The 141,941-nt window shown below is 43.8% G+C and overlaps 5 protein-coding genes, 1 long non-coding RNA gene and 1 other non-coding gene across 17 annotated transcripts; 6 read left to right on the top strand and 1 right to left on the bottom strand.

The window, feature by feature from the left end:
* Window positions 1-6,972: 6,972 nt before the first annotated feature.
* LOC115514761 (olfactory receptor 1F12) lies at window positions 6,973-7,914 on the top strand. The gene has a single exon (XM_030316938.1). The coding sequence runs from the start codon at window positions 6,973-6,975 to the stop codon at window positions 7,912-7,914; it is 942 nt and encodes a 313-aa protein (XP_030172798.1).
* Window positions 7,915-27,176: 19,262 nt separating this feature from the next.
* LOC115514744 (zinc finger protein 165-like) lies at window positions 27,177-33,932 on the top strand. Of its 3 annotated transcripts, none has more exons than XM_030316896.1 (4): window positions 27,177-27,243; window positions 30,207-30,690; window positions 30,976-31,111; window positions 32,959-33,932. In XM_030316896.1, exons 2-4 carry the CDS (start codon window positions 30,280-30,282, stop codon window positions 33,861-33,863), a joined length of 1,452 nt encoding a protein of 483 aa, XP_030172756.1. In that variant the 5' UTR covers window positions 27,177-27,243; window positions 30,207-30,279; the 3' UTR covers window positions 33,864-33,932. The 3 variants fall into 3 exon arrangements, with proteins under 3 accessions (XP_030172756.1, XP_030172757.1, XP_030172755.1); XM_030316897.1 differs by having other exon boundaries at window positions 27,189-27,243; window positions 30,210-30,690; XM_030316895.1 differs by lacking the exon at window positions 27,177-27,243 and adding an exon at window positions 27,724-28,062.
* Window positions 33,933-36,014: 2,082 nt separating this feature from the next.
* LOC115514843 lies at window positions 36,015-38,500 on the top strand. The gene is made up of 2 exons (XR_003969101.1): window positions 36,015-36,859; window positions 37,975-38,500. It is a non-coding gene; the product is annotated as an uncharacterized LOC115514843 (long non-coding RNA).
* Window positions 38,501-42,167: 3,667 nt separating this feature from the next.
* Window positions 42,168-72,046, top strand: ZSCAN16 (zinc finger and SCAN domain containing 16). Of its 4 annotated transcripts, XM_030316894.1 has the most exons (5): window positions 42,905-43,140; window positions 44,084-44,538; window positions 44,667-44,814; window positions 53,020-53,956; window positions 71,573-72,046. In XM_030316894.1, exons 2-5 carry the CDS (start codon window positions 44,140-44,142, stop codon window positions 71,916-71,918), a joined length of 1,830 nt encoding a protein of 609 aa, XP_030172754.1. In that variant the 5' UTR covers window positions 42,905-43,140; window positions 44,084-44,139; the 3' UTR covers window positions 71,919-72,046. The 4 variants fall into 4 exon arrangements, with proteins under 4 accessions (XP_030172749.1, XP_030172754.1, XP_030172751.1 ...); XM_030316889.2 differs by lacking the exons at window positions 42,905-43,140; window positions 71,573-72,046 and adding an exon at window positions 42,168-42,303 and having other exon boundaries at window positions 53,020-55,055; XM_030316891.1 differs by lacking the exons at window positions 42,905-43,140; window positions 44,084-44,538; window positions 44,667-44,814; window positions 53,020-53,956 and adding exons at window positions 60,921-60,983; window positions 61,155-61,786; window positions 62,998-63,136 and having other exon boundaries at window positions 71,401-72,046.
* Window positions 72,047-77,341: 5,295 nt separating this feature from the next.
* Window positions 77,342-107,624, top strand: ZKSCAN8 (zinc finger with KRAB and SCAN domains 8). Of its 4 annotated transcripts, none has more exons than XM_030316877.1 (6): window positions 77,342-77,501; window positions 96,211-96,719; window positions 97,321-97,459; window positions 100,293-100,384; window positions 100,683-100,806; window positions 101,395-102,911. In XM_030316877.1, the coding sequence occupies exons 2-6, from the start codon at window positions 96,303-96,305 to the stop codon at window positions 102,354-102,356; spliced, it is 1,734 nt and encodes a 577-aa protein (XP_030172737.1). In that variant the 5' UTR covers window positions 77,342-77,501; window positions 96,211-96,302; the 3' UTR covers window positions 102,357-102,911. The 4 variants fall into 4 exon arrangements, with proteins under 4 accessions (XP_030172737.1, XP_030172736.1, XP_030172734.1 ...); XM_030316876.1 differs by lacking the exon at window positions 77,342-77,501 and adding an exon at window positions 78,215-78,561; XM_030316874.2 differs by lacking the exon at window positions 77,342-77,501 and adding an exon at window positions 85,894-86,505 and having other exon boundaries at window positions 101,395-107,624.
* TRNAE-CUC lies at window positions 82,853-82,926 on the bottom strand. The gene has a single exon. It is a non-coding gene; the product is annotated as a tRNA-Glu (tRNA).
* A 1,877-nt stretch (window positions 107,625-109,501) lies between the features above and the next one.
* LOC115514775 (zinc finger protein with KRAB and SCAN domains 8-like) lies at window positions 109,502-138,074 on the top strand. Of its 3 annotated transcripts, none has more exons than XM_030316956.1 (5): window positions 109,502-109,810; window positions 110,734-110,881; window positions 118,557-119,635; window positions 121,171-121,284; window positions 137,855-138,074. In XM_030316956.1, exon 3 carries the CDS (start codon window positions 118,615-118,617, stop codon window positions 119,422-119,424), a length of 810 nt encoding a protein of 269 aa, XP_030172816.1. In that variant the 5' UTR covers window positions 109,502-109,810; window positions 110,734-110,881; window positions 118,557-118,614; the 3' UTR covers window positions 119,425-119,635; window positions 121,171-121,284; window positions 137,855-138,074. The 3 variants fall into 3 exon arrangements, with proteins under 3 accessions (XP_030172816.1, XP_030172815.1, XP_030172811.1); XM_030316955.1 differs by lacking the exon at window positions 137,855-138,074 and adding an exon at window positions 122,232-122,791; XM_030316951.2 differs by lacking the exon at window positions 137,855-138,074 and having other exon boundaries at window positions 121,171-121,791.
* Window positions 138,075-141,941: the final 3,867 nt, after the last annotated feature.

Genomic DNA, 141,941 nt, shown 5'->3' with positions numbered 1-141,941 from the left:
ATCGTTGTTCATAAAACTGGGTTTCCCTATGCAAAGATGAATAAGATTCATTCTTACCCCATGTTCTCATTAGTCCATGTGCTCTCCAAAATAAGTTGTAAGCAAGGAAGAGCCATGAAAGCAAAACAAGAAAAAAATTATAAATATTTTATCTATCTATGTATGTATTCTTAAATGCTATATGGCCTCAGGGCAATGCAGTAGAGAATGTCTTAAGAGAAGCTTTAGGTATGGTGGTCAGAGTATTTCAAAGTGAGAAAAGCCAGAGAATCATAAAGTTTCAGTTGTGTCAGGAACTTCTAAGGGTGGGAAATTAGTCACAGCAAGAGATAAGACTAGACAGGTAAGAAAGGGGTAATGAAGAAACTTGTGTGCCACGATAACTGGGAATTTGGGTTAAAGGCAATTGAAACCATTGGAAATTTTTAAGGGAAGGAGGAAATTCTTGTTTTAGAGTGATAATTCTTTAATAAGTATGAAGGAGGACTGAAAGGGGGAAAACTGTAGGAAGGAAGACCAATTTGAGGGTTATTGCAAGTATCCACACAAGACATGATGAGGGTCTGACATAGTCATTACAATCAGGAACAAAGAAAACCAGTATGGGTGTGAGAAAAGTCAGAATAAACAGGGCTTGGTCATGAACTGGATGAGTCAAGGATAACTCTAAAGTTTCTGGCTTTGATTTAAAGCTCCTCAAGGGTAGAGACCATGTCTCTTTTATTCATTGTTCTCAATGCCTAAAACAGTTGCTTTCATGGTGATAAATTTTATTATTTTTTCATGGTAGATTTTAAGAATCTATTTGTTTAATAATAATATTCTGACTCCCAAAAAATAACATCACTGGGGTTTAATTGTTGACTGGATGTGCAGGTAAAGAGGTAAAGGAGAGGGAGTAGTCTGGGCTGACTCCCAAGTTTTCTTTTCTTGAACAACTGGATACATTGTGGTGCTGTTCATTGATAAAGGGCACATGGAGGGATGAACGGTCTTTGAGCAGGGAGGAGAATGTGATGGATACAGTTTGGGAAGTAGTAGCATAAGATGTCTGTGACATCCAAGTAGAAACATCCAGACAGCACCAGGAATGAGTCTAGAGAAATAATTTAGGAGAGATTGGCATACAGATAGTATGAAAGCCATGGGAGTGAATAGAATCATTCAGGAACATGTGTAGGATGAAAAGAAAAGAAAGCATAAGGAGCACCTGGGTGTCTCAGTTGGTTAAGCTGGGGTCATGACCTCATGGTTTGTGAGTTCAAGCCCCACATCAAGTTGTCTGCTGCCAGCTTCAGATCCTCTGTCCCCTTCTCTCTCTGCCCCTCACCCCCACTAGTGCTCTTCTTCTCAAATAAATAAATAAACATTAAAGAAAGCATAAGACAAAACAACAATAAAAACAAACTAAAAAAACAGAGAAATGTCAACATTTAACCGGCTGTCAAAGGAAGTGCATTTTGCAAAGGCAATTGAAAAGGAATGGCCAGACAGATGTGAGGAAATCTGAAAATAAACCCAAGGAAAAGAGTTTCTCAAGGGAATAATTCTAGGAATTCTAAAAACATAAGGACTTAGAAGTGAACATTGGGTTTTTCAAGACTCCAAATAGCAATTCATTGGAGTGGCTGGGGCAACAGCAAATTGGCATGGGGGTGTGAGGAAATGAAGTCTGTGAGGGGTTGGACAGTGGGGAGAGAATCAAGAGGATGGCCAGAGGTAGACATGTATCTGGAAAGGGAAGCCAAAGGAAGGAGAGACGTCAGCTGAAAGTCAAGATCCAACAGAGCAGGAAAACATTTAAGTTACAGAAAGGAGCAGCTGGTGGTGACTGGCTGGCTCAGTCCAAAGAGCATGCAACTCTTGATCTTGGAGTTGTGGGTCGGAGCCCCACGTTAGTGGTAGAGTTTACCTATTTAAAAAAAAAAGGAGCAGCTGAGGCTCTGAAGAAGTGGGGCACAACGAAAGGAAAGAAGGAAGGATGAGTGGAGGCACAGGTAAGTTTCTTGCACTGATAGCAGAAAGTTGGACACATCCATTAAACCCTGGTTCTATTTTCTCTGTGAAAATAGGAGAAGTGATGTGAAGGCACATGCTGGACATTCAAGAAGGGAAAACTTAAAACAGCCACTGTGGAGACTAAGGAAGAAACCTGACCTACCCAGTTCTGGCCTGATCACCAACAGTTTGCATTTATTGAGTAACCGTTACTTGCTGAGAGTTTTGCACACATTAACTCATTTCAGTTTCACAAAACTGTTAAGGCAGGTGCTATTATTTTCGTTCCTTTTTTTGATATATATTATTGTCAAGTTAGCTAACATACAGTGTATACAGTGTGCTCTTGGCTTCAGGAGTTAATTCCCATGATTCATCATTTACATAACAGCACCCAGTGCTCATCCCAACAAGTGCCCTCCTCAATGCCCATCACCCATTTTCCCCTCTACCCCACCCCCAATCAAACCTCACTTTGTTCTCTGTATTTAAGAGTCTCTTATAGTTTGCCTCCCTCTCTGTTTGAAACTATTTTTCCCCTTCGCTTCCCCCATGGTCTTCTGTTAAGTTTCTCAAGTTCCACATATGAGTGAAAACATAGGATATCTGTCTTTGACTGACTCATTTCACTTAGCATAATACCCTCCAGTTCCACCCATGTTGTTGCAAATGGCAGGATTTCATTCCTTCTCATTGCTAAGTAGTATTCTATTCTGTATATAAACCACATCTCCTTTATCCATTCATCAGTTGATGGACATTTGGGCTCTTTCCATAATTTGGCTATTGTTGATAGCACTGCTATAAACATTGGGGTACATGTGCCCTTTTGCATCAGTACTCCTGTATCCTTTGGATAAATTCCTAGTAGTGCTCTTGCTAGGTGGTAGGGTAACTTATTTTTAATTTTTTGAGGAACTTCCACACTGTTTTCCAGAGCAGCTGCACCAGTTTGCATTCCCACCAACACTGCGAGAGGGTTCCCATTTCTGCACATCCAGGACAACATTTGTTGTTTCCTGAGTTGTTACTTTTAGCCACTCTGGCCGGTGTGAGGTGGTATCCAAATGTGATTTTGGCTTGTATTTCCCAGATGATGAGCAATGTTGAACATCTTTTCATGTGTCTGTTGATCATCTGGATGTCTTCTTTGGAGGAGTGTCTATTCATGTCTGCTGCCCATTTCTTCACTGGATTACTTGTTTTTCAGGTGTTGAGTTTAGTGAGTTTCTATAGAATTTGGATACTAACCCTTTATCTATCATTTACAAATATCTTCTCCTATTCCATCAGTTGCCTTTCAGTTTTGTTGATTGTTTCCTTTGCAGTGCAGAAGTTTTTATCTTGATAAGGTCCCAATAATTCATTTCTGCTTTTGTTTCCCTTGCCTTCATAGATGTGTCAGCTGAGGTCAGAGAGGTTTTTGCCTGTTTTCTCTTCTAGGGTTTTAATGGTTTCCTGTCTCACATTTAGGTCTTTCATCCATTTTGAGTTTGTGTGTATGGTATAAGAAAGCAGTCCAGGTTCATTCTTCTGTATGCTGCTGTCCAGTTCTCCTGGCACTGTTTGCTAAAGAGACTTTTTTCCATTGGTTACTCTTTCCTGCTTTGCCAAAGATTAGTTGGCCATATATTTGTGGGTCCAATTCTGTGTTTTCTATTTTATTCCATTGTTCTATTGCTTGTTGTTGTGCCAATACCATACTATCTTGATGATAACAGCTATGTAGTAGAGGCTAAAGTCTGGGATTGTGATGCCTTCCACTTCGGTTTTCTTTTTTCAACATTACTTTGGCTATTCAGGGTCTTTTGTGGTTCCACACAAATTTGGGGATTGTTTGTTCTAGCTCTGAGAAGAATGTCGGTGCAATCTTGATTGGTATTTCATTGAATGTGCAGATTGCTTAGGGTAATATAGACATTTTAACAATATTTGTTCTTCCGATCCATGAGCCTGGAATGTTTTTCCATTTCTTCCTGTCTTCTTCAATTTCCTTCATAAGTTTTGTATGGTTTTAAGCATACAGACCTTTTACGTTTTTGTTAGGTTTATTACTATGTAGTTTATGGTTCTTGGTGCATTTGTGAATGGAATCGATTTCTTGATTTCTCTTTCTGTTCCTTCATCATTGGTGTATAGAAATGCAACCGATTTCTGTACATTGATTTTGTATCCTGCAACTTCGCTGAGTTTATGTATCAGTTCTAGCAGTTTTTTGGTGGAGTCTTTCAGGTTTTCCATGTAGAGTATCATGTCATCTGTGGGAAGTGAGTTTGACTTCTTCTTTGCCAGTTTAGATGCCTTTTATTACATTTTGTTGTCTGATTGCTGAGGCTAGGATTTCCAACACTATGTTAAACAGCAGCGGTGAGAGTGGACATCCTGTTGTGTTCCTGATCTCAGGGGGAAAGCTCTCAGTTTTTCCCCATTGAAAAATTTTTCATATATGGCTTTTCATATATGGCTTTTATGATGTTAAGGTATGTTCTTTCTATCCCAACTTTCTTAAGGGTTTTTATTAAGAAAGCATGCTGAATTTTGTCAAATGCTTTTTCTGCATCTATTGACAGGATCATATGGTTCTTATCCTTTCTTATATTAATGTGATGTATCACACCAATTGATTTGCGAATATTGAACCAGCCCTGCAGCTGAGGAATGAATCCCACTTGATCATGGTCAATAATTCTTTTAATGCACTGTTGAATTCGATTTGCTAGTATCTTGTTGATAATTTTTGCATCCATGTTCATCAGGGACATTGACCTGTAATTCTCCTTTTTTGTAGGTTCTCTATCTGGTTTGGGAATAAAGGTAATGCCGGCTTCATAGAATAAGTCCGGAGGCTGTCCTTCTGATTCTATTTTTTGGAACAGCTTGAGAAGAATAGGTATTAATTCTGCTTTAAATGTCTAGTAGAATTCCCCTGGGAAGCCATCTGGTCCAGGACTCTTATTTGTTGGAAGATTTTTGATAACTGATTCAATTTCTTCACTGATTATGCGTTTGTTCGAAGTTTCTATTTCTTCCCATTTGAGTTTTGATAGTGTGTGGGTGTCTAGGAATTTGTCCATTTCTTCAAGGTTGTCCAGTTTATTAGCATAGAATTTTTCATAGTGGTGTTTTCTGTGGTGTTGGCTGTGATCTCTCCTTTTCATTCGTGAATTTATCTATTTGGGTTCTCTCTCTTTTGTTTTTGAGAAGTCTGGCTAGGGTCTATCAATTTTGTTTATTTTTTCAAAAAAAAAAACAGTTCTTAGAATCATTGATCTACAGGGTGCCTGGATGGCTCAGTCAGTTAAGCGTCCGACTTTGGCTCAAGTCATGATCTCATGGTTCGTGGGTTTGAGCCCCGCATCAGGCTCTGTGCTGACAGCTCCGAGGCTGGAGCCTGCTTTGAATTCTGTGTCTCCCTCTTTGCCCCTTCCCTGCTCACATTCTGTCTCTCTCTCTCAAAAATACACATTAAAAAATTTTTTTTTAAAGAATCTGATCTGTTCTACTGGGGGGGGGGGGGGGGAGGTGGATTCTATATTGCTTATTTCTGCTCTAATCTTTATTATTTCTCTTCTTCTGCTGGCTTTGGAGTTTCTTTGCTGCTCTGCTTCTAGTTCCTTTAGGTGTGAGGTTAGGTTTTGTATTTGGGATTTATCTTGCTTCTCAAGATAGGCGTGGATGGCAATATATTTTCCTCTTAGGACTAAGGCAGGGGCTATTATTATATAGGGGAGAACTAAGATTTGCAGTGGCTAAGTGTCCCAGCCTTGAAATGATTGCGTCTGGTTCCAGCTGGGCCAACCAGAGCCCACACACTACAAGACCTTTTCTGTCTCCCAGGGAGCCCCTCCATTTCTGTGCAACTATCTCATCTGTGTATGTGAATGCTGGTCTTCTTCTTTATTTATTTATTTATTTATTTATTTATTTATTTATTTATTTAATTTGAGAGAGAGAGCGTGTGCACACCTTTGGGGGGGTGGGGGAAATGGCAGAGAGAAAGGAAGAAAGAGATTCCCAAGAGGGACTCTGTGCCATAGCACAGAGCGTGATACGGGGCTCCATCTCACAAACTATGAGATCGTGACCTGAGCCAAAATCAAGAGTTGGATGCTCAACCAACTGAACCATCCAGGAACCCCCCAGTGTTTGTCTTCTTAATTGGTGTCCAGGATAGTATTTTTTGTCCACATCCTGATCCAAGTTTCAGGAATCCTCCCATTACATTGTATGTTCTACAACTCCAAGACAAACAGGACCCAAAGTAATCATGATACCTTACAAACATGAACCCCTTTTTTTGTAGCTATGGTTAAAATAATACAAAACCATTAAAAGGATTCTTTTAAACCTGCCCTGTATTTTGACATAACTTTTTCTCTGTTATCTTTTAGTTTTATCCACTTATATTATGTAGTTATACTACATGTGTTATAGAACGTTTACGTTACTTGTAAATATTTTCCTATGTTGCTCATAGACTTCATGTAAACTATTTTTAGGAGGCTTAACTTTTTACACTTGTCAACCATGTTACCATATTTTTCTTTTGAATCTTAAAAAGATAAGATGGTTTATCTTCTTCTTATAAATCCTAAGTGTTTATGCCTGACTAGTTTTCAAGAGGGATGGTTCATAGGGTGTTGGATAAATATCTGGAAAATATTTCTCATTAAATCTCAAAGTTCAACACAGAGTTACTTAGTGTGTCAGACTCACCGATGTTTTCCAACACACAGCAGGCAGCCAGGCAGCACCTGGCAAGGGAGGATAAATAAAAAGTCAACTGATAAAATGGAAGAACATATCCATGATCAGTGAAGCTTGGGGGAGACTACCAGAGAGGAGGTAGGATGGCCTAAAGAGAAAATATTTAGTAAACGGGACTAGGGGAGTAGACAAAAACTAAAAAGGGAAATTTTTTTTGATGTCAAAAATATTTCATCTTCTGGGTCTTCATGCAGAGATACCCAGGCAATGGAACAAGGAAACCAAACCAGTGTCTCCGAATTTCTCCTCTTGGCCTTTTCAAGATGGCCAGAGTGGCAGGCTCTCCTCTTTGCACTTTTCCTGTGCCTCTACTTAACAGGGCTGCTTGGAAACTTGCTCATCTTGCTGGCTATTGTCTCAGACCACCGCCTCCACACACCCATGTATTTCTTCCTTGCCAATCTGTCTGCAGTAGACCTCTGCCTGCCTTCATCTACAGTTCCCAAGATGCTGCTGAACATCCAGGCACAGACTCAGACCATCTCCTATCCTGGCTGCCTGGCTCAGATGTATTTCTGTATGATGTTTGCCAACATGGACAATTTCCTTCTCACAGTGATGGCATATGACCGTTTTGTGGCCATCTGTCATCCTTTGCGTTACTCCACCATCATGACCCAGTGCCTTTGTGCCTCTCTGGTGGCTGTGCCATGGATCCTTGCCACTTTGAATCCCCTCTTGCACACCCTTATGCTCGCCCGTCTGCACTTCTGCTCTAACAACATCATCCACCATTTCTTCTGTGATATCAACTCTCTCCTCCCCCTCTCCTGTTCCAACACCAGTCTCAATCAGTTCATAGTTCTGGCTGCAGTGGGGCTTATTTTTGTGGTACCTTCGGGGTGTATCCTGGCATCCTACAGCCTCATCATCTCTGCTGTGATGAAAATCCCTTCCACCCAAGGAAAACTCAAAGCTTTCTCCACCTGTGGATCTCATCTTGCCTTGGTCATTCTTTTCTATGGAACAATCACAGGGGTCTATGTGAGTCCCTCATCCAACCATTCAACTGAAAAAGACTCAGCTGCATCAGTAGTCTTCATGGTTGTAGTCCCTATGTTGAACCCCTTCATATACAGTCTAAGGAACAATGAGCTAAAGGGGGCATTAAAGAAAGCTGTGAGCCAGACCAAAATCTTCTCCCAGTAATTTGTACTGATTGAAAGGCATTAAACAGGAGGCAAGTCCTCATGAGATCATTGATATTCCAGTCACAGTTACAAAGCTGTTATCAAATACCTAACTAAAGTTGGCAACGACCTAAATTTGTTACCTAATCACAGGATTTATCTATTTGAGCTCCCAAAGGTATTACTGTTGTTGGCAAACATGCGGACAATAAAGTCCCTGAAAATCACAGTAAAAATATGAAATCAACATTCAATTGCATCATTAAGAACTTCCAGATGGCTCAGATCAACATGGAAACATACATGGGGAGTGCAGAATGGAGCACCTCCCCCCAGGCCTGTCTTCGTAGAGTAGGCAGGAGGGATGTAACCACATTGTTGTGCATGAAAAACAGTAGAGAATAAAATTATAATAAAGGTTTTAAATCATAACTGCAATGAGAGGTTAAAGAAAAAAGATATTGATGAGGGTGTAAGAGATCAGGTAAAGTTCAAGACAAGCCACACTTGGTCTGGGTCCTAGTTGCAAAGAAATAGAAATCAATTTTATTTTTACATAGAAACAATGAGAATATGCCAAATCCATTAAGGAAGCCTTGTAGGTAAGAAGGAGCATGGTGTGTGTGAGTGAGTAAATGTACTGAATAAACTAATCTGAAGGGGTGAAGTGTCCACATGAGGGATTGTGAGGAATGAGGGATGGGTTGTTATTTCTTACCCTGATGTTTTTTTATATTTAGTCACATTTTGTAATTGTATCATATGAATTCCCTATAACCTATCTTTATCCCTTGTGTGAAAAGCAGCATTTATATCATCCTTCTGAAATCTATATAAACCTTCATGATGGTCTGCAGAAAATTGCCTGGAAGACTATTAACCATTCTTAAACTTAAACTCTGTGCTGTTATTTAGAGGTGTCTATGGGAGAAGCAACCACACCAGCAATTCAGAGCATATGCCTCTGTGATCTTTGATTTGGAATTCATAGCTTATGTAACAGATTGTTTTCTGTGTCCGTGTTATCACCTAGAGCCCATATGCCATATGTCCCATATATTAAGTCATACTATCCAAAACATCTCTTTAAAGTTGGTAAGAAAAATAAAATGTTTAATCATTTTTTTCTTTTTTATGTTTATTTTTGAGAGAGAGATAGAGTACAAGGGAGAGGAGGGGCAGAGAGAGAGGGAGACACAGAATCCGAAGCAGGCTCCAGGCTCCGAGCTGTCACCACAGAGCCTGATGCAGGGCTTGAACCCATGAACTGCAAGATCTTGACCTGAGCCAGCTGGACACTTAACCAACTGACTCACCTAGGAGCCTGCACTTCAATTGTTTCAAATCATAACTGTAACGTTTGTTGCAGTTCAAACATTTATTGAAATGTTGCAAGGACCACAAAGTATCAGAGACACCACTACAAGCATGAAACCTACAGATAACACAATGACTCTAAACCCATATCTTTCAACAATAACACTGAATGTAAATGGACTAAATGCTCCAACCAAAAGACATAGGGTATCAGAATGGATTAAAAAAAAAAAAAAAAAAAAACAAGACCCATGTATTTGCTGTCTATAAGAGACTCATTTTAGACCTGAGGACACCTTCAGATTGAAAGTGAGGGTATGGAGAACTATCTATCATGCTACTGAAAGTCAAAAGAAAGCTGGAGTAGCCATACTTATATCAGAAAATTAGATTTGAAACTAACAAGAGATGAAGAAAGGCATTATATCATAATTATGGGGTCTATCCATCAAGAAAAGTTAACAATTGGGGGCGCCTGGGTGGCGCAGTCGGTTAAGCGTCCGACTTCAGCCAGGTCACGATCTCGCGGTCCGTGAGTTCGAGCCCCGCGTCAGGCTCTGGGCTGATGGCTCAGAGCCTGGAGCCTGTTTCCCATTCTGTGTCTCCCTCTCTCTCTGCCCCTCCCCCGTTCATGCTCTGTCTCTCTCTGTCCCAAAAATAAATAAACGTTGAAAAAAAAAATTAAAAAAAAAAAAAGAAAAGTTAACAATTGTAAATGCTTATGCCCCCAATTTGCATGCACCCAAATATACAAATCAATTAATCACAAACATAAGCAATCTTATAAGAATATGGTAATTGCAGGTGACTTTAATACTTCACTTAGAGAAATGGACAGATCATCTAAGCATAAAATCAATAAAGAAACAAAGGCCCTGAATGTTATACTGGACCAGATGGACTTGACAGATATATTCAGAACTTTTCATCCAAAAACAGCAGAATACATATTACTCTTGAGTGCACATGTAATATTCTCCAAGATAGATCACATACTGGGTCACAAAACAGCCCTCAATAAATATAAAAGAATTGAGATCATACCATGCATATTTTCAGAACACAACGCTATGAAACTTGAAATCAACCACAAGAAAAAAATTGGAAAACATGCAAATGCATGGAGGTTAAAGAACATCCTACTAAAGAATAAATGGGGGGCGCCTGGGTGGCGCAGTCGGTTAAGCGTCCGACATCAGCCAGGTCACGATCTCGCGGTCCGTGAGTTCGAGCCCCGCGTCGGGCTCTGGGCTGACGGCTCGGAGCCTGGAGCCTGTTTCCGATTCTGTGTCTCCCTCTCTCTCTGCCCCTCCCCCGTTCATGCTCTGTCTCTCTCTGTCCCAAAAATAAATAAAAAACATTGAAAAAAAAATTAAAAAAAAAAGAATAAATGGGTCAACTAGGCAGCTAAAGAAAAAATTTTAAAATATATGGAAGCAGAGGAATGAATTTTATTGCCAGATAATAGAAAAGATTTGAGTAAATAGAAGTCCCAACATACTCTTTCTTCCTTAGTAAATTTGGTAGATAAAAATGAGAAGTGAAGGGGGAGCCAAGATGGTGGAACAGCATGGAAGTTTTTTTGCGTGTCTCGCATCCATGAAGTACAGACCAACACTAAACCATCCTGCACACCTAGAAAACTGACTTGAGGATTAACACAACAATCTGCACAACCTGAACCACAGAATTCAGCAGGTACACGGCGCGGAGAGGTGAACTTGGGGAGCGAGAAGCCACAGCAGGCAGGGAGCTGGTTTTGCAGGCAGAGAGAGAATGGAGATGGGGGGGGGGGGGGGGGGCACGGGGGAGAATATGGGAAGGCACCTGGAGAGAAAGTGGAAAATTGGAAACAGCCGCAGGGACTAAACTAAAAAGGGAGAAAGGAAAAGGAAAGAGTTTAAATTCCATCAAGACTTTATAAACAGGGTGGGGCACAGAGGGTGAAACTCCGCGGCTAGATACCTGGCGGTGCTCTGGTGGGAAGGAAGAATCCCCAGGAGCAGAATGGGGTCCAGGAGGTTCTCGGGCCACACGGGGAAAAGTGGTTCCACTGCTGGAAGGACATTTGGTAGAGAATGTTGAGGCCACCTGGCCCCAGCAGACCCTGGAAGGTGGCCACATTCGCTGGTGCTGGGGCAAGGTCGTTAAGGGTGAAGCCTGGTGCCAGATGTGTGCTGTGATTTTCCATAGTCCCTGAAACGCTGCTGCTACACTATCTTGGGAACTTTTTCTGTGGCGGGCTGGCACCTGGCCACAGTCTCAGGGCACCGGCAGCAGCAGGGTCCAGCGGGCGTTCCTGGGTGCAGCCGACATTCAGCCATTGCTCATTCAGCCATTGCTCGATGAGACCCTCCCGCAGAGGGGCGGAACGGGTCAAAGCCGCAGTCCTTTGGAAGTAAGGGGCCGAGGAAAACAGCCACCTCTGAGACAAAACTCAGGAGAGAGGTACTGCCTAGGGCCTGTTTACGTAGAGTGAAAAAGCAGGGAGTGGACGAGGGCTGAAGACGGAGGACAGGTGCGCGATTGCTGATCCGGGAGAACAGACCGGGTAGGTGAGTGATGCCATTTTCACCGCTACCGCGCAGGCGTATAGGCACCTACAGGCACCATAGCAATCCACCCCAGTAGGCTAGCAGCGCCATCTAGGGGAGAGTGGAGCTGTTACACTGAGCCCCGCCCAACTGAGCCAACTTCGCTCTTCAAGAACACAAACCTCACCACCGGCTTAATTTATGGACTATAAAGACCTACATGGACTGACTTATAGAGCAAAACGAAGCAATTTCAGTCCTACCTCAATCTGTTAGCATGTTTATCTACTGAATTTCCTTTTTTTTCTTTTTCTCTTTTACAATTTGTTTCTTTTTCTTGAATAATAAAGAGGAAAAATTCATTTTTATTAAAAATATTTTTATTTTATTTCCATTACTATATTTTTTACTTTTGTGTAAATTTTTTCAAATTCTACTTTACTTCCATCATTTTATTTTAGTCTACTTCTGTGTATTCACCTTTTCAAATTTTCAAGCAATTTCCTTTTTTTCTTTTTCTTTTTTCTCTTTTTCATTTCTTTTCTTTTTCTTTTTTTTTTAATTTTTTTTTCAATGTTTATTTATTTTTGGGACAGAGAGAGACAGAGCATGAATGGGGGAGGGGCAGAGAGAGAGGGAGACACAGAATCGGAAACAGGCTCCAGGCTCTGAGCCATCAGCCCAGAGCCTGATGCGGGGCTCGAACTCACGGACCGCGAGATCGTGACCTGGCTGAAGTCGGATGCTTAACCGACTGCGCCACCCAGGCGCCCCTCTTTTCTTTTTCTTGAATGCAGAAAGAGAAAAACTTCATTTCTACTTTCAATCTCTATTAAATATTTTTATTTAATTTTTATTACCATATTTTTTGCTTTTATGTAAATTTTTTCAAATTGTATTTTCCTTCCATCACTTTATTTTAGTCTACTACAGTGTATTCACTTTTTCAAATTTTCAAATGATTTCTATTTTTTCTTTTCTTTTTTCTTTTTTTATCTTTTTTCCATTTTCATTTCTTTTTTCTTAAATACAGGAAAAGAAAAAATTCGTATTTATTTTTAATTTGTATTAAAAATATATTTCTTTAATTTTTTTCCTTCTAAATTCTTTACTTTTGTATATATTTTTTCAAATTCTATTTTACCCCCATCATCTCGTTTTAGTCTACTTCAGTGTATTCATTTTTTCAAATTCTCAAATGATTTCCTTTTTATGTCTCCCCCCCCTTTATTTTCTCTAATCTCTCAAACCACTTTCAACACCCAGATGAAAACACACCTAGGATCTACCATCATCTATTCGATTTGTGTGTGTGTGCGTGTTTTAATTTTTAATTTTAACACTTTTTTAATTTTCTTTTTTTTATTTCAATTTTTCTACCTCATTAATTCCTTTTCTCCCTTCAAAATGACAAAACGAAATAATTCATCCCAAAAGCAAGAGCACAAAGAAACTACAGCCAGGGATTTAACCAACACAGATACAAGCAAGATGTCTGAACCAGAATTTAGAATCACGATAATAAGAATACTAGCTGGAGTTGAAAATAGATTAGAATCTCTTTCTGCAGAGATAAAAGAAGTAAAAAATAGCAGGAATGAAATTGAAAATGCTATAACTGAGCCGCAATCACGGATGGATGCAGCGGTGGCAAGGATGGACAAGGCAGATCAGAGAATCAGAGATATAGAGGACAAACTTATAGAGAATAATGAAGCAGAAAAAAAGAGGGAGATTAAGGCAAAATAGGACGATTTTAGAATTAGAAAAAAAATAAAATAAATTAAAAAATAAAAATAAAAACAAACAAATAAATAAGTAAATAAATAATAAAGAATTAGAGAAATCGGTGACTCATTAAAAAGGAACAGCAGAATCATAGGGGTCCCAGAAGAGGAAGAGACAGAAACAGGGGTAGAAGGGTTATGTGAGCAAAACATAGCATAAAACTTTCCTAACCTGGGGAAAGACACAGACATCAAAATCCAGGAAGCACAGAGGACTCCCATCAGATTCAACAAAAACCAATCATCAATAAGGCATATCATAGTCAAATTCACAAAACACTCAGGCATAGAGAGAATCATGAAAGCAGCAAGGGGAAAAAAGTCCCTAACCTACAAGGGAAGACAGATCAGGTTTGCAGCAGACCTATCTACAGAAACTTGGCAGGCCAGAAAGGAATGGTGGGATATATTCAGTGTGCTGAATCAGAAAAATATGCAGCCAAGAATTCTTTATCCAGCAAGGCTGTCATTCAAAGTAGAAGGAGAGATAAAAAGTTTCCCAGACAAATAAAAATTAAAGGAGTTTGTGACCACTAAACCAGCCCTGCAAGAAATTTTAAGGGAGACTCCCTGAGGGGAGAAAAGACAGGAAAAAAAAGCAACAAAGACTAGAAAAGACCAGAGAACACCCCCAGAAACTCAAACACTACAGGCAACATCATGGCAATAAATTTATATCTTTCAGTACTCACTCTAAACATCAATGGACTCAGCCCTCCAATCAAAAGACATAGGGTAACAGAATGGATAAGAAAACAAGATCCATTGATATCTGTTTATAAGAGACAGATTTGAGACCTAAAGACACCTTCAGATTGAAAGTAAGGGGGTGGAGAACCATCTATCATGCTAATGGTCACCAACAGAAAGCCAGAGTAGCCATACTTTTATAGCAGACAACCTAGATTTTAAAATAAAGACTGTAACAAGAGATCAAGAAGGGTATCATATCATAAAGGGTCTGTCCACCAAGAAGATCTAACAATTGTAAACATTTATGGTCCAAACATGGTAGCACCCAAATATAAATCAATTAATCACACACACAAAGAAACTCATTGATAATAATACCATAATAGTAAGGGACTTCACCCACAATTACAGCAAAGCACATATCATCTAAACAGAAAATCAACAAGGAAACAATGGCTTTGAATGACACACTGGACCAGATAGACTTAACAGATATACTCAGAACATTTCATCCTAAAGTAGTAGAATACACATTCTTCTCCAGTGCACATGGAACGTTCTCCAGAATAGATCACATACCAGGACACAAATCAGCCCTCAACAAGTACAAAAAGATCGAGATCATACCGTGCATATTTTCAGACCACAACACTATGAAACTTGAAATCAACCACAAGAAAAAAAAAAAAATGGAAAGATAATAAATACTTCCAGACTAAAGAACATCCTACCAGGGGCGCCTGGGTGGCGCAGTCGGTTAAGCGTCCAACTTCAGCTCAGGTCACGATCTCGCAGTCCGTAAGTTCGAGCCCCGCATCGGGCTCTGGGCTGATGGCTCAGAGCCTGGAGCCTGCTTCCGATTGTGTGTCTCCCTCTCTCTCTGCCCCTCCCCCGTTCATGCTCTGTCTCTCTCTGTCTCAAAAATAAATAAACGTTAAAAAAAAAATTAAAAAAAAAAAGAACATCCTACCAAATAATGAATGGGCTAACCAAGAAGTTAAAGAGGAAATTAAAAAGTACATGGAAGCCCATGAAAATGATAACACCACAGCCCAAAACCTCTGGGACGCAGCAAAGGTGGTCATTAGAAGGAAGTATATAGCAATCCAGGCCTTCCTAAGAAGGAAGGTCTCAGATACACAACCTAACCATACACCTTAAAGAGATGGAAAAAAACAGCAAATAAAATCCAAAACCAGCAGAAGGCAGAAAATAATAAAGATTAGAGCAGAAATTAATGCTACCAAAACCAAAAAAAAAAAAAAAAAGGAGAACAGATCAATGAAACCAAAGCTGATTCTTTGAAAGAATTAACAAAATTGATAAACCACTAGCCAGTTTGATCAAAAAGAAAAAGGAAAGAACCCAAATAAATAAAATCAAGAACGAAAGAAGAGAGATCACAACCAACACAGCAGAAATAAAAACAGATAAGAGAATATTATGAGAAATTATACGCTGATAAAGTGGGCAATCTGGAAGACATGGACAAATTCTTAGAAACATAAACTACCAAAACTGAAACAGGAAGAAATAGAAAATTTGAACAGACCCATAACCAGCAAAGAAATTGAATTAGTAATAAAAAATCTCCCAAAAAATAAGAGCCCAGTGCCAGATCGCTTTCCAGGGGAATTCTACCAAATGTTTAAAGAGTTAACACCAATTCTTTTGAAGCTGTTCAAAAAATAGAAATGGAATGAAAACTTCCAAACTCATTCTACAAGGCCAGCATTACCTTGATCCCAAAACCAGACAAACCCCATTAAGAAGGGGAACTACAGACCAATTTCCCTGATGAACATGGATGCAAAAATCCTCAACAAGATACCAGCCAACCAGATCCAACAAGACATTAAAAGAATTATTCACCATGACCAAGTGAGATTTACACCTGGGATGCAGAGCTGCTTCAATATCCACAAATCAATCAATGTGATACATCACATCAATAAAAGAAAGGACAAGAACCACATGATCCTCTCAATAGATGCAGAGAAAGCATTTGACAAAATACAGCATCGTTTTCTGATAAAAACCCTCAAGAAAGTAGGGACAGAAGGATCATACCTTGAGATCAAAAAAGCCATATATGAAAGACCCAACTCGAATACAATCCTCAGTGGGGAAAAACTGAGAGGGAAGGAACATGACAGGTATGTCCACTCTCGCCACTGTTATTCAACATAGTATTGGAAGGCTTAGTTAGCCTCAACAATCAGACAACACAAAGGAATAAAAGGCATCCAAATCGGCCAGGAGGAAGTCAAACTTTCACTCTTCACAGATGACATGACACTCTATATGGAAACCCAAAAGATTCCACCAAAAAACTTCTAGAACTGATCCATGAATTCAGCAAAGTCACAGGATACAAAATCAATGCAGGGAAAGTGGTTGCATTCCTATGCACCAATAATGAAGGAACAGAAAGAGAAATCAAGGAATTGATCCCATTTACAACTGCACAAAAACCATAAAATACCTAGGAATAAACCTAACAAAAGAGGTGAATAATCTATATGCTTAAAATTATAGAAAGCTTATGAAAGAAATTGAAGAAGACACCAAAAAATGGAAAAATATTCCACCCTCCTGGATTCGAAGAAGAAACACTGTTAAAATGTCAATACTACACAAAGCAATCTACATATTCAATGCAATCTCTATCAAAATAGCAACAGCATTCTTCACAGAGCCAGGACAAACAATCCTAAAATTTGTATGGAACCAGAAAAGACCCCCAAAGAGCCAAAGCAATCTTTAAAAAGAAAACCAAAGCTGGAGGCATCACAATACCAGACTTCAAGAAGTATTACAAAGCTGTAATCATTGAGACAGTATGGTACTGGCACAAGAACAGACCCTCAGATCAGTGGAACAGAATAAAGAACCCAGAAATCGACCCACAAACATATAGCTAACTAATCTTTGACAAAGCAGGAAAGACTATCCAATGGAATAAAGACAGTTTCTTCAGCAAGTGGTGCTGGGAAAAATGGACAGCGACATGCAGAAGAATGAACCTGGACCACTTTCTTACACCATACACAAAAATAAACTCAAAATGGAGGAAAGACCTCAATGGAAGACAGGAAGCCATCAAAATCCTCGAGGAGAAAGCAGGCAAAAACCTCTTGGATCTTGCCCACAGCAAATTCTTACTCAACACGTCTCCGGAGGCAAGGGAAACAAAAGCAAAAAGGAACTACTGGGACCTCATCAAAATAAAAACTTCTGCACAGCGAAGGAAACAATCAGCAAAACTAAAAGGCAACCGACAGAATGGAAGGAGATATTTGCAAATGACATACCAGATAAAGTTTTAGTATACTAAATCTATAAAGAACTCATCAAACTCAACACCCTAAGAACAAATAATCCAGTGAAGGAAAGGGCAAAAGACATGAATACACGCTTCTCCAAAGAAGACATCCGGTGGCTAACAGACACATGAAAAAATGCTCAACATCACTCATCATCAGGGAAATACAAATCAAAACCACAATGAGGGGCGCCTGGGTGGCGCAGTCGGTTAAGCGTCCGACTTCAGCCAGGTCACGATCTTGCGGTCCGTGAGTTCGAGCCCTGCGTCCGGCTCTGGGCTGATGGCTCAGAGCCTGGAGCCTGTTTCCGATTCTGTGTCTCCCTCTCTCTCTGCCCCTCCCCCGTTCATGCTCTGTCTCTCTCTGTCCCAAAAATAAATAAACGTTGAAAAAAAAATTTTTTTTAATGAAAAAAAAATTTTTTTAATGAAAAAAAATTTTTTTTTATAAAAAAAAATAAAAAAATAAAAAAAACCACAATGAGATACCACCTCACACCTGTCAGAATGGCTAACATTAACAACTCACGCAACAACAGATGTTGGCGAGGATGTGGAGAAAGAATATATTTTGCACTGTTGATCGGATTGCAAACTGGTGCAGCCACTCTGGAAAACAGTATAGACGTTACTCAAAATATTTAAAATAGAACTACCCTAAGACCCAGCAATTGCACTACCAGGTATTTATCCAAGGGATACAGGTGTGCTGTTCAAAGGGGCACATGCACCCCAATGCTCACAGCAGCACTATCAACAATAGCCAAAGTATGGAAAAAGCCTAAATGTCCATCAGTGGATGAATGGATAAAGAAATGGCAAATATATACTATGGAGCATTACTTGGCAATCAAAAAGAATGAAATCTTGCCATGTGCAACTACATGGATGGAACTGAAGGGTATGATGCTAAGCGAAATTAGTAAGAGAAAGACAAATATCATGACTTCACTCATATGAGGAATTTAAGATACAAAACAGATGAACATAAGGGAAGGGAAGCAAAAATAATATAAAAACAGGGAGGGGACAAAACATGAGACTCTTAAATAGAATGAAAACAGGGTTGATGGAGGGGTTGTGGGAGGGGTGTGGGGTTACTGGGTAAGGGGCATTAAGGAACCTACTCCTGAAATCATTTTTGCACTATATGCTAACTAACTTGGATGTAAATTTAAAAATAAATTAATTAAAATAAAATTTAAATTTAAAAATTAAAAAAGGGAGTCACTCCACAGTAGTTCACTGTATGGACTGTCTCTTAATTTTTTTTTCAACGTTTATTTATTTTTGAGACAGAGAGAGACAGAGCATGAACGGGGGAGGGGCAGAGAGAGAGGGAGACACAGAATCGGAAACAGGCTCCAGGCTCTGAGCAGTCAGCACAGAGCCCGACGCGGGGCTTGAACTCACGGACCGCGAGATCGTGACCTGGCTGACGTCGGACGCTTAACCGACTGCGCCACCCAGGCGCCCCTGTATGGACTGTCTCTTACCAGTCCCTTACTGATGGACTTTTGGGTTGTTTCCATTTTTTGTCATAAATGCTGCAATGAATTATCTTATACATGCAATATGTTTAAAATGTTCAAATATATCTGCAGGAATTTCCCCCAAATGTAATTGCTGGGTCAATGGACAAATTGAATATATATTATCAAATAGCACTCCACAAAACTATACCAATTTATTCATACTAATCACTTTCATGGCCTTTTCCATAGGAACTCTCACTAATGATGGTTGTTAACTTGAAATCTGGGGGAAAGATTGCTGATAATTGTCCTTCCTATGATTTAGCTGTTTCTGAATAAGGACATTTCATAGTCCTTGACTTTTCCAAACTTGAATCTTTGTTACAGTTTCTATGAGAATCTTCCTGATATCACTGACATGGGATTTTATTTATTCATAGAATTCCTGTTTAAGTAATGATGAATAATCCCCAGGCTTAAAATTTGAGATGGCAATGGAAAATATAAACCTCAAATGTCTTGAGAGAAATAAAATTGCTTTAAGAAAAAAGGAATATTAAAACAAAGAGCACATTTTTTATTTAACTTTTTTTATTTCAGAATAGTTTTAGATTTACAGAAGAATTACAAAGACTTCCTGTATATCAGATTCCCTTATTACTAGCATCTTACAGAGTATGGTACATTTGTTGTAGTTGATGAATCAATGCTAACACATTATTATTAAATAAAGTCTATACTTGACTCAGGGTCCCTGAGTTTTTGTATAACATTTTTTATTGTTTCAGGACCCCATCCAGGATACCACATTAGGCTCTTCAGGCTCCTCTTGGTTGTGACAGTTTCTCAGACTTTCCTTGTTTTCACAGTTTTGAGGAGTACTACGCAGGTGTTTTGTAGAATGTCCATCTACTGGGATTTATATCATGTGGGTTGTTGTTTTTTTTTTTTTATGATTAGAATGGAGCTAGGGTGTTTTGGAAGGAAGACCACAGAGGTAAAGTGCCATCCTCACCACATTCTTTCAAGGGCACATAGTATCAACATGACATATCACGGTTGATATTAACTTTGATCATATGGCTTAAGTAGTGTTTGTCAAGTTTCTCCACTGTCAAGGTACTCTTCCTCCCTTTTCCTACTGTGCTTATGGGCAGGAAGTCTTTACACACAACCACATTTAAAGAGGGCAGAGTATCTGCATAAATTAATTATTCTTCACAAGACATTTGCTTATCTTCTGCCATTTGTTTATTTATCCAATCATTTGTTTGTATCAGTATGTGCTCATGGATATTTATCTTTTGGCTTATAATCCAAAACCACTTAGCTTTTTGCTCAAATTATGCAGGTTTTGCCATTGGAAGTTCACTTGGCTCCTGAGTAACTTTGATGTAACTCATCATTTTGGTTTTAACTGTTTGTTTTGTGTTTGTGTTTGAACTACTTATTTCTGAAACCATAAGACGCTCTGGACTCATCTATTTCCTCTCAGCCCTAGAATAAGCCATTTATCAATTACAGAATCATGTTAGAAAACAAGATCTGGGCACAAGGTGTGCTGGTTGCTACTGAAGTGTAATTGCTTCTAGGCCATCTCATCTGACAGAGCAAGAAAATATGTGTATACTAACCTCTGCATATATACTTACTTATCTATCTCTCTATTACCATGTGTATCTATATTAAGATAATCATAACTTTATATTGACTCTACCTTTTTATCCTGGCCTGTCACCTCCTACTCCAACAGTGAGATACCTACCTCCCACCATCTGCCATCCATTTATTTAATCATTCAAATCTACCGTACATATGTAATGGTTTCAGAACTGTTAAGCCAGACTCCCATGAGAAACAACTTTATCAACTAGAGTACTGTTAAGTACAGTTCCTTTTGTATTTATCATTACAGACTCTACTAATTTCCAATGTTATTTACATCAGTATCTTTCAGCTGTATCCCTACAGGGAGGTTGTTCTATGCATTTATAATATGGTTAGGTAGTTTGTCACATTCTGCATTCCATCTTGGGATCCTTCAACCTCCTAAAAAGTGTTTTTAATTTGTATACATCGAGGTTCTTTTTTTTTTTTTTTTGATCTTCTAATGTTCAGTGGGGCTTGACAAATAGTGTCATGTATTCACCAGTACAGTAGCATACAGAATAATTTTACTGCCATAAAAAATCCCCTGTGCTTCACTTTCTTAGCCTTCCTTGACCCCAGAACCCTAGCAACTACTGATCTGCTTACTATCTTTGTTCTGTCTTTTCCAGAGTGTCATATAAATGGAATCATACAGTTTGTATCCTTTTTAGAATGGCTTAACTTAGCAATATGTATTTGATTCATCCATGTTTTCATGTGGTTTGATAGTTCATTATTGCTGAATAATATTTCAGTGTATGGGTGTATCACAATTTGTTGATTTATTTACCAATTGAAGGACACCTGAGTTGCTTACACTTTTTGGCAATTAATAAAAAGCTGCTAGAAATATTCACCTGCAGGTTTTTGTTTAGTAAATATATATTTTCAAATTTGGGTAAATATCTAAGAGTGTGATTGCTGGATTGTATGGTAAGACTATGTCTAGCTTTGTAAAGAACTGCCAAACCATCTTCCAAAGTGCCTGTACCCTTTTGCATTCCCATTGGCAATCAATGAGATTTCCTGTCGGAACTCTCCATCCTCACCAACAATTGGTATTGTCAATTTGGGGGGGATTTTATTGAGGTATAATTGACATATAACATATTAGTTTCAAGTGTGCAACATAACGATTTTATATTTGTATATAATGCAAAATGATCACTCAATAAATCTAGTTAACACCCATCACCAGACATAGGTGCAAATCCTCTTTTCTTATGAGAAGTTTTAAGATCCACTCCCTTAGCAACTTTCAAATAAACATGCTATTGTCAACTTTGAAAATTTTAGTCACTGATACGTATGTATGAATGTAGTGGTATTTCCTTGTGTTGATTTGCATTTTCCTACTGCCAAACGATGTTGAATATCTTTGCATATGTTTTTCAATCCATAGACATGGATTTTCCATCTGCAAATCTTCTTTGATGAAGTATCTGTTCATATACTTTGGCCATTTTTTAAATTAAATTGTTAGTTTTCTTATTGTTGAATCTTAAAAGTTACTTGCATATTTTGGATATGTCTTTTTGTAGAAATGTGTTTGAATATATTTTCTTCCAATCTGTGGCTTGTTTTCATTCTTGTGTATTTCATAGAGAAAATATTTTTATATTTAATAAATTACAATTTATTTTTTTCATGGATCACAGTTTGGGTTGTTGTGTCTACAATATAACCACCAAACTCAAGGTCATGTAGAATTCCTCCATGGTTTCTTCTAGAACTTTTATAATTTTGGATTTTACATTTAGGTCTATGAGCCATTTTGAGTTAAGTCTGTGAAAGGTACATGATTTTCTTGCATATAAACATCTCATTGTTCCAACACCATTTGCTGAAAGAGTTATCCTTTCTCCATTGAATTGTCTTTACACCTTTGTCAAATTATCAGCTGACTGTATTTGTTTGAGTTGATTTCTGGCCTCTATTCTGTTCCACTGATCTATGTGTCTATTGTTTTTCCAATTCCATGCCATCTTGACTACTAAAGTTGTATAGCAAATCTTGAAATTATAGTGTGAATCCCCCAACTTTGTCCTTTTCTCAGTATTGTATTGGTTATTCTAGGTTTTTCCCTTCCCATATGAATATTAGAATTAGTTTGTATCTACAAAATAGCTTGCTGTGATTTTTGATTCATTTATGTTGAATCAACAGATCAAGGTGGGAAGAATTGACATCTTAACAATATGGAGGCTTCCAATACATAACACAGAATCTCTCCATATGTTTGGGTCTTTGAATTATTTCATCAATGTTTTATAATTTTCTGCATACAAATCCTATACCTATTTTGTCAAGTTTATACTTAAGTGTTGTTTTGTTGTTTTGTTTGGTTTGGTGCCATTATAAAAGATAATTTCTTTTAAGGAGCCTGGGTGGCTCATTTGGTTAAGCATCTGACTCTTGATTTCAGCTCAAGTCATAACTCCAAGTTCATGGGATCGAGCACTGCATTGAATTCCCCTGCTCGGCATTCTCTCTCCCTCTTTCTGCCCCTCACCCACCTACTCATGATCTCTCTCAAAATAAGTATACAAACTTAAAAAATAAAAGGTAATTTGTTCTAATTTCAAATTTCAATTTCTCATTCCTGGTATCCAGGAAAGCAACTGACTCTCAGATATTGATCTTGTATCCTGCAACACTACTGTAATTGCATGCTCCAGGCGACTTTTGTTTTGTTTTTTAGAGTCTTTGGGGTTTTCTACATAGAAAGTTTATGTTATACATGAATAGACCTATTCTTTTCCTTTCTGTACACCTTTTATTTATTTGTTTTATCTTACTGTCCTAGTTAGGACTTCCACTGTGGTGTGGAAAAGGAGTAGTGAGAGAGGACAGCTTTGTCCATTTCTAATCTTAAGAGGAAAAGATTCAGCTTCTCATTCATAAGTATGGAATTAGCTGTGGTTTGCTGGGTGGGGTGTGGGGGATATTTTTTGTAGATGTTCTTTATCAAGTAGAGAAGTTCCCATCTACTACTAGTTTATTGAGAGTTTGTATCACAAATGGGTGAATTCTATGAAGTGCTTTCTCTGCATCAAAATGATCATGATTTTGCTTCTTTAGCCTGTTTATTATATTGATGGATTTTCAAATGTTGAATCACTCTTGTATGTCTGGAATAAATCCCACTTGGTTGTTGTATAGAATTCTTGTTATATACTATTGGATTTGTTAATATTTTGTTGAGGACTTTTGCAACTATGTTCATGAGAAATCTTAGTCTGTGGGGTTTTTTTTCTTATAATGTCTTTATCTGGTTTTGGTATTAGGGTATTAGGTATAACAGAAAGTTAGGAAGTGTTCCCTCTACTATTTTCAATAGATGGTGATGAAATGGTATTATTTAGTCTTTAAGTCCTTGATAGAATTTACTAGTGAAACTATTTAGTGGCTTGATTCTTTTGCAGAAAGTTATCAATGAGGAAGAGCAAAGTTCACCAGAGATGACAGAGCATAATGAGCAAGGGAGAGAGTAATAGATTTGAGTATAGGTCATATGGGGTCTTATAGGCCATTTTAAGTACTTTGGGTTTTGTCTTGACTGAAATGGGGAGCTATTAAAAAGTTTTCAGCTGAGGGCTAGTTTAGGGGTTGAAAAATAATTTTCCCTCTACCATTCTAAGTTCTTAGTTGAAGCCCCCGTAATAAAAGACAATTTAAAAAGAAAAATAAATAGAAGTTCATTAACATGAGTATATAGGAAATACCAAGAGAAAAAGGAGGAACCGAGAAAGCAACATTAGAATTTTCATCTTAACAGGGAAAGGGGATGGAATATGTAAGCTTTTCAGGGGAGAGTAAATGACTTTTAGGAAAGATGAATGGAGCCCTTAGAATAGATGGGAAGTATGAGCATTTGTGACAAGTTTGTCAGGGTGAGGTATCAACTTCTTTCTGACCATACGAGTCAATTTTCCCTGGTTGATGAAACTCCCAGGGCGGTTGTTTATGACAATGAAGTCTGTTCTGGAGGATCTGTTCGTAGGCAGATAAGGGAAATCTGGAGAAAATTTCTTTCCGCATTTGCTGTTTTTTAAGAGCCTACAGCTCAAACTAATCAATATACCAAAGGGGCTTATTTGAAATCAATGTACCAAAGGCGAGGTGTGTTCTGCTACCCTTCAGTAGCTAGAACTTGTGCTACAATAGTATCACTATGACTGCTCTATTAAGAACAGACTATGAGTAGGGCACCTGGGTGGCTCAGCCGGTTAAGCATCTGACTTCTGCTCAGGTAATTATCTCACGGTTCATGAGTTCCAGTCCTGCGTTGGGCTCTCTGCTGTCAGCACAGAACCTGTTTCGTTCGGATCCCCTGTTCCCCTGTCTCTACCCCTCCCCAACTTGCGCACAAGCACGAGTGCACTCTCTCTCTCTCAAAAATAAATAAAACGTTTAAAAAAGAAAAGGAATAGGGGCACCTTGGTGGCTCAATGGCTGAGTGTCCTACTTCAGCTCAGGTCATGATCTCACGGTTCATGGGTTTGAGCCCCATGTCGGGCTCTGTACTGACAGCTCAGCAAATCCTGCTTTGGATTCTGTGTCTCCCTCTCTCTCAAAAACAAACATTTAAAAAAAAAAAAAAAGGTAATGGACTGTGGGAACACAGGTAGAAGCAGAAGGAACACTTAAGAGGTTTACTGCCATAACCCAGAAGAGAGGGAATAGTATATCAGCCCATTTTTAGGAGAATGGATGCAATGCTATATTCACAACTGGATTGCTATACAGTAATGAAAATGAATTTTAACTCAACAACAGGGATCAACTTTAGTAACCTACTGTGGAGTGAAAAAAGCAAATACCATAAGATTATCTGATGACATGATGTCTTTTAGATTTAAAGAAACTACAGGGGCGCCTGGGTGGCGCAGTCGGTTAAGCGTCCGACTTCAGCCAGGTCACGATCTCGCGGTCCGTGAGTTCGAGCCCCGCGTCGGGCTCTGGGCTGATGGCTCGGAGCCTGGAGCCTGTTTCCGATTCTGTGTCTCCCTCTCTCTCTGCCCCTCCCCCGTTCATGCTCTGTCTCTCTCTGTCCCAAAAATAAATAAACGTCGAAAAAAAAATTTAAAAAAAAAAATAAGAAACTACGAAAATTAAACCAGTTTGGCCATGCATACTCATCTAACAGAACTACCTTTTCAAAAAGAAAGAGAATAAATACAAAATGTATTAAAAAGAAAACCACAAGCCCAAGATGGAGTTAATTGTCTCCAGGACAGCAAACCAGGACTACATTACAATTGCAATCTCTCTAGAAGTGAAATTTTAGGCAAACCAATCAAGAATTTTCTGGTCAGCACTAATAAGATAATCTGTCACATGGGCTCTCTCCATTCCCTTCCCCCACCCCAAAGAAAAAGAGGTAACCTGCAAGATTAGACCCCTGCTCATCCCCCACCTCCCAAGTGAAGGTGATCTTGCCTTGAGATAATGCTTTTTCTTTTGCTAATGACTTCCTTGCCCCGCCCTCCTTCCTACAAAAACCTTCTATTTTTCTATCACTGGTCAAGGCTCCTCTCTGCTTACAATGGCTTCATAAAGATGATTAGATCTTCAAACCTACTGGATTGAATTTTTGTTAACACCACAGATGAGAAGAGATACAAGAGAAACAGCAGCAGCAAATGTAAGTTACCATCAAAGTTCTAGTTCTCATACATTGGCCCAGGGATTCAAGAAAGTTCACATTTTGGGGGCACCTGGGTGGCTCAGTTAAGCGTCAGAATCGGCTCAGGTCATAATCTCATGGTTCAGGTCATTATCTCACGGTTCGTGGGTTCGAGCCCCACGACCAGCTGTGTGCTGACAGTGCAGAGCCTCTTTGGGATTCACTCTCTCCCTTTCTGCCCCTCCCCCATGCTCTCAAAATAAATAATTAAACTTTAAAAATAAAAAAGAAAGTTCACATTTCTTAGGGGCACCTGGGTGGCTCAGTCAGTTGGGCATCCAACTCTTGATTTCCGCTCAAGTCATGCATGATCTTATGGTTCCTGAGTTCGAGCTCCATCTCGCGCTCTGCGCTATCAGGGTGGGGCCTACTTGGGATTCTGTCTCCCTCTCTCTGCCCCTCCCCCACTCACACTCTGTCTCAAAATAATTTTTTTTCTTTTTTTTTAAGTTCACATTTCAGGGCATGCACACCCCGCCTGAGCCAGGGTTATCAGCCACCGTTTGTAAACCTGCACTCCTGAAGCCCAGGGAGGCTTCGCGAGCTTCAAGTCTGGGCGGCGCCCCTGGTGCGTGGGCTTCGGTTCCACTTCCCCCGACTTAAGACCGCGCGAGGCCAGCGAGAGCAGCAGGGCCGCGTTTCCCGCTACAAACGGGTGCAAGGACCCCACCCCGGAGCTCTGAGAATTCGAGGACCTCCGCCAGGCCGCAGGGGAAACGGACTCAGCGCGGAGGAGACGCCGGGGCTTCTGGGAATCGCAGTCCAAAGCCAGGCCGCCTTCTGCGCAGACTCAATGTCCCGAGGACGGAAGCTTTGAGAGACGGCGCAGCGCCGTCCTCCCACCGGAAGTGTCCGATCGGAACCATCCTGTAGGAGAGGTGAGTCCGGCTTTGAGGACCCGAGGGTCTGACCCTTTGCCCCCTGCAAGCACCCGGTCGCTACCACTGTCCCTTCGGGATTGCAGCAGTCCCGCGGCGACCTGGAGCCGGGACCGCGGAGGAATCCCGAGGAGAGGGGAACCAGAGTCGGCGTTCGGAGGACATTGCGCCCGCCTGCCTCCCGAGGGGAGGTGGTTTCCATGGTTACCCGCGCCGCGCGTGACGTCACCGCCGCGGGCGGGGCTGGGTCATTGGCATGACCAGCTCGGCGGCGGCCTCAGGACGGCAGCTTTCCGCCGGGAAGAGCTGCCCGGGAGCCCGCCCCGACATCTCGCGGGAGGAAGAGCGGGGACGGCCCCGCGTCCTAGTGAAGTGTATCCATACTGTGGATGTTTGTTGTTTCCCGTGTGTCCGGCAAGCAGTGGGGACGGTCAGAGGCCGTCCAGTAGGACCTCCGGGGCAGGACAGCCGCCAGCATCCGGGCGAGAATCCCTCCCCGCCCTGCTCCCGCGGCCCCTGCTGGTTCCCCTCGTCCTCCAGCCTAGCTCCAACGCCCTCCAGCCGAGCCCCCCCTCCACGCCCCGTCCTCCAGCCGAGTGCCCAGGTCCTGCTCCTGCACACGCAGGCGCCTGCTCCTCGCCGAGCTCCGACTTTCCTGGCAGTTACTCCTTCTCTCTTCTGAGACCGTCTAGAGGCTTCTCAGGCTTTCCCTCCCCAACGACAAATGTGAGAACTTAGAAAATAGCGCGTAGTCCTTAACCTCCTGGAGTTCCAGCCAGTTGATGAAGAGAAACAGCCAAAGCTAAAAAATGATACCAGGTGATGAGTGTTGTATTCACAGGTGTTCTGTGTTAGGAACTGTAGGAGCTCAGAGCAGGGATGACAAATTGTTTATTAGAGGGAGCGGAGTTCTTAGTCACTCCAAATATTAGAGTGAGCTGGGATCGCCATCAATCTGCTGTTCATTCCCACTTCCTAAACTTTTCTCCTGCCCCTTCCTTTTGAATTTTTTTCATCTTTTGTTGTCCAGTTTAAGCCCCACCAGCTCTAGGAAATATTTGCTACCCTTTGCACATAAACACACACATGGGCTCCCTGCCTCAAAACCGTTAGGATATTTGATGCCTCTCCCATACAGCTTGTTTAGTACTTCGGTTTTCAACATCTTTCATCATTTCAGTGTGTGTCATGTAAAACACATCTAGTTATGTAAATGTTTTTAACCCACGTGTGTTTATTGTCACTTCTTTCCAACTGTTTTGCAAACTCACACACCATTTAATTCCTTATGGCTGTACATCAGAATACAGGTTTTCCAGGTATACCCATACTAACCCAGACAGCATCCCAGGATCTGTTTCTAACAAAGTTCCCACATGATGATTAGGCAATGAGCTCAGCTGGGAACTAACTCAGACTTTCTTGGAAATCATTGCTGTACAACTTCTAGCCCAGAGCTTTGCTTGTGTTCAGATTCTTAATAAAGTACATGTCAATGCAACAATCAGCAGTCAACTTGGTGAAACGTTTAGTAGAGGATCTGAAAGATTGATATTTGCATTCTGCTCTCGTAGTCTATTGCTTCACAGCTAAATTCCTGTTACTCAGTTTTTCAGTTCAGAAACCAGTCCCAGTTCAGAGACCATTCCCGTGTGCTGACTTGAGGAACTGGTATTTAATAACAAGACTCATGGAAGATGGATAAGCAAGTCATGATGCAGGCTTATTATATTTAATTTTATTGTCCACGATATGGACTGAGCCAGGAACTAGGAAGGTAGAGAAGGAACTGTTGGGATAAAACAAACCTATTTGAGACCTTTGGGGAAGGAAATAGTTAACATTGATTGAAACAGCCTGTTGACTAACTTGGATTTAAAGAAAATTTAATAAAATAAAAAATAATAAGGAACATAAATTTAAAAAATAAAAGACATGGTTAGCCTCTGGCTCTCAAGACAAGTTGCCCTGGGGTGCCCAGCTGGCTCAGTCGATGGAGCATGCAACTCTCGGTCTCAGGTTTGTGAGTTCAAGCCCTGCATTCAGTGCAGAGGTTACTTAAAATCTTAAAAAAAAGAAAGAAAAGAAAGAAAAATTTGTCCTTATTATTTAACAGATTTATAAGTAATCCTAGTTCCAGATTTTGAATTGATAATTATCATTCCAAGCTTGTATTTTCCTTACACTTGTATGAGCACAAGTGTGGCCTCTGTTTCTCTTTCCATATTGCAGTCTATCCCAGAAATGAACAACATATTAATTAATCTCCCTAAACAGTATTTTTTTAGGTCTTTGTGCTCAGAAGCCTCCCTTAGCCTCCCCAGTGTCTAAAAAGTAAATTCTGAATTCCGGATCTTGACATTTGAGGCTTTCTACAGGAGGGCCTTTGCCTCCGTGATATCCTTATACAAACTTGCTGAACTTTTTGCTTTCCCGCTTCCGTGATCCTACCATTAGCCACTTGTTCAGGCCATTTCCTTGCTTGTAATTTCCTATTTTTCTCTCTCCCACATCCTTTCAAAATCCTTTCCATTCTTCAGAAGTTAGTTTCTGAATTAAGCTTTCCCATCCATTACAAACGACTAGGCTCTCTTGAATCTCCCAACTTCATGAAGCACTTTGTCATTGTACTGTGCTGATCCTTTTTTGTCTTTCTGACTTACATATAATCTAATTGCATGTGGCATGTTAACATGTAGCATCAGCTTAAAGTTATAAGTTTTATGTTTATTGTTTCTACTTTAAAGTATTTTGTTTTTAAATTTAAATTTTGGCTACTGTGAGGTAGAAATCATGGGACTGTTGTACTCCACAGAGCAGGTATTTCAGTGGTTGTACATATGCTAAATGCCCAGTACACTTCTGTATAATGGGAAATGACAATTTCTGCGATGTGATCTTTAATCTTCATAGACGGTAACAGCTATTTTATAAATAAAAAGATACTTTTGTTTTTATTTTAGAAGAGCTCTCAAAACTAAATAAGACGCCGCACAAAGCAGAAGTGGATTTTCTGGGGATACATTTCATCCCAGGATGACGACAGAATCTAAGAAAACTACAGCTCAGAACCTTCAGGAGAATGCAGGACTTCTGATAGTGAAGATAGAAGAGGAAGATGTCGTCTGGAGGCAGGACACTTGCTTCCAGAGAAGTGATGCCCTCAGGCAGGAGCTCTGCCGACAGCTTTTCAGGCAGTTCTGCTACCAGGATTCCCCTGGGCCCCGTGAGGCCCTGAGCCGGCTCCGGGAGCTCTGCCATCAGTGGCTGCGGCCCGAGACGCACAGCAAGGAGCAGATCCTGGAGCTGCTGGTGCTGGAGCAGTTCCTGACCATCCTGCCCGCCGAGCTCCAGGCCTGGGTGAGGGAGCACCGCCCGGAGAGTGGGGAGGAGGCAGTGACAGTACTGGAAGATCTGGAGAGAGGCGCTGATGACTCAGTAGTCCAGGTACGCAGGGGACAGGAGATCTAAGGCCTCCAGAGAGCTGGATCACACAGTGGGAGGAAAGGGTCTGAGATTGAACACCCCAATGAGACCTGCAGGGGCTCTTCCTTCAGCATTTATGTCTCCTTTCCACTCCAGCTGGTGCTGTGCCACATTTCACAGTTGAGTCGTACTTAATCCATCCTTCTGCAGTTTTGTATTCCTGTGGGAGGTTCTCTTTGTGTTTGGAAGATGTTCAGTTCCAAGAGAGATTCTCTCACAAGCCCAAATATACTTTATTTTTCTCAGGTTCCAGTCCTTGCACATGGGCAAGAAGTATTCAGGGGAAAGGTGGTGCCTCCTGGACCGGCACTCGGTGCCCAGTTTCAGCCAGTGGACCCCAAGTCCCTTCATGATTCTTCAGCATCCTTTGTGCTGGACTATGGTAAGGAGTAGTATTACACACATTTCATGTCACTGAAGGAGTGGGGCTGTGAATTTGCCTTCTCAGAATAGTCTCAGTCACTATAGGTGGTCTTTTCCTTTATTACCCCATGAGAAGTACAGAACTCTTTCCCTGTATGCCATTGGCCAATTAAACACACACACACACACACACACACACCACCCAGAATTTGGTTCCTTATCAAACATATTAACATTCTCCTATTTGTACTTTATCCAGAATATTTCCAAAACACAGGATACTTTTATGAGTAAACTAAAGAAAAGAAAAATGAATGAGAAAATGTCAGAGAATGAGTAAAGAAACAAAAGAATAAGAGGAAGAAACGCATCAAGAGAAATAAAACATGTTAGTAGAGAAGCATATATAATGATAGAGAAGCAGATACATAATGATATACTCAGAAATGGAATATAATTCAGATGCATACAAGATCTACACTCTTATCTTTTTTATTGTACTTTTGGTCTTACAAAGCTTTCACGTTTTTATAGGAAGTTGGCCATATTTCTGGTGACCACCTCCATGGAATACTCATCACTGTTCTAAAACTCCTCTGTTTAAAAATATTTTTAAGTTTATTTTTATTTATTTTTGAGATAAAGAGAGCAAGTGGGGGGAGAGGTAGAGAGAGAGGGAGACAGAATCCCAGGCAGGCTCCGCACTGTCAGGGCAGAGCCTGACATGGGACTTGAACTCACAAACTGTGAAATCATGACTTGAGCCGAGATCAACAGTCTGATGCTTAACTGACCAAGCCACCCAGGCACTCCTAAAACTCATCTGTTTAAGAAGTTCATGGATTCAGTATCACTTTAGGTATGAGTGGTCTCAAAAATAAAGAGTAAATTACAGTCCATTTTTTAAAAAATACCTAAATTCTGCTTTCACGTTTGTTCTGGAAACATTTCCATCCATCCTATCCAAAATCACAACATTTCCCCCATGCTAAGACCAGCACTGCCTAACCACCTTTCCTATCATAGCATATTCTAGACAAAACAAACCCAACAACAAAGATAAGATGCATAATACAGAGTCATAAGCACAGTATAAATTTGTGAGCCACAGGCACGAATTGTGAGGACTAGATCATAAATGGATTCTGGAAACCAGGCGGAAGAATTCATGTAAGTTGTGGAGGAAAGAGGGTGAAAGTTTCTGAGTAAGGTATAGGAGGTGACAGGGTTTTAAGGACAGCTAATCTGGTGAGGTTATTCAAAGTGATTAGCAGCTCAGAGTCAAAACAGCAGGAGGCTGTGACAATCCCCTAGATAAAAAGTAGTGATAAGGAACATGGTAGCAGAAATGTAAAGAAGGGGATGTATTCAGGAGATATGTAGCAGAAAGTGGTTACAGAATTGGGTTAGCCATGGAAGATGAAGAAATGGGTGGATGGATAGATGGATGGAGGTTTTCCCCTCTGCATGCATTCTACCTTCTTTTACCAGTTTTTCTCCGTTGTGCCCTTCAACCCTTTCATTTGAAAGGCCACATCTGAATTTTTAATTTTTTTAAGTTTATTTATTTTGAGAGAGAGACCACACACACACACACACGAGTGAGGGAAGGGCAGAGAGAGAGAATCCCAAGTAGGCTCTGCGCTGTCAGCACAGAGCCCAATGGAGGGCTCAAACTCACCAACCATGAGATCATGACCTGAGCCAAAACCAAGAGTCAGATGCTCAACCGACTGAACCACCCAGGCCCCCCTGAAAAGTCACATTTTTAGAGTAACCAAGTGAAGTACCAATATGTAATAGTGTTGAGTATTTCTTCCAACTCAGCAAATAGATGTTTACCACTTTCTCTTTGCGTTATTTTAGATAATGAGAGTGAAAACAGTGGATCCATGCCAAAGTTGGACATTTATGAAAAAATGGAATCACAGAGAATTCTATCAGGAAGAATTTCAGAATTCGTGTCAGAAGGATCTGCTGAGCCTCAAGACGTCTGCAAGTCTACAGACAGGTTAAAGAGGCAATGGGAAAAAGAATCAGGGGGGTCTCAGAGACCATCATCTGCTCAGGATGGAAGTTTTAGTAAAATCCTTACCCACAAAAATACACTTACAGGTGAAATAAGCCATGATGGATGTGACAGAAGCTTAAACCTGAATTCAAGTGAATTTACACACCAGAAATCTCATAAACATAGTACCTATGACCAAAGTTTCAAATGGAATTCAGATTTTATTAAGCATCAAAGAATTTATGCTGGAGAAAAAATTCACCAATATGGAAAATCTCTCAAGAGCCCAAACCTTATTAAACATGCAGCAATTTTTAGTGGGGAGAAAACCCACCAGTGTAATGAATGTGGGAAAGCTTTCAGACACAGCTCAAAGCTTATTAGGCATCAGAGAATCCACACTGGAGAGAGGCCCTATGAATGTAATGAGTGTGGGAAAGCCTTTGGGGGCAGCTCAGATCTTATTAGGCACCAGAGAATTCACACTGGGGAAAGACCCTTCGAATGCAAAGAATGTGGACGAGCATTCAGCCTGAACTCACATCTCATCCTGCATCAGAGAATTCACACCAGAGAGAAACCCTATGAATGTAGTGAATGTGGGAAAACCTTCAGAGTGAGCTCACACCTCATTCGACACCTGAGAATCCACACTGGAGAGAAACCCTATGAATGCAGTGAGTGTGGGAGAGCCTTCAGTCAGAGTTCACACCTTCGTCAACACCAAAGAATTCACAAGAGGGAAAACCTGATAATGTAAAGAACTTAAATTTTTATGGAAGTGCTAAAGAAAGAGCAAAACATGAAAAACATTGAATAAAAAATATTGAGTGAGACAAATGACTGAAAGACCAGTGTCTTTTCTCTCGTTCTCTGATTTGCTGTCCTGCATATGATCTTCACTGTGTGTGTGCTTTCTGTGAAACAGGATTTGCCCGTTCCCCCACTGACTCCTAAAGTCAAACCAGAAGGGCAGAATTTGGAGGCTGATAAGTAGGTTAGTCTATGGCAGTGGGGGTGGAGGAAAAAGGGACTCTGTTGGGAAGTAACCGTGATTACTGCATGGAGGGGAGAAGATTCAGGTAAAGAGGCTGATCATTAACACTAGTTAATGATCCGCCACAAGAGGAGGTGGGCTAAGCCCTGAAGTGGAAACAGCCTGAGCAATACACAACAACGCTTTCAGAACATTCCTTTAAATAAAGGCACAACAAAACTGAATTAGTCATGCCAGGGGCACCTGGGTGGGTCAGTTGGTTAGGAGACGGTCTTCGTTTTGGCTTGGGTCATCATCTCAGTTTGTGAGTTCAAGCCCCACGTCGGGCTCTGTGATGGCAGTGTGGAGCCTGCTTGGTATTCTCTCTCTCCCTCTTTGCCCCTGCCCCACTTGTGCTTTTCTCTCTCAAAATAAAAAATAAACAATAAAAAAAAAAGGAAAGAAAGTCATGCCAAACAAGAGGACCTACACGATGGTAGCATTACAATCTGTAGACCAAAATCTGTGTCCAGAGGTCTTGCCAGGAGGTAAACCAGGAGAGCCTCCAAGGCAAGAGGCCAGAATCCAGAGATTCAAACAAGACAGGAGAGGAGAAAGAAATTGGGCAGGAGCTGGGGTAGGGAAAGGTGGTCAAATTGAACTGAAACTTGAGTTTGGAGGAGACAGTAACATCCCTAGGATCTTCCTGCCCCATATGCGGGGCGGGAGGGGGGGGGTGTTGTCGGGGCACCTCCCTGGGGTGAACGTACCAAGACTGCAGTTCTGGGCAGCTCTCTTGAGACAAAGAGCGTCTCCAGCTGCTGACAATCGTGGAAGAGGGCTGAGGGAATCCGCACTGGCTGCTCTTGTCTCCAGAAAAGACCGGGTAGAGAGAGGTGGCATCAGAGAGTGGAGACAGGCATCCAACAAGTAGGAACTCCACCAGTGATTTCAGGACACAAAGGCAAATCTGGCCAGACTTCTTTTACCTGCTTGACGAGGCACATTTTCCCTAATGGGATAAAAACGACATAAGGCTTTAATATCCCACTGCATGCATAAGGTCTTTACGTGAAAACTCTAGCAAACCACGTCCTTTGTAGAATTGTGATAATCTAATGTACAAAATCTTCCACGAATAAATAGGCTTCATAACAAATGACTTAGCATTTGTTTCTCAATTACCTTGATTTAGAAATGTCCTGATGGGATCTCAGTAACCCAATACCTGGACTGGGGTGTTTTGTTTTGACTACCGAACACAGAGTTTCTTTTCTGCAGGTGCTGTGTAGCGCAGCCCACGGCGTGACAAGCGCCGTACCTCTCGCCCGCTCCGGGCTGGAGGAAACCGAGCCGGGGAGCGTCCTGCCCCAAAGCTCCCGGCGTGCGGGAACCGGGGCGCAAACACACGCGCCGCTGCGGGGCTCGGTCTCAGCCCCTAACCTTGATCACGTGACTGACAGTATCGCCACGGGACGGAGCTTTAAAGTAGGGGACAGGGGCGAGAGCATCTTCAACCTTCCAGAAGGACAACGACCACAAGCCCCTCAAATTCGCGGCGCCGCCCCTCGGGGCCGCGCGAGGCCACCACCGAGAGGAACGTGTCCCAGAGAGGCCGAGAGGGGGGCTGCGACCCTCGGGGCCGCGCCAGGTTTCCTCCGGCCGCGCGAAGCCACCACCGAGAGGAGCGTCTCCCAGAGAGGCCGGAAGCCGGAGGCTTCCGCCCTCGGTGGCTACGCCGCTTCCGGCCGGATGGTGTGGTGGCGGTGAGGCCGGTGCGCTCCCCGAGGGCCGGCCCGGCGGCCCCGGCTGATGTCCGCAGCGCCCGGGCCTCACGTCTCTCCGGCTGCTGCCGAGGTTTAGGAACGGAGTTCCGAGATGAAGGCGGCGGCGCCGGGAAGACGCCGGTTTGGGAGCAGGAGGTGCGCCGCCCCGGCAGGCCCGGGAGGGAGCGAGGACGCCCTCTGCCGGTGTCGCCTCCCCTCTGGCGCCGGCTGTGCGAGGCTGCGGCTCCCGGGGCGGCCCTGGAGCGTGTCCTCACGGGCACTCAGACCCGCGCTCGGTGTGGTCGTTTTCTGGTCGTGACCTGAAGTCTCACCCGCGCATTTGCTTGAACTGGAAGAGCCCAGCGTGCTCGGTTTGCTATTTTCATTTCAGTCCGTCTGTCGTCAAGCTTCACGTTCTCTCCGCATTGCAGGTTTGACGTCAGAATTCACCGGCAGCGCCCGTTCTCCTTCGGAATTCGTATTTCCGTGCTTCACTCGGTGGGTTTCCAGATGATGGGTCAGCTTTAACCCCAGTAAAGCCTTCAGCAGCCTTTCGCATTTGTGTACGTTAATGACTCGTCTTGCCTCAGGAGTAGCCCGAAAAACACCCCCAAAGCCAGTCTCCCACATTCTCCAGCCTGTGCCGTAATACGTGTTGCCTCGGTGACAGCCCGTAGTGGCTGCAGCCTTGGCTCCCGACCCTGAAAGAGCAGGACCGCGCTAGGAGCCAAGAATGTGTGCTGTGCCGGAAGAACCCCCAACAACCAGGACGCAGCCACTGCTGCTCCTGACTTTGGGCGTTTCTGTTACCTGGGGACGCCTGCACCCTGGGAGGCCTCCGCCCCAACCCTATAGAGGACCTCTGGCGGCAGTGGCGGATGTCCCGCCGCCGAGGAGCAGATCCTGACCATCCTGCCCGCGGAGCACCAGGCCCGGGTGTTAGAGCATCAGCCAGAGAGCAGGGAGGAGGCGGCGATCGCGTGGGGGCTTTGCAGAGAGAGCTCCACGAAACAGGTCGGCAGGCGTGATTAAATGAATGAATAGCCAGCCAGGGAGACAAGCATCCGTACAGCCATGGGAGCAGGGTTGCGGAGCTTCAGGCCCCCTCGACCAGGCTACATGTACTGGTGCCTGCGTTACTTACCTTGATCCTTTCTGGTTTCTTTCCTTCCTTCCTTCCTTCCTTCTTTCTTTCTTTCTTTCTTTCTTTCTTTCTTTCTTTCTGGTTTCTTTCCTTCCTTCCTTCATTACTCTTCTTTATTTCTTTCTTTTTATTGTTATTCTTTTGGTTTTTATTTCTTCTTTCTTTTTTCTTTCTTTCTGGTTTCTTTCTTTCTGGTTTCTTTCTTTCCTTCCTTCCTTCTTTCTTTTCTTTCTTTCTTGAATCTTTTTTTCTTTCTTTCTTTCTTTCTGGTGTCTTTCTGGTGTCTTTCTTTCCTTCCTTCCTTCTTTCTTTTCTTTCTTTCTGGTTTCTTTCTTTCTGGTTTCTTTCTTTCCTTCCTTCCTTCTTTCTTTTCTTTTCTTTCTTTCTTTCTGGTTTCTTTCTTTCTGGTTTCTTTCTTTCCTTTTCTTTTCTTTCTTCTTTCTTTTTTCTTTCTTCTGGTTCTTCTTTTGGTTTCTTTCTTTCCTTCCTTCCTTCTTTCTTTTCTTTCTTTCTTTCTTTCTTTCTTTCTTTCTTTCTGGTTTCTTTCTTTCCTTCCTTCTTTCTTTTCTTTCTTTCTTCCCTTCTTTCTTTATTTCTCCCTTCCTTTCTTTCTCCCTTCCTTCCTTCCTTTCTTTCTTTCAACGTTTATTCATTTTTTCGAGACGGCCCGAGTGGGTAGGGCGTGGGGACACAGAATCCAAAGCAGGCTCCACGCTGGTCAGCACAGAGCTCCACAAGAGGACTCAAATGCACGAACCGGGGAGATCATGACCTGAGCCGAAGTTGGACTCTTAACCAACTGAGCCACCCAGGCCCCTGATCTTTTCTGGCTTCTTACTTCTTGAAGGTGGAACAGACTGTGTGTGTATTTTTCTCTATTCTGTGCCTAGAGAGTTGTTCCCTGAGGTGTCTTTATAATCAGGTATTAATTCTGGTTCACTCATTGAGTCTTTCACAAACCCAACCATATCTTAATTGTTTCCAGGTTGTAGCCAGGACAGGTGGAATAGGAGTGTGTTCAGAGTTTCCTCACCAGGCAGCACAGAAGCCACCAGCTATTCTAGGCCAAGAAACATGTAGACTTCCAGGCCATTCATGAACAAGGTAAGCGTCAGGATCCATCTTGAGAGAGGGTGGCCGAAAGCTGTGCCAGCTATCTAGGTTGAAAAGCAATTCGGAACACCTGAGACAGAAACACGGTGCTGAATCCAACTGAATATCTGTCCTCTCAAGTACAGCATTCCAGCTTGGGCAGCACTAGCAGAGGACGTGATGCGGAATAACATAACGCTGTCGTCCCTATTATCTGACTCGTGAGGAAGCTGTACAGCATTCCTAACCTCATTGAACAACCTTTTCAGACTGCTCTCATAACGTTTATCTTTACTTAAAGCTATTTGTGTTTTCATCATATGTAATCATAGCCTAACCTCTACTGTACATTTAGTACTTGCTCTGTAAAGCAGAACTCACTCTTTTGTATTAAAATGACCTTTTCTGAATTTCCCACATCCTTTGAAGCCATTTTGTACCTCTTTTCTGTTCCCTGTGATGGCAGCTACATCATCTGCCTCATCTTTCAGACTCCTCAAACCCTGTTTGTTTGGTTTTTCCCTTGGTCCCTGCTGTCTTTAGTTAAAAAAGATTCTAAAATATCTTAGATTTCTCTTTTTAGTATTATCTCCTTATTGGCCCTGTTCCCTCTAGTACATTTGAATTTATCCTGACCATCAATTAAAAACAAATTTTTCAGGGCACTTAGGTGGCTCAGTTGGTAAAGTGTCCAAATTCGGCTCAGGTCATGATCTCACAGTTTGTGAGTTCAAGCCCTGCATTAGGCTCTGCACAGTCAGTGAGGGGATTCTCTGTCACTTTCTCTCTGCCCCTCCGCCGCTTGTGTGCACCTGCTCCCCCCACCCTGCCAATAAGTAAATAAACTTTAATGAAAAAAAGAAAACAAATTATTTTTCTTTGTCACTTTCAACTGCGATCCCCAAACTTACTGCTTATTTTCATCATCATCTACTTTTGACACCCATTGTTACTCTCATTATTCAATCCAACTCTCTTTGATTGTCGCTCTATTTGTCTCTTTCCTTGCCCACTTCGTCCCATAATTCTGTACCTACAGAATGGGAGAAAATATTAAAACGCAGATGGGGTGCCTGGCTGACTCAGTTGGTACAGCATGTGACTGTTGATTCAAGCCCCACATTGGGCACAGAGCCTACCTTAAAAAATAAAACACAGGCAGAGGAGGCAAACATACATTTTTCCAAAGAAGACATACAGATGACCAAGAGATACAAATTATCAGAGAATTGCAAGTCAAAACCACAATGGGATATTACCTCATGCCAGTGAGAATGACTGGTGTCAAAAGGACAAGAAAAAAAAAAAAGACAAGAAATAATAAGTGTTGGTGAGGATGTGGAGAAAAGAGAATCCTCATGCACTGTTGGAGGGAATGTAAATTGGCGCAGTCACTCTGGAAAACGGTATGGAAGTTCCTCAAAAAATTAAAAATAGAACTACCCAGCAATTGCACTACTAGTTATTTATCTCCATACAAGGGTCTGACATTGGGAAAAATTGCCATGTCAAGAGGAAAAGACCTTGAAGCTTTTCTCATGCTTCTTTCCGTAGCGTCCTTTTCCAAACATATTATCTGTTGAAAGAGACCTGAATTCTTAATGAAATTGCCGAATATGTAGCCCATTATTAGAGCTTCTTATGCACAGGGGTAGTCTGAGACGTTACCAGAGCTGAACTCACCTGAAAAGCTCTCCCACATTTATTACATTCATAGGGTTTCTCTAATACTGAATAAGGCCAGTGCTTGCACTGGAAGCTTTCTCACATTCTTTACATTTCTTTTTAACTTTTTTTTTTTTTTTTTTTTTTTTTTGAGAGACAGAGCATGAGCAGGGGAGGGGCACAGAGAGAGAAGGAGACACAGAATCTGAAGCAGGCTCCAGGCTCTGAGCTGTCAGTACTGAGCCCAACGTGGGGCTCAAATTCATGAACTGCGAGATGATGACCTGAGCTGAAGCCAACTGAACTACCCAGGCACCCGTCTTTACATTTCTTTATAAGTTTATTTATTTTTGAGAGAGAGAGTGATCGGGGAGGGGCAAAGAGAGGGAAAGAGAGAGAGAATCCCAAGCAGGCTCCACGCTGTCAGCACAAAGCCCAACACAGGGCTCAAACTCACAAACCTTGAGATTATGACCTAAGCCAAAATCCAGAGTTGAATGCTGAACGGACTGAGCCACCCACATGCCCTACATTTTTTACGTTTATAGGGCTTCACTCTAGCCTGGATTTTCAAGTGACCAGCAAGATGAAAGCACTGAATAAAGGTTTTCTCCCACTTACTGCAGTGATACAGTTTCTTCCCCAAGTGGGTTCTCTGATGTTCAGAAAGGGGGCAAAGCTGAATAAAGGCTTTCTCACACTCAGCACAGTTACAAGGTTTTTGTCCTGTGTTCCAGGAGAAATTTCTCCTACATTTATCACCTGTATGTTGGAAGACTTCTTCACAACTGCCTTCCCTGTAAGTCTCCCCATGGAGTCTCCTAGATATGCAGTGCTTGCTTCAAAGGTGTGATACCTATGCAGTCACACAGGGCCCTAGCACTCAGAAGGGTCCTACTTCCGGAAAGTCCTTAGCTTGGTTTCATGTGCTATGTTGTCACAGTCTTGAGATTCTAAATTTTATCTTTGAACTCATGTTCTATAAGTAAAGCAGAACAATAATGCATACACCTACGCAGAGCGTATGTCTTGCCTTCCCATTCGGGTGTAGCGTTGGTAATCCCCCAAGAACACAAAATTCCAGTGGACCCATGATACATGGGAGTTAGTGAGATTCAAAGTAACTACGAAGGGGAGCAGAATAGGCTGCCCCAAAGTGTGCCACTTGGCACGTGGATTTTTTTGAGCCAAAGGCAATCAAGACCCAGAAGACCAGGAATAAATTTTTCCAGCACCCTGTTTTCTGCCTGGGATTCCGATTTTCTTAACCCTTTTGTAGTGTCTGTGTCATTCATTCTCTGTACCAGTCACCCAGGGGTTAAAACCCCTGGAACAAATGAACTCCCCTTCTGCAGAAGCTCAATAACACAAAATGAGCATAGCCTCAAGGAGCTCACTGCCTAGAACAGGGCAGTAAGGATTCTTACCTAGACGTAAGAAATTCAGTTCCTAAGCGATTTTTACTGCAGTCCGTATAAAAACGTCAAGTTACTACGAGTTGTAATAGCAATGCGGTATCAAGTACTATCACCTCCAGTTTGCAGAGGCAGTGAGTTTAGTTTAACTAATAGTCGGGATTCCGACCCCCTACCAGAAGCTGTTGAGCACTGGGCCGACCAAGCTTAGGCCGAGAGCCCTCGTGTAACCCTGTCTTCCTGGCACATAACTGGTACTGAGCAGCTCGCAGCAACACTACACCGTCTGGGCATTCAGTTCTACCCAACACACTTCAGAGGGCCCTGTAGCGGTTTTATCTTGAAATGTCAGGACGTACAGTAAGTCCAGAAATCACGTCTCTTTAACGCGAGCACAGGGGTCTCCCTCCGGCTGTGCGGCACCGAGCGCGGCCACACGGTAGGGAACCCAGCGCGGAGCGGAGTCCCTCGCGTGCAGGCCACACCGGGCGGCTCGAGCAGGTCCCCACGCCGCGAGCAAGACGCACGACAGCGCTCCGCACGCTGAGGAAGCCCCTCAGCTTCCCCTCCGACGGCCGTCCGGCTGCTGAGCCAAGTGTCTGCCTGGGAGGTGTGTCAACGTTCACAGCACTCGGCTCGGAGAGCAGAGGACGCGGCCGGGGAGGCAGGCTCCTGGGAGGGCGAGGCGGCGGCGCTCGATCCCCTTAACACCGGGAGGGTCACGAAGCAAATTCCCACAGGCCCCAACCTCCCGGGCGGGCTGCCGGCTCCCCGCCCCTGCAAGTGCCAGAGGGCCGCGCCCTGCCTCCAGGATCCACTCCGTCACCTCCCGGCGCCCCGCCCCTTCATGCACCGGCACCTCACGTCCCGCCCCCTCGCGCCCCGACGCCCCGCCCCTCATGCCCCGAAGCCCCGCCCCCTCACGTCCCGGCCCCGCAACCTCCCGGCTCGCCTGCTCCCCGCCTCAGCGTCGGGAGTGGTCGCCGCCGCCGCAGGCGTGCGCGGACGGTCGGGGGCCGCCGGAAGCGACGCCGGCCGGGTGGGATTCGCGGGCGTACATCTGCCGGCGGCACGGCCGCCTTCCCCCGGCCCGGTTAAGACTCGCGTCCGGAGAGCGCCGTACCGCGACCGGGGACTCCCAGGTCGGCAAGGGGGGGGTAGGGAAGAGTCCCCCTGCCCGGCAGGGTCTGGGAGGACCACCCTGGCCTGAGGGGACCGCTGCGGTTGCTCGTGGACGCGGTGCCGGCGGGGCCGGGCGGCCGGGTGACGGGAAAGGTGTTTGCGGTCCGGCTGCTCAGCTCCCCGCGGGATCTTCCTCTAAGGAAGGTGTCAACTCCTAGAAGTCCCTGTGTCCTTTATTCTGAATGATCCCTACAACGCAGAACCCCCAAAATCCATCGTCAGGGCGGGGGAGGTGGGAAGGGTGTAAAGGATGCCCAGTGGGGCAGGTGTTCGGCAGGCGACAGACGGCCTCCTCGTGGGCCTGAGCCCTGCGCCCAGAGAGCGGGGCGGGGCCGCGCGGGGCGGGGCTGCCGAGAGGACCCGCTCCCCGCCGGGACTGCGACCCTCACCGAGGACTCACCGGGGGCCAGGCTCCGAGTTACTGCCGGCCGTACGCGCTCCAAACCACCCTACCCACGTTGTCCTGTCGTTACCGGGCCGTGGTTGTGTAAGATGTTAACTAGGGGAAGCTGGGTGAAGGTGCAGGGACTTTTCTGTTCCATTTTGGGAAATTTTCTTTAAAGGTATTCCAAAATAATACGTTAAAAAAAAAGGTAAGATATGTTTACAGAGGGCGAAATACAGGTTTAGAGAGATTAAGCCATACGCATAAGAGAACACGACAGGATTCAAGCCCAGGTCCTTCACCACTGCCCACCGTGCCCGTGAATTAGTCCACATTCACTTAAACGCACAGGCCCTGCCACCACGTGGAAAACAAACCATCTGCACCCACACAGCCTACTGCCTGCATTAAGGTGATTTTACTATTCATTTGTCTTCACTAGATGTGACACTTTCATTCCACTGTCTTTATCAACATGACATTACTATTCCAGGAGGTTCTCGCCCTATAAGATAAAGTCGCAAATAATAGTATTTACTTCAAGAAATGACCCCTCAAAAAATCCACCTAAATGAGTATCAGACTCTCAGCTTTCAATGGAAAAGATCCAGACTTTTTGAAACCCTCAACTCAAAACTTTCACCTTGTTGTATCCACCTCTAAACTGTCGTGTCATGATCCTTGCCCAATCTTTATCCTGCCTCAGGAGATGTGCCTTACACTCCCGAAACCTCATAAAAATCCTGACTTTGCCTTCCTCCCTGGGAGATTTACTAAGACTCTGCCAAGGTAGTGCTAGCACTCATAGCAATAAATTCAGTTTGGTATTATCAATTATTTTGGCGTTATTTTTGGAACGCAGAGATCCAACAATATTCTCAGTATTATCAAAAATGCTGTTTGACAAACATTCCTTATGTTTGGAAAAAGGTTTGAATTATTTTAAACATATTTTTTCAGTTGTCTTTAATTTTGGGTGGAGCCTTCTTTCTCTTCTGAACAGAAACTTTAGACTTAGTGAGTCATGTGTTTAATCAATGAGCATGTGTGTGTGTGTGTGTGTGTGTGCATGTGTGTCTATGTGTGTCTATCTTCTTTTTTTTTTTTTTTCAACGTTTATTTATTTTTGGGACAGAGAGAGACAGAGCATGAATGGGGGAAGGGCAGAGAGAGAGGGAGACACAGAATCGGAAACAGGCTCCAGGCTCCGAGCCATGATCCCAGAGCCTGACGCGGGGCTCGAACTCACAGACCGCGAGATCGTGACCTGGCTGAAGTCGGACGCTTAACCGACTGCGCCACCCAGGCGCCCCAATGTGTGTCTATCTTCTTAACAGTGGTTTTTGTAACCTCAGGAGTGTGTCCTGAAAGGTAACACACTTGTTGCCCGCCCCCCACCATCGGAGCTGGAATGGCTGGAGTACTCCTTCCACGGCCTCCTGAAGAGTCAGAGGGACTCTTCGGAATAAACAACAAAAAATGGCCTGCCAAGGTTCAGGCGACTGGCCCACAGTGGAGCAGCCCAAACCACCAGGAGGTATTCCGCCAGCGCTTCCGACAGTTCTGCTACAAGGAGACCCCTGGGCCCCGTGAGGCCTTGAGCCAGCTCTGGGTGTTCTGCTGTGAGTGGTTAAGGCCTGAGATACGCACCAAGGAGCAGATGTTGGACTTGGTGGTGCTGGAGCAGTTCCTGACCATCCTGCCCGCGGAGCTCCAGGCCTGGGTGCGGGAGCATCACCCGGAGAGCGGGGAGCAGGCGGTGACCGTGCTGGAGGATCTGGAGCGGGAGCTGGATGAACCAGGCCAGCAGGTAGAAAAAGGGCCTGTGCTCAGTGCGGGGATGGTTGGGCGCGGGCATCAGGCTGATGCTTTGTGGGCTCTTGGGATCATGTACACTGTGGGCCCTTCAGATGCCCAGACGAGCCTGCTTGTTCTCAGGTTTCAACCCAGACCTGTGCACAGGAAGTGCTTTCTGAGACATCGGTGCCCCTGGATCCAGCTAAGGAAGCAACATATCTCCAGCCTCAACCCATGGAGATCCAGCTTAAGGGTGAATCTCAGGACCCTCAACACCAACAGGACTGTGGTTAGTGTTGACACTTGGGGCATATGGCTCCCCTGGAGACCTTAGAATCATTCATCATTCAATAAATACATGTCGAATACTTATTACGTGCTGGGCACCATGCAAGGCGGTAGGTATAGTGAGCCAAGCAGACGTGATTCTGGCTTTCACGGATCTTACAATAGTCTGGTGACAGAGGCATTAAATAAACACACAAATGAATGCACCATAACAGACTGCATATGGGGGAAGAAGGTAGAGAAAGCCTTTTTGAGGAAGTAATATGGGAGCTAAATCCTAAAAGTAGAAACTAGCCATAGACGGACAAGCAAGGCAGGCCTAACAGCATGTGCAAAACCAAGTGGGAAGGAAATGGGTTTGAAAGAAGGCCAGAGTGACTGGAACATGAAGGACAGAAGAGCAGAGAGAAGGCCGTCAGGGGCCAGAACACAGGGCTGTGTGGGACCAGGTAAGGAGTCCATACATCTTTAACTTTACTGTGTGTAAGACCCACCTCTGGGTCCTGCGAGAATCCCAGCCCTAGGAAATGCTCAGTAAAGGTGAGCGATGAAGTCCAAGCAGAGGGATAACACAGGATCCGAGATCCGCTCCTTGGCTGAGAGGAGCAGTGCCAACAAGGTGGTCAGAACAAAGTGAGAGCCTGAGAAATTGTGTATTCCTCGCCCGCTTGCTCTCTTTTTTGGTTTTTGATTAGGAACTAACAGGTGCTGCGTAAGCTGGACATTAGCCAGATTGGAGAAGGAGAAGAAAGACCACTTTGAAGACTTGCTGTAGCTTAAGTCAACATTGTGAGGGCCAAAAGTAGGGCAGTTTTGAATGGTGATGGAAGGAAGGGAGGGATGAAGAGAGGTCACTTGTCCTAAAGCCCTGGGAGGTGCTGGAAAGACAGTAGAGTTGCTTTCACTCCTCTCCTGGCTGGAACAAGGAATCCAGGGTTCAGAGTTGGAGCATTTGTACATCTGATGGGTAGAAGTGACGCCCGCTCTTCCCAAGGGAAAATGGAGTGTCATTGTTAGAAATAGTGTCTACACAACATGAGTTATGCTTTCTCTGTTGTCTTCTTTGTTATGCTGAGGGAAGACTTTTAAAGGATGCAGGGTACTTCTTACATATAGGTAGGAGTGTATGAAATTCATGTTTTCCAAATTAAGGTGTTTGACATAGGGTTTTCCTAAAGAACCGAAGCTTGCTGTGTGAAGGTCAAAAGTTTATTGTGTTAGCCAATTAATGAGCATCTTACCCATATGTGTAACAAATTCTTGTAAACTGAACAGAGCCTGTCCTTTTCTTGAAGATATAAGCTGATCATTACGATTAATGATTCAGGCCTGCGGATCACTGCTGCTCTTGGAGACTTCTGGGTAGGAAGGGCCAGCAGCTTGTATCCTAAAATGACACCAGACTATCATGCCAGTAAATGGCAGATGTGTGATTTAAATATAGTCTGTCTCCAGGACCCGTGTTCTTAATTCCTGAGTACTGTTGGGGTATAAAAATGAGGAAGATGGAAAGTTATAGGAAATGAAACTGAAAAGGTAGGCAGAGACATTTTTAACCTTCACTGTGCATCTGGATGACTTTAAAAATATATAAGTGCCTGGGCCCCACCCTCAGAAATTGGCTTTCAGTTGGACTGTGGTGAGGCCCGAGCATGGACTTTTTTTTTTTTTTTTCCAGCCCTCCAGGTGATTTGCATGTGTAGCCAGCTAAAGTCAAGAACCCAGTGGAGCGCGAAGGGCTTATACACTCAACAGATGAGTTTAGGTTTTATTCTGTGGGGAAATTAAAGTTCAATATTCAGAACTTTTAAGTCCTTGGGCAGTTTCAAAATTTGGTAATTTAAACTCTAAGTGTGGTATGTACAGTCTACAAATGGCATGTGAAGTCAGAATAATTTTTAAAACAATACAAAACTGCACACTTCAGTACAGCCACTGTAGATGTTGGGATAGTGTGGGCCATCTGATCACACAGCTCCTGGAAAGTAAATGGCTGTAGTCACCTGAATTCTAAGTTCTGCTAAGGAGCACAGTTTCTTGAATAAACCATGTCTTTAAGTCTCTGTAAAGAAATCTGATAGCAACAAAGTCAGTATCGGTGTACATCCCTTAGACCACGTTGGAAAACCTCCCATGGGATTAATTATACATTGAGAGCACGTGACTTGTTTTTAGTGTTTGCTTATTGATTTTGAGAGAAAGAGAGAGTGTGGGGGAGGGGCAGAGAGTGAGAGAATCTCCAGCAGGCTCCACACTGTCAGTGCCGACCCTGACACAGGGCTTGAACTCATGAACCGTGAGATCATGACCTGAGCCGAAATGACGTCGGACATTTAACCGACTGAGCCACCCAGGCACCCCAAAACCAGTGTCGTTTTAAAATGTGAAATCAGGGGCACCTGGGTGGCTCAGTCGGTTAAACGGCCAAATCTTGATTTCGACTCGGGTCATCATCTCACCGTTGCTGGGTTCCAGCCCCACATCAAGCCTGCTTGGGAATCTGCCTCCCTCTCTCTCTGCCCCTCCCGCCACTCCCCCTCTATCTCCAAAATAAACAAAAGTCATCTTTAAAAATAAAATGCGAAATCAATTTTTTTCATAGCAAGTTTATGAGATTTCCTGACATATCAGTTATCGAGGCAACATTCTCTCATATACCTTTCCTGTGGGTTCGGTCTTCCTGAAGTTCATTCTTTAATAACTACTTCAGGCGCTTTGTGTGTAGACTTTGTCTTTGCTTATCTGAAAACACCCTAATTTTGCCCTCCCTTTCTAATCCCAGTTTAGCTAGAGTAAAATTCGGAATGACAGGTTTTTTCCTCAGGTTTTGAAGGTACTGCTGGTCCTGCCGCTTCTAGCAGCTACTCTTCTAACTGCTGTAATTTGCTAGTGAAAGGCTCCTGTCAGTCTCAATGCTTTTGTAACATTTTTAGGAATTCCATCTTTTCTTATTAGTAGTGTTTACATTTACTCTTAACCTGTATAAGATGAAGTGTCACTAAAAAGTGTGTCCTGTTAGGGTTTTATTTTTACTCATCTTCCTTTGCCCATAAATGCCCTGTTGCTCTAAGGACCCTTGTTTTTCTTCAGTTCTGGAAAATTCTCCACTATCAGTTCTTTAAATAATGTGGGTTTTTGTTTTTGTTTTATTCCTTACGTATTTTCTTCTGGAACTCCCAGAACACACTGGTTAGGACCTATTCATCATCTGTTCATTTTGCTTAACTGCTGTTTCACATATATTATGTCTTTGTCTCTGTGGTACATCCCAGGGGAGTCCTGTTATGTTGCAGTTTATTCTCTCGGACTCTGGTTTATCCACTTTTAAAATCTCTATCCAGTTTTTATACTGTCTACTCTTGTTCCATTTTTGCTGATTTTATTTCCTAACTCTGTGTTTATGTGATGTGGATACTATGACATCAGTTATCTGTTTTAGGGATCTTTAATCTTTTCAGGATTTTTGATGAGAATAATTTCATCTGGGTTGAATTCATGTTCCAAGTGATGACTTTGTTAATCGTCTTTCCTAGCATTCCATTCACGTTTTGAAATTTTCGTGTCTGGGTCCATTTTGAGTTCCTTCCGATCTGCTTCACGCTCTCCCCTTCCTTAGCAATTCTCTCATTACCTGTGCCCCACTCCCACCCCAGAACCGGGGCTCCAGTGTCATGCGGGGAAACACAGACCATCAGTGTCATCACAGGTGTCCCCACAGGGTTGTTGGCCGCCGTGCTGTCCACGTGCTTGTGTGTGTGTCTGTGTCCCACCCAGACTCTGGCATGAGCTGTGAGCTAGAACCTGGCCCATGGCTTCAACTGTAGCTACCATTCTGTGGTTTTGTTCCCTTTCTGGTCCACAGAGATGTTTGTCTTGTCTTTTTAGCACACACTTGTCTTAGAGTAATTTTTATTTTTATCACTCCATGTATGTGAAGCTGAAGTGTGAAGTCGCTGTGTTGTCCTGACTAAAAAGCACACCATTTTTTAGTGGGTTAGAAATTATGTTTCTGTACTATGCTTTTTCTTTTCCTTCTTTTTTTGTTTTGGCGTTTATTCATTTTTGAGAGACAGAAAGAGAACGTAAGCAGGGGTGGGGCAGAGAGAGAGGGAGACACAGAATCCAAAGCAGGTTCCAGGCTCTGAGCTGTCAGCACAGAGCCCGATGCAGGACTCAAACTCATGAACTGTGAGATCATGACCTGAGCTGAAATTAGATGCTTAACCGACTGAGCCACTCAGGTGCCCCACCTATGCTATGCTTTTTAATAATAATCCATAAGTTTTCTTCTCATGCTGATATGAATTTTAGTTCTATTATATGTGCAGTGATGTTTTGGATCTCATCTAGAGTACATTTTATATTTGCTTATGGCTTTAAAAGACCATGTTCTTGCATCAATGTGTACTTTGTGTAATTTTCCTTTGAATTCTGCACACAGATGTATCTAAGGTAGATGTAACATAAGGTTTTAAAGTGCCCCAAAACTTTACGATAACCACATATAACCAGTGACATGAGATTTTTGTTTTGTCACCCGTGTGGCAGGGTGGTCTGGTGAGTAATGATCGCAGGCCCTGGTCCTAAAAGGAGGCCCGGGAAAAGGCTCCTATCACTCTGGGCACCTTGCTTCTCTGCTCCACCTCATCTCTGGGTTTTTGCCCTTCATACGTGGATGCCCTGACCCCCATGACGACTGTCACCCTCCTCAGCAGGGGGCCAGTGAGAGATCTCACATCTACTGTTAGACCTTGGCTCCTTCCCACCCTGCTCCCAGAGTCTCCTTAGCTGACCCATTTGGGCACATTTGGCCAGTGCCTCTGCCTAGGGTTAGGTTTGCCCTTCACTCTGGGTCCTAAAATGGGGTTACTTTCACAGAGAATCTGCCTCGAGTGGGACAGTCTCACTGTTTTCCAGAAACTGTCAACCACTGAGGAAGTGGCCACATCTCCCACCCTGGAGGAGAGTGGTCATCGGGATGCTGCTTGAGGCACGTCTGTAGGAGACACAGGCAGGGCAGTTGTGGGAGCATGCCTTCCCTGGGTCAGGACGGTGGGAGAGTCTAGGTCTGTTACAAGACCCTTCTCTGTGTTGGTGACTAATTTACCTGGGGCATCTCAAATGACCCACAGAGCGGAGCTTCAGGATTGACAGACTCCCAGGTTTTGGGGTTTTCTTTTTGTTTTGTTTTTTTTAATTTAACTTCATTTTTTATTTTTTTAAAATTTACATCCAAATTAGTTAGTATATAGTGAAGCAATGATTTCAGTAGGTTCCTTAATGCCCCTTACCCATTTAGCCCATCCCCCCTCCCACAACCCCTCCAGCAACCCTCAGTTCTCCATATTTATGAGTCTCTTTTGTTTTGTCCCCCTCCCTGTTTTTATATTATTTTTATTTCCCTTCCCTTATGTTCCTCTGTTTTGTCTCTTAAAGTCCTCATACGAGTGAAGTCATAGGATTTTTGTCTTTCTCTGACTGACTAATTTCACTTAGCATAATACCCTCCAGTTCCATCCACGTAGTCGCAAATGGCAAGATTTCATTCTTTTTGATTGCCGAGTAATACTCCATTGTATGTACATACCACATTTTCTTTATCCATTCATCCATCGAAGGACATTTGGGCACTTATCATACTTTGGCTATTGTTGATAGTGCTGCTGTAAACATTGGAATGCATGTGTCCCTTTGAAACAGCACACCTGTACCCCTTGGATAAATACCTAGTAGTGCGATTGCTGGGTCTTAGGATAGTTCTATTTTTAATATTTTGAGTAACCTCTATACTGTTTTCCAGAGTGGCCGCACCAGTTTGCAATCCGATCAACAGTGCAAAAGATATTCTTTCTCCACATCCTCGCCAACATCTGTTGTTGCCTGATTTGTTAATGTTAGCCGTTCTGACAGGTGTCAGGTGGCATCTCATTGTGGTTTTGATTTGTATTTCCCTGATGATGAGTGATGTTGAGCATTTTTTCATGTGTCGGTTGGCCATCTGGATGTCTTCTTTGGAAAAGCGGCTATTCATGTCTTTTGCCCTTTTCTTCACTGGATTATTTGTTTTTTGGGTGTTGAGTTTGATGAGTTCTTTATAGATTTTGTATACTAACTCTTTCTCTGGTGTGTCATTTGCAAATATCTTCTCCCATTCTGTCGGTTGCCTTTTAGTTTTGCTGATTGTTTCCTTTGCTGTGCAGAAGCTTTTTATTTTGATGAGGTCCCAGTAGTTCCTTTTTGCTTTTGTTTCCCTTGCCTCCGGAGACATGTTGAGTAAGAATTTGCTGTGGCCAAGATCCAAGAGGTTTTTGCCTGCTTTCTCCTCAAGGATTTTGATGGCTTCCTGTCTTACATTGAGGTCTTTCATCCACTTTGAGTTTATTTTTGTGTATGGTGTAAGAAAGTGGTCCAGGTTCATTCTTCTGCATGTCGCTGTCCAGTTTTCCCAGCACCACTTGCTAAAGAGACTGTCTTTATTCCATTGGATAGTCTTTCCTGCTTTGTCAAAGATTAGCTGCCCATACGTTTGTGGGTCCATTTCTGGGTTCTCTATTCTATTCCAATGATCTGAGTGTCTGTTCTTGTGCAGTACCATCCTGTCTTGATGATTACAGCTTTGTAGTAGAGCTTGAAGTCTGGGATTATGATGCTTCCTGCTTTGGTTTTCTTTTTCAAGATCGCTTTGGCTATTTGGGGTCTTCTCTGGTTCCATACAAATTTTAGGATTATTTGTTCTAGCTCTGTGAAGAATGCTGGTGTTACTTTGATAGGGATCACGTTGAGTATGTAGATTGCTTTGGGTAGTGTCGACATTTTAACAATATTTGTTCTTCCTATCCAGGAGCATGGAATCTTTTTCCATTTCCTTGTGTCTTCTTCAATTTCTTTCATCAGCTTTCTATAGTTTTCAGTGTATAGATTTTTCACCTCTTTGGTTAGATTTATTCTTAGGTATTTTATGGTTTTTGGTGCAACTGTAAATGGGATCGATTCCTTGATTTCTCTTTCTGTCATTTCATTGTTGATGTATAGGAATGCAACCGATTTCTGTGCATTGATTTTATATTCTGCAACTTTGCTGAATTCATGAATCAGTTCTTGCAGTTTTTTGGTGGAATCTTTTGGGTTTTCCATATAGAGTATCATGTCATCTGCGAAGAGTGAAAGTTTGTCCTCCTCCTGGCCGATTTGGATGCGTTTTATTTCTTTGTGTTGTCTGATTGCAGAGGCGAAGACTCCCAATACTATGTTGAATAACAGTGGCGAGAGTGGACGTCCCTGTCTTGTTCCTGACCTTAGGGGAGAGCTCTCAGTTTTTCCCATTTGGATGATATTAACGTTGGGTCCTTCATGTATGGCTTTTGTGATCTCGAGGTATGATCCTTCTATCCCTACTTTCTTGAGGGTTTTTATCCAGAAAGGATGCTGTATTTTGTCAAATGCTTTCTCTGCATGTATTGAGAGGATCATATGGTTCTTGTCATTTCTTTTATTGATGTGACGAGTCACGTTAATTGTTTTGAGGATATTGAACCAGCCCTGCATCCCAGGTATAAATCCCGCTTGGTCATGGTGAATACTTTTTTTTAATGTATTGTTGGATCCGGTTGGCTAATATCTTTTGAGGATTTTTGCATCCATGTTCATCAGGGCAGACTCCCAGGTTTTTCTTTGCAAGAAGAGTAGTCATGTCTTTGGGGCCACATCAGTTTCTGTCTGTCCCCACATGATAATATCCTATTGTGCCCCATATGTCCAGACATGCTTGTTCTGCGTATTTGGAAACAGGATACTTTTCTGTGCTCTGACCCCTCATTTTTCAGTACTCCAGGGGCCTTCAGGGCCCCCTGCATGGAGCTGCTTCTCAGCTCCACATCAGCACCGGCCCCCTGGCAGCTTCCCTCCTCTCACAGCCCTGTGCCTTCGTCCATCTCAACCCCACTTTGGCCTTCCCTCGGAACCCCCTGTCCTCTCAGATCCTCTTCTGTTGTTGACTTACGCCCCACTGACCATCTCCGTCTGCACAAGCCATGCCTGGCCAGTGCAGCCACTGCTGGTCCCTCTTCCTTTGCCTTCCCCCACTGTCTTCCTCACATGGTGTGGAACAATTGTGTTGGTAGAGTTAAGCCGTGTACTTGTAGTAGATGTGTTTAATTTTAGTTCCTGTATGTTTCAGTGATGTTTGAAATCTCTCCTTTTGTTTCAGGTGACGTAATCGGAATTGAGAAAGGAGAATCGATTCAAAAGCAGGAGGTTACCATAGATACAGAGTCTCCAAAAAAGTCACCTGGCCAAATCAACGGAAAAGTCCCTCATTGTGAAGAAACCCAAGAACATGAAGGACAGACAAAGAGATATCAGAGAAATTCTTCAACCGAGAGAAGATATAAGTGTGACGAGTGTGGGAGAAGATTCACTCAAAACTCCAGCCTCATTAGACATAAGAGAATCCACACTGGAGACAGACCCTATTCATGTAACGTGTGTGGCAAAACTTTCATCCAGAGTTCCCAACTTATTGACCATCAGAGAATACATAACCGATTAAAACCGTATCAGTGTGATGAGTGTGGAAAAGCCTTTTATTACAGTTCACACCTTGTTCAGCATCAAAGGACCCACACTGGAGAAAAACCTTTCCAGTGCAGTGAGTGTGGGAAAGCCTTTCACTACAGCTCCGGCCTCGTTCGGCACCAGAGGACCCACACGGGAGAGAAGCCCTACCAGTGTCACGTCTGTGGAAAGGCTTTCTGTCTGAGCTCGCACCTGATTCAGCACCAGCGCGTGCACACTGGGGAGAAGCCATACCAGTGCAGCGAGTGTGGGAAAAGCTTCAGCCAGAGCTCAGGCCTCTTCCATCACCACAGGATCCACAGTGGGGAGAAGCCGTATGAATGTGATGAGTGTGGAAAGGCCTTCAGTCACAGCTCAGCCCTGGTTGGGCACCAGCGAATCCACAGTGGAGAGAGGCCCTACGAGTGTGACGTGTGCGGGAAGGCGTTCAGTTATAGCTCCCATCTTCTGGGACATCGAAGGATCCACACTGGGGAGAAGCCCTATGAGTGTGACGTGTGCGGGAAAGCTTTCCGGCGGAGCTCGCACCTCCTGGTACATCAGCGAATCCACATTGTAGAGAAGCCCTGGTGATGTCAGCAATGGTGCAGAATTATCCATCCGCACTTTCCTGCAGAACGTCAGATAGGGACGTCTCCGTGATGGAGAAGTAGGGAATTCTGTGGTCACCATTGCGGTTTCCGCTGTCATTTGAAAATACTTCTGGAGGCTGAAAGAGGCAATCACCTGACAGCTTGCCAAACAAGCATGTCGTCTGATGACCTGGGACCTTGGAGGGGCTCGTTCCACGTCCTCAGACTTTCCTCCTCGAAGCAGGGGCTCAGGAGATCTCTATAATCCGTTAGATATGTCCCCAGGGTGGTAGAGATGCTGCTGTTCCCTCCCCTGCCTCCTTTCCTCCCTATTTTCTTTGGAGTTGGAGTGATGATCTTGTCTGAAGTGTGAGTTTAGAGTTACTTGATTTACATTTTTAAAAATCCTGAATTTTTGGTTAGCTTGATAAAAGAGCTCAGCCTATCGGTTGTCTACACTAAAAACATAAATACAAAAACCACTTTGTAATTTGGGATAAACGTTTGGGTGGGTAGGAAGGTTCCATGGGATGGAGCAGGAGGGTTGATCACACACATCCGGTGACCTTTCATATCTTCCACCAGAGATGTCAAACAGGCCAGGGCGCTGTATTTGGCCTGCATGTGCGTTTTTCCCACATAGTATGTTTTGTGATAACATGAAATTATTTCAACTTTTAAAAATCTGGAGATTTCACATCGAATCTGACTTTCCAGATTCTCTTACAAAAACGCATGATGTGGCAATACTAGATGCCACCTTCCCACGAGGCAGGAGTCGAACTGGAGCAGATTATCACCCACTGCGGATGGACACAGTCCACTACCACACAGCGACCTGTGCTCCCTGACCACCCCCTGCTCCCCCTACCTGTGTGAGCCCTGCCCTGCTCTCCGGGCTTCTCAGGACCACCTTGCCACCAAAACACTGCACTTTAGCTTTAGGCGCTGGCCCCCAAGAAGATTTTCTCTGAAGAAAAGGCTTTCTGCTAACAAAAGCTTGAAGATTTACTATAAAAGATTTAAGGAGCACCTGGGTGGCTTAGTCAGTTAGACATCTGACTCATGATCTCCGCTCAGGTCTTGATCTCAGGGTAGGGAGTTCAAGCCCCTTCTTGGGCACTGCGCTGGGCATGAAGCCTACTTAAATAAATAAATTTAAAAATGTATACTTGAGCACCTGAAGGTAGAGGAAAGCCACGGTAAAATTTTCCTTAGACAGAATGTACAGGTACTTATTGAAAGTCAACTGTGATGGCTTCTAGCCAGACCTGTGGAGACTAGTTCTTCCTGTGAGATGAAAACAGCATGCTGATGGGAGTCAACACTAATGTTGGAGTGAACAGGCTCAGGGCCCAAAGCAGAGGTGCAGCTGAGGGAGAGAAGCTCAAGATCTGAAGCCACAGGGGCGGCAAGGCCGTGGAATGAGGCCCAAATGGGAGAGTGGGAAGAAAAAGCTACGAATAAGGGAGGGTCAGGGATGAACAGGGAAAGAGAAAGGTCAGAGACACAAGAAAAACCAACCGCAAGCAAAGGCAGTGAAAACGTGGAAGACCTGGAGGCTGAAGCCCTCAGTATTAATCCACCCTTCATTTCTATGCCTTGGAGGTCAGATCCCTGATAATGAAAGACCCGTACCCAATCTCAGCTCACTGCGGTTTGTACCGCGACCCGGGCCCTGTGTGGGCCTCTGGGTGATGGGACACAGGACACCTGTGTCCTATGGAAAAGCCATGTTCTACGGCTTCTTAGCAAAGCCAGCCAAGCAGAAGGACTCTCCCCAGGAGAAGGAAGACATTCTTGGCCTCTCTGGGAAGCGGGTGATTTGCCCATTCCTCCTAAAAAGGAAAAAGTGCGTTGTGAGATAGCAGTACCCGTTTTATACTAAATGATGTGGCAAAATGAAAAGTCCTTTGCAAACTGTGACAATCATGGCTGTTATTTGTTGGAACACCAGTTGTGTCCAGCATCTTGTATCTCATGTCAGCATCCCAACTCTTCTGTAAGGTACAATTTATTATCTTAAACAGTATGTAGATATGATTTATTCTTACGAAGGGCTTATAATAAAATGAAAAGTTTTATGTTTAAATGTTAAACAGCCTATACAAGTATTTTTAAAATATAATATGTAAAACAGTCTTAAAATATTAAAAATTGGAAATAACAAAATATCAACAGTGTATTTAGGTCATGAAAAGGGAGTGATTCTCACCTTTCTACTCTGTATATTCCAGGTGAAAACATTAGAATTCATCATACACATGTGGTAAATACTTTTTAAAAATTAAAATATTACAGAATTGAGCCTTTCTGGAGATGATTCTTTGGTAGCTTTTTCAATTATTTCCCTTAGGATTGGTTTATTTAGGTTTTTCTACTTTTTTTTTTTTTTAAGTAATCCCTACACCCACCGTGGGGCTCAAAACTGCATCGCTGAGATCAAGAGTCATATGCTCCACTGACTGAGCCAACAAGGTGCTCCTAGATTTTTCCACTACTTTTTTTTTTTAAGTTTATTTATTTTGAGAGAGAGAGAGACGTGCACATGAGTGGGGGAGGGGCAGAGAGAGACTGAGAATGCCAAGCAGGCTCCACACTGTCAGCACAGAGCCTGATTCAGGGCTTGAACTCAAGAACTGTGAGATCATGACCTGAGTCGAAATCAAGAGTCGGATGCTTAACTAGCAGCTACCCAGGCACCCTGATTTTTCTTCTTGAATAAATTTTGGAACTAAAGGTTCTTTCCCAGAAAATCCCCATCATTAAGATTTTTAAAATTTTGATAGCATACTTTCTTCTTCATCTGCTATTTGTCATTTACAATTTTTAAATTTTTTCTCTCAATTGGATTTACTATAGGTTTTTTGTTTTTAATGGGCTTGCTTACAAATAGTTCATTTTTGGATCTATTAATGTCACTTTTTCTATTTTCTAATTCTTTTTATTTTTCTAAACTTTTACTTGGGGGTTTCTTTTTCTAATTCCTTGAATGCTCAGTGATGTGAGGAACAAAGGCAAAAAGGAAATGTAGATAAAATTAAATTTCCTTATAGCCTGCAGCCATTGACAAATACTTGAGGCAGGCAGGGTGTAACATTTCTCCAGGAACTCCCTACTGTTTCAATGTTAATGCCTCACTAGAGGGAAAAACAACCTTAACTTGACCTGCTGGATCCTTTGAGTCTTCTTTAACATATGAAAATCCCTTTGGAAACTTCCTTTGTCTTTACCTCCCCGAACTCCCAAGTAGATAACCAATCTGTCTTCACAATCCCCGGGTGGCTCTTCCTGCCCACAGGTCCGGTCCCCGTGCTATAATAAAACCACCTGTTTGTGCAGAAGATGTCTCAAGAATTCTTTCTTTACCACATCATTTTGTTCACTTATTTTCTCCCGTTTTAAATAATGAAAGCAAGTGAAAATATACACCCATAAAATACTGTTATTTTGAAATAGTGTACTTGTGGGGCTCCTGGGTGGCTCAGTTGTTAAGCATCCAACTTTGGCTCAGGTCATGATCTCACCGTTCGTGGGTTCGAGCCCTGCATTGGGCTCTCTCCCATCAGCTCAGAGCCAGCTTCGGATCCTCTGTCTCTCTGCCCCTCCCTGCTCGCTTTCTCTGTTTCTCTCAAAAATAAATAAAAACATTTAATTAAATAATAAAATATTTTTAAAAAAGAAACCGTCTACTAGTGTTTTTGTGAGGTGTTTTTTTGGGGGGGACGGGGGAGGTGCGGTGGTAAATTTGGAAGATAGAAGTTTAAAAAAAAAAAGTTCAGGACCTGAAGCAGGGTTTGTATTTGGAACCCAGTGAGAGAATTTGATACATTAGATAAGGAGGGAGAAACTCACTGAAGGGGGCAGCAGGGGATGGTGGAGCTTCCTCTGTAGTTTGAATTTGCTCATTTCTGCATCTCCTAAATGTCCCACCCTAGTGTATTTCATCACTTGTATCTGCCTTCAAAGCAAAGGGAAATTGGCTCTGTTCTTCATCTTAAAGGAATTACACCCTTTTACCAGATGACCTGCCAGCCAAAGAATCTCATAGAGAAAAGGGATATCGGTGACATTCCCCAAACAGGAAAGTTGTAGGTTGTGAAGAACGAATGATGTTTTAAAATAATTCTTACCTGGTTACGCCAGCAGTAGTAAGTTTGTGTAGAAAGTTACAGTTTACAGGGATGCCTGCCTGACTTTGTTGGTGGAGCTACAACTCTTGATCTCAGGGTCCTGAGTTCAAGCCCCATGTTGGGTGTAGAGATTACTTAAAAATAAAATCTTTTGTTAAAATGTTACATTTTGGGGCACCTGGGTGGCTCAGTCAGTTAAGCCTCTGACTTCAGCTCAGGTCATGATCTCCCAGTTCATGAATCCGAGTCCTGTGCTGACAGCTCAGAGCCTGGACCCTGCTTCGGATTCTGTGTCTCCCTCTCTCTCTGCCCCTCCCTTGCTCACGCTGTCTCTCTCATTCTCTCAAAAATAAATAAACATTAAAAAAATGTTTAATAAAATACAATTTAAAAAATTTTTAATAAAAAAGTTACGTTTTACAGAAATATATAATGTATAAAATCAGGTTCCCTGTAAGTTTACCTGAAGTGATAATCACTGAGAACACAATTATTCTGTAAAAGTAGTATTATATACTGTTTTGTAACTTACTTTTTTTTACTCAATATGCCTTTGGTATCTTTGAGTTTTTAGCCTTTAAAAAGATTGGGCATATAAAAATTTAAATTCCCAAATGTGGACATTTGGGTTTCCCACTTCAAATAAACAATGTTTCTTAGTGTATATTTGAACATTTGTGTAAATATTTCTACATGAATAATTCCAAGAAACTCAGTTGCTGCATCAGGAGGTATGGACGTAGTAATTTTAAAAAGTCGTTTTCCAAAAATATACACAGTAAGAATGCCTATATTTTCACATACTTTCCAATACTGAATATGACTAATCTTTCTGTCTTTAGTAATTTGAACAATTTAAGAAAAGTTTGTTATTGTTTTAATTTAAATTCTTTGTGAACTTGAGCTCCTTTTCATATTATTGTCTATTAATATTTGTGTTCTATAAATGTCTACTTAAGTTTGCCAATTTTTCTATTGGCTTGTTGATATTTTTCTCTGTGTGTGTGTGTGTGTGTGTGTGTGTGTGTGTGTGTATGTAAGAGGTCTGTGTGTTTTAGGAAAATCAGTCCTGTGTCTTTTAGATGGCTGGCATACGTTACTCTGGCTTAGTTTTTATTTTCTTCATTTGAAATTGCAAATTTTAACATTGCCAGTTACATTCGTCTTTTCCTTTTTGAGTTTTCAGTTATATGTCTTTAGGGTTTTATGCCATGCTCAGAACCATCCCCACTCCAAGGTAGTAATAGCTTTTGAACGGATCTCCCTGCTTCTGCCCTCGTCCAATCCCCTTCACTTACAAGTTTATTTTTAACACAGTAGTCTTTTCAGTAACTGTATCTGAACATGTTACTCCTCTTCTCAGAAATTCTGAATGGCTTCCCAAGAGTAAAAAGCAAGATCCTTGAACTCACCCAAGACCCTCATTTCTCTCCCTCTCTCTACTCCCAACACCCTTTTCTTCCCTTAGTTTTGGACACATAAGCCTCCTCCCTGTGCCTAGAATATTTCAAACACACTCCACTCCAGCCTGAGCATTTGCTATCCTCTCCCTGAAACAAATTTACCCTGATGACACACTCACCCATCTCCCTCAATCTTTGCTTAAATGCCAATGTACTAGTGAGGTCCTCCGTGTCCACCCTACTTGAAATTGCATTACTTGTTTCTCCCTCCAAACTTCATATTTCCTTTATTTTCTCCTTGGCAGTAACATCCACCATCTAATACACTCTACGTTTTTCTCATTTTTTTTATTGCCTGCCTCCCTACCTCATATGTACAAGCACACACACACTAAATTATAAAATCCATGAAGGCAAGGGCATTATCTTCTGTTATAGTTACAGCTTCCAGAACAGTGCCAGGCATAGTAGGTGAATAATCAGGGTTTGTATAAGAAAGGGAAAGAGGGAAAAAAAAAAAAAAAAACAACAACAACGATGCATTTCTAACCCAAGAGATTAGCAAACATCGAAATATTTTACAAGATTATATGGCCAAATATAGGTAAACCAGAACATCTCTAGTAGGTTTCATGACTGGTAATGTTACCAGTTACAAAAGTACGAATACCCTTCCTCTATACTCCACTAATTCTACTTCTAGGAATATATACTATGGAGATAACCTTACACATGAGACAGAAGTATGTTTACAGTAACTTATTGCAGCAGAGTTTGTAAAACAAAAGATTGGAAACAACCTACATGACTATCAACGGGGTAATTATTAATAAACGACGGCACATACGACCAATTGAGTACAATGCAATTGCTTAGAGGAGGAAAAGAAAAGGGGAAGGGGAAGGGGAAGGGAAGGGGAAGGGGAGGGGGAGGGGGGGAGGGGGAGGGGAAGGGGAAGTGGAAGGGGGGAGGGGGAGGGGAAGGGGAAGGGGAAGGGGAAGGGGAAGGGGAAGGGGAAGGGGAAGGGAAGGGAAGGGAAAGAAAAAAGCAAGCCGGAGGCTGCAGGAAGCCCTTTATGAACAATCTCCAGTATTAGTTGGTAGGAGACAAGCGAGGGGAACATGCACCTGCCGGATGCGTCTACCCACCCGTGCGCGTGTCCCGAAAAACACTGTCAAACTAAATGCTGGAGAACACTCTTCTTAAATACTGAACGATGTGAATGCATTGTTTTTTCATACCACGTATTTAATAAGTGAACCTAAAAAGCACTGGCAGGACGCGCCGCGGGCCCCGCCCAGGGCCCGCTGGTCCGCCAGGCCCTCCCCGGAAGGCGGGCAGGGAGGTGCGGCCGCCGCCACAGAGGCACGGCTGCCTAGAGCGGCCGGAAGTGCCCGTGGCCGACGCCATTGGCCGGCCGGGTTCCAGCCTTTGTTCCGGGCCGCCGGGAGATCGCGGTGGCGGTCCCCGTGCGTGTGCGCGGGCGAGGTGAGTCCGCCCTGGCTCCTGGGTCCTGTGCGGGGAAGGGGCCGGGGGCGGGCGGGTCCCCACAGCCGCGGAGCCCCGAGCGGCGTGTGTTTCGCGGCGGCTTGTGCAGCCGCCGTGCGTGCTCCCGGGTAACCTGTACGCAACCCGGTGAGCAGCGCGACCTTCGTGCAGGTGAGCACCTGTGGCTCCGGGCTGCGTGAGCAGCGTCCGCTGCCCCGGAGCCCCGGAGAGAGGACAGCCCCGCTCGGTGCGCGTCCGCGCAGCCTTCGAGGGCGCCGGCCGCCCGGGGTAGCGTGGCTTTGCGCTCGCTGCACCTTCCGTCGTTTCTCCGCCTCCAACTTTCTCTCCGAAACGAGCTTCCCAGAGACCGGCCTTGAATCCGCCCCAGAGACGATTATCCTCCAGCACAGCCCAGAATGGCCGCAGCCCTGGAACCCGAGGGACAAAGAGGACTGGGGGTAGTGAAGGCGGAAGACCGTTACCGGGGACGGGACCCCGGCCCACAAAACTACAGCCCCCGCAAGAGGGAAGTGTTCCGGCAGCACTTCAGGAGGCTCTGCTATCGGGATGCACCCGGGCCCAGGGAGGCTCTCACCCGGCTGTGGGAGCTGTGCCGCCGGTGGCTGAGGCCGGAGTGCCACACCAAGGAGCAGATTTTAGACCTGCTGGTGCTGGAGCAGTTCCTGAGCATTCTTCCCAGGGACCTGCAGCAGTGGGTGCAGGCGCACCATCCAAACACTGGGGAGGAGGCGGTGAGCGTGCTGGAGGACCTGGAGAGAGAGCTGGATGAGCCTCAGAAGCAGGTGGGAAGGGGACGGTGCCCAGGCTGTGAGAGATGAGGGTGTGTGCACCGAGCCAAAGCAGAAAAGGCATGGGAAAGGACACCTGAAGGTATTGCATATGTTATCCTAGAGGAGAACAAGGCTTAGGGAGGGACCTGGCTGCCGATGTCGAATAACTCAAGTGTAGTTCAGTGAAGACGCTGGGGACGGATTCCGAAGCAGTTTGAAAGGCAAATAGGTATCAGAGGTAAAGAAGTCTCCAAAATTCACAGCTAACTATTAAGAAATGGGCTACCTGGTAATAATTTTTTTTTTTTTTAATGAGAAAACCCTCTCTTTTCATAGGAAAATAGTTAAGGGGGGTTCAAGTAGATGTCAAGAATGTTACAGAACAGCACTGTCCAATAGAATTATACTGTGAGCCACATGTGTGAAGTTTTCTAGTAGCTACATTTTAAAAAATGAAACCAAGTGAAATTAAATATATTTAACCCAAAGCGGGACGCCGGGTGGCTCAGTCAGTTAAGCATCCGACTTTGGCTCAGGTCATAATAACCTGGTTGGTGATTTAGAGCATCGGAGCCTGCTTCAGATTCTGTCTCCGTCTCTCTGCCCCTCCCCGGCTCACACTCTGTCTCTTTCTCAAAAATAAATACTAAAAAACCGTGTATATATATGTGTGTGTGTGTGTATATGTATGTATATACACACACATATATATACACTTTTATATATATGTAATCTTATATTTAATAATATATATACTTATCCCAAAGTAATCATGTAGATACTATAAAAAATGAGCTATTTTACATTCTTTTTTGTATTACTTTCAAAATTCATTGTGTATTTTACCCTTTGCGTATCTCAGTTCCTGCTAACTACATTTCAAGTGTTCAGTAAGCACGTTGTGCTTGTGGCTATCATATTGGACAAAGGAGTTAGAGAAGTGCCCCTGTTCGGTGGAAGTTGGGCTAGATAATTTTTAAGATTCTTTCCAAATCCCAAGATTGTGATCCTGCACTTCTGCGGGTCCTTGTGAGAATTTCACTCTCCAGTGGCCTGAAGTACAGAGATTAGTCATTTGTTGCCATTTGCAATTGAATGAGAATTTTTCCCTTTTGTGTTCCTGTCCCTGGCAAATGCTTCTTTTGATCTTTTCTCTAAAGGTCTTTAAGTTCTTTCACAAAATCTGCCTTTTACCAGCCCAGTCAATGTTTCATTGTCTCCAGGTCCCAGCCAATTCAGAAAGACAGGACACGCTCTTGGACAAGTTGGCCCCCTTGGGAAGGCCCCATGAGTCACTGACTGTCCGGCTCCATCCCGAGAAGAACCACGAGGAGCAGGAATCTGGGGATCCCCAGAGGAATGGTAAGGAGCAAGACTTTATGTGTGTGAGGGAAGATGTGGTTCCTTGTGTTGGACAGGAACTTTCTCACTCTGATCTTCTCCTTTTCGAGTTTTCCTGTTTGTCCTCCACCTCACTCTGGAAGATTTTACCTCCCTTCCTAGTGTTGCCTTATCGTGGAAAGAACTATGAAAATTTACTTTTTCATTAGACTTAAAAGCTGCTACTTGGCCCAGTGGATGGGGGATGGAATTTAAATACTCATTCAAGTTAATAACACCTTACATTTCTGGGGCACCTGGGTGGCTAGGTCAGTTAAGCGTCCAACTCTTGATTTTAGCTCAGGTCATGATCTCATAGTTCATGGGATCAAGCACTGCTCAGGGCTCAGAGCCTGTTTGGGATTCTCTCTGCCCCTGTCCCCTGCTCATGCTCGCTCGCGCGCTCTCTCTCTCTCTCTCTTAAAATAAACACTTTAATAATAAATATTATCTTAAATATCTATCTGTTATTATTCTAGTTCTGAATTCTCTTAAATTTACATTTTGAGCAGGAGAATTTGTATGACACTCTGTATTAGTCTAGTAGAGCTCCTGAAACAGAATACCACCATTTCTGTGTGACTTAAACACAGAAACTTATTTTCTCACCGTTGTGGAAGTCCAAGATCAAGGTGTCAGCGGGCCTGGTTTCTGGTGAGGCCTCCCTCCTTGACTCACAGACTTGCTGTGTCTTTACGTGGCCTTTTCTGTGTGCATGTGTACTATTGGCATCTCTTCCTCCTATGTTTATTTTTAATGTTTTTATTTATTTTTGACAGAGACAGAGCATGAGTGGGGGGAGGGGCTGAGAGAGAGCCAGACACAGAATTCGAGGCAGGCTCCAGGCTCTGAGCCGTCAGCACAGAGCCCGACGTGGGGCTCGAACTCACAGACCGCGAGATCATGACCTGAGCCAAAGTCGGACGCCCAACCGACTGAGCCACCCAGGTGCCCCTTAATTACTTTTTTTTAAGTTTATTTATTCATTTTGAGAGAGGGAGCATGAGCAAGTCGGGGAGGAGCAGAGAGAGAAGGAGACAGAATCCCAAGCAGGATCTGCACTGTCAGCATGGAGCCCGATGTGCGGCTCAGACCCAGGGACCGTGAGATCATGACCTGAGCTGAAATCAAGAGTCAGACGCTCGGGGTGCCTGGGTGGCTCAGTCGGTTAAGCGTCCGACTTCGGCTCAGGTCGTGATCTCCCGGTCCGTGAGTTCAAGCCCCACATCGGGCTCTGTGCTGACAGCTCAGAACCTGGAGCCTGCTTCTGATTCTGTGTCTCCCTCTCTCTCTGACCCTCCCCCCGTTCATGCTCTGTCTCTCTTTGTGTCTAAAATAAATAAACGTTAAAAAAAAAAAATTAAAATAAAAAAAAAAAAAGACGCTCAACCGACTGAGCCTCCCTGGCACCCAAAAGTAAACAAACTTTAAATCCCAGTTTTGCCCAAACACTGGAGTTGTTTTTTTTGTTTTTTTGTTTTTTTCTCAATGCTCTCTGTCCTTTCTCAAGAGGCTCTTCCCACCTGGCGCAGTATTTATACTCCAGTCTGTTACGGATTCATTCTCGCTGCTATAAATTTTACCAGTATGGTTTTCTCATTCTCTAGGCTCCCTGCCAGGTGATTTGTCTAATCTGAAAAATGATTTTAAGTGAAGATCTTTCTAGCTGATACCTGGAAAGATGGCATTCAATTATGTATAACTTAAAAGAGTCTCTTAGTGCTTTCGAGTGTAGTGTTGGATATTAGTTAGCTTTGAAGGTGAGACCGAGACTTCCTCTTCTGTTCATTCTTCTTTTATAAACGTTGTCGAGCAGCTGCGATATGCCAGGGGCCATGCTAGATGTTAGGAATACAAGGGTGAGACTCCTCTTCAAGAAACAGAGAAGTGAGCGATTATGCTATAACCTGCCCAAAACAGGACAGCTGCCCCTGTGGTTGGCCTGCAGGAGTATCAGAGTGGGTTTGCTTGAGCTGAGATGGTCACATGGGTGGAAAGGGGAGCATCCCAGGCAGAGAGAACAGTGTGGGGGGTGGGGAAGCAGCATGAAAGCAGCTTTCTAAGAACAACAGTTGCTGTGAGGTGTTTTTGATTTTGATGAAGAGAATTTTGTAGAAGGGAAAAATGCAAGGCCAATGGTGAAAGTTCCTGGATACCATGCTGAGGAACAGAACTTCATCCTATCAGAGATGGAGGTCTGTTACATTAAATAGAGAAGTGGGTGACACAGATTTGAGTTTTTATTTATTTATTTATTTTTAATTTTTTTTTGCATTTATTTATTTTTTGAGAGACCTAGAGAGACAGAGCACCAGTTGGGGAGGGGCAGAGAGAGGAGACACAGAATCCGAGGCAGGCTCCAGGCTCCAAGCTATCAGCACAGAGCCTGACGCGGGGCTCAGACTCACAAACCGTGAGATCATGACCTGAGCTGAAGTCGGATGCCTAACCAACTGAGCCACCCAGGCGCCCCAGATTTGAGTTTTTAAAAATCACTTATCAGTGATTCTACTTTTTTTTTAAGTTACAAAGGAAAACATTGGAATGATACCTCCAAATGTAGTCAAAGATTATTTGAAGCTAATGAAATCACAAGTGACATATTCTTCTCTATTTTCCAAAACCTGTAAGTGAATGAGCGCACAACTGTAGTAAGGAGAAAAGATATGAACACAGGGCAGGGTGAGGGGAGACCACTTTCAGATATAGAGCATGGTAGACTAAGGCTGGAGAGAGGAAGGAGGAAATTCAAGAGATCCATATTATTCATTTATTAGTGAACATATCTGACTGGATATTGGTGGTGGGGGACTGTTACAATAAAACCAAAGTTTACGACTTGGGCAGCTGGCAGATAATGGTGTCAGTGAGTGAGAGAAAAATCAGAAGGTGGATGTATCTGTGTGAAGATTTAGAGTAGGTTCGGTTTTTATACAAACGAATTTGCTGTCTCTGAAACATCCAAATACAATTCTGTAGGCAGTACAATTTAAAATAAGATTCTAGATACAGGAAGAAGATGTGGGAGGAGAAAAGAGATTTGGGAATTGCCCCTGAGTAGATGATAGAAGACATGGCTGTAGATGAAATTGACCAAGAAGAACGTACCAAGTGAAGAGAAGAGAGGCACATGTAAATTTTTGAGGCATGCCACCATGTGAATTTGGGGTGGAGGAAGAGGATTCTGTAAAGGAGACAGATCAGGGACTGTCAGAAAAGTAAGAGACACAGCAGAGGGTGGACAACAGGACATCACTGGACAGCAGGAGCTTCAGCCAGCTGTAGCCAGTGCTGAGACACAAGATACGAACTGATAAGAGGGCACCTGGGTGGCTCTGTGGGTTAAGCTCCTGACTCTGGATTTCATCTCAGGTCATGCTTTCACAGTTCGTGGGATTGAGGCCCGAGTCAGGCTCTGAACTGACAGCATGGATCATGCTTGGGATTCCCTCTCTCTCTCTCCCCCTAAATAAGTAAATAAATTAGGGGGGGAAAAAAAAAAAAAGAACTGGTGTGCCTGGGTGGCTCAGTCAGTTAAGCATCCAACTTCAGCTCAGGTCAGGATCTCATGGTGAGATTGAGCCCCGCGTTGGGCTCTGCACTGACAGCAAGGAGCCTGCTTGGGATTCTCTCCTTCTCTCTCTGCCCCTCCCCCACTCCTTTCTCCCTCCCTCCCTCCCTCTCTCTCAAAATAAATTAAAAAACATGTTTAAAAATCTTCAAAACAAATTTAACAGATAGGTCACAAGAATATTTTAACATGTCAACATGCTAAATTCTCAGTATAGAACACAGAATTATTGCTTATGATGGATAGTCTGCAAAACTTTAAGTTCTAGATGGTCGGTCTTTCTTTGTTTTTTTAATGATATCTCTGGACTACTTTCACTCTACGTGTTATAAATTCAGAAAAATACAGTTCCTAAACCTGAAATGGTACAGGCTTACATACGTGCTACTATCAAAATGACTTGTCAAGGGAAAATTGAAATTGTCTTCCCTTAATATAATCTACTGAAAGGTGCTTTATGAAATCTAGCTATTCTATGAGGTCTGAGAATTCCTACAGAATCCTCTCTGTCTGCACTGAACAGTATAAGTAGGACTTTTTTTTCTAAGATACAGCACCAAGGGCCATATACAGTTTTTATCTGTGTCCCCACCACCACACTCCCCAAAACTGAGAAGCAAAAAACTAACAAAACCCACCAAAACAAAACAAAAAAAACCCTGCAGACATCATAATACATTTTAAGACATGTCTTCAACTTTATTAAAAGCATGTAACATCTGGTCCAAATCCTCATTTTACTGGTGAAGAAATACACCACGGTGGTTGTGACTTTTCTGAGTCTCCAGAGTTATAGGCAGAGCTGAGATTATAGTCAGAGGCTGGTCCTCCTGCCTGCTGGTCCAGAATGGTTGTTAAAAGTCATCACAATAACATGCCCAAAAGCCACTATCTTTTAAAAACAATTTATTGATAGGGCGCCTGGGTGGCTCAGTCGGTTAAGCGTCCGACTTCAGCTCAGGTCACGATCTCGCGGTCTGTGAGTTCGAGCCCCGCGTCGGGCTCTGGGCTGACGGCTCGGAGCCTGGAGCCTGTTTCCGATTCTGTGCCTCCCTCTCTCTCTGCCCCTCCCCCATTCATGCTTTGTCTCTCTGTGTCCCAAAAATAAATAAAAATGTTAAAAAAAAAAAACAAAACAGGGGCGCCTGGGTGGCGCAGTCGGTTAAGCGTCCGACTTCAGCTCAGGTCACGATCTCGCGGTCTGTGAGTTCGAGCCCCGCGTCGGGCTCTGGGCTGACGGCTCGGAGCCTGGAGCCTGTTTCCGATTCTGTGCCTCCCTCTCTCTCTGCCCCTCCCCCATTCATGCTTTGTCTCTCTGTGTCCCAAAAATAAATAAAAATGTTAAAAAAAAAAAACAAAACAGGGGCGCCTGGGTGGCGCAGTCGGTTAAGCGTCCGACTTCAGCTCAGGTCACGATCTCGCGGTCTGTGAGTTCGAGCCCCGCGTCGGGCTCTGGGCTGACGGCTCGGAGCCTGGAGCCTGTTTCCGATTCTGTGCCTCCCTCTCTCTCTGCCCCTCCCCCATTCATGCTTTGTCTCTCTGTGTCCCAAAAATAAATAAAAATGTTAAAAAAAAAAAACAAAACAGGGGCGCCTGGGTGGCGCAGTCGGTTAAGCGTCCGACTTCAGCTCAGGTCACGATCTCGCGGTCTGTGAGTTCGAGCCCCACGTCGGGCTCTGGGCTGATGGCTCGGAGCCTGGAGCCTGTTTCCGATTCTGTGTCTCCCTCTCTCTCTGCCCCTCCCCCGTTCATGCTCTGTCTCTCTCTGTCCCAAAAATAAATAAACGTTGAAAAAAAAATTAAAAAAAAAAAAAAAAAGACAAGACTCACGGGGGCGCCTGGGTGGCGCAGTCGGTTAAGCGTCCGACTTCAGCCAGGTCACGATCTCGCGGTCCGTGAGTTCGAGCCCCGCGTCAGGCTCTGGGCTGATGGCTCAGAGCCTGGAGCCTGTTTCCGATTCTGTGTCTCCCTCTCTCTCTGCCCCTCCCCCGTTAATGCTCTGTCTCTCTCTGTCTCAAAAATAAATAAAGGTTAAAAAAAATTTTTTTTAAATAAAAATAATTTATTGTTAAACAGAGAGACTTTTTTTTAATGTTTATTTATTTTTGAGAGAAACAGAGCGTGAGCAGGAGAGGGGTCGACAGAGAGGGAGACACAGAATCCAAAGCAGGCTCCAGGCTCCAAGCTGTCAGCACAGAGCCCCATGCAGGGCTCGAACCCGTGAACTGTGAGATCGTGACCTGAGCTGAAGTGGGACACTTAACCGACTGAGCCACCCAGGTGCCCCTCTTTGTAACACATTTTTAAAGTATTTCATTTTGAAGTACTGGGCATGCTATTAACTTACAGCACTGACTCTCCATTAGCAAGAAATGACAGTTTGTTCCAGTTTCACTCAGCATTTAACCTTGTTCTTTCTCCCCAGACTGTCAAGCAAGCTGTACGCATGGTGATCAAATGAGCTTTGTGGACATCTCCTCTCAGTGACCAGCAGGGCTGGGTGAATCTCAAATTGTAACTGATAGGGATTCTAGGTATTACACATGCCAAAATAACATTGGAAGGACAGCCCTGGCAGAAGATGTCAGAACCCAGTATTTTTCATTTTGTCCGTTCTGAAAAAAGGTCTCTTGGAATCCTATTAGCCTGAGACTAGCACTTAGAAGAGATACATAAACAAGACCCTGAATTCCAGCTGACCAAGAAGTAGACTGAGGTCCATGAGATGAAAAAGCTCACATTTGACAATGTCCATACGATATTCTTTATATTGTTCAGTTGCAGATCTAAGGGAGAGGATTATAATTTCAGTTGCTGACCAAAAAAAGCTGACCTTGTATTAAAAAAAAAAAAACAAAAAAAACCTTTTGAAGTCCTGATGAGATTTTTCTCTGGATTTCTCCCAAAGCTGTGGGGGAGAGACTTATCTTGAGGACTGGTAGATTACACTGAAGATGGTGAACTGACCATTTAGGGCAAACTCTGTGTCTTTTGTTGTTGTTGTTAATATTCATCAGTAAGCCCCAGGAAAGCCAGCCCCTGGTGACAGCTATATGTAAAGAAGCTGTTGAGGCTAATGTTGATATTTCAGAACACTTCTTTTCATGGTAGGAGGTGTCTCTGATTTCCATGATTTGCTTGATCACTCTTCCCCTGCTAACCTAGCAATACTTCTGTCCCACATTATACTTTTACAAATGCTTTATCTTATCTTCCCTCATCTGATCAAACAATGGGTAAAGAAGGCACAGAGGTGAGAAGGAAACCAAAATAGTTATCACCTGCCAGAATTTAAACATTGATCAGTTCCAGGACTGGAATCTTGATCTTCTGGTTCTAATTTAGTCCTTGTAATTTCTAGCCCAGGATAACATGGCATTTACATTCCAAAACAGTATCATCTTCGAGCAAATATCCAAACTTTGAGAAAGTCTACTGCCTGGTTTTAAAAACTGATTTTTCAGGAGGAACAGATCTGAGGACGATTGGGAGCAAGGGGGACACGGTGAGGACAGTGAAGAGTGGGCTTCGTGGCTTGGCCTCAGTGAGCCACGTGAGCCAGAGTTTCCAGCCCAACCCAGGCACTGAGATGCCCTGGGAGCTCTTGCTGCTGCTTCCTTCAGGCCAAGTGAGCCCCTGAGGACCAACTAAATGACAGCTGCACTGTTAGGATTCCTAGGTTCATTGAGATGGAAGTCACAGCATGACTGAGTAGGTGACACTTTCTACCCCCTCCAAATCATCAAAACAGCTATTTTCTTACAAAGTTCAACTCAAATATTTACTGAGTACTTGCTGTTGTGTGCTATTGTATGCAAAGCATGAGGTTGAGGACATAGTGATCAGGAAGAGGGAAAAGAGCCAATTTGGGAGATTTAGGGAAGACTTCCTGGAGGAGAGAGTATTTGAGTTGGACCTTGAAAAATACCTAGGCCGTTGGTTCTCAAAATGTGGTCCCTGAATCCGTAGTATCTCTCCCACCAGGAAACTTGTTAGAAATGCAAATTTTTGAGCTCTACTCCAGCTTTATCAAAGCTGAGTGGGAAGCCTAGTATTCTGGTTTAAGAAGCCATCCATGTGATTCTGATGCAAATCACGTTTCTGGGCTGGCACTGGAGATGAGAGTGTGGACACACACCAGACCATCCACTGTCACTTCCTCTATTTATCCTGCCCTGCATGCTCTCAACCTGCTTTTTACTGATTATTATCCTTCCTACGGTTCCTTTCTCTGATGGTTCCTACTCACTACATTCAGTTCAGATCCCTAATCCCACTGTCTTCTCCCACTTAACCACCTATGTTTCAGGCCCTGACGTGTTTCTCCCAAACTCTCAGCTCCCTCTCCGTCTGTTCTCTGACCCCCTGTCTGTCCGTCTTCGTTATCCCCAGCATATCCGTAGTCCTCATTTACCGCTCAGCACTCTGCCTGTGCACGAGATTGCCAGGTGACTCTTCGATCCACATCACTGCCTTCTCTCTTCTTAATCTCTTCCCAAATAACCCTGCCACTGGCTTCCCCGCTCGCCTCTTAATTTCTTCCTTATATCGTCGGTATGATTTGATGGTGCCAAATCTCTGGTTTGTGCATTGTATGTGACTTTTATAACACATTTAGAGCGTTAATGTGTTCTTTCTCAAACTTAGATTAGGACACCTTTGTGTTTGGTTACAGGTGATGAAACCAGCACTAAGAATGAAGTGTCCCAGAAGGAAGATACGCCCAAGGACACACAGTTCCTTGGCAAGGTAAATGACAGACTTAACAAAGACATTCCTCTGCCTCCTGAACCCAGAGATGCTACTGAAAGCAAGGGCAGAGTAGAGTGGCCGCAGAGGGAAAGAAGGCGCTACACGTGCGAGGACTGTGGGAAGAGTTTCAGTCACAGCTCAGACCTCAGCAAACACAGGAGGACTCACACTGGAGAGAAACCCTACAAGTGCGACGAATGTGGGAAGGCCTTCATTCAGCGCTCCCATCTCCTCGGACATCACAGAGTACACACTGGAGTGAAACCTTATAAATGTGAAGAATGCGGGAAAGATTTTAGTGGGCGCACAGGTCTTATTCAGCACCAGAGAATCCACACAGGTGAAAAACCCTATGAATGTGAGGAGTGCGGGAGGCCCTTCCGCGTGAGTTCGGCCCTTATCAGACATCAGAGAATTCATACAGCAAATAAACTCTACTAAGATGGTGAAGGAACCGTTCTTAGCTCCTCAGGCCTCATTAGTTCCCAGAGAATCCGCCTTAGACACTGAGTAACCTGAATGCAGGCAAAGCTTCAGTCGTCATTAAACATTTCTCCGGCACCACAGAATCTACCTGAGAAAGTTTCCTTTTATTTCTAAATTAGTTCAGTTTCTTGGGAAGTGTTAAGAGTTATTTCAGAAAGCCTTGTCTGTTGACATACTGCTGACTTGCAGCCCAAAATAGCCATTTTCTTGGTGGAAAAGCAGCGAATGCTACTTCTCAGCTCTCCCTGTTACTTGACCGTTCAGTGTACAACTTTGGGCAAACATTCACTTTCTTTTTAAGTTTATTTATTTACTTTGAGAGAAACAGAGATCCCAAGCAGGCGCACACAAGTGTGAAGGGGCAGAGAGAGAGACTCCCAAGCAGGTTCTGTGCTGTCAGTGCAGAGACCGACATAGGACTCGAACTCACGAACCATGAGATCACGACCTGAGCCGAAATCAAGAATCACACACTCAACCAACTGAGCCTCTTGTGTGCCCCTAAACATTCACATTTTTCTCTGCCTTCGTTTCCCATTCCGTAGCATGCAGATGACACAGCAGAAACCTACCAGATATATTGTGTTAAGTTAAAGCTGCTTTTGAAATTAATAACTAAAACAATGCTATTTGTTTTCCACCACTACTGCTAGAATGGCCTAAATATTAATCTCATTTTTATCTTAAGGTAGGGAGTACAATCATTTTGTGGAATTTGTTTGCCATTGCTGAAAAAGAGGAAACCATCAGGAAAGATAGCAGGGTAAGGAAGACATTCCAGTGGAAAGGAAAGCAGTTAAGTGATGAATAGGAGCTATTGGGAAGGAGGGGGGTGATGGTGTATTAGGCATCTATAATGTGGATAAATCACTCCTGAGTCTCCCGTCACTGTAAACTGAAGGACATGGGAGGGATCGGTCTAGAACTGTATTGTCCAGTATAGTAGCCAGTCACCCACACATGGCTGTATAAACTTAAATTAACTGAAATAAAATAGAAAATTCTGTTCGTTAGTGACATTTTAAGTACTCAACAGCCACGTGTGGCTGGTAGCACCTGGATTGGACAACACAGATACCATTTTTATCTGCAGAAAGTTCTAAAGGACGTTGCTGTCCTAATCAATCACTGGTAAGGTATCTTCCAGCTTTGATATCCTGTGATTCTGAGTTCAGGAAGGTAGTGAAAGAGATACCTGAGGAGGCTGCAATAGCAACAGATAAAATGCAAACACCCTAAGAAAGTAACTTAGTAATAACTTTATAGCACCTTTACAGCCTTAGCAAAAGAGTATATTATAATTGGAGGATTGAAGACTATTAAAGTAAATACAGTAACCTAATCTAAATTAAAAGGCTAAATTATAATCAATTTTTTTCTTTTTGGCTTGGAAATATATTAGCAGTTCATGTACTTGCAACAGTTTTACATCCCTAATTTGAGAATTTTAATGACATGACAGAAATTGTGGCCAGAGGCCCAGCACGTTCAGAGTTACACCATCCAACTGCCATGCCCACTGGGTTTAGGAATAGCCTTCCCAGAACAACCAGGCAGTGACCGAATCGCTTCCTGAAGACACAGTCAGACATCCTTGCTTTTGTATTGTGCTCGACTAGTTAAACCACCACAGTCAGTTTTGGGTCTCTACTCCCACTGGGAGATGAATCTTAGGCCATTCCTTGTAGCTCCATAAAGATAAACTGGGCTTTTATGTCTTCTGAACATACTTGGTAGAAAATTTTAAAACCTCAAGCTTCACACTCCTCCTCGTTTTTATAATAATCATCTGGGCAATATTTTAGGCATTTGAAACAAGATTTTTTAATGGTCCTAAGAGAAAAGTAAAGCATTAAATCTCTAGTATTAAAAATGTCTTATTTTGAAAATAAAGTTAAATGCTTACTGAGTGAAGCTTCCCCCTTTACCTTTTGTCTTGCTGAGACACGTGCAAGGGAGTTGTCGGCAGATCCGACCTTGAATTTAGAGAGGCTTCCGCAGTGGGAAGAAAGATGATCCTGGCTGGCACAAGATCAGGGCTCTTAAAGTTGGTAAGACACGACACACTGGTTTTCCTTTATCCTCTAGATGCTAGAACATTCTATTCAGGTAGTTGTGAATACCTGTTCGTACAAAGAATCGTCCTAGCCTTAGAGCTGGATACCTTTAAAGGCTGAGTGAAGACTAGTTTGGAGCACTGACACCATGCTACCCTTTTCTAGGTTTGGTGTTGATTCCAAATTGCCACTGCAGTGTCCACCACCTGATCCTGACAGAGGGACCGTAAGAGTCCAGGAGAGACAAATGTAAGGGGCCAGAGACAGCCTAGAGTGCTGCAGCAAGAGAAGAAAGGCCAGCAGACCCTGGGATAACCCAGGCATGAGGCACAGGAGCGTGAGGTTAGAGGAGGTCTGAGTTGCTGGTACCATGAAGAAACAGGCATTGTCCCAGTAAGTGTGCGGAAGCCTGAAGAGAAAGATGGTGAGGGTGCAACCAGTTGGAAGAAGAGCTGTGTTCAAGCCCAAAGTTAGCAGAAGAGAAGTTATCTGCTAGACACTAATCAGAACCACTGGGTCCCTGTGGAGCCACCCGCCACCCTCCGTGCACAGCACCTGATCTAGAGGAGCCCAGGTTCTCGGTTACCTCAGATGCATGTGCGTTGCTCCTCCCATCTTTTTCGAGAGAGAATGATTGTATTTTATTTTGTTTATGGGTTTTGTTTTTTTTGAAAGTGGTGAGGATTGTAGTCTGAAGCTTTTGTGAACTGACAAGACAGCTGTGATTGTCCAAGGCCCCTAAACGGAGGTGGGGGGGGGCAGCTCTCTCAGCCACAGATGGGGGTGGTGGTGAACTGGGGATTTTGAATGAGGAGCCAGCAGCTTTGAGGGGAGGAAATGGACAAGTGCAGGGGAGGTGGGGTTCCAGGAGGAATGGATGGGCATCAGTGAAAAGGGAGAAATAAGATCAGGGAGAGGGATGGAAGGAAGAGAATAAAAAGGAGCAAAGGTGTAGGGAAAAGAACAAATATCAAATAGGAGATGGTGATAGGAACAAGAGAGCGGCAAGTAATCTAATACTGGCATTGGTCACATTTGAGCCTGGGTGGTACGATACAAGCCATACGAAGGTACATTGAGTCTTAGGAGCACAGTGCATACCATTTATCGACCAGGTCTCCATTCTCTTCCTGAGCATGAAATTATCTATAATCAGAAAGTCCAATAATGAAAACACAACTAGAAAGTTTGAAATACTTGAACAAAACAAGCTGCTCTCCCATTACTGATCCCACAAGAGAGTTGCTTATACTAAGGTTCTCAGTCTTTCTTACCCAGATTCTCTAGAGCAAGGTTTCTCAGGCTTGTATTGACATTTTCAGCAAGACAGTTCCCTGTGGTACCCTGTCCCCTGCACTGTAGGATTTTCCCTGGCTTCCACCCACAGGATGCTACTAGCACCCCCTACTTGTGACAAGCAAAAAAAAAAAAAACTTAGGTGGGTGAGCAAATGCCCCCTTGAGGGGTCAGATTGCCCCCAGTTGAGAAGAGCTGATCTGTAGGAAAATAATCTGATTTCCAGGACTGTTCTTAATCAGACACAGTAAGATTCTACTTAGAGATGGTACATGTGACCAGCATTGCTAGACCCTTTTCCCACCCCTAAAAAATGATTCCCACAGAACCTAAAATCTAAACAGCAATCATGCTAAAGAATTAGTCTGCTTTAGAAAGCCATACCTCAGTGTTGAGGACCAGAAGAATCTGCCCTCCAGTGTGACGCGTAAAGAGCTTACACTGCATTTAAGAATGCACACTTCCCTCCCTGGCATACGTGTGGTGCCACCTTCTCCTTTACCCCCTGGCCTATCGTGAGTAGACTTTCTGATTGAGATCTTCACTGTCCGCTGTAGTAGCCACCAAGTGCATATGCTATGCAACTAAGGAACTGCAATCTTAATTTTATTTGATTTTAATTAAATTTTAAAACATAATTCAGTTATTGGAAAACCTTTAGATATATTTAAAGTATATTTGGATATGTGAATCTACTTTTAGCATTTTAAATTTTGTATAATCTCAGTATAGATCAAGTATTTTCAATGAAAATATAATACCTGAATTGAGATGTGCAATAAGTAGGAATACAGCTTTCAAAGATTTTAGTATGAAAATGTAAGATATTTGGTTAATTTTTATATTACTAGATGTTAATATTTTGGGTATACTGGTTTAAATAAAATATATTACTGAAATTAGTTTCACCGGTCTTTTTTGACTGTGGTTACTAGAAAACTTTACATGGGTGCATCACATTATATTCCTATTTATTGGACAGCCTCATCAAGAGCTTCTCGCTCTCGGGTACCTCCCATTCTCCAGGTTCCAAACCACTTTAATTCTGTGAGAGCAAGTTCTATGATGCCAAAGACTTTTTACCTATTATTGATTTGTTTAATAATCAACAAATATTGGGGCGCCTGGGTGGCGCAGTCGGTTAAGCGTCCGACTTCAGCCAGGTCACGATCTCGCGGTCCGTGAGTTCGAGCCCCGCGTCGGGCTCTGGGCTGATGGCTCAGAGCCTGGAGCCTGCTTCCGATTCTGTGTCTCCCTCTCTCTCTGCCCCTCCCCCGTTCATGCTCTGTCTCTCTCTGTCCCAAAAATAAATAAACGTTGAAAAAAAAATTTTTTTTAAATAATCAACAAATATTGAGCACATACTGTGTTCCACAGGGGACAAGGGCAGGCCGCTCCAAAATGTGCCACTATGGCAGTGATTTTTTTTTTTAATGTTTATTTACTTATTTTGAGACCGCGTGAGCCAAGGGAGGGTCCATGAGGACTAAATGGCGCACAGAACGAAAACGGAGAAGCAGCAGTGGCTGGAGCTGCACCAGGAGTTGTGGGAACAAGTCTCCCGGGAGCTGCTACCGAGGTGCGGCAGGGGAGTCCTACAGGAGAACCGCCGGGTGCAGGGACCCTCGGCGTGGTCTCCATGGACGCCGGGAGCCGGGAGCCCGCGGGCCGTGGCCCCGAGCGCTAGGGAGGCGGTCAGCATCCTGCTCGGCGCTCCCGGCCCCAGTTCGTTCCCTGCGTTGCTGCTGCTCCCGGGTGTGTTTTAATACCCGCCCTGTTCACCACGACCTCACTCCGCACGGCACCCCCCCCCCCCCCCCCCCAGCCACAGCCCGGGCCGGAGAGCCGCACCAGCCCGCGGTCCCGCGGCCCCTTGCCGCCCTCCGCTCCGGAGCCGCTCGCAACCGGAAGTGGCTCGCAACCGCGAGAGCTCGGGAAAACGGGTCCGCTCTTCCTCGACGGCACAAACACTGGGGTTCCGGCCCGAAGGAGCCCTGGGGCCCCAGGTGCAGGCGGAGGAGGAGGGTGTCGGGGGGGGGCTCCCGAAGGCTATATCCCGGCCCGAAAGTCGCTGGGCCTCGGGCCTGGGCAAACCTCCAGGATTGCTCAGGAGGCCCAACAGTGAGTGTGGGGACAGCCCTCTGCCCCCCATCCCCGCAACCTGTCATCTGGAGGAAGAGAGAAGGTGAGCAAATTTTGCCGCCCCTTAAATATGCCTGTTAGGGTTATTTTAGGCTGATTATTTAAAAACAAAACAAAACGAAACAAAAAAGGGACAGGAGCTCAGAAAAACAAGTAAAAGTTACCCTTTTGTAAGAAACATTTGCATTTTTTAAGGGAATGTCCATGTAAGGGTGTCTCCCCAGGAAGAGAAGGAAGAACTCCAAAACTCTAGAAACTTCTTGTCGACAAAGTAACAACAAATATGGTAACAATCTCATCCATCTTTACTGTGCTTCACCTGAAGGCCCCATAATCTTCATTTGCCGACAGGTGGACATTATATTTAAGGTGGTGACTTGCGCCATTTCAAGGAGTGATGCCGTTTTCCTGGGTCTCCCCATGTATACAGGAGGTATACCTGTTACTGTTATGCCCAGAATTCGTGATTCCCAAAGACCACCAGGGAGCCGAGTCCGATGCAAAAGCAAAGAGCCTTTATTCGAGCTAGCTCGAACTCAATCCCCTACCTGCACCGACGCAGCGGTGAGATACCAGAGAGAGGCAGTTTCAAAAGCACAAAGGTTTTATAGGGGTCTAGGGGCAGTTGGTGAGGTAATGGCTGTGGCCTCAGCCGATTGGCTGGGGAAGGGTGGGAGTCCTGTTATGCAGGTCGCCGGCGTGTTTTGATCAGGAAGTTTGAACGGGTGATCGGGAGGTTACTCAAGGGGAGGAGGCGTGGTCTGAGGTTTCTGCGATTTTCCCGGAAAGGGGGCATGCCTGTCGGGGACACAGTCATTCAAGGTGGAGGACACAGAACAAGATGGAGTCGGACGGCGTAGGTCCGCCCTTTCATTACTAAACGTCTTTTTCTCCTGTTAACATTTTTATTGGCTGTTGGGGGGACCTCAGCCAAAAACCTGGAAGGGTAGCTTGGAAGTTATTTTGGCTCTCCCATTAAAGTAAAGTGCAAGACAAGACTGGAGTAAGAGAAAACCATGAAGAATGGAAAAAGGTTGTGGTCATTGTGAGCGACCTATAGCTGCTCATCTCAGCAGTCTCACCAAACTTGGCACCTGGCACAGGTGAGCTCTTGAGAAGTATTACCTGGGTGAATAAGGACAGATCTCAGGGAAAGGAATTAATAGAAAAGAAAGGAGAAGGTGAATCATATTGACTAAATTTAGCCACTTGACGAAACAAGTCAAACCATTTTTCCTGTCTGAAATGTATGGCACATCTGCATATTTTAAGGGCCACTACATACCGGAAGTGGGAGAGAGAGATCTCGGAATAAATACTAGATGAGGAAGCTTATACTCTGGTTAAGAGCATGTACAATAATAACAAGTAACACAAAATAGAATGTGATAAATAGATTAATAAAACCCTGAGACGAGAGACCTGTTATGAGAATAACAGACTAGTGTTTAGAATGATAGGAAACAATGAGACAACTCCTGGACTTGAGAGGACTCAGGAGACTCACAGTGATTATGGGGTAAGGAGAGGGGCATTCTAGAGGGCAGTAAGGCAGATAGGATTGCTAATGGTGGAAAGAAAGGAAAAAAATCTAAATGTCTGTCAATAGGAGGGACTGAAAGTCTCTGGTCAGCTCAGGGAATGCACATGTGTTCCAATCAGACTACTTTTTGCCTTACATGGGCATAGATGATGTCAGGATAAGGCTGTAACCTCTGTAGTACTCAGCCAATGAGGAACCAGGGGACGGACTTGCACACTAGGAGATAAATTGTCTGCTGTAACTGCCCCGAGTGTGCCTGTCCATCAGACACCCACTCTTGTAAGAACATTGATTAAAGCCTTGCTTCACTGTGCTGTGAGTCTCTGCATCCCACCTTTGATCCGGTTGATGGGTTATTTCTAACAATCTTTATTATCCTTGTTAGGAAATAAATCTGCTCCAAAAGGAGATACATCTTTGAAAAGCTGAACTGAAAGAATATTTGTCAGAAGACTTAAGAGAAATGTGAGAAATCCTTGGAGAATTGTTTCCCAACATTCTAGGTAGTAGCATTTGGGGGTAGAGGAAATGTCAGCTTTTATTTATTTATTTATTTACTTACTTAAGATTTTTGTGTTTGCTTTATATACATGTAGATTCTCACTTTTATCATATTTTGTTATTTTAATATTTTAAAATATAATAAAAAACAAAAGGCAAACAAAGAAGTTTAGTCAGCTTTGGTCACTTCTTTGAGTCTTGTAGTTTTATGAGCTCCTGTATGAACAACCCTAAAATTTTGTCCTCCAGTTAAACTGTCTCATGTTGATTTACTAGGCCAACCAAAGAACCAAGAAGGGAAGAGAGAAAGTTTTTCCTCCCCTGCCTCATTACAGTTAATCCATTTTTCTGTTCCCTGGGTTGTCTGTCCGTGCTCTGGGGTCAGATACCTCTGCCCCTTCTCCTTCATGCTCTGCTCTTGATGTTCATTAGGTGTCTTCTGACGCGTGGTATCGCGGTACCGCTTGTATCTGGGAGTGAGTCACGTGCTGGTTACTGTAGGTGGTGTGAACTTCCACTGTAGTGGGAGGAGGCTGCTTCTGCAACTGGTCTTACCCGGTGGAGAGTCTCAATCTCGGTCCCACACGAGCAGGCTACAGGCAGGCCTTCCTGTAGGGTGAGTGAGCAGACAGCAGGCAGACAGGCCAAGGCCCTACACAATTACCAAAACAGGAACCTTCCTCTAGGGTGGCGGGCTTCAGTGTACTTCACTTTTAGAGAATGCTATCTTTATTTTTCCTCCTCTTTGTTCCATTGTAAATGTCCTGAATCATCTCAAGTTTTGCTCTGCTTCGTTCAGTCTCTTGGTGAGAGCCTTTCCGGTTGTTTTAGAAAGTGAGTATCTAGCTGTGGGCAGAGGACGCAAGCCCCAGCGGCCAGCTGGGGAACATCTCCAAACTTCCCCAAATGCAGTTCTTAAATGAATGACCCACTCTTGCCCTTTACAGTTGTTGGTCCTGAGGTTTGACCTTCTCCGGTGATGCTGAGTGAGGAAGCAAGTGTGAGAATCCAGCCACCTGTTAAACCAGACTTCAAAGAGATAGCAAAAATGTGAAGTAATTCCACTCCTTTCACTAACTTTGTGTTTTAGAAGATATTCTTAGATTCCATAAAATGTATTAAAGTTAGCATGTAATGGGGGCGCCTGGGTGGCGCAGTCGGTTGAGCGTCCGACTTCAGCCGGGTCACGATCTCGCGATCTTGCGGGATCTCGCGATCTCGCGGCCCGGGAGTTCGAGCCCCGCGTCAGGCTGACGGCTCAGAGCCTGGAGCCTGTTTCCGGTTCTGTGTCTCCCTCTCTCTCTGCCCCTCCCCCGTTCATGCTCTGTCTCTCTCTGTCCCAAAAATAAATAAACGTTGAAAAAAAAAATTAAAAAAAAAGTTAGCATGTAATGGAAATGTTATTGTCATTTCAAATATTTTTTAATTCCTCAGTTTTAATTTCAAATACAGCAAATCTTGATGGATATGAGCCACATAAAAATAAGCTCTTTGGGGTCCTCATTAGTTTTTAAGAATATAAAAGGAATCATGAAACCAAAATTTTGTTATTTTTTTAAGTTTATTCTGAGAGAGAGAGACACACACACACGCACACAGAGACACACACACAGAGAGACAGAGAAAGACAGAGAGAGACAGCAAGTGGGGGAGGGGCGGAGAGAGAGGGAGAGAGAGAATCCCAAGCAGGCTGACAAGCTCAGCACTCTGCACTGACAGCACAGATGTGGGACTTGATCCCAGGGACCTGTGAGATCATGACCTCAACGGAAATCAAGAGTTGGGGGCTTAACTGACTGAGCCACCCAGGCACCCTGAGACCAAAATTTTAGAAAATTACTATGCTAGTCCATATACTACATATGAAGTGATGCTTCTGAAACTAAAATTCAGAGCAACTGAGGAGCGTCTGGGAACACCTTTGAGGTTCCAGGTGTGGAAAATATTTGGAGTGTTATTGTAACAGCACTCCAACTGATCTCAAGGGTGAATTCGCTTCAATTTTATGCACTCCTTGCTTGCTGACCTAAGTCCCTGTGTCTGTGGCAGAAATAACCTGCTTTCCTTGAGATTTGCAGACCGCTGGCCTTGAGGAGTGAAGGACCAGACTTTCCCAGAGGATATGGCCTGACTGCATTGGAAAATAGCTTTGGCTTTGCCAGAGAGTCTGTTCAGGGTCATGTCCACATACGACCACCACCTGGGCACCTGCTTCTCCTGTGTGTAGCCCCCTCCCTTTCCCATGCCTTCCCCTTTAAAATTCTCTGGACTATGGGGCACCTGGGAGGGTCAGTCTGTTAAGTGTATGACTTCGGCATGATCTCACGGGTCGTGGGTTCGAGCCCCACGTCGGGCTCTGTGCTGACAGCTCAGAGCCTGGACCCTGCTTCAGACTGTGTCTCTCTCTCTCTCTCTCTTCCCCTCCCCAGCTCATGCTCTGTCTCTCTGTCTCAAAAATAAATTAACATTTAAAAAAAATTCTTTGGCCTCACCTGGACAGGGAAGATGGTCTTTGAAAGATTTGTCCACCCTCTTTACCACCGAGGTAACACCCTCTTTACTACCTGGGAGGTAGTCCACCCAGGTTACCGGCTTCTTGACTAAAGTAAACTTTCCTTTCCCACAATCACTTGCCTCTGAGCACAGATTTTCCAGCAGCGAGCAGCTGATGCTAAGTTTGGAAATGTTTCTCCATCTGGTAACATTAATAGAAATTTGTCCCCTGCTTATAGAAGTGGGGAAAGTACAAGTAACTGGAGTCTAACGTTTTTGTGCCTTGGTGGGGCTGCTGTTGTTGTTGGACTTAGCAACTCAGGAAGTGTATGTGTCCTCTAATCCCTGGTGTGGCTAGTTCTAGTAGTGGTCTAAAACATGAAATGCTTTCTTAGGGTATGGCTCAGTTGGTTAAGCATCTGACTCTTGGTTTGGGCTTAGGTCGTGATCTCACCGTTTGTGGTGAGATCTCAAGCCCTGCACTGGGCTCTGCTTATAGTACGAAACCTGCTTGGGATTGTCTCTCTCCCTCTCTCTCTCTGCCTGTCCCCTGCTCGCTCGCTCTCTCTCTCTCTCTCTCTCTCTCTCAAAATAAATAAACTTAAAAAATGCTTTTTTTCCATAGTAGGAAGTTAATGCATAATAAAGAATATTTATAAGTGAAAAATCAAGAAATAGCAGTGTTAGTACATTATAAATATAGAGGTTAATATGAAAAGTAAAAGGAAAGAGTTAACTGGATATCTCTAGGGAATAGATATTGGTAGGGAATGGAGGAGTGAGGCCTGGTGTTTTTCACACCATAAAACTAAGCGTACTATTTAGTTTTGTTAACTTTTTTTTTTAAGTAGGCTCTATGCCCAACGTGAGGCTTGAACTCACAACCCTTGAGATTGAGAGTTGCATGCTCTACCAACTGAGCCAGCCGGGCGCCCCCAACATAATAAATTATTTTTAAGTTTATTTATTTATTTTGAGAAAGAGAGAGAGCATGCAAATAGGGAAGGGGCAGAGAGAGAGGGAGACACAGAATCTGAAGCAGTCTCCAGGCTCTGAGCTGTCAGCACAGAGCCCACTGGGGAGCTTGAACTCACGGACCATGAGATCATGACCTGAGCCGAAGTCAAACGCTTAACCAACTGAGCCGCCCAGGTGCCCCACCAACATATTTTCAAGATTCATCCGCATTATTCATCTATTAGTAGCTTCTTTTTATTTCTGAGTAGTATATATTGTATGAACATTACACTATTTCACTCTCTATTCTCCTATTGATGAACATTTGGGTTTTTCCAGTTTGGACCTATTATGAATAGAGCTGCTGTGGACTTGTGTTTTCATATGTCTCAGCTAAATGTCTAGAAGTGAGATTACTGGATCAGAATGTAGGCATTATTTAACTTCATTAAAAATGCCAGTTGTTGAAATTAGCATACCATTCTAACTCCCACTAGCATTGAATAACAGTTCCAATCTCTTCATATCCTCACCAGTACTTGGTGCTGTTAGACATTTTAATTTTAGCCATTCTAAGGGATATGTAGTGGTTTTAATGTTTTGTTGTGATTTTTGTTATATTTCCCTATATGACGTTGGGTACCTTTTCATGTACTCATTGGCCATTCAAATATCTTCTTTTGTACAGTGTCCGCTCAGATCTTTTACCTACTTATGTTAGTTTGTCTTATGATTGAGTTGTGAGTGTCCTTTGCATACTCTGTATACTAGTTGTCAGAAATATGTTACACATATTACACATAAAACAATTACACATGTTTTCCAGGCTGTAGCCTCTCTTCTCACTTTCTTTTTTTTTTTTTTTTTTTTTTTTATTTTTTTTTTTTCAACGTTTATTTATTTTTGGGACAGCGAGAGACAGAGCATGAACGGGGGAGGGGCAGAGAGAGAGGGAGACACAGAATCGGAAACAGGCTCCAGGCTCTGAGCCATCAGCCCAGAGCCTGACGCGGGGCTCGAACTCACGGACCGCGAGATCGTGACCTGGCTGAAGTCGGACGCTTAACCGACTGCGCCACCCAGGCGCCCCTCTTCTCACTTTCTTAATGGTGCTTTTTCTTGAGCAGAAGGTTTAAATTTTGATGAAGTCAAATTTAGCAATATTTTCTGTTATCATTAGTGCCTTTCGAGAAATCTTTCCTTAGGTCATGATACTATTTTACTTCTAAACTACCTATGTGGAGCGCCTGCGTGGCTCAGTCAGTTAAGCGGCTGACTCTTTTTTTTTTTTTTTTTTTTCAACGTTTTTTATTTATTTTTGGGACAGAGAGAGACAGAGCATGAACGGGGGAGGGGCAGAGAGAGAGGGAGACACAGAATCGGAAACAGGCTCCAGGCTCCGAGCCATCAGCCCAGAGCCTGATGCGGGGCTCGAACTCACGGACCGCGAGATCGTGACCTGGCTGAAGTCGGACGAAAGCGGCTGACTCTTGATTAAACTCAAGTCGATTTCAACATGATTGAGCTCCACGTTGGGCTTTGTGCTGATGGCATGGAGCCTGCTTAGGATTCTCTCTCTCTCTCCCTTTCTCTCTGCCCCACCCTCTCTCTCTCTCTCTCTCCTTCTCTCAAAATAAATAAATAAACTTAAAAACAAAAACAAAAACCAAGGGCAGAGTTCCTAGTCTGTTGCCAGTTACTTCCAGTCACCACCCCATCTGGGAGGCAAGAACTATAAAACAGCAAAAATAAGTGTTTTGAAGGAGTCTAGAAACACTGTAACTTCTCAGTGCTTATTCTTATTTGTTTCATTGTGATGATTAGATGAAAACAAAAAAACCCTAAAAACAAATAAAACTACTAAGATTTAGTCCTGATGGGTGGACAGAATATTTTCTGGTTCAGGCTGGAGACCGGATAGAGACATTGGCGGTGGGTATCAGTAGGAGCAGCTAAAGAGGGGAAGTTAAGGTGAAGATTGGAGGGGCACTTGAGAACTCAGAATAAGTGGGTAGTTAGGAAAGATGTTGAAGGAATCATAATAGGAGGGGGACCTAAACAACACAAATAAGACATTTTCCTCAACCCCCACCCCCAAATCCTAGTTAGTCTGAAAAGCTAAATCTTTAATACAATGGTATTAAAGTGTGCACTAACAGTGCAGTAGGTGACTGATGTCAGCCTTCTGTAATCTCAAGTGACCTCAAGGAGATCCCAAAACAGGAAGAACCGGAAAAACAGTGAAACACAGGCCTGCAGGCAATACTTCTGATCAAATATGATAGACACATAATGCATTAAGGAGACGTGTAAATTAAGATTTACACCTATGTGGAAGTCAGTGAATCTTAACGTTTACAAGGACAGATGGTAGATACCCTGAGAGGGCAAGGATTTGGAGCACTGCTTGCAAGCACGTGTACTCTTTCCATTTTTGCATAGGACCCCTGGAAGCTAATAAGCATGCAAGCAGTTGTTCAGAAGAATCTGAAATAGTGTCTCAGTAAGACAATGACTAGAATAAAGCCCCTACTAATCTACTGTGAGATTGGCTTTCTCTCAGTCAAGAAAAGAGTGAATGTAGATGGGAACGTAGATTTGTGGTATTAAAACAAAAGTCCACTAGTGAAGCTTCCCTCCCGGGTTTGGTATTTGAAAAGCTAAGCTACAAAGCTGGCTTTAAGAGATTGCAATTCAGTAAGATAGAAAAGGGCTGAACAGATACAAAGATTCAGAGGAAATTTATTCTCAATCACAATGGTTGGTCTTTCTCTCTCTCTCTCTCTCTCTCTCTCTCTCTCTCTCTCTCTCTCTCTCTCTTTCTTTCTTTCTGAGAGTAGAGAGCGAGCGAGAGCGAGAGAGAGAGTACGAGTAGGGGAGAAGGGCAGAGGGAGACAGAATCCTAAGCAGGCTCCACACTCAGCACGGAGCCGGTTGTGGAGCTTGACATGGGGCTCGATGCCCCCAACCCTGGGATCATGACCCCAGCCGGGACCAAGAGTCTGACACGCATCGGACTGAGCCCCCAGCCGCCCTTACAATGGTTGTGTGAACACAACAGTACAAGGTGTACTATTATTAAGCGCCATAGGGGATTCAAAAGGCTGTGAACCGTGATGGGGAGGAATTCCTCAAACGATCGGCAGTCTGTACGGGAGGCTCGGAGGACAGCCGAGTGCGGGGGTCTTTCCGCGCCCAGTCGCCAGCACCGCCAGGGCCCGAGCTCGCACCCACGTCCCCACTCCCGCCGGGCACCGCTAAGCGCGCACCGGCGGACGAGCCCGGGGCCTGCGGAGGGCGGGGCGCCGGTCCCCCGAGCCGGCCGGCCATAGAGCTTCCAGACCTCCAGGTTCCTAGAGAGCCTCCGGAAGTGCCTCCCGACAAGATGCGCGTCGGTCGAGGTTGCGCCTTCGCGGGTTTGGAAGTTAGAGGCTGGCGGGCCCGCGTCCCACTACAGCTCTCGCCCCGGTTTGCCCCCCGCCCTTCCTGCGAGTCCGTCCGTCCGTCCTCTGCAGCCTCCCTTCCCCGCCCCGGGCCGCCCCCGGAACTCGCGGTGAGTAACGGGCCGGGCTCCGGGCGGGGGAGGGGAGGGCTTTGTGGGCCAGAGTAGGCCGCCGCCGGGGCCAGGCCTGAGGGTCCGCAGGGGGCGCGGACTCGGCGGGAACCGGGCACAGACCGGGTCGGGGCCGGGCCTGCGGGTCCGCAGGAGGCGCGGACGCGGCGGGAACCGGGCACAGACGGGGCGGGCCGGGCCTGAGGGTCCGCGGGGGACGCGGACGCGGCGGGAACCGGGGACCGAGGGGCCAGGGCCGGGCATCAGGGTCCGCAGGGGGCGCGTCCCCAAACTCTCGCTTTCTTCATCCCGTTCCTCTTTTTGGGGTGCTGTTGTTCTTAAAATGGGAAACCGGCCCCACATTATCTTTTATGCAGCTGTTCCCACGATCCGAATTGTTTTTACTCAGCAATTTTGCATTTCCTTCACGATACAAAAAAAAAAAAATTTTTTTTTTTCAAGCTGTACTTTGTTTTTGGAAGCCCCGAATTATCCTTGGAAACCTATGTTTGCTGTTAAGGCAATCTGCTGTTCGTAGTGTATGCAGAACACGGTGGCGCGTTGAGATAACTGCACAAAAGACACATTTGTCACATCTCTGGGGTAATAGAGAATTCACCCTGACTCAGAGTACTTACTTTGTCACTAAAGGCCGACTAAAGTAGATGCCTGGGAACCCTTTTTGGAGGGGCCCCGTTTCTAAAACTCAGGGCACTCACGAGTGGTTTTTTTTGTCAGGCAACAGTAAGACCGCCGCTACCACCTCTCAAAACAACCCATATTCCTGTTGTTTGATTAGTTCAGTTAAGTATATTTATGCAGGAGTCGTTTTAACAAATCGTAAGTATTTTGAATTTGTGGTGAAGGGTGAAATGTAGCAGATGTTCAAACTGGCTTCCTCACTTTGATAACTGTAAAGCACAGTTTTGGCTTCACCTGTTTTTCTCTTGACCTTTAAAGCCTGGACAATCTCTTTCTTGTTTTGTTGTCGGTTCTCAAACATCCCCAAGTGGACCTCATTAGTTTGAAGGAAGAAAAGCATTCCTTTTCATCTATTAAGAGAATAATGCTTTTTTTTTTTTTAATTTTTTTTTCAACGTTTTTTATTTATTTTTGGGACAGAGAGAGAGACAGAGCATGAACGGGGGAGGGGCAGAGAGAGAGGGAGACACAGAATCGGAAACAGGCTCCAGGCTCTGAGCCATCAGCCCAGAGCCTGACGCGGGGCTCGAACTCACGGACCGCGAGATCGTGACCTGGCTGATGACGGACGCCTAACCGACTGCGCCACCCAGGCGCCCCAAGAGAATAATGCTTTTAAATCGGAGTTGTGTCTTTAGTAGTTCACAGGATTATGTAGCATTTGAGGTCAGGAGACTGTACATGTTGACTATTTTAACTTCCTGAATCAATAAACTTGAGCAAGTATTTTTTTTTTTTAAGTTCATTTTATTTTTTTTTTAAATTTTTTTTTTTTTTAAACGTTTTATTTTATTTTTGGGACAGAGAGACAGAGCATGAACGGGGGAGGGGCAGAGAGAGAGGGAGACACAGAATCGGAAACAGGCTCCAGGCTCCGAGCCATCAGCCCAGAGCCCGACGCGGGGCTCGAACTCACGGACCGCGAGATCGTGACCTGGCTGAAGTCGGACGCTTAACCGACTGCGCCACCCAGGCGCCCCAAGTTCATTTTATTTTGAGAGTGGGGAAGGGGCAGAGAGAGAATCCCAAGCAGGCTCTGTTCTGTCAACGTGGAGCCCCATGTGAGGCTCAAACCCGTGAACCTGAGCCAAAATCAAGAGTCCGATGCTTGACTGAGCCACCCAGGTACCCCTTGACCAGGTATTCTTTTTTTTTAATGTTTTACTTTATTTTTGAGAGACAGAGACCGAGCATGAGTGGGGGAGGGGCAGAGAGAGAGGGAGACACAGAATCCCAAGCAGGCTCCAGGCTCCGAGCTGTCAGCACAGAGCCCGACACGGGGTTCAAACCCACAAACCGTGAGATCATGACCTGAGCCGAAGTCAGACGCCCAACCAACTGAGCCACCCAGGCTCCCCGACCGGGTATTCTTAAAAGAGGATGTAAGAAGCAGTCTTCACCCCTAAAGTGCTTACATGAAACCGAGAGGCAGGTACATACTAGACTAATATTGTAGTCCAAATATTGAAGTCCAATTATAGGTTGTAATTGTCAAAAACTTGATTGGACAGGGAAGAGACTAAAAAGTGGAAAATTAGATACTAAAAAAAAAAATAATCAGGGTGGGGAAAGGACAAGACTGGTTGGCTGATTTGGTGTAAATTATGAACAGACCTGATAATTAGATGACGTCTCTGGGTTTCACTATTGAGACTTTATTAAGTGTTATTTACTATGATGTTAATATGTTATATTTACTTTAATATCTTAATATAAAGTTCTTTTTAATTTTTTTAATGTTTGTTTTTGAGAGAGAGGGAGAGGGAGAGCACGAGCAGGGAGGGGTAGAGAGAGAGGAAGACACAGAATCCAAAGCAGGGTCCAGCCTCCAAGCTGTCAGCACAGAGCCTGATGTGGGGCTCAAACTCATGAACTGCAAGATCATGACATGGTTAAGTCCAAGCCTTAAACCAACTGAGCCACCCAGGCGCCTCTTAATTGACTTCTCCTAAATTTTTAAAAGTTATTTTAAGATGTGGGGCACCTGGGTGGCTCAGTCGGTTAACCACCCGACTTCACTCAGGTCACGATCTCACAGTTCATGGGCTCAAGCCCGTATTGGGCTTTGTGCTGGCAGCTTGGAGCCTGGAGCCTGCTTCGGATTCTGTCTCCCTCTCTCTGTCCCTCACCCACTCACACTCGCTCGCTCTCTCTGTCTCTCTCTCTCAAAGATAAGTAAACATTAATAAATAAATAAATATAAAAATTATTTTAAGACCATGGATATTAATCCTCGCTGTTCAAAACAAAAATGATTACGCCTTGTCTCAAATTCTCCACAAAATCTTCATGAATTAAACTCTCTGATGTTAGACACCATATTTAACCCTATATCTTACTTCTCTGTTCTTGGTATTAGTAGTTACTCACCAAACTGTTCTCATCCTTATCTAATTAAAAAAAATTTTTTTTACATTTATTTATTTTTGAGAGGCAGAGCACAAGTGGGGGAGGGGCAGAGAGTGAAGGAGACAGAATCCAAAACAGGCTCCAGGCTCTGAGCTGTCATCACAGAGCCTGACACAGGGCTCAAACTCACAATCCGTGAGATCACGACCTGAGCCGAAGTCAGACACTTAACTGACTGAGCCACCCAGGCACCCCTCAGCCATATCTAATTTTAAAGATAATTTTCCAACTTTTTTCCTTTTCTGTCCATGCTCTCTAAGGGTGGTTTTTTTGTTTTTTTAAGTTTATATATATATACATATATATATACACATATATACATACACACGTGTGTGTGTATGTGTGTGTGTGTGTGTGTGTGTATATATATATATATATATATATATATATATATATATATATAATTTTTTTGTTGTTGTTGTTAAGAAAGAGAAGGAGAGAGTGTGTGCGATCTGGGGAGGGGCAGAGACAGAATCCCAAGCAGGTTCTGTGCTGTCAGCACAGAGCCCGACACAGGGCTTGAACTCACAAACTGTGGGATCGTGACCGGAGCTGAAATCAAGAGTCAGCTGCCTAACCAACTGAGCCACCCAGGCGCCCTGATATATTTTTTAGTAATCTTTACCCCCCAACATGGGGCTCAGACTCAGCACCCTGAGACCAGGAGTCGCAAACCCTTCCCACTGAGCCAGCCGGGCATCCCTCTAAGTAAGGTTCTTAATGGCTCTGGAGTCCTTGCATGGGCATCAGGTCTGTGAACTGTGCTGAAATTGAATGTAAACTTTTGTGCCTATGGGGTTTTTTTCTATGGAAAAGCTCTGTGTTTTCATTTGATTGTAGAGACTGAACTACCCCTACCCCATTCTTCCCCCTGCCCCCTAAAAAAAACTCCTGAAAGAGGCACTGCTTTCAAGACTCATGTCAAGAAGTAGATGTAATCTGATTTTCCTCCTAAGGGCCTGTCTCTCCTCTTTCTTTGAGGATTATAGGTGTGGTTTTATCATGTTCATCTCTTGCCAGCTGTTTTGGATATACTGCCTTCATTTATGCTCCTTTCCATTGTCTGTAGTGTTGCCTTTGTGATCTTTCTGGAATACAAATGTGTAATAAAACTTCCTTGTTTTATAAGAGGGACAGAGAAGAAGGTGACTGCCACAAACAAACATTTGCAATAAAACCGTGGCCATGGGCACACATTTACAGTACCTACACAATGTGATCAATCCTCTATTTGGACCATGTGAAAAATGTCTTGGCAAGAATGAGCACCTTAATCTGCTTGTGGGTTGGGGCATGTCAGAGTGGGAGTGACAGACACCTCATGAAAAAAATAGGTAAGCTGAGACTTTTAAGTTAGAGTGAATGGTTTCAGCTAGACCGGGGTTTATGAACCTTGGCATTGACAGATCATCCTTTGTTGGGGGGTCTGTGTTATGCATCGTAAGATGTTTAGTAGCATCTTGGGCTTCTACCTACTGGATGCCAGTAGCATCCCTTCCCTTCAGTTTTAACAACCAGAAATGTTTTCAGAGATTGCCAAGTGTCCCTGGGAGAGGGGAGCAAAATTGGCCTCGTTGAAAACCACTGAACTAGAATAAAGAGCTCTGTAATAGAGTGGAGCTTAAAGAAAGCCACATTTGGGGGTGCCTGGGTGGCTCAGTTGGTTGAGCGTCCGACTTTGGCTCAGGTCATAATCTCACGGCTCGTGAGTTCGAGCCCCGCGTCGGGCTCTGTGCTGACAGCTCGGAGCCTGGAGCCTGCTTCATATTCTGGGTCTCCCTCTCTCTCTCTCTCTCTCTCTGCCCTGTCCCACTTGTGCTGTCTCTCTCTGTCTCTCAAAAATAAATAAAATAAACATTAAAAAAAATTTTTTTTAAAAAGAAAGCCACATTTGGAATAGGTATGTGAAGGTGAGCTTATAGTAGATAAAGGTAAGCAGGTTTACATACCATAAAGGCCATTGCATATCATGCTGAAGAGGTGGGTTCCCTTTCAAAAGATTTTAAAGTGATGAGTTATATTACATATTTATTAAAAGTCTTTCTAGAAAGGTGTTAATTTTATAGGGTAACATATTATAACAAAGTAGCACAAGCTGGGTGGCTTAGTAGCTGGGTAGCAGAAATTTATTCTTTCATAGTTATGGAGGCTAAAAGTCCAAAGTCAAGATGTTGGCAGGGGCGCCTGGGGGCGCTAAGTTGGTTAAACATCTGACTTTGGCTCAGGTCATGATTTCGTGGTTTATGGGTTCAAGCCCCACATTGCGCTCTCTGCTGTCAGAGCAGAGCCTGCTTCGGATCCTCTGTCCCCTCCCCTCTCTGTCCCTTCCCCACTTGTGCCCTCTCTCTCAAAAATAAAATAAACAGGGGCGCCTGGGTGGCGCAGTCGGTTAAGCGTCCGACTTCAGCCAGGTCACGATCTCGCGGTCCGGGAGTTCGAGCCCCGCGTCAGGCTCTGGGCTGACGGCTCGGAGCCTGGAGCCTGTTTCTGATTCTGCGTCTCCCTCTCTCTCTGCCCCTCCCCCGTTCATGCTCTGTCTCTCTCTGTCCCAAAAATAAATAAACGTTGAAAAAATAAAAAAAAAATAAAATAAAATAAACGGAAAAAAAAAAAAGATGTTGGCAGAGCCACGTTCACCGACTTTCTGGTTGTTACAGGCATTCCTTGGCTTGTGGCTGCATAACTCCTTACCTCTGCATCTGTGGTGTCACAGCTCTCTTCTTTGTCTGTGTCTTCACATGGCTCTCTCTTTGTATATCTCAGTCTCTGTGTCTCTTACTTTCCTAAAAGAACACCAGTCATGTTGTATTAAGGGCTTACTCTACTCCAGTATAACCTTATCTTAACTTAATTACATCTGCAAAGACCCTATTTCCAAATAAGGTCACATTCGCAGGTATCAGAGGTTAGGACCTCAGCATGTCTTTTGGGAGGACACAGTTCAACCCACAACAGGCAGCTGTGGGGAACATGAATGAGAGAAAAGAACAGCCAAAGGCAGGAAGACCACTTAACCACTGCAAGTACAGGCAAGAAGTGATGTCTGTTACCAAAGCTAAAGGCCATGGACATACCCACAGAGAAATAGGACCCTTTAATAAAGTCTTTAGGTCTATAGGTTGTGTATCTAAATCTTGCTCTTAAACAAAGACAGATAACTTCCGTGTTAGATATTATAAATAATAGCCCTTGAATGATCTTTGATTCTATCAATAAAGTAAAAGATACAGATCTTTACTTATAGAGAACACACAATTAAGTTAGGAAGTCAGAACTCCTTTGCAACTAATAATACATAACTGTAGGAAAATTACTCATTTAAAGTAAGCTCTACACCCCACGTGGCACTTGAACTCATGACTCTGAGATCGAGAGTTCTATGCTTTTCTGCCTGAGGCAGCCAGGTGCTCCAAGAAAAGATTCTAAAGGAGAAAATGTTCTGTCTATTCCTTTAAGAATAGGTATTTGGGGCACTAATGAAAGAAATTGGAGAAGACTTAAATGGAGAGATAGAGTGTGTTTATAGAATGGATATTAAAATGTCAGTGAGCTGTATAGATCCAACACAAATCCAGTTCCGGGAGAGAGGGTTGGTAGGAATTTGTATCAAAAGACCATGGAATTAGAAAAAACAGGCTCCTGGGGCGCCTGGGTGGCGCAGTCGGTTAAGCGTCCGACTTCAGCCAGGTCACGATCTCGCGGTCAGTGAGTTCGAGCCCCGCGTCGGGCTCTGGGCTGATGGCTCAGAGCCTGGAGCCTGTTTCCGATTCTGTGTCTCCCTCTCTCTCTGCCCCTCCCCCGTTCATGCTCTGTCTCTCTCTGTCCCAAAAATAAATAAACGTTGAAAAAAAAAAATTTAAAAAAAAAGAAAAGAAAAAACAGGCTCCTGGGTGGCTGAGTGGGTTAAGCGTCTGACTCTTGGTTTTGGCTCAGCTCATGATCTCACAGTTTGGTGGGTTCGAGCCCTGCATCAAGCTCTCTGCTGACAGTGTGGAGCCTGCTTGGGATTCTCTCTCCCTCTCTCTCTGCCCCAACCCCACTCACACTGTCTCTGTCTCTCTCAAAATAAATAAACTTAAAGTCAAAACAATTTTGAAAATATTGCAACAAAGTTGCAGGACTCTTAATATTTGGTTTTAATATTTTAAAGCTGCAATAATCAAGACAATTTTGTTTGGGGAAAAGGGTAAACATAAAGGTCAATGGAGCAGAATAGAGATTACAGAAATAAACCCACACATACGTGGTCAATTGATTTTTGACAAAGATGTAAAGATAATTCAGTCGGTAAAGGGGTAATCTTTTTGAAGGTGCTAGAACAATTTGGTAGCTGTGTTCCAAAAAATTAAACTCCATCCACAACTCAAATTCTATACAAAAATTAACTCAAAATTTGGGATGCCTGGCTGGCTCAGTAGGTGGAGTGTGTGATTCTTGGTCTCGGGGTCATGATTTTGAGCCCCAGGTTGGGTGCGGAGATTACTTAAAAAAATTAACTCAAGATGGATCATAGACCTATGGTAAACCTAAAACTATAGAAGTTTTAGAAGAAAACAGGAGAAAATCTTTGCGACTGTGAGTTAAGCAAAAATTTCTTAGGTATGACACCAAAAGCACAATCCCTAAAAGAAAAAAAATGACAAATTAGACTTCAGAAAAGTTATGGATTTGTGTTCTTGGAAAGGTACTGTTAAAGGAATGAAGAGGAGGAAATATTTGCACATCATATATATCATAATGGTCTTGGTGTCCAAGATATGTAAGGAATTCTCAAAACTCAATAATAAAGAAGTTTATTTTTAAAACAGGCAAAAGTTTTGAGCAGATAACTTCACCAGAGAAGATAATATGGGTGGCAGACCAACAGGTGAAAGGATGCTCTACAGAATTAGAAGGAAGATGCAAATTTAGACCATAGTGAATAGGCATCTGGGTGGCTCAGTCAGTTAAGCAACCAACTTCAGCTCAGGTCATGATCTCGTGGTTCGTGGGTTCGAGCCCCACATCAGGCTCTGTGCTAACAGCTCAGAGCCTGGAGCCTGCTTCAGAATGTGTGGTGTGTGCTCGCTCTCTCTCAAAAATAAACAAAAAAAAAAAAAAAAAAAAAAAACCATAGTGAGATATCAGGGAGTGGTTAAAAAATAAACTAATTAATTAAACCATAATGAGATACCATTACATACTTGTTAGAATATCTAAAATTAAAAATAAAACCATATCAAATGCTGCTTGTTAGGATAGAGAGAACCAGTTCTCACATACAGCCAGTGGAATGCAAAGTGTTATAGGCACTTTAGAAAACAGTTTTGGACTCTGCTGTCAGCATGGAGCCTGCTTTGGATCCTCTGTCCTCCCCTCTCTCTCCACCCCTCCCCTGCTCATGCTCTCTCAAAAATAAACATTAAAAAAAAAAAGAAGTTTTACAGTTTCTTATAAAGTTATACATATACTGCCATGTGATCCATCAGTTTTACTTTAGATATTTACCCAAGTGAAATGAGAACATGTTTACACAAACCTCAAATGCAAATGTTCATCGTGCCTTTATTTGTAATCGTCAAATACTGAAAATGAGTTGAGATACCTCTCAACTAGGGAACAGATAAACATACATCTCCATAAGGAATAAACTACTGGTACACACAACATTGATGACCTCATATGTATTATGCCAAGTGAAAGATGCCAGACTCAGAAGGATACCTACTGTATGATTCTATTTATAAAACATTCTGGAGGTTGTTAGTGTGTGTAGATGGGGCATTTAGGTTCCTGGAAAGGTAGCAACCAGTGCTCCAAGGAGTTGTAGAGTGAGATAAGGTCCACGGGAGAAGTAGTTGGCTTTGACATAGGAGGGAAGATGGAGAGCACAGAAGGATAATGGACATTAGGTGGAGAAGACTTTGGTGTTAGGAATTCTGGACAATAGCTTGAGCTAGATTGTGTAGAAATGTATGTCTGTTGGGGTGCCTGGGTGGTTCAGTCCTTAAGTTCAGGTCGTGATCTCATAGTTCGAGTGCCACATTGGGTGAGCTTGAGCCCCACTTTGGATGAGCCCTGCTTCTCTTCCTCCCTCTCTCTCTCTCTCTCTTCCCCCTCCCCGACTCCTCCCTCTCTGTCAAGAAAGAAAGAAGGAAGGAAAGAAGGGAAAGAAAGGAAGAAAAAAAGAAGGAAGGAAAGAAAGAAAAAGAAAGAAAGGTCTGTTGGGCACAAGGGATAGGTTGAGAGTTGAAGTGTGTAGAAACAGTATAGCTAGAGTTGCAAATACTGAAGGTTAAATCAGCATCAGTGAAGACCAGCTGAGGTTAAATGCAGAACTTCAATTAGACCCAGTCTACCTGGTTTCCTAACTTTGTTTTGCCATATTCCCCATCCCCAAGGAGAGGAAGCAGAAGGAAGGGAATATTCCCCAGATGGATTTGGCATGGCAGAAAGCTAAGGAGGTAAGGTGTTACTTCTGGAACAGTGGAGAGGATCACTTAAATGACCAAGCCCTGAAGTCTGCGTTGTGGTAGGAACATGTTAAGATGTCTTAGTAAATGACTATGACCTTTGATTTGCTTTAATATTGTTTGACGATTTCTCTTCTCCAAGAATTGCCCTTAGAGAAGAGGCCCTTGGAAGGTTCTTCTTAAGAAGATAGAGAAGGTAGTGGAAACGAGCCTCCTGAGTTTTTCCAGCCCTAAATGGCAGCAGAATCAAGAAAGTTGTCAGCCTCATCCCCACCAGACCAAGCTCCTGAAGAAGACCTTGTAATTGTCAAGGTAGAGGAAGATCATGGCTGGGACCAGGAATCTAGTCTGCATGAAAATAACCCTCCTGGCCAGGAGTTATTCCGTCTGCGCTTCAGGAAGTTATGCTACCAGGAGACATTAGGACCCCGAGAAGCTCTGATCCAACTCCGCGCACTCTGCCATCAGTGGCTAAGGCCAGATTTGAACACCAAGGAGCAGATCTTGGAGTTATTAGTGCTAGAACAGTTCTTGACCATCCTGCCTGAGGAGCTTCAGACTCTGGTTAAGGAACATCAGCTAGAGAACGGAGAGGAGGTGGTGACCCTGCTGGAGGATTTAGAAAGACAGATTGATATATTAGGACGGCCAGTAAGTAGACGGATGTGTGCATGCTGTGCCCACGGTGTGTGGAAGCTGGGTGATAGACACCAGCACCGCAGCAGTGGAATGAATGCTGGGTGTCGATTTCTGTTTGTGAGGATAAAAATGGTTCTAGTGCGGTGTGGCTCATATTCGTAGAGTCCTTTTTATTTTTGTAAAGGATATGTGTACGTTTTTTATCCTCAACATCCTTGCAGTGATCTTTGCCAAGTGGGAAACTGGTATGCAGGGAGCTTGAATTACTTCAGTGACTTTGGACACTCATAATTAAAGGTAGATCTGAGACCAGAACTAAGGTTTCCTGGTTTGTTACCAAAAGTTTTTTCTGTTGAATAACTGCTCCAAGTTTCTGTTTATCAGGCTTCCCATGCCTTGGGAGTGCAAAATGGTAGGAAGGGCATCAGAAATGATGCCTTTGTGCGCTAATCAACACATTTGTGTTCTTACTGCCTCTAGGAAGTAAGTGAGATTCTGCTTCCTCCTTTCCCAAGCATGTGTCCCTAGAGATGAGCTCTTCTTGATTGTTTTATGTCGTTCACTTCCTCTCGCAAAGGAATTTCTTGTAATGCAGCTGCCCTGTTGTTTTCAGGTCCCAGCCCGTGCACATGGACATGGACTCTGGGAGGAGGTCGTACATTCAGAGTCTACACCAGGGCTTCCAAATACTCAGCTCCGACCCATGGCAATGCAGCACAAATCTCCGGTGTCCGAAGGGTCACAAGAGAAGGGTAAGGAACCAGATTTCATTGATGAGAGGGAGGAATAGAAAAGAAAGTACCTGTTGAGTTCCTGGAGAACCAGGAACTAGAATTTTTGTGTACAGACCATTCCTAAGATCTGAGTTTAAGTGTTTATCTAGGCTTCAAATATAGACTGTCAGTCCCATTGGTAAGTTCAAGAACAAATCAAAGAAGTTGGGGATTCTTATATATTCACACATTTCTGTTATCCCAGTATATATTTTTTTATTTTAATTTAATTTAATTTTTAAATGTATTTATTCTTGAGAGAAAGAAAGTGAGCAGGGGAGGTGCAGAGAGAGAAAGGGGGACAGAGGATCTGAAGCAGGCTCTGCAGCTGACAGCAGAGAGCCTGAGATGGGACTCAAACTCATGAGCTATGAGAGCATGACCTGAGCTGAGGTTGGATGCTCAACCAACTGAGCCATCCAGGTGCCTTCCCAATGTTGTTTTTTTGTTTTTTTTTTTTTAAGTTTATATATGTATTTTGAGAGAGAGAGAGGGAGAGAGCATGTGCATGTTGGGAGGTGGGAGGGGCAGAGAGAGAGAATCTCACTTGATCCCACTAACAGGATCATGACCTGAGCCAAAACCAGAAACCAGAGTTGGGTGCTTAACAAGTGGTGGGGAGGGGAGGATGTGCTAGCAAATGCATGTACACGTGAGAGCATGAGCTGGGCAGGGTCAGAGGGAGAAGTAGAGAGAGAATCTCAGGCCAGCTCCACACCTCGAGCCCGGACATGGGGCTTGATCCCATGACCCTGGGATCATGACCTGAGCTGAAATCAAGAGTTGAACATTCAGCCCACTGACCGACCCATGTTACCTCAATGTATTAACAACATAGGCGTTTTGAGGTTTTGCTGGTATCATCATGCCACTTTATTTATAATTATTTCAGTATATAATTCTTCAAGCAAGAGCATTTTCTTTGATAGCCACAATAAATGCATCACAATTAGGAAGTGTAATGCTGATACTGTACTAATCTGGTCCATAGTTCATATACATGTTTTGTCAGTTGTCCCAGTAATCTTCCAGAATCTAATCCAAGATTCCATTTTGCAGTCAGTTGTTTTGTCTCTATAGACTCCTTTAATTCAAAATAGTTTCTTGGCCTCTCTTTGCCCTTCATGACCTTGACATTTTTGAGAGTACAGGTTGGTTATTTTATAGAATAGCTGTAAAATTTGGGTTCGTGTGATGTTTCCTTACGAGTCAATTCAAGTTGTGCATATGTGTCAGGAACTCCCCAAAAGTACTGTTGTATCCTTCTCAGCATTACAACAGGAAATTGTCCTGTTACTGGTGTTGGTACCTTTGATGACTTGGTTAAGGTTATTCTTGGTTAGGTTTGGGGCGCCTGGCGGCCCAGTGGGTTAAATGTCCAACTCGTGATCTCGGCTCAGGTCATGATCTCACAGTAATGAATTTGAGTCCCGCATCGGGCTCTGCACTGACAGCAAAGTCTGCCTGGGATTCTCTCTCCTCCTCTCTGCTGCTTTCCCGCTGGCGCGCACTCTCTCTCTCTCTCTCTCAAAATAAATACACGTTTTTTTTTTAAAAGGCTTATTTTTGCTAAGGTAATCATTGTGGTTACTATTTTTCCCTTTATGATAAATAAGTAATTTGTGGGGGAAGTACTCTTGAGTCTGTGTAAGTATTTGGTCCACATCAAACTTTTGTTGCTAAAATACTAGTTTTAATATTCATTGTTGCTTCTTGATTGAATCAGTGATTACTAAGACTTACAAAATGATGATTTTCTAACTATGTCATTCCTTCTACACTTACTTGTAATAGAGAGTGTTCCCTTCCCATTTTATTTTATATGTCAGTATGGACTCCTAAATTCTTACTTTATTCCAGAAATAAAGTATCTTTAGTTATCTTTATTTTATTATTGTGTTTATTTTGATGCTTAAATTGTCTCAGATTTGTTCAGAGGAGGCCCCCTTCAGTCTGGCTCCTGTGTCCTTTTGACACTTCCCTATCGTTTTTTTGAGAACTTCTTGCAGAACAAGACCATTCTAGTGTCATCTTGTATTTACTCTGCGTTTCTTTTTTCATTTATGTGTTTTATAGCAGTTCTATATAAATGGGTTTTTAACATTCCTAAAGAAGAAACATAGGAACAGTTTCAGTTAGTTATATAATTCTTGTCTAAAGTTCTAAAGCGTATTACCCAAAACACAGTAGTCTGTTTATTGGTGTTGCACTGTCTGATACCTATGGGAAGCAGATAGTGGCAGTGATGGTGGACATTTCAGGAAGGTAATAGAGTTAATAGAGGTAGATTGGTTCTGTCGGCTCTCATATTCCATTTGCCAAGACATGAAGACCTGAAGAAATGCTGTACACAAGCACAGGGATAGAACGTAGTTTTGGTGGGAGAGAAGAAATTGAAAAGCAGTTCCTGTTAGGAAACCAGCACTCTATTTTCGACGCGGAATTTCAGGCTGAGTGGGACATCAAAGTGCAGATGTCCTGTGGGCAGCCATTAGTGTGGACCCAGAGCCCAAGATACCAGATTTGATTTGATTTGATTTTTTATATTTTATATTATTTCATTTTATGTTTCATTTTAATGTTTTAAATGTTTATTTAAGCAGTCTCTATACTCTGTACTCAAACTCATGACCCCGAGATCTGGAGCCACACGCTCCACGTACTGAGGCAGCCAGGGGCCGCTCAGCACCTCTTGTGCAAAATCTCTGACATGCATATCTTCTGAAATGCAGACAGCTTTGGAATGGGTTAGTGCTGGCTCCTGCAACTGTGGGACAGGGTGGTCTCACTCCTCGCTTCTTTCTCCTCTCAGCCATCTCTTCTTGTGAGAGTCCTGCCTCTTCCCAGAAAGGAAGTCCTGGGAACCAGGAGATGACGGCCACACTTCTCACAGCAGGGCTGCAGGTGAGTTGTACTGCTTCTAGATCTGCTTCGCGGCACCGGTGGCATCTGCCACGTGCCCGGGCTCTCTGTAGCAGTACTCACCAGGATCTGGGGAATCATGCCCCAGATGTTTCTGCATGATTCTTGATTTCCCCCACCAAATCTGGTGCGTTTTCCTCTTTGTCCCCCGCTTAGTTAGATCCCTTTACACAGTATGTTCCCACCCCTTGATCCTCCCCAGCACTGGCGGACCTCTGACAGTCTGGGTTTGAGCCATGGAACAGTGCCAGTCCCACGTGGGGATTTTGTTTTGTTTCAGACTTTGGAGAAGATCGAAGACATGGCTGTGTCCCTAATTCGAGAGGAGTGGCTTCTTGATCCATCACAGAAGGATCTGCATAGAGATGACAGGCCAGAAAACTACAGAAACATGTTCTCCCTGGGTAAGGAGAGCTCTGGTTATTGTCATCATTTAAGGTTTTTTTGTTTGTTTGTTATGTGATGGTAGCTGTGAGTTGTCTGAAGGATATTCTTAAGTTTAAACTCAGGAACTAACAGAGAGAAACAGTGCTGGCCCGTGGACTTTTATTCTCTGATCCAGGGCTTCCTGTGGGTACTGTTCTGTCTGCCAGTGGGAGTCCTCTGCTCCCAGCCCTGTGGGACTTTCGGGCCTGTCGTGCTCCTCCCTGTCAGTGCCAGGGCTTTTCCCATTTCTGTCCTGTTAGGTCATTCACTACGTCTGTATTCCTACCCACTCCCCAGCTGCCCCTCAGGTGGTCCCTTCCCTGCCTTCGTGCCTCCCAACAGCCCTCCTTGTTCATGGCACTTCTTCCCCACTTGGCTTGTGGTACTTCTGCTTGGCCCTGTTCTCATCTCCCTGTATTATGATAGCAGCTTGGAGACAGATGGAAGCTGTGTGATTGCTGGTAGTTTTTCCATGTGTGTTTTCCTTTTCCCTTATATCCTATTCCTTTCTAACATGGAGAATAGAAAGTGACATTGGCTTGATGTTTATCACATTTTAATTTCAGGTGGTGAGACCAGGAGTGAGAACAGGGAATTAGCTTCGAAACAGGTAATATCTACTGGAATCCAACCACATGGAGAGACAGCTGCCAAATGCAACGGGGATGTTATCGGGGGTCATGAGCGTGGAGAAGCCCGAGATCTTCTGGGCAGATTAGAGAGGCAGCGGGGAAATCCCACCCAGGAGAGACGGCATAAATGTGACGAATGTGGGAAGAGCTTTGCCCAGAGCTCAGGCCTTGTTCGCCACTGGAGAATCCACACTGGGGAGAAACCCTATCAATGTAACGTGTGTGGGAAAGCCTTCAGTTATAGGTCAGCCCTTCTTTCCCATCAGGATATCCACAACAAAGTAAAACGCTATCACTGTAAGGAGTGTGGTAAAGCCTTCAGTCAAAACACAGGCCTGATCCTGCACCAGAGAATTCATACTGGGGAGAAGCCATATCAGTGCAATCAGTGTGGGAAGGCTTTCAGTCAGAGTGCAGGCCTCATTCTGCACCAGAGAATCCACAGTGGGGAGAGACCCTATGAATGTAATGAGTGTGGGAAGGCTTTCAGTCATAGCTCTCACCTCATTGGACATCAGAGAATCCACACAGGGGAGAAGCCCTATGAGTGTGAGGAGTGTGGGAAAACCTTCAGGCGGAGCTCACACCTCATTGGCCATCAGAGAAGCCACACTGGGGAGAAACCCTACAAATGCAATGAGTGTGGGAGGGCCTTCAGTCAGAAGTCAGGCCTGATTGAACATCAGAGAATCCACACTGGAGAAAGACCCTATAAATGTAAAGAATGTGGGAAAGCCTTCAATGGGAACACTGGCCTCATACAGCATCTGAGAATTCACACAGGGGAGAAGCCCTATCAATGTAATGAGTGTGGGAAAGCCTTTATTCAGAGGTCAAGTCTCATTCGGCATCAGAGAATCCACAGTGGAGAAAAATCTGAATCCGCAGGAGTTTAGGGAAAAAACTACAGTCCTAGTGTGGGCATTGTGCAGAATTAGAGAATCCACATGCTGGTGAGTGGTCTTTCAGTGCAAGTAAAAAGCCAGAAACTTTGTCATCACTACAAGCTTAACGTAGGATCAGAATCGATAGCGGTGGCAGAGTTTGAATAGCTCTTCAGGAGTTTGGGCCGGTTCCTTGATGCAGGTGGGTCAGCTGGACTGTCTTAGGAGGTGTCTGATGGAGTGGAGCTCCTGGTGGCCTAATGCATCCTTTAGAAACGCAATAGCATCTGAGCAAGTGGCTGGTGGTGGAGGCACTTAACTTTGTCTTTCGGGTGAGTTAGCTGTAGGTGTGAGAGAGGCTCCTCCCGGTTCCTCTGCTGCTTCCCATCTCCTGTGATCTCCTTCCCCCACTGATTCCCCGGCAGGCGCACTTGTTATCCTGATCTGATCTGAGAAGCTACTTTAGAGTTTGAAGCAGCCTCCCTGTGAGACTTATATTTGTATTTAGCTTTCTAAGAACCTAGTTCTAGGGAAATTTTTACAGACACATAACGTATTTATGCTTAAGTGTGCGTGTTATTTTATTCCAACGTTCCTGATAGTGGAAAACCGTATTTCCACGCAAACTCAGAATGCTATATTTTTAACAGCACTCCAGCATTTTTCTTCATATATCACCTTCACTGACTCCTCTGAGTCACTGAGCATCCATACGTGTCCTCCACCACCCCCACCCCCAGCACCTGTGTCAGCAAAAGAAGTGATGTTTGTGGGAGTGAAGCAGAGAAGGAGGTGAGTGGAAACTCAGCCTGGCTGCTCTCGAGCTTGGGTGGTTGTACCTTTGGGTGACTTCCGGCTCTCTTTTCCACCTTCCCACTGTATGCCGTGGTGCACAGAGGTGTGGACACTGTTCCAGTTATAGCATCGCGTGGGCGAAAGGGGAGACAGGTGCTTGAAGGCCTAAAATCCTTACAAAGAACGTGCACTCATCCCTTCTGGCCCATTACAGTCCTGCCCTCTCAGGTTCCTGTCAGTCTGCACAAACCCCTGACTGGATGGTCTGTCACTGCTGTCATTGCCTTCATCCCCCTTCCTTAGATGGCCTTAGCACCTCACCCTTCATTCTCCATCTGTCTCTTGCCATTAGCTTTATAAATGCACAGCGGTGATCTGTCGAATACCTCACCCCACAGTTCCTCACTGTTCTGAATTCGTCTGTAAGCTAGCGGAAACACAATATTAACTCATTACCGGGCACTGTCTTTCTCCTTTGAGGCTTTCCATATACCAGGGGATACTGTATAAAGTAACAAGGCTGTTTTAAGCAGCACACCAGAACCTGTGCATCCGAACATGGTCTGCCCTTTAAATTTGGCGGTCCGGGTTGTTGCTGTGGCGCTACCACTCCTCCCAACATTTGGAAGACTTCTAGTCTTGAATAGTATCTCGTTTTTGACCATTACCCACTTGTTCACCAGACTTGGAGCTGAGTCATTTTTGGCTTTTTTTGCAAAGTCAGCTTTCAAAACGGGAATTGATTCCATTAATCCTATGCCGAAGAGTATGCTACACGTTCTGAAGAAAACACCAGGAGAATTTACACAACTTCACACTGACTGTTCTGAACAGGGACAGCACTTACTAATCATGTTATTTTAAGATTGGTGTTTTTAAAAACCAGGTCCAACTTTTATATCATAAATTCCTTCCCTATAAAATCCCTTCTGTATCCCGCTATGGCCCACCCTGACCACTGACAACATCAAGGTTGTTATACCTATTTCATTGAGCCATTGATACCCACCTGTCATAGGTCATGCTTGGTTTCCTTGGTTAACTGTTTCTATTTTCTTTTTTTTTTTTAAGTTTATTTATTTTGAGAGAGAGCATCCCAAGCAGGCTCAGCACTGCCAATGCAGAGCCCAATGCAGGACTTGAACTCCTGAACTATGAGATTATGACCTGAGCTGAAATCAGAAGTCAGACAATTAGCCGACTGAGCCACCCAGGCACCCCTCCTTGGTTAACTTTTTCAGAATAGTGCTTTCCATTATCCTTTATTTTCTTGCTCTCCTTTTTTTTTTTTTTTTGGACTATAGATTCCCTTGCACTTGAAGGGAATTCCATTCCTCATTCTCTTGTACTTGAAATTTCAAGACACCAGGAATAAATCTGGACTCTAGATCCTTGTTCTCTGTGTACCCTCTGTAAGACACGAACTCTGCCTGAGGCCAGTGCTGCCCACATGCGGTTCTCACAGGATGGAGTCACTGTCCGAGGGAAGATACGTGCACATGTGCACAGTCTCCCAGGCGGTTGAGGGGAGCACTTGTCCAGTGAGGGCTCTTAGAGTAACGTGTTGAGATGACTGTAGGCACACCAGCTAACGTCTCTTTACTGCAGTAATGTGTAGCCATGCTATGCATTAAATCCATAATTACTAAGCATCTGGCAGAATTCAGAGGAAAGATGTGCCCTGAAAGATCAGTGTTCTGCTGGAAAGAATAAGGACAGACTGTGACCTGAAGGAACTATTGAAGCCGGTTCAGCCACATCCAGAAATAGCCACATGGTGTAAGAAGGTAGAAAAGGCTGATGTTTATCTGGGGCACACACAGAAGTCCATTCTTGGTCTCCGCTAATCACTCTGCACCAGAATGTGGTTGCTCCATCTTTATGACCTTATTTTGAGCTCTTAACTGTGAGTGACGTGTGCTAAATTCCTTTATATCCTGCAGATTCTATTTTTATGCTCTTGGTCTGAAATGAACTGTTCACCAATACCTTCTCCCATCGTGATCTTCTCATTTTAGGACCTGGCATGATAAAGTGGTTCTTCTGTCACTCTGCCGCCATCCAACATAGTCCTAGGAGAGGCGTCTTAGGCTTCAAAGGTTTACTCCATTGAGCAAGTGGCAGTGCTAGAATGTGGTGGATGATTGCCATACACAGCAGTTAGCTTTACTCTTGGTTCTGAGACTCGAAATAGTAATAGCTGACATTTATTAAGTACGTACTGTGTGCCAAGCTCTATGCTAAGTGTTTCTCATGGTTATGACACACATTATATCTTGCATTTTATAGATGAGGAAATAAGCTTAGAGAAGTGAGTGAGTTGACCAAGGTCATGTAGCTGGGAAATGACAGAGCAGGGGCTCTGCCCAACAGTGTCAGATTCTGGAGGCTGTGCTGCTGACCACTGTGCTGTATTGTCTCTAATGAGCACACTGGCCCTGGCCAGCCATTGGAAAATCCAGTGTCCCTGGCCATAGGATAGGTAGCTACTGGGGAAGGGAATGCATAGTGGTACAGCACTGTGTAGTGCAGTTGATTGAAAATGTCATTTTGATTGATGATTGTATCTTTAAATGCTGATACTTTTGATGCTTTGTAGTATTAGAAAGCTAAATTGTACAAGTAAAGCATGTTTAAAAGAGTAACTGGCAGGATAAAGCAATAAGGTACAGATTCGAGTACATTTCTCTAAACTGCCCCAAGGAAGTAGAATTGTGGGGGAAATGAAAAATACCCATGCGCCCAGCCAGGCATATGGTCCGCTGGGATGACAATAGTTAAGTTTACCTACAGTGTAAAATGTGGAAAACCTTCCACTTCACTGCCCATATCCAGCTGCCATTCTGTTTTTCTTGTCATTCATGATCTTTCAAACATGTCATCCATTGTTCAACCCCATTTTCTCATTAATATATTCTTAAAACTTCTTATTGGCTTATGTACTCAGCATGCCACTGAAGTGTCCTATGGACAAATATCAATGCCTTTTCTAAGTTCTTGTCCTGTTTTGTTTTGTTTTTGAGAGAGAGAGAAAGCGAGCATATGAGCAGGAGAGGGGCAGAGAGAGAGAATCCCAAGCAGGCTGTGCACTGTCAGCAGGGAGCCCAATGTGGGCCTCAAACTCAAGAAACTTGAGATCATGACCTGAGCCGAAAGCAAGAGTTGGACGCTTAACTGACTGAGCCACCCCCAGGCGCCCCTTGTCCTTGACCTATATTTCACACTGTTGAGTAGGGACCCTGCATCTCAGGAATTCTTTTCTTTGGCTTGTGGGATCTTTTTTGATCATTTTCCTCCTAATTTTTAGCTTTTCTTTATTAGTCTTTTTTCTCCACTGAAAATAATCTCCATGTCTTGGTTTTATCCAGTATTTTTTCTGTATTTGCTTCTATTTATGTTTTGATTATTTACACTTACCTTCTGTATTTCAGTACTTTAATTATTTCCCACCCTATGGGTCAGTTACCTACATAATTTGATATTTGGGAACAGAACTCCTCACTCTTGTCCCCCAGCCTACATTTTCCTTTTAAATAGGCATTATTGCTTAGCTTCTTGACCCTGAATAGACTCCCTGCCCTTCATATTTCTTTTTTTATTTTTATTTTTTAAAGTAGGCTCCGTGCTCAGGGTAGGGCTCAAAATCATGACCCTGAGATCGTGTCCTGAGCTCCTCAGGCGCCCTGCCCTGTCTTGGAGTTGTCCTTCAGTCTTTTTCTGCTCTTCACTGTACGTGTCTCACGTCTTGCTGAGTCATTCCGGTTCTCCGTTTTCTCCTTGAGGCTGGATCTTCTACGTTTCTGCCATCCCCTGCAGCCTTCTGCAGAGCCATGCCATCTGAGGCCCCAGCTGTTGTAATTCTTGCTTTCAAGACCCCCTTCAGTAACGCTTCTAAGGTGATCCTCCTCAAAATTCATTTTCGGTCAGAAACACTCAGCAGATGATTGCTGTCCCAGCAGTGGTGTTCCAGGTTCTCCATGTTTTGCCCTTCATGTTTCACCTGCCTCAGCCTAATTCTCTGGCATATTCACCTTGACTCTTCCTGTTCAAACTTCCGTGGCCTTCCACTGCTGTCTTACAAGCCCTTGCCTCCGTGCCTTTCTCATGCAATTTCTTTTGTTTGGATTTTTTTTTTTTTTTTGGCCCCACTTCTTACGCATCCATATCTTCAAAGCCTAGCTTCTTTATATCTTCGAGTGGGCTCTCCCTGACTTCACCTCACACTGAGACCTCCCTTGTTCTGTGCTGCCTCAGCACTTACCCTTTGAGTTTGTACTGTGGTCCATGCACTTACTAATATGTTGCTTTGTAATTATTTTCTAGCTCTCTGTATTGTAGTTTCACATTTGTATTTATTTTCAAAATTAAATTGTAAGCTCCTTGAGGGCAGGAATAATAACTTTTACATTTGTATCTCTGCACCCCCTAGTGCCTAGTACAGTGCTGAGCACACAGTAGGTGTTTAATAAATGCTTGTTGAATCGTTGTGTGGATTATTTATGGAGTTCTATAATTGCCTGTACCTAAGACTAAAAAATCCAACTTCAGGGGAATATATGTGAAAACTGAAATAAGAAGCTCTCCATTTGGCCAAATTTATTCTTTAAGGAAGAAAATAGGAATAGTAAACTCTAAAGATTACTGTGTTAAAGTTATTGTTGCAAAAGTGCTGCAGAATAGACTTTTGTATCTGACGTTAAACCAGTGGTTTTCAACTGGAGAAAATTGGCAATGTCTGGAGATAGCTTTGGTTCTATCATCGGTGGACAGGTGGGATGCTACTGGCATCTGGCAGATAGAGGTTAAGGATACTGTAAACACCTTGCATGCACACACAGCCCCCACAACAACAAAAATTATCTGGCTTCATATGTTTAATTGGGCCAAAGTTGAGAAGCCCTGGGCTGGACATATTTAAGGTATATAGGAGAAAGAAGAGATAGGAATACTAGCGTTGCAATTAGAAAAATTAGCTATGGCAAGGTTTAAAAGAATCCTGTTATATATATTTTAGAGTATGTAAGATTAGAAAAGAAAAGCCTTAATGTTTGGAGTTCACAGCAATATACACATCAGGGTGATGGTAAACCATAAAATGGTTGATAATGATGTTCTAAGGTTGCTTTCAGGGTCAGATCTGCCTCCCTCATTATACCAAGTACCAGGTGTTACAGGACTACAGTCTGGTTTTGTTTTATAGAATCAAAGATAATACTTAAGGCGCTGTCCCTTTAGCAGGGAGCCGGTAACATATAAAAGACGTAGCTTTGGAGACAACACATAACCTTCAACAGTCCCTTTGGCAGCGGCTAGGCAGGATTAACTACTCCAAGGAAATCAAGCCAGAATGCAGTCAGAGTTTGCCAAGTAAAACATACCCACTTAAGTTTTTAACAGAGTATTACCCTCCTCTAAGCAGGCAAATATGTAGAAAAAAATGTGATTTCCTAAATTAGTTTTAAAAAACCTTTTAAGAACATTCATCTTTCTCATCATCATTAAGTAGCTCAATGGCACTTAAACAGGTTTAAAAAGTATCAACTCGAGTTAGAAAATCGGTTTCAATGTGTAGTTCACCAAAGAAATCACTGCATTGCTCTGTTGTGTTTAATTATTCATAGTCTATAGAATGCTAGGCTTGGAAGTGACCTTTGAGATCATTTCCCACCCCATTCTGCAAACGGAGGTCCACAAAGGCCCGGCGACCACTGGGTCGCCCATTAAGGTTTGTGGTGCAGGTAGAAGAGAATCCTGGCTTCCTGATGCTTTGCCCATTTCTTTTCTGACTGGTTATGCGCTCAGGTCTGACCCTTGTTCTTGTATGTTCTTAATTGTTACCCCGCCAGGGGGTGCGTCCGTACTTTGAGCCTCCAACTGTAATGTTTTATTCTAGGACTTACTCCTTTCATCAGTTTGTATGTCCATACAAGTATACTGACTCGGTATCTTGGGTTAACTTCTCCCATTAAGGCCAGTTGGTGTCCCAGTCAAGTTTTGAAAGCCCCGCCCTCCTGGGCCTGTTCCCTAATCAACACAAGGAGCGGCTCTGGCCTTCTGATCGTCAAAGATAAAGCCCTGAGCACCTGCACTCCCGCGTGGCGGTTTTGGGGATCCTTCAGGGTCCCCCCTGGAGATTCTGCCTTTCCCGGCCGCGGTGTCTTCAAATTCCAAGATTCCAGAGTCGTCCGTTCTACACTGGACAGAATCAGCAAAGGCAAAGCACCTCTGTGAGCGAAGGGGTCTCGGATCGGCCTCCGCGGACCACCCGGGGCGGCGGCGCTCCAAGATTGGGCTGGTGGAGGACCCGCCCGGAAGTGTCGAGCGGGCCGCCCCGGAAGTGCCGGGACTTCCGGCCCGCGGGCGGCGGTGGCAGCGATTACGCTGCTCGGGCTCACCTGCGGACGCGAGTCCCGCGTCCGAGGGAAGCACGCGGGTGTCTGGCCGGCCGCCCCTCCGGCCGCGGACCCGACGCCCCAGTGCGGCCCGGTCTTTCCCACGGCCTCCCGAGATTTATGGAGCCGCCGTGACCACGCGCACCCCTGGTAGCTGTGGTGTAGCCCCCAGCCGACCCTCCGGCCGCCTTTCCGAACAGATGGGGAAACTGCGGAGGACTGGAAATACGCACTTGGGGCAGGCTTCCTCTTCCACCCGGGCGCCCGGGACGTTTCCTGGTGCGTGCGGATACACTTGGGCTGCAGCTTGGCCCGTGGGGCCGGTGCCCGGCCCTCGGCAGCCGCTTTCCCACCCGCGCGGCCTGCGGCGCTGTTCCTGCCTGGCCTGCAGTGCCCTGCGGCAGGGGCGAGTCGGGGCACCGGCCCCACCGGCTGCCCAGCCTGGGATCGGACACGCGACCTAGCAGATCAGCCCCTTGCTTGACACTGCGTTTTTTCTCCCGCCCCTCACTAGTTAGTGTGACAGCTATGGCAGTCTTTGCTTTTTCTTTGAGTAAGATAGTGTTTCTTTTACAAAAGAAGGGCAACGAAGACGAGACCCGTAAGAGGAAGCTTACTGAAGCGCAGACTCTAATGCGTGGCAGCATTAGAGGAGCTGTTTTCTCTGCTTTCAAGAATCCTGTTACTAGAAAACTCCTTGTTCTGGGCCGGCTCCAGCTCAGTTGACACTGGCTGAGGCCAGTTCCTGACCTTTAGGCCTAAGGAGTGCCAGATCTGGGAGAGGGACGGGCGTGGCGTGGGGCGGCGGGGGCGGGGGCGCGGATCAATGAGAAAGTGGCTGAGTTGGATGAAACCAGACAGCAGGAAGGGAAGGGAGAAGTATTTATTAAGTCATCGTAAACGTTTAGTCTCTTAGGGATGTTTTTTTCCATTTTGGGGGCCTGTAGGTCTAAACCTGTGATGTGGCCAAATCACTTAATCTCTCTGTGCCTCTCTCTATTTCCTCATATGTAAATGAGGATGACAAAAGCACCTGCCTAGAATTGTTATCATGGTTACATGAACGGCACCTGATAACAAAAGTTGTATCTAGATATTGTCATTATTTTTCTCCATACCTCTCTTAACTGGTCTGCTCTAATGATTCATTTGTTTATACAGTGATACGTTCATAATTTCATGTGTTTAATTTTTTTTTTCAGGTCCCAGCTCTTGCACAGTCAAGAAGTAATCTAGCAAGAAATATCAGCCCTGGGAGCCAAGGGAGGGAGAATCACTGTCTCCAACTCCTACCCAGGAACGCACCATTAAAATCTCAACTATAGGAACCCTTTATCCCACGAGAGGGTTGTAAGTATTAAACTTTGACATTCTGTAGTTTTCTGAAGATTCTACAATAAGGCACCTGAGAAGACTCTTTTTTTTTTTAAGTTAATATAACGTATCAATGTAGGTGTGCTGTTATGAACCCTCAGCAGAATCTGCTTCAAAGTGAGGGTAGAACAAGAGGGCACCCGGCTCACCTGCCATTTCCACAGTATGTTATTGATAAAGAATTCTGTCTTTGCTGCCTGTTGTCTGAGACAAGCTGTATTCTGTTTTTTTTATGTGTCTTTGACTCTGCTTAAGGTGGTTTTGTTATTTTACCTTGCAGGAATTTTGATTCTTTGTATTGATTTCAAATTTATCTTTTCATTTATAGCCTCTGGATTTGGGCTTATAATTAGAAAGGCCTTCCTACTCTGAGGTTATTAAAGACTTCTCCCACATTTTCCTCTGGTACGTTTATAGTTTTCGTTTATAACATTTGAAACTTTGATTTAGGGGCGCCCAGGTGGCTCAGTTGTTTGAGCATCCGACTTCGGCTCAGGTCATGATCTCGCAGTCTTTGAGTTCAAGCCCCACGTTGGGCTCTGTGCTGACAGCTCAGAGCCTGGAACCTGCTTCGGATTCTGTGTCTCCCTCTCTCTCTCTGCCCCTCCCCCGCTTATGCTTGGTTTTCTCTCTCTCTCTCTCTCTGTCAAAAATAAATACACATTAAAAAAATTAAAAAAATGTTTTAAAATAAATAAATAAAACTTTGATTTATTTGGAATATTGACCTGTATATCGACTGAGGAAGGAATCCAATTTAACATTTTTCCAGATGATTACCTAGTTCTCACCATACATTTATTGAGGAGTCTACTCGTCTTTTTCTTACTGATTTAGTACCTTTTTTCTATGCTAAATTTCTCCCTCTGATTGCATCTATTTCTGGACTTTCTATTCTGTGCCATTTGTCTCACCACTATCACACTGCCTCACTGAGGCTTTGTAATATGTTTATGATCACTTAGGAAAAGTGCTCCTTCATTGCCCTCCTTTTCAGAGTTGTCCCAGGGAGTCTTGCTTGTTTACTTACTTGTCTATGTGAACGTTAAAATCTATTTACAAAAAAGTTGGTATTTTTTATTGGAATAGTATTAAATTTACAAATTAAGAAGTAGTTTCTGAGTGCAAAGTGGAGGGATTTTAGGACTGCAATCGATCTGGGTTCAAATTTCATCTGTCTCCTTTTTTTTTTTTTTTTAAGCTTTCTGCTTTTTATTTATTTGCTTATTTTACTTTTTTTAAGATTTTATTTAAGTTGAAGTTAGCTAACATATAGTATAGTATTGGTTTCAGGAGTAGAATTTACTGATTCATCACTTACATGCAACCCAGTGCTCATCACAAGTGTCCTCCTTAATGCCCATCACCCATTTAGCCCATCCCCCCCTCCCCAAACCCCTCTAGCAACCCTCAGTTCTCAGTATTTAAGAGTCTCTCGTGGGGGAGCCTGGTTCGCTCAGTTGGTTAGGTGTCTGACTTCAGCTCAGGTTATGATCTCACAGTTCGTGGGTTTGAGCCCCACATCTGGCTCTGTGCTGACAGCTCAGAGCCTGGAGCTTGCTTCAGATTCTCTCTCTCTCTCTCTCTCTCTCTCTGCCCCTCCCCCGCTTGTGCTCTGTCTCTCTCAAAAATAAACATTAAAAAATTAAAAAAAAAGTCTCTCGTGGTTTGTCTCCCTCTCAGTTTTTATCCTATCTTTTTAAGTTTGGGGGCTTTTTTTGTGTATTTTGAGAGTGAGAGAGAGAGAGCGCATGGGCAGGGGAGCAGCAGAGGGAGAGAGAGAGAATTCCAAACAGGCTCCATGCTGTCACTGCAGAACCAGTTGCCAGCCTCAATCCCACAAACCAGGAGATCATGAGCTGACCCGAAAACAAGAGTTGGATGGTTAACCGACGAAAACACCCAAGCGCCCCTATCTTACTTTCTTTTCCCTTCCCTTCCCCTGTGTTCATCTGTTTTGTTTCCTGAATTCCACATGTGGGTGAAATCATATGTGGTATTTGTCTTTCTCTGACTCGTCTGCTTTATTAGTTGTCCAACCAAAAAATTTATCTGCTTTTCAGTTTTCTTACACATGAGAGGAGCATAACGTTTTATTTGCGGAATTAAAGGCGATAAAAGGTGCAAAATACCTGGTTTGAAGTAAAAACCTTGTTTGTTGGCCAGCTCAGGGACCACTGAGGAAGAAGCCTCCGGGGCCCTAGAGCGGCAGCAAAGCGAGGGCAGCAGGGCTCTGCGGAAGTCGACGGCTCCGCCCCTTCCGGCGCCGTACTCACTCGGAAGTGCGGGTGTGGGGTCTGGTTTCGAGCTGGGGGCCCGCTCGCTCCCTGGTCTCGGCTGACCTCCACCCTGGCCTCCGCCTGCTTTCTCGCGCCCCTGCCGCTCTTCCTTTGCTCCCTTGCCCTGCCCCTCCCCTTCCCCCTCCTGCCGCTCAGGCTTGCGGAATAACGGAGACTCTGGGGGAGGGGACCGCCCCGTCCTGGCCCCTGTATCCTCCCCTACCTCTTGTGTGTGTGTGTGTGTGTGTGTGTGTGTGTGTGCGCGTGTGCGCGCGCGCGCGCACTCAGGGACACCTGGCAGTTTTATTGAGATGTTCCTGAGATCTTTTTGCCTCAAAGAAAAAAGCTAAATGAGCTACTCATGAAAATTCCTTTCTTTTGCTATTTTACATTTTTATTTATTTTGGGGAGCCTGCAGAGCATGAGAGGGGTAGGGGACAGAGAGAGAGAGAGAGAGAGGATGACACAGAATCTGAAGCAGGCTCCAGGTTCTGAGCTGTCAGCATAGAACCCGATGCGGGGCTGGAACTCATAAACTGTGAGATCATGACCTGAGCCGAAGTCAGACGCTTAACCGACTGAGCCCCTTAGGCGCCCCTCTTTTACTATTGTATATTGCATTTTTCTGCCCCCTCCCAGACTCTTCTGCTTAAAAGATGAGGGCACATGTCCTTCTTCTCACCGATTTCTTCCAAGTTAAAAGTGTTAACCCAGAGGTATCTGATGACAGCCCAGAAAGGTATTTTGTACACACCCGTAGCTATCCGGTATGAGGAAGCCCATTGAGGCAGCGGCAGGATAGGATCATTCCAGTTTGAGCGAGCTGCAGACCTAAAGGGGTTTGGGTAGGACTAGGGATTCTTCGTATTTTCTTAATAAGAGCTGAGCAGCTTAGGCCACAGGCTTCCGTGGGTAACCATGTTTCCTGGGTTCTGGGCAGGAGTTCATGTGCACGTGACCCCTGCCCTGAGTGAGCCTTTTTCACTGTTGCTAAGGAGCGACTGTTCAGAGAAACGTGGTAGAACGTCACTGAGAAATGATTCAGCCCAGCCGTGGAGGGCCGTGTCCGTGTGCCAGTGGGCCCGTGCCTGACTCGTGGGGGACTTCCACACCCCACCCCACAGCAGGAGCAAGGAAATCAGAGGTTCAGAAAAGACACGTTTGTATGAAGAAACACTCAAAGACGCAAGGAACTACTAAAAATTACCTATGGAAGTGGTAAACCCGGGGGGACCAGTGTGGAATGGAAACAAGACTTGTTTCTATATGTCGGGTTTTTTTTCTTTAATGTTTGTTTATTTTTGGGGAGAGAGCACACAAGTGCACGAGAGTGGGGGCGGCGCAGAGAGGCAGGTACAGAGGATCCCAGGTGGGCTTCCTGCTAACAGCAGAGAACCCTAAGGGGGTCAAACTTGTGAACCACGAGATCATGACCTGAGCCAAAGTTGGACACTTAACGGACTGAGCCATCCAAGTGCCCCTCTATATATCTTTTCAGAGGATTTTGATTTCTCTTTACTTTTTTTTTTTCTTTGAGAGAGAGGGGCATGAACCATGAGATCATGACCTGAGCCAAAGTCAGATGCTTAACCACTGAGCCACCTAGGTGTCCTGACTTTTCAATTGTATATTATCTAGTCAAAAACATAGGCATACTTAAAAAAATGTTTTTAATGCTTATTTATTTTTGAGAGAGAGAGAGAGAGACAGAGCACAAGTGGGGGAGAGGCAGAGAGAGGGAGACACAGAATCTGAAGCAGGCTCCAGGCTCTGAGCTGTCAGCACAGAGCCGGATGTGGGGCTCAAACACACGAACCATGAGATCATGACCCGACCCGAAGTCAGACGCTCAACTGAGCCACCCAGGCGTCCCAAACTTTTAAGTTTTTAAATTCAAGTTAATTAACATACAGTGTTACAATAGTTTCAGATGTATAATACAATGACTCGACAGTTCTGTACAGTATTCTGTGTGCTCATCATGACAAATGCGCTCCTTTATCCCCATCACCTATTTAACCCATCCTCCCACTCCCTTTCATCTGGTAACTATCGGTTTGTTCTCTGTAATTAAGAATCAGTTTCTTGATTTGTCTCTCTTTGTTTTCCCCTTTGTTCATTTGTTTCTTAAATTCCACATAGGCGTGAAATCGAATGGTATTTGTCTTTCTCTGTCTTATTTTGCTTAGCATAATACACTCTAGTTCCATCCACATCATTGACACTTGGGCTGCTTCCATATCCTGGCAATTGTCAATAATGCTGCAATAAATGTAAGGGTGCGTGTATCCTTTTGAATTCGTATTTTTGTACTCTTTGGATAAATACGTAGTAGTGTAGTTGCTGGGTCTAAGGTAGTTCTATTTTTAAATTTTGAGGAACCTAGACACTGTTTTCCAGAGTGGCTGCACCAGTTTGCATTCCCACCAGCAGTGCATGAGGGTTCCTCTTTCTCCACATCTTCACCAACACCTGCTGTTTCTTGTGTTATTAATTATAGCCATTCTGACAGGTCAGAAGTGGTATTTCATCATGGTGGTTTGTTTTAATGTTTTTTGTTTTTTTATTTTTTATCTTAATAAAAAATTTTTTTAACATTTACTTATTTTTGAGACAGAGAGCATGAACAGGGGAGGGTCAGAGAAAGAGGGAGACACAGAATCTGAAACAGGCTCCAGGCTCTGAGCTGTCAGCACAGAGCCCAATGCGGGGCTCGAACCCATGGACCGCGAGATCATGACCTGAGCCGAAGTCGGATGCTTAATCCACTGAGCCACCAGGCGCCCCATAATGTTTCTTTTTTTGAGAGACAGAGTGTGATCAGGGGAAGGGCAGAGAGTGACAGAGACACAGAATCAAAGGCAGGCTCCAGGCTCCGAGCTCTCAGCACAGAGCGTGATGTGGGGCTCAAACCCACAGACCACGAGATCATGACCTGAGTTGAAATCAGACGCTTAACCGACTGAGCCACCCAGGCTCCCTCATCATGGTTTTGATTTGTATTTCCCTGATGATGAGTGGTGTTGAGCATCTTTTCATGTGTCTGTTTGCCATCTGTATGTCTTCTTTGGAGAAGTGTCTGTTCGTGTTTTCTGCCCATTTAAAAAAAATTTTTTTTAATGTTTGTCTTTTGAGAGAGACAGACAGAGCATGAGCAGGGGAGGGGCAGAGGGGAATGGAGACACAGAATCTGAAGAAGGATCCAGGCTCTGAGTTGTCAGCACAGAGCCAGACGTGGGGCTTGAACTCACAAACTGAGAGATCATGACCTGAGCTGAAGTTGGAGGCGTAACCTACTGAGCCACCCACGCGCCCCTCTGCCCATTTTTTAATTGGATTATTTGTTTTTTGGATGTTGAGTTTAAGTTCTTTATATACTTAGGATACTAACCCTTTATCTGATCTGTCATTTGGAAATATCTTCTCCCATTCCATCGGCTGCCTTTTAGTTTTGCTGATTGTTTCCTTTGCTGTGCAGAAGCTTTTTATTTTGATGAGGTCCCAGTAGTTCTATAGGAACTATAAGCCCCTATAGTTTTGCTTTTGTTTCCCTTGCCTCCGGAGACACACCTAGGAAGAAATTGCTACGGCTGATATCAAAGAGGTTACTGCTTATTTTCTTTACTAGGATTTTAACCATTTCCTGTCTCACATTGAGGTCTTTAATCCATTTTGAATTTATTCTGGTGTGTGGTGTCAGAAAGTGGTCCAGTTTCTTTTTCTTTTTTTTTTTTTTTGCATGTTGCTGTGCAGTTTTCCCAAGCATTTGTTGAAGAAACATTCTTTTTTCCACTGAATATTTTTTCCTGCTTTGTTGAAGATTAATCGATCATATAGTTGTGGGTTCATTTGTGGGATTTCTATTCTGCTCCATTGATCTATGTGTCTACTTTCTTGATCACTACAGCTTTGTAATATAACTTGAAGTCCAGAATTGTGATGCTTCCAGCTTTGCTTTGCTTTTCAAGATTGCTTTGGCTATTCGGGGTCTTTTGTGGATCCACACAAATTTTAGGATTGTTTATACTAGTTCTGTGAACAATGATATTGGTATTTTGGTAGGGATTGCATTAAATGTGTAGATTGCTTTGAGTAAGTAGACATTTTAAAAATATTTATTCTTCCAATCCATGAGCATGAAGTATCTTTCTATTTCTTTGTGATACACAAACACATTTTTAAAGTTTATTTTAAGTAATCTATACAACCAATATGGGACTCGAACTCACAACCTGAAGATCAGGAGTCCCATGCTCTTCCGACTGAGCCAGCCAGATGCCCTGCATAGACAGATTTTTAAGTAAAATTTTCAGAATAGTTTCTGTGCGCTCTGGACATTTAGAGTTACAGAAAGATTGTGAAGATAGTACAGAGAGTCCCCATATACTTCGTGCTTAACTGACTGACACTTAAATGACTGAGCCACCCAGGTGCCTCAATGACCTTGACAGCTTTGAGGAGTTTTTTGGTCGAATGCCACTCAGTTGGGAGTTGACTGATTTTTTCTCATTACTAAACTGAGGTTATAGGTTTGGGGGAGGATGACCCCAGAGGTTAAGTGCCATTCTCATCTCATCAAGGGTGCACATCATCAGTTTATTATTGTTGAGACGTAAAACAATTTGTAAAGTGGAAAGAGGCAGAGAAGAGATAATTTGTGTAGTTTAAGTTTGCAGCAAAAGTTTTATCAAGTTTTCTTCCCAGAAGATAAGAGAGGGCACCACGCTGTCCACACATGAGTCCGAAGGAGCCCCATTCTTTGGAGAGGGGAGGGGTCCGTTCTGTCACACTTGGCACGGGATACGAAGCATCCCTGTTGCTAAGGTGCTGTCACAGCAACATCAGCGGCAGCAGCGGTGGTGGTAGCAACGGCCAGAGCTTTTATCCCCATGTTTCTCTTCCAGCCAAGTAGTGTGGACTTCTGTGTGAGTGGTAAAAACCCAGCTGTCAGTGAGGCTGCTGTCACTTTTCCAAACTTGTTATCAGTTGAAGTTCTGGTTCTTTTCCCTTCTGTATTTGTATAGTCCTTCATCTGCTCTACTGTCTGCAAATCTCTTTAATTCCTGTCTTGTTTCCCGACTTAATTAAAGAGGTGAAAAGTCTTTTTAAGTAGGAACTAAGTATTATTTTGTAGTCATTTATATTCCAGATTCTGTGCTGTAGATACCATTATAAAGGGTAATTTTTAAATAGACGTTTGAGTCAGGTGTCCGTTCTAATAGTTTTGTGATATGTTACTTTACAGACATTTGAATGGTGTGTCCTGGGTTTGTCAAGCATGTTTGAGGCTTCTAGTTAAGTCTGTGTCACATCCTATTGCTTTAGCAACAAGGAATAAATTACATTGAAACCTCTATGTGTTATTGTTTCAGAAGTCCAGGCCACAGGCACGAATAAGGTGTCTATTCTGAAGGGAAGAATTCTGTAAGGATGGACCCACACCAGCAGGTTGCCAGCTTACGGAATGGGAGTACATTACAGGTTTCTGAGCGCGAGAAAACCTCTCAGTACGTGAACCAGGTTCAAAGGCGGGAGGACAGGCCCACGGAAGGGAGACGGTATACCTGTAGTGAATGCGGGAAGAAGTTTGCCCAGAGCTCGGGCCTCGTTCGACATCGGAGAATCCACACTGGCGAGAAGCCCTACGAGTGTGGTCACTGCGGAAAAGCCTTCAGCGTGCGCTCCACCCTCACTGTGCATGAGAGAATCCACACTGGCGAGAAGCCCTATACCTGTAATGAGTGTAGGAAAGGCTTCAGTGTGAGGGCACACCTGATCATACATCAGAGAATCCACAATGGGGAGAAGCCGTATGAATGTAATGAGTGTGGCAAAGCATTTAGTGTGAGCTCAGACCTTATCAAACATCAGAGAATCCACTCTGGTGAAAAGCCCTATGAGTGTGACGAGTGTGGGAAAGCCTTCAGCGTGAGCTCCGCCCTCATCAAACATCAGAGAATCCACACAGGAGAGAAGCCGTATGAGTGCAAGGAGTGTGGGAAGGCCTTCTATGTGAACTCCGCCCTAATTAACCACCAGAGGATTCACTCTGGAGAAAAGCCGTACGCGTGTGGAGAATGCAGGAAAGCCTTCAGCCAGATCTCAACCCTAATTCATCACCAGAGAATCCATACTGGAGAGAAACCGTACGAGTGTGACGCGTGTGGGAAAGCTTTCCGTGGGAGTTCTAATCTTACTAAGCACCAGAAAATACACGCCAAAGGAAAGTGTCATCATTGATTTACGTGGCGAAGATATTCCAAAGGCCTTTTTTTTTTTGTATCAGGAGTTAACACTAAGAGAAGGGCATGGAAGAAGTTGATGTTTTAATTGATACTTGGTCCTTTAGAATATTGAAGAAGTGAGAAGTCCGTGAAAAGTGCTCCAGAATGACTAGTTAAAGCTCTGAAATCACGTCGACTTCTGAGAATGCGCTTTCACAACTCACAAGGTAAGGCCCTTTAAATACATGTATACCGTAATGTAGTTTGTTTTGGTTTAGTAAGAGCAGATTTCAGTATTTCAAATATTTTTATTTTTCTCATGTGCAAACCTTCTGTTGTTGTTGTTGTTGTCTTATAGGTAAAACCTATTAAGTTTGAAATTGGAAGTAGTGTTGATTGGTGGGACAGGAACCACATATCCTCATTGTATCTGGAAATAGGAACTGATTGGTCTTCCTTTCTTTGCCTTTGCTGTACCTCCATGCTCTCAGGGGTGATTCGATCGGTTAGTAACCTCCTTGGTAGAGGGTAGACTGCCTTTGTTTTAGGTAGAAATCTAATAGATACTTTGTCAGGGTCATTCTTGCTTAGTCGGCAAAACCCCAGGACTCTTGACTTCCTGAGCCAGTAAATCCCTAAACTTGACTGAGCTTCCTGAACCAAAACAAACAAAAACAAAAAGCCTCTCTAAAAGTGTCAGGTGCTCCGATCCCTTGGATTTGGTGTTTCTCAAGTGTGGTGAGGGATTTGCAGACTCAAGAGGTATGAGACTGGGCAAGCTTGGGAACTGTTGTTGAGTTGAGGATGGCATTGGTTTTAGGATGACTTTCACTGATCTATTTGAGTGACTCCTTGAAGTTCGATGTCTCATATCAACCGGGAGAGCTCAGATTTGGGAAGTGGTACAAAGTTAATGAGTTCATTCTGGAAAATGTCTTTGTCATATCTGGAAATCCCAGTAGAACTGTTCATCAGAATGTACCCTAACTTTCTAATCCCGTCCCCAGACCTACACCCAAAAGTTACACATGCATGTATGAAGCTCATGGAAGAGATCTGGACTCAAAAATTACTTTGTTACTATTTTTCTATATTAATAGTGATTTCTGACCCCTGGGTGGCAGGCCAGGAAATTCTTGTGAACCCTGAAACTAAACCACAGGAGGTTCAAGATGAACACCAAAGTGATAGAAATTGCAGATTGATTTGGTCTGCAGTAGGACTCTGTGTTGTAAAGAGATACATAGTTTCCATGATTTCTCATGAGCATCTGAGGCAAGACAGCCCACAGACACACTGGACTCCATGAAGCTTTGAGCCAACTTGTGCGGTCAGGCACTGAGGTCAGGGTTGCGTGTGGAAACACACAGCGTGAAGTCTGGTATCGAAGGCGTGCTTACCACTCTGCCCAGGTAAGTTTCAGTATGGACATGGGGGCTGAAGGCAGAAAAGGTCCCGGTTTTGGAGCGCACACTGAGGAGACAGAACCTCACCGAGGCATGGGGCGTGCTGAAGAGAGTAAGGCACATACTTACAGGCAGCAATGAAGGGCCTCAACAAAACACCAGGAAATTGTCTACGGCATTGGGTCGAGGTGTGAATTCCTTTGTCCTGCTTCTTTCTGCCTTTTGACAGTTGAGGAAGGCTGGTTTCTCCTTGCTCTGTCCCAGAGAAAGTTCCCGGCCATGCCATTTCTGTTCTGTTATCGTCAGTGTTCTTAGCATTGACTTCTTTGGCCCCAACTGTCTCGGTTTGTCCCTAGGATGGAGGTTTGCAGACAGACTCTTCTGGGTGGAGAATACTCTTCTGAGATCAGCACTGAAGTGATGCCATACCCCACCCCAAACCAGCGCAACTGAATCCTAAGCAGTAAGTGGTGCGTGTCTTGAAGACTTTGAAGGGGGCAGACATTCTGGAGAAACACATTTCTTCTACTGAAGAATGTAGTGGTAGGAGGGCACGATCCATGTAACATGGTTATTCCTTGTGAGCTCAAAGTACAGTGTTGATGGTCACCTGCTGTGGGTTGGGCCTTGTGCCAGGTACTAGGAATACAAAGGTAACTGGAGAAAGCACCCCAGTCTTCAGGGGCCTCCCAGTCTACTTGGGGAGAAAGGTGCAGAGAGAAAACGGTAAATACAGCGAGAAAGCCACTGGGTTTGTACAGGCTACTTTGCACCGAAGGTGTAAGAACCACTCGTGGAACCATTGAAAAGGCCTCAGGAGGGTGAAATCTTAGAGGAAGAGTGAGTTCTTCGGCCCCAGGAAAAGGGATAAAGGAAGGGACTTTGGGAAAAGCATGTTTAAAAGTATGTATCTGGGGGCACCTGGGTGGCTCAGTCGGTTAAGCGTCTGACTCCTGATACCGGCTCAGGTTGTGAACTTGTGGTCGTGAGTTCGAGCCCCGCATGTGACAGTGTGGAGCCTGCTTGAGATTCTCTCTCTCCCTCTCTCTCTCTGCCCCTCCCCACCGTCTCTCTCTCAAAATAAATAAACTTAAAAATTTTTTGCTTCATTGTAGTTAACGTACAGTGTTACATTCGTTTCAGGTGTACAGTGTAGTGACTCGGCTGAAACTGATTTTTGTGTATGAGTGAGGGTCAGATTTCATTCTTTTCCCATATGGATATCCAGCTGATCCTACATTACTTACAGGAAAGACTGTCTTTTCCCACTGCTGTACAAGGCTCATGTGTCATGTATCAATTGTCCTACATGCATAGGTCTGTTTCCGGTTCCTCTGTTACGTTCCATTGGTTTATTCGTATTTCCTTGGGTCGGTACCACATTTTCCTAATGATTGCAACTTTACATTACATTTAGGTATTCTGTGGAACAAATCGTCTTACCCGAGGAGTCCAGCTTGTTTGCCCCTCGTGGGGCAGAGCCACCCTCCCACGCTGGACTCCCAGGCACAGCCACCGTGTGCAGTCTCTGTGTTGCAGTCAAGGATGGCAGGGCTTGTAGGCATCCTCGTGCTGCAGGCCACACCTCCACCTGGAGGCCTGGTATTGGGGACCTTGCCCAAGCAACTCTGCCAAGACTCTCTCACTGGGGTAGAGGAAACTTGAGCACACTTTTCCCCACTCTAACTCTGTATTCCGTACTTTTGCACTCCCGGCTCTCCCCCGCCCCCCTTCCTCCTGGCCCCCAGGAGTGCTCTCCTGGCAGTGAGACAGTCCCCACAGCAGTGCTGATTCTCCTGCCCCTTGCCTCACGCTGTCAGATGAGTAAGAATGGAACACTGCAGGCGCCCGCACTTTCTCGTGTTGAGCGTCTCGTTAATGCCGTAGCAGGGATTCAAGGCTTAGCTGTTACTTGGTTTTTTTTTTAATGTTTATTTATTAATTTTGAGAGAGAGAGAACACAGGAGGGGCAGGGAGAGGGAGAGAGAGAAAGAATCCCAAGCAGGCTCCTCTCTCTCAGCACGGAACCCGATGCGGGGCTCGAGCCTATGAACCGTGAGATCATGACCTGAGCCAGAACCAAGAGTTGGACGCTCAACCGGCTGAGCCACCCGGGTGCACCTCTGACTTTCATTTTTGTCTGTGTTAACTGACCACCAACACCTGGCAGCTGGTGCACGAAATGGTATGAGAGTGTACAAGTGGACTTAGTGTCATTATGATCAACTAGACTTTTGTTATGTAACCAGCACCTCCCCCCACCCCCAGCTACCACCCCAAATCTGTTGCCTACAGTACAGGACTTGGTCTTGCTTATGTTGTGTGTCAGCTGTGGCTCACTTGCAGATCTGCAACACATTCTCTCCACTCCAGGACCCAGGCTTGAGGAGTAAAAGAAAAACGGTGGTGGGAACACACAGTGGCTTTTACAGGAGAAGCATATATCATTTGCATTTATGTTTCATTAGCCAAGGCAGGTCAAATAGCCAAGCTTAACGATAGGGTGGGGGAAAATAATCCTTACAAAGATGGCAATGAGGAACCAAAAAAATTTGATAAAATCTACCATCAAGAGGGCCAATGTTTATGGAATGCTTTCTATGTCGGGGCTTTTTCTGAGTGCCTTATGTGTGTATTTGTCAATAACAAACAGTGGTATGAGATACATACCACTACCATTTTACAGCTGCAGAAGTTGAGGAGCAGAGACATTAAATAACTTGGTCATTTGGCCAGCAAATGGTCAAGCCAGGGATTGAAACCAGGAGTGTAAGGTGACGACCTGTTCTCTTAACTACTAAGCTGTAACGTGAAAGTTTTAGCATGAAGGTTGTTCTTATGCCGTAGTGGGCTTCAAGGAGCCAGTGTGTTATGCTGGTAAAAACTTTCAAGGTGAGATTTAAGAGATTTAAATTCTGGGTGATTTCTCTCCTAGGCTGCTCTCATTTGTTACATTTGACTCCCTTCCCCCCTCTAAGGAAAGGGTGCCTATTTCATGATCAACCTGTTCTTTCAGAGGGTGACTCCTGGCCTTAGACAAAGAGTCTATCTCCCTGCAGAGTTTTGCGGAAGTCTAGTACAGAGGACTAAATGGGAACATTCCCCAGGGCCTCCACAAGTCCAGGGGCTTCTGAATAGTTCAGCCAAGTGAGGGAGGAGCCCCTTTGAGGAATCACAGCTTGCACTGCTTCAAGCCAAGGACAGTATCACTCTGATAAAGGGATAAGCCTCACTGATAAGTATCTGGTAAGTATCACTCTGGTAAAGACACTTGGGAGAACCTGCCCTGAAGTTCACTTCTGTCAGTGCCCTGGGAGTGGGAAATTCTCCCTTCACCTTGCGCACAATTTCAGCTTCGGCTGTGATAAAAGCATCTGCTGCTCAGTCTAACGTGAGTGCTCCAGAAATGCCTCTCCCTGAGAAAACAAGCCCTGGAGCACCAGCAGTCCTGACTGAGCCCCAGCAGACTTGAGGAAACCCTATGAGGATTCTCAGCCCGGAAGGACCGTCAGTGTAAACCCAGGTCCCGTGGCACCGCACAGCAGAGAAGCCACCTAAAGAAGAGTCCCACGAGAGTAAAGAATGTGGCAAAGCCTGCGGATACTGGGAGGGTCTTGTCAGGCGTCAGAGGACCCGTGAGCATATGTTCAGTGCTGTAAATGTTCGTGTGAGCTCAGCTCTCATCAAACAGAAGCAAATTCATCTTGGGCGCGAGTGCGTAGGCGGAAGGTCTTCATTTGGAAGCAGCGCTTCTTGCCAGAAAACCCATAAGTGGAAAAATGTGGGAAGGCCTTCACTAAGATCAGTCTTCTCCATCAGCAAATACACCCTGGAGCAAAGCCCTATATGCGTGACTGCTCTGGGGACCTTTCAGCGTTAGCTCAGTTCTTACAGTGGATCCGAGATTCCTCTTTGAGTGTAAGTGATACGGGAAAGCCTTCAGTCAAAGTTCAAATCTTACCAAACATCAGTCTGTACTGGAGAGAAGTCTTCTGCCTGGGGCGGGTATGAACTCCTTTCTTCAGACATCAAAGGATACACAACAAAAATAAACTTCAGTTGTCAAATGTATGGTAAAGGTATAGTACAGGACTTTTTCAACATCAAGCATCACAGTTAAGTAGGAAGAGCATGAAAGTTTGGATCTCAGGGTCATGAGTTTGAGCCCCATATTGGGCCTAGAGATTATTAAATAAATAAAAACTTTAAAAATCCAGCTGCAGGGGCGCCTGGATGGCGCAGTCGGTTAAACGTCCGACTTCAGCCAGGTCACGATCTCGCAGTCCGTGAGTTCGAGCCCCGCGTCGGGCTCTGGGCTGATGGCTCGGAGCCTGGAGCCTGTTTCCGATTCTGTGTCTCCCTCTCTCTCTGCCCCTCCCCCGTTCATGCTCTGTCTCTCTCTGTCCCAAAAATAAATAAACGTTGAAAAAAAAATTTTTTTAAATAAAATAGTTTTTCTAAGAATGATTTTGACATTAATTCCTTTGACGCATTTCTACCAGACTTACTCCCTTTTATTTTTAGAGTGTTAGTATCTGGGAAATGCTGCAAATATCTGTGGTTTGGTAAATCGTTTCACAGAATTTCCTATGGCTTTGGGCAGAAAAAGTAGATGAAGACACATGGGTGGGCCATGTGAACTTGTGATTTGCTAAACAACAGACCAAATTTACCTTGTTCACTTCGTGTGTCTAATATATGGAAGGAATAGTGCCCCATACAGAGAAGGCTTGAGCATGTGCTCAGTGAAGGGTTCTGCTTGTGGGTTGACAGCAAGTCAGCCTGAAGAGGGAGCTGTCACAGTTTGTCATTGGATCTCCCGCCTTCCCAGGCCTGTCCACAAATGAGAGTGGTTATTATTCAGTGTGGATTCGTTGTGAACTCACTTCATGGAATATCATAATCATTGGTCTGTGTGTGGCCTTTTGTTTTTATACATTTTATTTTACCTCTACCCCCCCATCCCAGTCCCATTTCTCCCAGTTCCTTCCAGTCACCCGTAAATCGTTGTGTTCTATCTCATTCTATGCCCTTCTGCTTTTTTGAAGCCAATGAATTATGAATAACAATTCACTAGACAGGTCGAATCCTCTGCTGTGAGGTGGTTACTTAAGTCATTTGCTCTAATGACTAAGTGAAAGCCATTTAGGGTGTTCACCAGCTTTGCTCTGAACACCTTTGGGAGTGTTTTTCTGGGGAGCATACACAGGAATGAAACTGCCGGCCCACAGGTTATGCACAGTGTAAATTGCACTGGCACGTAATTGTTCTTTTTCCGTGTGAACTAACGGATCTATCTGGTATCTTAACCTGATGGTGATATCACGTGTCCCACATGGGTTTTGAGAGCTGCAGACTTCCAAACAATGCAGGTACTTTCTCATCTGGTGGCGCCGTGGGGTGAGGCAGATCTCCAAGACAGAAATAAAGAAACCTCAACTTCAAAAATAATGCCTGACTTCTCAGGGTCTGGTGATGCGAACTGATACTGCTACTTAAAATGCAGTGTGATCCTAAAAGCTACATACCAGACCATGCTGTGTGTAAAGGGGAAACAAAATACTTTTCTAAGAACATCCCAGAAAGGGAGTGTAGCAGGTGCAAAGGTGCTGACATACTGGAGAAACAGCACGGCCGGTGAGACAGCAAGAAGAGAGGAGGACACAGGTGAAGGGGGATGGCCTATAGAAATGACCTTTGGGTTTTACCCTGAGTGAAATGGAAAGCTTATGGCTGGATTTTAAGCAAAGATGTGGCATAATCGGTCTTAGGCTTTGAAAGGATTCCTCTAGCTGCCTTGTGAAGCATATAAAGGGACAGGAGTGGGAACCAAGAGAACAGTTAGGAGCCAATGAGGTAATCTAGGCAGGAACTTACCGTGCCTTGGACACAGGTGCTCAGCAGAGGTGGTGAGAAGTGATGGATCCTGGTTACACATTGAAGACCATGCCACAAGGATTTTGCTCATGGATAAGATCGAAAGAAGAGGCAAGAATGACCCAAGTGTTGGGTGATGGGTATTGAGGAGGGCACCTTTTGGGATGAGCACTGGGTGTTGTATGGAAACCAATTTGTCAATAAATTTCATAAAAAAAAAAAAAAAAAAAAAAAGAATGACCCAAGTGTTTTGGCGTGGAAGAACAGAGTGACCTTAACAGAGATGAGAGGATGCGGCTGGAACAGTTATTTTTGAGCAAGTGAATGTGGGATATAAGTTAGTGCCTCCCAGAAGTTTTGCTGTTTGAGAAAAAAGGAACATTCTCGGCACAGTCTGCCTGTCAGCCCAGAGCATTCTTCAGCTACACCGGGCTGAGTCCCAGATGAAAGACTTTTCTTACAGGCACTTCCCTCTTCCTCCACCCAGCTGCTCCTGAAGACGGGGCACTTAGGAAAGCAGTATTTTCTCAGCCACATTGTAGAAAGGACATAGACGCAAATTGCTGAGTGACATCCTGGAGTCGTCTGATTTAAATTTACAGAATGAGATAAACTGCCTGCCTCTGAGAGTTACAGCAGGTCAGTTCTAACCTCCGAGTCCATAGTTTCTTGGGAAATATTACCTGTGGTATATTCTTCTTTTTGAAGAGTAATCAAATTAGTGATATGTAAATGTTCTCTTAGGTTAGAATGTTAAAATAGGAGTTGGAACAGAAATCACTTAATAGCTATTCAGACTGCAAGAACATGCACCCGGAATTCTGCTTGGGGTAATGGTGGACAGAGTCCTATGGACCAGTTCTCCCACTGAGAAGTGGGGACGCTGGGCAAAATGCTTTTAAAAAAATCTATCCAAACACATTAAAGAGCTAATTTGAGAATAAAAGATTAGAGTGAAAGAGTATGTATATTTAAGGAGATGATCCTTTCTTTGGGCATCTTCTGATTCTGGAAAGGGTACCTGAGAGGGTGAGTCAAACTCTTGATAGGGTCACAGAAAAAAAAGTCACCAAAGTTAGATTCTGGAGACTGCCAACGTAGGAGGTAGTGCAGGTAAATGCCCTCACTCTGGTGTGTGGGACCCCAAAGACTGTCCTCTAAAAGTACACGAACCACACATAGGCTCTCACAGGGGCCACTGCTCTGCCTTGAATCCTAATCTCTACAGTGGATTTAAGTGATTCCATAATGCCAGTGCCCACAGGTACTGGGAGGTCGTCTCTATAAGAATGTAATATTCTCTTAGGTCTGAAACTATTTCTATAAGCAATTTTGCAAAAACAAATTTTAAAAATTAGGAACATGAGAAGACAAATGACACAAAATCCAAGAGAAGCAATTGATAGTAGAAACACATCTGGGAGGGACACCTGGGTGGCTCAGTTGGTTAAGCCTCTGACTGTCGATTTTGGCTCAGGTCACAATCTCCTGGTTCATGAGTTTGAGCCCCACATTGGGCTCTGTGCCTGCTCGGGATTCTCCTGTCTCTGCTCCACCCTAACCCTCTCAAAAATCAATTTTTAAAACGCTTAAAAATTTAAGTTAAAATGGATCAAAGATGTAAAGGTGAGAGCTAAAACTTTAAAACATTTAGAAGAAATCTGGTGTAAATATGACCTTGGATTAAGGCAGTGATTTCTTCAGTAACACCAGAAACTCAAGAAACAAAATTAAAAAGAGAAATTGGACTTCATCAAATTATAAACCTTTTTTGCTTCAAAGAACACTATCAACAAAGTGAAAAGACCTCCCATGGAACAGAAGAAAATATTGGCAAGTCATATATCTGATAAGGGTCTAGTACCCAGGATACATAAAGAACTCTTACAACTCAGCAACAAAAAGACTGACCACCCAATTTAAAAATGGCCAAAGGCTTTGAATAGATATTTCTTCCAAGAAGATATGCAAATGGACAATAAGTCCATGAAAAGATGCACGTCATTCTACATTAGGAAAATTCAAATCAAAGCCATGAGATACCACTTCACACCCAGTAAGGTAGCTATAATAAAGATAGGAACAGGTGTTCACAGGGATGTAGAGAAATTAGAACCCTCCTGCATTGCTGGTGAAAATATAAAATGGTGTAGCCACCTTGGAAAATCGTTTAGAAGTTCCTCAGAAAGTTAAACATAGAGTTACCATATAACCCAGCAATTCCCCTCCTAGTTATATATTTTTTAAAAATTTGAAAACAGGTGTTCAAATAAAAACTGTACATATGGGGGCGCCTGGGTGGCTCAGTCCGTTAAGTGTCTGACTTCAGCTCAGGTCATGATTTCGCAGTCTGTGAGTTCGAGCCCCGAGTCGGGCTCTGTGCTGACAGCTCAAAGCCTGGAGCCTGCTTCAGATTCTGTGTCTCCCTCTCTCTCTGCCCCTCCCCTGCTTATGCTCTGTCTCTCTCTGCCTCAAAAATAAATAAAAACATTAAAAAAAAACTGTACATATGGGAATGCAAGTTGGTGCAGCCACTCTGGAAAACAGTATGGAGGTTCCTCAAAAAAACTAAAAATAGAACTACCCTATGACCCAGCCATTGCACTACTAGGTATTTACCCACGGGATATAGGTGTGCTGTTTCAAAGGAGCACATGCACCCCAATGTTTATAGCACCAGTATCAACAATAGTCAAAGTATGGAAAGAGCCCGAATGTCCATCGATGGATGAATGGATAAAGAAGATGTGGTATATATACACAATGGGGTATTACTCGGCAATCAAAAAGAATGAAATCTTGCCATTTGCAACTACGTGGATGGAACTGGAGTGTATTATGCTAAGTGAAATTAGTCAGAGAAAGACAAAAATCGTATGACTTCACTCATATGAGGACTTTAAGAGACAAAACAGATGACCATAAGGGAAGGGAAACAAAAATAATATAAAAACAGGGAGGGGGACAAAACAGATGAGACTCATAAATATGGAGAACAAACTGAAGGTTACTGGAGGGGTTGTGGGAGGGGGGATGGGCTAAATGGGTAAGGGGCACTAAGGAATCTCCTGAAATCATTGTTGTACTATATGCTAACTAATTTGGATGTAAATTAAAAAAAAATAAATTAAAAAAAAAAAACTGGGGCGCCTGGGTGGCGCAGTCGGTTAAGCGTCCGACTTCAGCCAGGTCACGATCTCGCGGTCCGTGAGTTCGAGCCCCGCGTCGGGCTCTGGGCTGATGGCTCAGAGCCTGGAGCCTGTTTCCAATTCTGTGTCTCCCTCTCTCTCTGCCCCTCCCCCATTCATGCTTTGTCTCTCTGTGTCCCAAAAATAAATAAAAATGTTAAAAAAAAAAAAAAAAACAAAACTGTACATAAATGTTCACAGTAGAACTATTCATAATAACCAAAAAGTAGAAACAATCCATTTCTGTTGATTAATAAATGAATAAACAATTGTGCTATAATCATACAATGGTACATTATTCAACCATAACAAGGAATGAAGTATTTATACATGCTGTAACATGGATGAACCTTGAAAACATTACACTAAATGAAGGAAGACAAAAAAAGGCCATGTAGTGTATAATTCTATTTTACAAAATGTCCCAAATAGGAAAATCCACAGAGACAGAAAGTAGATTCATGGTTGCCAGGGATGAGAGGTATGGGAAGTGACTGGTAATGTAAACAGAGATGGAAACTTTAAAAATTAATGAAAAGGAAATAATAATAAAAAACACCATAACAAATGAAGAATGCTTGTAAGGACTCATCAATAGACTGAACAATCATTAGACACTACTAATGGTGTGGATTTTTTTTGGGGTGATGAAAATGTTCTAGAATTAGATAGTGATGATGGTATCTCAAATTTGTAAATATACTAAAAATCACTGAATATTACACATTAAGAGGGTGAATTTTATGTCCTGTGAATTATATCTCGATAAAAAATATTAAAATCTATTCATTCCATGTAGGGGAAGGGAATACCCAGGCCTGGTCTTACCTTCCCATACAGGGGAAGAGCAAGCCCCAGCCTGTTCTGTCCTTCCGGAACAAAAACCGAGAGGCACTTGTGAATATCACAGTCCAAGGCCACAGACTCCCTGAAAGACTGAAACCTAATCTCAGGACTCTAGAATGCTGCTCTCCCCTCACCCTATCGCCACATTAATAGGGATCCTATATAACAAGGGAAACAATTGGAACAATTGCACAGCTTAGTTCTATTTAAGAAGTCCAGAGGGAAACCCAGAAGCAAAAGGTAAGGCAAAAACACAGACACCAGACCAAACTTTAGCTCTGATACCTACAGCTATAGCAAACAATAAATACCCAAATTCTACCTACAAACACATAAAATCCCACACTATTTATCTAAAGACCTATTTACCTCAGTTCTTTTTACCTAATTTATTATGTCTGGTTTTCAAAAAACAACAACAAAAGGCACACTAAAAGGTAAAAAGCAGGGGCACCTGACTGGCTCAATCGATAGTGCATGTGACTCTTGATCTCAGGGTCATGAGTTTGAGCCCTACATTATAGAGATTACTAAATAATAATAATAGTAATAATTTAAAATTTAAAGTAAGGTAGCAGTAATCAAAACTAAACTTAGATTCAGCAGAGATGTTGGAATTACCAGACCAGGAATTCAAAAGAACTATGATTAATATGCTAAAGGCTCTGATGGGAAAAGTAAACAACATGCAAGAACAGACTGGTAATGTAAACAGATGGAAACTTTAAGAATTAATGAAAAGGAAATAATAATAAACACCCTAACAAATGAAGAATGCTTTGAAGGATTCATCAATAGACTGGACGAGGCCAAAGAACCAGAGAGGTTGAAGAAATGTCACCGATAGAAACTTGCCAAACTGAAATGCAAGGAGAAAAGAATTAAAAGGAGGGAAAAGAATAAGAACTTTGAGGCAAAAGGCAAAGTATAACTCATATGCTAAGGGAGAGGAATGAAATCAGATAAAATGCTCAATTAAAGCCTCAGAAGGCAGAAAGAGTGGAAGAAGAAAAAAAAAAAAAACAAGAGCCATGAATAGAAAACAGTAACAAAAATTATAGGTATTAACTGAACTATATCAATAATCACTTCATTTAAAAAAACTTTTTAACATTTATTCATTTTTCAAAGACAGAGACAGAGTGTGAGTGAGGGAGGGGCAGAGAGAGAGGGAGACACAGAACTGGAACCAGGCTCTAGGCTCTGAGCTGTCAGCGCAGAGCCCAATGCGGGCTGATCACAAACTGAGATCAGGACCTGAACGGAAGTTGGACACTTAACCAACTGAGCCACCCAGGGGCACCAATAATCACTTCATTTTTTTAAAGTTTTATTTATTTTTAAGTAATCTCTACACCCAATGTGGGGCTTGAACTCATGATTCCGAGATCAAGAGACACATGTTCCTCCAACTGAGTCAGCTAGGTGCCCTTCAATAATCACTTTAAACATCAGCGGTCTAAATATACCAATTAAAAGACAGAGGCTGGTTCAATAAAATTTAAATTAAAAAAAAAAGGTGGGTGGGGGGAACCTCCTAGATCATTAAAAAAAAGAGAGAAAGACAGTGAATTAAAAACAAAGAAAAAAGGGGTGCCTGGGTGGCTCAGCCGGTTAAGCATCCGACTTTGGCTTAGGTCATGATCTCACGGTTCGTGAGTGCGAGACTCACATAGGGCTCTGTGTTGACAGCCTGGAGCCTGCTTCAGATTCTGAGTCTCCCTCTCTCTCTGTCCCTCCCCCACTCATGCTCTGTCTCTCTCTCTCTCTCTGTCAAAAATAAATTAACATTAAAAAAATTTTTTTTCTAATTAGAAGAAGAAATCAAGACCCAACTTTAAGTTCTCTACAAGAACCACTCTTTAAATGTAAAGACACAGATTAAAGAGATGAACAAAGATACACCATGCTAACACTCATCATAAGAAAGGTGGAGGGGTGCCTGGGGGCTCAGTCAGTTAAGCGTCCAACTTTGGCTCAGGTCATGATCTTACAGCTGGCTTGTGGGTTTGAGCCCCATGTCTGGTTCTGTGCTGACAGCTCAGAGCCTGGAGCCTGCTTCGGATTCTGTGTCTCCCTCTCTTCCTGCCCCTCCCCTGCTCACACTCTGTCTCTCTCTGTCTCTCAAAAATAATAAAACAAAAACAAAAAAGGTAGAGTAGAGGTGCTTGGGTGGCTCAGTCAGTTAAGCATCCCACTCTTGATTTGGCTCAGGTCATGATCTCATGATTCGATTCGTGAGATTGAAGCCCTGAGCCTGCTTGGGATTCTCTCTCTACCCCTCCCCCACTTGTGTTTTCTCTTTCTCTCTCTCAAAATAAAATAAACTTAAAAAAAAAAGAAAGAAAGAAAGGTGTGAATGGAACTAAAGGGTATTATGCTAAGTGAAATTAGCCACTCAGAGAAAGACAGATCTCATATGACTTCATGCATATGAGGAATTTAAGACACAAAGCAGATGAACATAAGGGAAGGGAAGCAAAAATAATATAAAACCAGGGAGGGGGACAAAACATAAGAGACTCTTAAATACAGAGAACAAACTGAGGGTTGCTGGACGGGTTGTGGGAGGGGGGATGGGCTAAATGGGCAAGGAGCATTAGGGAGGACACCTGTCGGGATGAGCACAGGGTGTTATACATAGGGGATGAATCACTGGAATCTACTCCTGAAATCATTATAGCCCTATATGCTAACTAACTTGGATGCAAATTACCAAAATAATAAAAACATTAAAAAAGGAAGTTGTAGTAACTATATTAATCTTAGACAAAGCTAGCTTTAGAGCAAGAAAATTTACTGGGGATAAAGAGGGACATTACATAATGACAAAGGAGTCAGTTTTCCATGAAGACATTACAATATTTTATGTATATGCACCAAGCAATAGAGTGTCAAAATACATAAGGCAAAAACTGGTACAAATGCAAGGAGAAATAGATGAATCCACTCGTAGATTTGGAGGCCTTAACATCCCTTTTTCAGTAATGGAAAAATCCAGTAGACACAAAACGAGTGAGGACATAGTCGGATTGAATAACAGTGTCATTCAGTTGGTTGTAGTTGACATCTGTAGAATACTTTATCCAACAACAGCAGAATACTCATTTCTCTCAAGCACCCATGGAACATTCACCAATATTGGCCACATTCCGATGGCCATAAAATACACCTTAACAAACTTAAAAGAATACAAATCATACTAAGTACGCTCTCAGACCACAATGGATTTAAAAGAAATCAGTAACAGAAAGATAAGTGGAAAATCCCAAAATATTTGGAAGTTAAACAACATACTTCTAAATAAAACATGGGTCAAAGAAGTCTCAAGAGAAATATAAAAATGTTTTGAACTAAATGAATACTTCTCAAAATTTGTGGGATGAAGCAGAAACATTGTTTAGAGGAAAATTTATACCACTGAATGTATATATTAGAATAGAAAAAATGTCTAAAATCAAAAATGTAAGCTTCCATTTTAGGAAATTAGAAGAAGAGCAAATTAAGTCCAAAATGAGCAGAAGAAAAATAAATAAAAATTGGAGCAGATATAAGTGAAGCTGAAAACAGGAAATCAATAGAAAAAAATCAGTGAAACCAAAAGCTGTTTTTATTTTTTTTAAGATCAATAAAACTGATAAACTTCTAGCCAGGTTAGCTAAGGAAAAGAGAGAGAGAAGACACAAATTTTAATATCACTGTGGATTCTATAGATATTAAAAAAAGGAATATTATGAACAACTCTATGCCCTCAATTTTTTCACCTAGATGAATCGTACCAATTTTTTGAAGGACACTACAATTCTGATTTCAATTACAATGTGGGGGTCTTTTTTTCCCACACCACCAAGCAGTTCTCAGATATCAGGTGGGTGTCATGCAATTCAACTCAATTCTGATACTATTTACCTGGAGATGGCATCAGATTTTCTCTGTTAAGGGCTCAGTCCTGCAAGACTGCCCCCTCTCCCCACCTCAGATGCCAATCACAAGTCCTAGGTTGTTACCTGAGCTTCAGACAACGAACTATAGATGGGAGGGACCAATGACCCCATCCTTTGGTTTGATTAATTTGCTAAAATGGCTCCAAAACTCAGGGAACCAGTTTACTTACTAGAATACTGGTTTATTAGAAAAGGATAGAATTCAGGAACAGATGCACAGGGTAAGGTATTGAAGAATGGTGCAGGACTCCCATACCCTCTCTGAGCATACCACTCTTCCCAAATCTGTGTTCACCCACCAGGAAGCTCTCCTAACCCCCTTCTTTTGGGTTTTTGTGGAAGCTTCATTACATAGACACGATTGATTAAATCATTGTCCATTGGTGATTGAACTTAATCTCCAGCCAGCCCTTGCTGGGGGGTGGGGGTGGGGGCTACTTAAAGTTCCAACCTTCTAATCACATGGTTGTCCCCTCTGACAACCAAGCCCCCACTCTGAGGGGCTTCCTAAAATTCACCCTATTAACATAACAAAAGATCTCTTTGTCACTCTCAACACTGAATGGGGAGGAAGACCAAATATATGGTTTTTATTACAAGTCACAAAATCACAAACAATTACCAAAACTCACACAAGGAGAAAGGGACAATATGAGTTGGCCTATATCTATTAAAGAAATTAAAACAATAATTAATCTTCCCAAAGTACCAGGTACAGATAGGTTCACTGGTGAGTTCTACCAAATATTTAAATAAAAATTATGTGACTTCTGTACTATATCATTTTTTTTACATTTATTTATTTTAGAAAGAGAGTGAGCAGGGGAGGGGCAGAGAGAGGGAGAGAGAAATTCCAAGCAGGCTTTGCACTGTTAGCACAGAGCCCAATGCAAGGCTCAAACACATAAACTGTGAGATCATGACCTCAGCTGAAATCAAGAGTGGGACGCTTAACCAACTGAGCTATCCAGGCACCCCAATGCTGTACTATCTCTTAAAGACGATGAAAGCATAGAGGAATACTTCCTAATTCATTTTATGAGGCCAGTATTATCCCAATACCAAAATCAGACAAAGTTATTACAAGATGGGAAAACTGCAGACCAATATATATTTCACAGATAGATTGAAAAATCTTTATTAGAATATTAGTAAATTGATTCCAACAATATAGAAAGAACTGTATACTATATCCAAGTGAAATTTATTCTTGGTATGCAAATCTGGTTCACTATTTGAAAATCAGTTAATGTAATTATCTCATCAATAGGCTAAAGAAGAAATGTCATATAATCATATCAACAGATGCAGAAAAAGCATCTGACAAAATCAAACACATTCATAATAAAAACTCTCAGCAAACTAGGGATAGAGAGGGAACTTCCTCAACTTAATAAAGAACATCTACAAAAACCTACAGCTAACATTATATTTAATGGTAAAAAAAACAAATGCTTTCCTATTTAGATGAGGAAGAGGATAAAGACGTCCCTTCTCACCATTCCCACTTAACACCATAGTGGAAGACTTATGTAACGCAACAAATGAGAAAAAGAAATGAAAGTAATGTAGTTTGGGAAGGAAGAAATAAAACTGGCTGTTTGCCATAACACGATTGTCTCTGTAGAATATCCTAAAGAATACAAAAATAAAAATAACAACCCTTCCTGGACCTAATAAGTGATTACAGCAAGGTTGCAGGATTCAGCTTAATACAGAAAAGTCAATTGCTTTCTTATATAACAGCAATGAACAATAGGATTTTGAAATTAACATTTACCTTAGCACCAAAAAGATAAATACATAATTTGGGATAAATCTAACAAAATGTGTACAAGATCTCCATGAGGAAAACCATAAAACTCTGATGAAAGAAATCAAAGATCTAAATACAGTAGGAGATATTTCATGTACATGGATAGAAGACTCTGTTGTCATGATTGTCATTCCTCCCAATTAAATCATAGATACAATGTAATCCCAGTAAAATCCCAGTTAGTTCTTTTGTAGATACCAACAAATTGGTTTTTTTAATGTTTATTTTTTTTGAGAGAGAGAGCGAGCAAGCATGAGCGGGGCAGGGGCAGAGAGAGAGGGAGAGAGAGAATCCCAAGCAGGCTCCACGCTATCAGCACAAAGCCCAATGCGGGGCTACATCCCATGACCATGAGATCATGACCTGAGCTGAAATCAAGAGTCGGACACTTAACCAACTAAGCCATCCAGGCGCCCCTCCAACAAATTGATTCTAAAGTCTATAGGGAGAGGCCACAGACCCAGAATAGCTAACTCAGCATTGAAGGAAACAACAGACGACTGACACTCCCTGACTTCAAGACCAGTTATAAATCTACAGAAATCAAGACACATGATATTGGCAAAAACAATACACAAATAGATGAACAGAGTGGAATAGAGAGCCCAGAAATAGACACATACTCCTGAGGTCCACACCGCGGAGGACAGGAGGCTCTGAGTGTAGCGAAGGTGGAGGAAGAGCAGGACCCTTCCTGGGAGCAGAAGCCTGGGTGGCTGGGGGAGGTGCACCTTTCTCAGGAGGTCTTACACCAGCGCTTCAGGCTCTTCCGTTACCAGGAGATGCCTGGGCCCGTGGCTGCGGCCCGAGACGCACAGCAAGGAGCAGATCCTGGAGCTGCCGGTGCTGGAGCAGCTCGTGACCGTCCTGCCCGCCGAGCTCCAGGCCTGGGTGCGGGGACAGCACCCGGAGAGCGGGAGCAGGCGGTGACCGTGTTGGAGAGTTTGGAGACAGCACACAACAGGTGGGGAAAGGTTAATCCATCGCTCCTTGATTAGACGCCAAGGGTCTGCCAGCAAGGAGAGGGGGCCTGTGTAAGCGAGGGGATTTCCGGCCCTTGTTGCTGGGCTAAAGCGTTGTCCTTTTGTTTTCTCTTTGAAACTCTGCTGCTTATGTGCTTTGTGTGAATTGATTATGACACAGATCTCGTTATTCTGCTTCCTGTATCCGTAGGAATTGTTTACAACATGTTATTTTTTAGTAATCTCTACAACCAGCGAGGAGTTTGAACTTCGAACCCGAGATCGCGGGCTCCACTGAGCAGCCACGCGCCCCCGTAGCAGATTTTTTTTAATCAAATTTTGAGGTTTTAGCTATTGCCGATATCTGTGATGGTCTTGTAAACCCAGCTCTACCTGTATGTCCTTAGGTTGAAGCCAAGCTCTACAAACGAGGACGTGGGACCTGTGAGCCTTGCAGATCAGCCCTGACCGTCCAGCCAAAGCGTGATCCTTGGGAGCACAGGCTTGTGCAAGAGAACAAAGCCTCAAAATGTGAATCCTGGTGGAGGTTTTGAAGCACTGAGTAGATCGCATCCGCCTGGGAGCTGTATTTCTGGCAAGAAAAGTGGTGTCTGGGGGTAGAATAAATTTAACACCAAAAGGTTATTTACAAAATGAGCATATCCAGAGCTGATTTAATTTTGAATTAAGATACTCAAAATTGTTGAATTTTGGTTTTGTATTTATTTTATTTTATTTTATTTTATTTTATTTTATTTTATTTTATTTTATTTTATGTTCTGCTTAAGATAGCACTTTTCAATTCTATGAATCCAATCACCAAGGACTATTTAAAAATATAGATGCCCATCGGGCGCCTGGGTGGCTCACGGTTGAGCATCTGACTTTGGATCAGGTCACCATCTCACTGTTAGTGGGATGGAGCCCCACATCGGGTCCTGTGCTGACAGCTCAGATCCTGGAGCCTGCTTAGGATTCTGTGTCTCACTCTGTCTTCTCCTCCCCTGCTAGCTCTCTCTCAAAAATAAATGAACATTAAAAAAATAGATGCCCAAATCTACCATACATTTACTACAATAGATTCTAGTATTTTATTTTTAAATTAATTATTAAAAGGGCTATTATTATAGAACAATAGTTTATATTTCAAAAATTGTAGTAGAGAAGGACACATAATGAAAATAAAAGTTCCATTCCAACATTCTCTAATATATACGTATTTCTAAAATCATTCCATGCCTCTCAAGCCCCTGTCCCTCTTTTAGGTCAAGTGGGATTATTTTTGTTATTGTTATTTTAATGTTTATTTATTTTTGAGGGACGGAGAAAGAGAGACAGAGCGTGAGCAGAAGTGGGGCAGAGAGAGAGGGAGACACAGAATCCAAAGCAGGCTCCAGGCTCTGAGCTGTCAGCACAGAGTTCTGTGGGGCTCGAACCCATTGACCATGAGATCATGACCTGAGCGAAAGTCGGACATTTAACCCACTGAGCCATCCAGGCCCCCCAGGTCAAATGGTATTATCCTGTATGGACTGTATTTTCTTATTTTCTATATTCTTGATGTTCTGGCATTTAGGACCTTGATCCTGGTGCCCCTGGGAGAGCTAGCTGATTCCTAGAGACAGTGGAGAACTCCCTGCAAGTACCCTTTTCATATTTGAACCAGATAATCCAGAGTCCACTCCCCAGCTGGCTCCTTTATCAGGCTCCTTTATCAGACTCGGGCACACCAGTCCCCAATTTCTCCTGCTGTAAATCCCCCGGGGCAAGGTGGTGGATAACCGCAGAACATCCCTGTAGAATCATTCAAACTATGCGATCCTGAGCTCATTCAGCAACCTACCCTGCCTTGCCTATTCCTTCTCTGGAAAACTCCAGTAAAGCTCTAGGCCACACTCTCTCCTCTCCTGCCTCCTGCCTTCCTACGTGGCCTGCACGAGGTGCCACGCCTGCTGTTCCCAGGGATCTGTGGAGATCGAAACTTCTTCATGATAGTCCTTCCCATGCCTCCTTGATTAAGACAAATCCTGGGTACATTTTACTTTATTTTATTTTTTTAGTATGCTCACCAACTTTTTAAAAAGTCTATTTGTCTTTTTTGAAAGAGAGAGCATAGGCAGGGGAGGGGCAGAGAGAGAGGGAGACAGAGCATCCAAAGCAGGCTCTGTGCTGACAGCAGAGAGCCCGATGTGGGGCTCGAACTCACAAAACCATGAGATCATGACCTGAGCCGAAGTCCGACGTTCAACTGGCCGAGCCGCCCAGGTGCCCCTAAATAATATTACTCTTATCAATAGAACTACTTTATTCATTTAATAGGTCTTTAGTTTTGTGTTGCATACATATAATTAATTTACTAGTCTTCTGCTGATACACATCTAAGCTGTTTGTAGTATTTTTATTACGCACAGTGCACCAGTGGGTGTCTTTACATAAAAGTCTGACACCTGTGTGGAATTCCTGGGAGAAAAAACTTCCCGTAAGTGCAGGCGCAAATGACAGGCACTGAATCGCCATGGTAGATCCATCACAGGGCAGCGAGGCTGCGGTGGTTGCCTGCGGAGTGAGTGCAGGGAGCACGCAGGGTGATGCAGAAAGACACGTGAGGATTTGGACATTTTACTTTTATGCCTTTTGTACTGTTGAAGTTTTTCCCAGGCCTATCTATTCCTTCATCGTAAAAACAAAGGGCACAGGCTTTGGATTCCTGTAGACCTGTGTTCCAGGCCAGACTTTACCACTCACCTGCCATGTGATCCTAGGCCACTTACTTAATTTTTAGGTTTCAGTTCCTAAATCTATTACCCAATTCATGGTGTTGCCGTGAGCATCACCAAAAACTGGCTGATGGATTGGCATTTCAGCTGTCTGTTTCCGTGTACCAAACCACCCCCAAAACGTAGTGGCTGAAAGGAACGACCATGAATTGTCTCCCACACTTCTGAGGGTGTCTTCTGTTGCACGTGATACCAGTTTGTGTTATCCAGGGCCCTCCTGGGCTGTGCTGCCCAAAATACCTTGCTCCCTTGTCTCCTGCCTTATCAGGAGGCAGAAAACTAGGCCTCTAGAGACACTGTGATGGCCTCAGGTTTCATGGGCTCTCCCGCCATCTCTCTAGAGGGTGACTGACCTTCTTACAGGGCAGCTCAGGATCTCAAGGACGCAGACGCACGGTGGTAAAGTCTTCGTCCCTGAGCTGACACAGCGTTACTTGCACCACATTCTGTTGAATAAAGTGGGTCACGGGCCAGCCCAGATCCTGTGTGGGACGACTATACCAGGGGTAAATACTGGAAGGTGTGTTTGGTGGGGACTTTTGGAAGATTCTTGGGGAATTTTCATTTCATTCCGCCATTTTGAGTTTTTAGATCTGGGCCAGGGCCCTGAGGGCCTTTATTTATTTATCTTCATTCTCTGTGACTCATAGGTGCCGTGAGTGTCAAAAACCATTAGGATGATGGCTCTCGATTATCTATCCTAATCTTTCATCAAAACCCTTTATATGGGACATGTGACATTTAAATCATTGACTTGCTCTTCCAGCAGAAGGCTGAACCAGGACTATGAGTGGTGAATTTGCTCCAAAGCCAAGTTCCGCGGAAAGGAGCACATTGGATGTTTTCTAGGATGCAAGATGTGGAGAAACCTCAATGTGAGGGCAAATCAGGACAGCAAAAGGTCGACCCCATAAGAGTCAAACAACACAAATGTAAGGAGCGTGGGAAGGCCTTTGCTCAGAGCTCAGGGGTGGTTTGCCCCTGGAGGATCCACACTCAGGAAAAACCCTGTCAATGTAACCAGTGTGGGAATGCTGTCAGTTATAAATCAGCCCTTCTTTCACACCAGGAAGTTCATAATAAAATAAAACGGTATCGGTATAATGAATGGGGGAAGGCCTTCAGTCAAGACACAGGCCTGGTTTGTCATTGGAGAATCCATACTGGGAAGAGACCCTCTGGGTGTAAAGAGTGCAGTAAACCATTTAGGCAAAGCTCACACCTTATTGGACACCTGAGGGTCCACGCCAGAGAAGCCCTTCAGATGTCATGGATGTGGGAGGGCCTTCAGTCAGGGGTTGGGACTCACGGAGCATCAGAGAAGCCACACAGGAGAGAGACCCTACCTGTGTAAGGAATGGGGGAGAGCCTCCCGAGGGGGCACCAGCCTTACTCCACACCTGAGGACCCACAATGGGGAGAAGCCCCATCAGTGTGAGGAGTGTGGACGAGCCTTCATTCAGAGGCCAAGCCTTGTTCATCACCAGGGGATCCACAGAGGGCAGAAGTCTGCGTTTGTGTCCTAACTGTAAGAAAGCCTTTAAGCATGCAGCAGGCCTTACTGAACCACTCTGGAAAGCTATGCTGCATACAGACCCTATCGCTGTGTGGTAAGTTCGGGACGTCAGGATGTGGTGTGTCCATCCCGTTGTCATTCTAGGCCGTGAGACAGTCTGACGTCACACATCCTGCTCGCGTCCTGCCTGAGTCTGCAGGG

This window comes from Lynx canadensis, chromosome B2, assembly GCF_007474595.2.
Source record: "Lynx canadensis isolate LIC74 chromosome B2, mLynCan4.pri.v2, whole genome shotgun sequence".
NCBI classification, from domain to species: domain Eukaryota; kingdom Metazoa; phylum Chordata; class Mammalia; order Carnivora; family Felidae; genus Lynx; species Lynx canadensis.
Note: the sequence above shows the minus strand (reverse complement) of the source record. Positions and strands in the feature narration are given on the sequence as shown.

Coding starts and splice junctions, on each gene's coding strand:
- LOC115514775 (XM_030316956.1), top strand. CDS start 118,615: ATGGACCCACACCAGCAGGTTGCCAGCTTACGGAATGGGAGTACATTA.
- ZSCAN16 (XM_030316894.1), top strand. CDS start 44,140: ATGGCTGGAGTACTCCTTCCACGGCCTCCTGAAGAGTCAGAGGGACTC. Junction 44,815..53,019: donor TCAACACCAACAGGACTGTG/GTTAGTGTTGAC, acceptor CTTTTGTTTCAG/GTGACGTAATCGGAATTGAG. Junction 53,957..71,572: donor CACATTGTAGAGAAGCCCTG/GTGATGTCAGCA, acceptor GAGGGAAAGAAG/GCGCTACACGTGCGAGGACT.
- ZKSCAN8 (XM_030316874.2), top strand. CDS start 96,303: ATGGCAGCAGAATCAAGAAAGTTGTCAGCCTCATCCCCACCAGACCAA. Junction 96,720..97,320: donor TTGATATATTAGGACGGCCA/GTAAGTAGACGG, acceptor TGTTGTTTTCAG/GTCCCAGCCCGTGCACATGG. Junction 100,807..101,394: donor CAGAAACATGTTCTCCCTGG/GTAAGGAGAGCT, acceptor TTTTAATTTCAG/GTGGTGAGACCAGGAGTGAG.
- LOC115514744 (XM_030316896.1), top strand. CDS start 30,280: ATGACGACAGAATCTAAGAAAACTACAGCTCAGAACCTTCAGGAGAAT. Junction 30,691..30,975: donor CTGATGACTCAGTAGTCCAG/GTACGCAGGGGA, acceptor TATTTTTCTCAG/GTTCCAGTCCTTGCACATGG. Junction 31,112..32,958: donor ATCCTTTGTGCTGGACTATG/GTAAGGAGTAGT, acceptor GCGTTATTTTAG/ATAATGAGAGTGAAAACAGT.
- LOC115514761 (XM_030316938.1), top strand. CDS start 6,973: ATGGAACAAGGAAACCAAACCAGTGTCTCCGAATTTCTCCTCTTGGCC.